Genomic DNA, 144,179 nt, shown 5'->3' on the forward strand with positions numbered 1-144,179 from the left:
ACACTTTAATGGTTCTACTATCATCAGTCCTGTTACCAATATTTCTCTTTTCCCCTTTATTGTCAAAGTGAATTACAGAGGGATTACAGTTTCATATGTAAGGCAGTGAGTACATTTCTTGTTCAACTTGTTACCACCTCCCTCATTTATCCTCCCTGCCTCCACCGTCCCCCTTTCCCTATCCCCCCACTATGAGTTGTAAGTTGGTCCAGATGGATTCACACCAGTATTTCTTATGGAATGCTATATTGCTCCATACGCTTTCACCTGAGAAAAGAGTGGATCTGTGCCTGGTAAGAACTGGCAGCCCCTTGGAAATATGTAAGACATGATTGAGATAGTAATAATTAACAATTTTATTAAGCACTTGCTAGAGGAGAGCATGCCTTATCATGCTCAATTATGAAAATAGACTCAGGTAAAGAACTGGGACCTAGAATATTCAATAATTTGCCCAAAGTCACTAAACTTGGAAATAGCCAAATTTTTACTATACTTTAAAGTCAGGTAACAACCAGGATCCTATGCCTAGCACCAGCTTAGCTGTTTTCAGAATCTGGAACACAATGTCTAGCCATACTTTACTATTCTCATCTATACAAGGGAACATTCAAGGTTCTTATATTATATGGATTTTGTGTTTTCAAAGAGTTAACACATATAAAGAATGTAAACATCTGAAAAGCAAGTGGTCAATAAAGGTTAGGTATATAATTTGTTAATATTGATTTTCTTTTAGTATTCTTATCTTTACTCCAATTGATCCTAATATAATTTCTGAAGATAGCAAAGTAAAGTAGTGCAAGTGAGGAGTGTAGTTTTCTAGTGCTAGAACTTATTGAACATACCCATTAGTTCTTTTATGTCTTTATTCACTTTTTATTTGTGTAATGTTATAAGCTAAGGGAGATTTTCAGTTCTCTTGCTGCAAGTGTGTTTCTATTTTGTTTTGGGGCTCCTAAATTTGCTTTATGGTTTTCCTTCCCTAACATCTGTTGGGTTGACACAGTTTGTTCAATCCCATTTCTGTGTTTAGCGCATTTAGAAGCTATGGATTTTCTTTTTATTTCTTTAATTTTCAACAACCATAGTTAATTATGAAAGCTACTGACAAGCTATTACTTTTTTACTGCTGTATAAGAAATGACCATCAATGCAATGACTTAACACAGCAACTATCCCAGAGTCCAGAAGGTCAAAAGTCTGGCATTGCCCAACTTGGCTCACTGTACAGGGCCTTTCAGGGCCAAAACCAAGATGCTGGCTAGGCTGTGCTTTTGTTTGAAGGGCTTAGGGAATATAGACTAGCTGTGGTCAAATACAAGGTTACAAAGAGATCCTGGAAGCCATTTCTAAACATCAATTGCATTTTAGTGATTCCTTTTTACTAGCGATACCCATGTGAAAAGTCCCATCTCTTTTATTGTGTGCAGGCACTGAAGAAACTGTAATGACAGCATCTTTATTTTTATACTGTCCATTACATTTACCATATAATCAAAGAACATTTTCAGATAAAAGCCTGCTTGGAAACATTTAGGTAATGCTGGCAGATATTACAAGCCAAATATATTTTACATCCATATTGTAAATATATTCAGAAAAATGAATTCTTAGAAATTTGGACATTATACATTGAGGTTACAGCACAAATGGACTGAGCCTCTTCTGCAACCACATGTCTACTTCATCCAAGGATAAATTAGACATAAGCAATTATCTCCATGAAAATCCTAGTACAAAGTAAAATGTAGCATACTCCATATTTTGGTGCAAGAAAAAGATTTGAGAAATCTTTGAAGCATACAGCAAGGGTATAAGGGTCAAACAAGCAGGGAAAGAGTGGATAAAGAGGAGAAGGGGCAAGAATGTAGTCAAGAATTCAATGTATATCCTACAAAATTAAGAAAAGTGAGGGCTGGGCACAGGGGCCACGCGTCTATAACCCTAACTACTTGGGGTGGGGTTGGGGGGGAGATGAGGATCACCATTTGAAGCCAAGCCTGGGCACAAAGGTCCCCATGAGACTCTTATATACCATTAACCACTCAAAAACTGGAAGTGGTGCTGTGGCTCAAAATGGTAGAGCACTGGCCTTGAGCAAAAGAGCTCAGGGATGACATCCAGGTCCTGAGTTCAAGCCCCACTACCAACAAAAAAGAAAAGAAAAAGAAGGAAGGAAGGAAGGAAGGAAGGAAGGAAGGAAGGAAGGAAGGAAGAAACAAAGGAAGGAAGGAAAAGTGGGGTATGTGGGTTGAAAGGAACACATGAGAATGTTGAAAGGGATGACACTGATAAAGGTGTATTTACAAACTGCTTTGTTTAATGGCAACTCTTTTGCACAACTACTTAATAAAGTAATAATAAAAAAAGAACATTAATAGAATGTTTCTTAAAAACTACCCTGTCCAACTTAAAGGGAGAAGAAAATGACAAGCAAGAAAGGATATAAAACATTCATTTATTTCACAAAAGAAGGATTTAAAAAATGTGAGCAAATCCAACAGATTACAACATCCTTTTAACAACACAGACCTTTTCTCTTTTGATTATACAAGTGATCTGCCGGTGGCTAACCAGTCTTGACGATTACCAAATTCTAGACAGAACATTAAAGGTACAGTGAATTTTCAGGAACTTCAATGGCATGTTCGTTTACTAGGACCAAAATTCTTAAACTCAACAACTGTAATAACTTAAAATTTTGAAAATCAACTTTCATTAGATTAACACATCTATTTTTCCATGCAAACTGCTTTTCCCAAAATATGATTATAATAGCACTGGTTTGGGAAATCTTTTTCATGTGAGTGATTTTTTTCTACTAGTATGTAGCTAGTACTACTAGTATGTTACCAGTTCATGATTTGCAAGGCAGAGAGTTGACTACAAACATTTATTCCTTTCCAAACCTAAATGCTGACATTGTGCTCCAGAGACAACCTGTGGGATGACGGTGCTCAAAGGCAGCTTCCCAAGAACTCAGTGCTGTTCCTCCAGTCACCACTCTCTTTCTGATTTTTATATTCATACAACACTGGGAAATCAATTCCTATGGCAATACTTGTTCACTCATTCATTTCTGCAAAGATGTGTTAGGTGCTGCGAAGTGCATGGGACGCATTTTGCATAGAAATTAACATTTAACTCCAAAAGAAGCTATATGTGACTCTTGCTCAATGGCTTGGAACCCTGTGGTTCTGGGATAATAATGGAATAATAATAACTATCTGTATACACTATTCATTTAAAACTTACATCATTTTCCTGATCCATTCGTCTACAGAGGGGCATCTGGATTGGTTCCACATTTTAGCAATGACAAATTGTGCTGCTATAAACATTGTTGTGCAGGTGGTTTTAGTGTGTTCTTGTTTGTAATCTTTTGGGTAGATGCTCAAGAGTGGGGCTGCTGGGTCATAGGGGAACTCTACGTTTAGCCCTCTGAGAAACCTCCATACTACTTTCCAGAGTGGCTGAACCAGTTTACACTCCCACCAACAATGTAGTAGGGTTCCCTTTTGGCCACATCCCCTCCAGCATTTGTTATTTTCAGTTTTACTGATAATGGACATTCTTACTGGAGTGAGGTGGAGTCTTAATGTTGCTTTGATTTGCATTTTTATGGCCAGTGATGTAGAGCACTTCTTTATGTGTCTCTTGGCCATTCTCATTTCCTCATCAGAGAAGTCTCTTTTTAAGTCTTTAGCCCACTTGTTGAGTGGGCTGTTGGTTCTTTGAGGTTTTGTTTTGGAGGAATTTAATTTTTTTTGTTCTCCATATATTTTAGATATGAAGCCTTTGTCCATTGTATGGCCGGTAAAGACCTTTTCCCAATCTGTGGGCTTTCTGTTTATCTTGGAAGCTATGTCCTTTGCCCTGAAGAAGCTCTGCAGTTTGATGCAGTCCTATTTGTCCATCCTTTCTTTGATTTGTAGCATTTCTGGGCCTTTGTTAAAGAAGTTTCGTTCTGTGCCAACAAGCCCAAGTGTTTCTCCTACTCCTTCTTGTAGTGTTTTCAGGGTCTCTGTTTTTATTTCGAGGTCTTTGATCCATTTGGAATTGATTTTGGTGCAGGGTAATATATAAGGATCTAGTTTTAATTTGTTGCATGTGTTGAACCAGTTTTGCCAGCACCATTTGTTAAAGAGGCTGTCTTTCTTCCATCCTATATTTTTACATTGCCCCATTTGTAAGGAAATGGAAGGACTAGGAAAAAATTATACTAAGTGAAGTGAGCCGGACCCAAAGAAACATGGACTCTATGGTTTCCCTCATAGGGAATAATTAGAACAGGTTTAGGGTAGTCACAGCAGTGGATCACAAGAGCCCAATAGCTATGTCCTTATGAACACATAAGGACATGATGTTAAGTGAAATGAACTCCATGCTATGGAAATGAGTGCTATATCACTGTTGTAATTACTTTCAACATGCCATGTGCAACTGTAACTTTTTTTTATTGATGATCCTCTTGTATTCCTTGCCTGTGGTTGTCTCTGTGCTATCACCACATCTCATCTGAGAACCCTGGATACTGTATATACTGGTATTAGAACTAGGACAGGGAAAGGGAATATCAAAATCGAGAGACAAAGGATAAAAAGACAAAAGAGTCCAAAAGCAATACTTACAAAACCCATTTGGTGTAAACCAACTAAACAACTCATGGGGGGAGAGGGAAAGGAAGAGGGGGAGGGGAAAATGAGGGAGGTGGTAACAAATTGTACGAGCAATGTACCCACTGCCTTACGTATGAAACTGTAACCCCTCTGTACATCATTTTGACAATAAATAATTATTCAGAAAAAAATGTACATCAAAGATTAAATAAAATAAACTTAAGGCACTTAGCTCATGACATAAGAGCTTAATCAATATTTGTAAATTTTCATATTATCTATTGTGCTGCTGTTGCTACTATTACTATTATTATCACTACTCTTACTGTTATTGCTTTGTAATTGTCTTGCCAAAAAGAAACCAAAGGTATAGGAAGCATAGCTCAAATGGTAGTGGACCTGCCTAGCAAGTATGAAGCCCTGAGTTCAAGCCTTAGTTCAGCAAAAAGAGAAAAAATAACAAGTACAAATACTAAAGAATGTTCTAGTCTGGAAGAGCGAAAGACCATATGTGCATGAAATAATAAATAACCAGTATGAGTCTTTAATATCCAGGACCATGAGACTCACGTATGGTAGTATGGGGCAGTGTTTAAGATACAACCTGCTAAAACCATTTCCTTCTCTTGAAGTTGTGACTGGTGTTTCTGTGCCTCCATCTCTGCAAATGTCAAGTGAAATAACAGTGCCTCCTTCATAGAAATATTCATTGCATTAATACTTGTAAGGCACTTGTGTCAGTACTTGCAACAATGTGGTCTGTAAATATCAGTCATTATTACATCCTGTCTAGGCAGTTCAAGACCTAGTTCAGAGAAATGCAATATGTATTTGTTGAGGCTTATAACAGTATTGTTATTAAATTAAAATTAAAGGGGAAAGTGTCACTGTGCGCTATGGAGGCAAAATGCACAGGCGGATAATGTAGAATACTTAACTCTTCCGTTTCTAAGGGAAAGGAAGGAAACTCGCAACATAACAGGAGGAAGTAGGATGTGTTAGAGTCTACAAAAATATACATTAATATGCTAAAATAAATCTAATGTATTTACATAGGGCTTCATGGAATTAGAAGAATAGATGATATCTGACTCAAATCTCCAATTTCCTGATCAGCACGGGAGTGTTGACCTGCTCCATTTCCGACCTGGGCCAGTTCACCCCAACTTAGGCAACCTGGTGTTCCCTGGCTCCCGGGAGGTCACCATATTGATGCCGAACTTAGTGCGGACACGCGATCTGCATAGCGCACTGCAGCCCAGAACTCCTGGACTCAAGCCATCCTCTGGGCTCAGACTTCCGAGTAGCTGGGATTACAGACGCGCGCCACCGCACCCGGCCCAATTTCCTGACTTGCCTTAAGTCCAGTGATGGTTCTCAAACAGGACTGCTTCAACTGTATTGTGATGGTCACTATTGTGTGTGTGTGTGTGTGTGTGTGTGTGTGTGTGTGTGTGTACATGTATATGTATGCCCGTATTAGGGTTTGAAATCAGGATCTTGGTGCTGTCCCTCAGCTTTTTTTGCTGCAGACTGGGGCTCTTCCACTTGAGCCACAGCTCCATTTCAATTTTTTATTAGTTAATTGGAGGTAAGAGTCTCACCGATTTTTGTCCAGGCTCTCTTTGAACCATGATCCTCAGATCTCAGCCTCCTTAGTGGCCTGAACTCCTCATAGGTTGCAGGTGTCAGCCGCTAGCATCCATCAGTTCATCATTATTCTAAAGGGAAAGTGAAAGGATGCAGTCAATTAACACGGGGAATTACTGATAAAATGAATCAGGTTTGTTTTCTGAAATTTTAAAATCCTTTAACAAATAATTTACCAGGAGAGGATGGCATGTGTACTCAGCCCATCTTCCATGTTTTTGCTCAGAGGACTTTTCTGTCATTGAAAATAGATCAATAGCATCTATTGAATGTAAGAAACTTGGGGGAGTGTTTTAAGTGGAAGGGAAAACTTCCATGGCAAAATAGTAGGCAACATGGAGGATTCTGTATTTAAAAAAAAGAGAAATGAGTATCTTAAACACCTATGAAATATCAAAAGCTTAAACAACCACTTACGTAATCTTGGCAGTAACTGCAATATGTTTTATCACCAAGACTTTGCAGATGAAAAATTTGAAGTTCAAAGATCAAGAAGTTCACACACTGAGGCCAAAGGAGGATATGTAGAGGAGTGTTGGACAAAAGCTCAACAGCTATGTGCATACGATCATATAAAATAATGTTTTATTAAATGAACTCCAGGAAAAAGAAAAGAGATATTTTTAGTTGCTATTGTTGCTGTTTTTGTTTTGTTTTCCTTTTTGTCTTGTTTGTTTGTATTTGGGGGGGTAAGGGGGCACACAAAAGGTGGAACAAGGGTGAAAAAACACAACAGTGGTACTCAATAGACACTCTGTGGAAAGTGAACTGTATATCTTGTGGGTTGGGACAGGAGGAAAAAACTGAGAGAGCAAGGGAAGGGATGACATGGTTCAAAAAGAATTGTACTCATTACTCATTACCTGATTCATGTAACTGTACCCTTCTGTATATCAACTCTACAATAACAATAAATAAATAAAAATATTAAAGCAAAGTCACTCTGCTAGTAAGCACATACCCATATATATTGTTTGAAACTGGTCTTTGACCTGGAGCCTCCTAACTCAGACCTCTGCCTTTAAGAAAAAGTTCAGGGGCTGGGGATATAGCCTAGTGGCAAGAGTGCCTGCCTCGGATACACGAGGCCCTAGGTTCGATTCCCCAGCACCACATATACAGAAAACGGCCAGAAGCGGCGCTGTGGCTCAAGTGGCGGAGTGCTAGCCTTGAGCGGGAAGAAGCCAGGGACAGTGCTCAGGCCCTGAGTCCAAGGCCCAGGACTGGCCAAAAAAAAAAAAAAAAAAAGTTCAGGATCCCATAGCAAATATTAACTAGTGTTTCCCCTTTTTAACATGACAATTTATTTACCTTCCCAAGGGAACTGCCATAGTAGGTCCAGTGATACATGAATACTGAGTTTGTATTTCAATGGTCTTGTTTTCTTTTAATAGTGGACCACTAACTCTAACAATTAAAGAAAACCACAGGGTTCTGGAATTTGCAACACATTTTTCTATTTTCTAAGCTATATGAGTGATGAATAGTTGACAGAGATGTATGATATAGACACATAGATAGATTTATACATACATACATAGATGTGTTTATACATATATGTTTTAAGCAAATATATAAGCATACGGGTGAATAAGTAGTACTGTCAGTGGAAAGTAATATCTTCCAATTGTATCCATTAATGTTACTCAACAGATTATATAAATAGAATATTTGAGTACAATTTGGTTGTTAGATCATATTGTTTAGCCCATATAGATGATTTCCTGAGAATCCACACACCCTCTCTGGATTGAGAACACTAAAGAAACTTTAGTGACTCTATATCCCAGATTCCCTTCCCTTTATGTTCATATATCTAGGCCCAAAGGCTGTGAACTTCCCAGGCTTTTGGCCAACGAACCACTTTTTACAACGCCCAGGGACAATAGGGATCATCAACATTACTTTTTATAAGAGACATGAATAATGCAATGTGCATCTTAAAAGGTCACCTCTCTGAGTCACCGACTGTAATCCAATTATTTGACATATTTTTCCTAATGAGAGACCTGTAAGCCTTTTACTCTTAACCTCACAGAACCATCTTTACCTTATTATCATGGAGATAATAAGCCTCTGTGTACCACAGAGAATTCCATTTCAGGACATCCCCACCCCTCTCCATGTCTCACTTGATCCTCCCAATAATTTCACAAGTACTTTTCCCATGTTTATGATACTGCTACGATGAATTCAAGCCCAGCAACTTTTCATGTGACTACCCTTGAGGATAAACTGGATAGCAAAGTTAATTTATGACTGAGAACTGCACCGGAGAGAATACTTGAGGTTCTTTTTACCTTTATTTCAGAAAGAATTTTTTCCGAGACAATCAAATTTATACCACGGTCACTACATACAGACATATGACTGACAAAGTCAGATCTATATGTCTACCTTAGCAGATAACCATATAAAGTGTTTTACTTCTTTCTGGCACAACAGCCTGGTGGCAGCTCCCCCTTGCGGTCTGGGAAAGCATACCTTCATCAAAGTCAGAACCGAATAGATGGAGACCTGTAGCCCCACACATCCCTGCCTTTCTTAGAGTCGCTAGCCAGGCTCCTGCTGTTATTGAAAGTAAATAATTAATAAGAAGGTGTTGTTTTCTTCCTTTTTTCCTAGCGCCTCTTTTGCACCCGAAGATTCCCCTTTCTCGCCTCGGAGCACAAGCGCCTGGATATCTGGCCCTGGACAGCACTGCCTTGCCTTACATTGATTACCAGCTGTTCTTTTTCCCGCTCCAAAAGATGTCTCTATGAGGAAGTCGGGCTAAAGCGACCCAATTCCCGCCACAACTGTTGTAGGAATCAGGTTTTCTGAAGAAACTATCCGGAGCCTTGTTTAAAGAAAACTTTTTTATTCGCCCGGCACCAAAGGGCAGAGTGTGACAAGTCCATAAGGTCGAGTGACAAATCCCAACCCTTCAGGCGGCCCTGATAAAGAGGGCTCCAGGAGCAGGGCGGGGACAGCTGTCATTCCCCAGAGCAAAATTGCCTCGGGAAGAAAATCAGCCACTCTGGCTGTCCAGACACAAACTGGTGGAGGAAGGCGGGGCGCCAAGTTCAAGTGCGGGATCCCGCTCACGTGGGTGCGTGAACTCAGGATTTCTATGAACGGCGTTTACTGCACCTGTTGACATCAAGCGTGCTGTTCAGGTGGCTGTGGAGGTTTGAGAAAATTGAAGAGCTCAGAGAAGGCGAGACACCGCCAAGTCTCCAAGTTTAGAGGAGAGAAGAGCGGGAAAGCGCCCCGATCCCGCCTTCAGTGTAGAGGAATCGGAGTCCCCCTAGTCCACACTCCTGCGGCAGTGAGGCAAAAAGGACAAATCGCCCGCGGTGATGGGGTGGGGCTAGGAGGGAGGGAGGCCGGATCCTTCTCCAGCCAGTAGGACGAGAGGAAGCTCAGACCGATGAAGCAAATCCTCGCATAAATAATTGAGTTTGGAGTCCAGGGCTTTCTGCCGCTCAGAGCGCATTGCTGGAGTTGCAAAACGGCTAAGCACGGAGAGGGCTGGGGCACCGACTGAGAGCTGCTCCCCAGGTCGGTGGGAGGCGGACGGAGGGAGCGCGGATCTCGGCGAGCTCAGGCAAGGCGGCGCGCTTGGCACAGAGACCTCAAGTCCAAGGCTGCTGGGTTCCAGCACTGTCTCAGAGGTCACTGCACGAACAGCATGGGTTTCTCCGGAGGCTCCGACGTGGGGGCCGATGGCAACTTTAGCCGCTGGTGGCCTGTGGCTGCCGAAGGTGCTAATGCTAGCCAAGAAACCGAAGGGCACGGGGAAGGTGGTGGCCCGCCAGAGGACGTGCGCAATGAGGAACTGGCCAAGCTGGAGATCGCGGTGCTGGCGGTGACTTTCGTGGTGGCCGTCCTGGGCAATAGCAGCGTGTTGCTGGCTCTGCACCGCACCCAGCGCAAGACGTCCCGCATGCACCTCTTCATACGACACCTCAGCTTGGCAGACCTGGCGGTTGCTTTCTTCCAGGTATTACCACAACTGTGCTGGGACATCACCTACCGCTTCCGCGGCCCCGACTGGCTGTGCCGCGTGGTGAAGCACTTGCAGGTGTTCGCCATGTTCGCGTCGGCCTACATGCTGGTGGTCATGACCGCCGACCGCTACATCGCCGTGTGCCACCCGCTCAAGACTCTGCAGCAGCCCGCGCGCCGCTCGCGCCTCATGATTGCCGCCTCCTGGGTGCTGAGCTTCGTGCTGAGCACGCCTCAGTACTTCATCTTCTCCATGATCGAGGTGAACAATGTCACCAAGGCCCAAGACTGCTGGGCCACCTTCATTCAGCCGTGGGGAACCCGCGCCTACGTCACCTGGATGACCAGCGGCATCTTCGTGGCCCCCGTGGTCATTTTGGGGACGTGCTACGGTTTCATCTGCTACCACATCTGGCGCAACGTCCGCGGGAAGACCGCCTCGCGCCAGAGCAAGGGTGCCAGGGAAGCGGGCAGCGCCTTCCATAAGGGGCTCCTGGTGGCCCCGTGTGTCAGCAGCGTGAAGACCATTTCCCGCGCCAAGATCCGCACGGTGAAGATGACTTTTGTGATTGTGACGGCTTACATCCTCTGCTGGGCGCCTTTCTTCATCATCCAGATGTGGTCAGTCTGGGATGAGAAGTTCATCTGGACAGGTAAGTGCTCGGGCCATGGAAAGACCCTATGTAGAAAAACAAGGGCGGGTGGGGTAGACAGACTGACATAGTGAAAAACATAGAGGCAGAGACAAAGAGATAAAGGGCAGTTTCATAGTATTCACATTTTGCATGCATAAGTCATTTTGGGGCGAATGGTAAAAGATTAAAAATATGAAATTCCTGGAGTCTCCACTCTAGACATGACAGACAGTATAAGTTAATGTTTCAGCAAGGGGTCCAGTTGTACTGTGCCATGTCCTAAGACCACAAAAGGACTTTGTGCCAAATAACTAGTTAGTGTGTGAATATCCTGCTTTGGAGCCTCATGGGACTCAGGGAAATATTTTTACTGTCATGACTACTTTTTTGATGGATTATGAAAAGTATCACAATTAATTGATTGTGTAGAAATTCTCCAAGGGAAAAGATGAGCATGTTTTCCTGGGGATAATAGGGAAACATCTTAATAAGTCAAGAATTCTAAATTAGCATTTAGTTCATGCTCCTTTTCTTCTTGTTGTTTTGTGCTGACCTCAATTAGTTGTAAAAAGGAGTTTGTTTTAATAAGTATGTTTATGTGTTCATTATACTCTTTCAGTCTTCCTACCAACAGTACTTTCCTTTTTCCTACTATTTTAAAGCAGGTCTGTGAATAAACTTATTAAACTAACTCCTTAATCTTTCAGTATTAATTTGACCACTTACTACTCACACCAACACAAATCTTGCTACAGGGTTAACCGAGAATTTTCTGCACATATAAAAATAGCATGTTTGGTTTTAGTTCCTGGACTTACTAGAAATTTCCTACTTTGAATTTCATTTTAGTAGGAAAAAGAGTTGTTTCAAACTCAATATATTACAGAAATACTTTTGATAACAAATATCCTGAAGATACAGCTATCAGGGAGAAGTCATCTCTCATGTTTTATGATTGAGGTTGGATACATCTGTGATATATCTTGGGAGTTTTATTTATTAATAAAATATTGGTGTACAAAGTGGATGTAAACAAATAAAGGTTCTTGTATGCTGTAATACCACTAGTGGCAAACACAATGTTAACTATGTTTTTTTAAAATAAATTTATCATGCCCCGGCTTTCTTGATTTTTAGGAACTTCTAATATTGACAACCAAATAAAAAGCTGGAGTCCTTTGTTTTATAGGGATTTATACCCAATTACTAAAACTTCACTTGCATCTAGATACATTGAGTATTTTTATAGCCATTGGCCATGATCATCTTTAGCAGTAGCGTCTAGCACACAAAAAAATAAACAATCTGTAATTCATCCTGCCACACTGTGGGTGAGAATGCCACATTTATAAACTAGTCAAGTAAATGTCAGTACTCAATGATGATATTTTTAAGTATATAATGAGTGCAATAGTTTCACTGTGAAAAGATGTGATATTTATTTGGCTTACCAATGCTAATTAGCATATATTTCATAATCCTTCTGCAAGTTCTTAATTCAGTTTGTCTTACTGTAATTTGAGCTACAAAGATGGTCTTCTTCTAAAAGCAAACCACATGTCTAATTATCCACAGAAAACAATGAGAGCTTGCTGCATTCTCCCTTTCTATGTACTTTTCATATTGAAAGTATATGTTCAAAGTTTAAAACTACTAGCCATAACTCATTATGTTACACTTCTGCCAGAGGATGAATATAACATACTGTATATAATTAGGGATTTGAAATGTCATGGAAATTGTAAAACATTCTGTAAATGCTTTGTCTACTAGCACTTGTCCCTGTGGAAGGGGAGTATATAAATTTTTTATGAATTATTTTACAGCTTTACTTTCTTCCAATTCCCACTTGAAATTTTATTTAACTGATTGTATCATGGTTTAAAAGCTTTTCCATTCATTTCAAAACATTTTATAAACATATTTTACAATCAAGCCACTTCCAAACAACACCTATTTCTCTGAATGATAAGCACAGTATATGATTATTTTATATTTTCTTTTCTGCTAGCTCATAACTTTTCCCCTCTTTAGTTCTTAGGAAAATGAGTTTATACAGTGCTCAATTTCTCACTTAGGTTGTCTCCCTATATATTTTTCCTACAGATTCAGAAAACCCTTCCATTACCATTACGGCTTTACTGGCTTCGTTGAATAGTTGCTGCAATCCCTGGATATACATGTTTTTCAGTGGCCACCTTCTGCAAGACTGTGTGCAAAGTTTCCCATGCTGCCAAAATATGAAGCAACAATTCCACAAGGAAGATACTGACAGCATGAGCAGAAGACAGACTTCTTACTCCAACAACCGAAGTCCGACAAACAGTACAGGAACATGGAAGGACTCACCCAAATCTTCCAAGTCCATCAAATTCATTCCTGTGTCCACCTGAGCCCCACACTCACTCAGTTACTGACATTTTGATTCATTAGCTGAATCCAGCTAGAAATCATAACAAACAAACGTGCATCAGACAAGCAGAAAAAAATCAATGCATTGGGTACAAGATTTGGTTTCTAGTTGTGGTTTCCACATCGCTATGACCATGAACTATAAATTATTTTATATGGAATGTAAATGCAAACACACCACACTAAAATGTGGAGGTCTAAGTTCCAGAAATACAAAGAGAGTTCTGTTTCTAAGGGAAGAATTCATAACCACCCTGACTTTATATTTTGTGGTTGGTTTATTTGATATTTTGACTTAGGTCATATGTTAAGTCTTGTTTGGTTGAAAGATCATAGATTTCTGAACAAAGTAAGCTCATGCTTTAGAAAAGACTTCAGAGAAATCATGCTTCCAACGAATGAAATCCATTTATTCTTTATCAAATGCAACTCCAAATGGTAATTAGCCACTGGGTTCTTTGCAAGATTTTTGAGAGACATATCAGCCAGGAGGTGATGCGTTCAGAGTGAAAGTTAGAAAGTTCTGTTACACTTTGTATGTCACCTTTGAATATAAAATGACAACTTGATAACTGACCATGTCCTCTTTAGGTTCTTCACATTTCACTGGCTGTGGAAAATATAATTACCAAATTGCTGCATGTTAGATTGCAAGATTGTTCTAAAGTCTGATTTGTGCAGGGAATGTCAGCTTTTCTATAACACAATTGCCTAAGGTCATCTTTTGACTTTCTCTTGAATATTGTAAACATATTTGACTGGTGTAACTAAATGTCCTGTGCTATATTCTGTTCATATTTGGATTCCAAGATTAGAGAATGAGTCAGATAGAAATACCCCACTGTGTCTAATCAACAGTTTCAGAGTAGAGAGGATATAGGTGTGAGGTGAGGAAAAGGTGAATGAGAAAAGAATTGCTACTTATCTTCTGGAGATTCCTTCAGTATTAATTGCACAACTTTAGATATGCTTTTTAAAAATACAAAGTCCGCTTCCTTGGCTCTACCTTGGAGTCAGTAACATTCACCTCACAGGAGTGTTACAAAGAGTAAAGTAAATTCAATGTGTGAATAGAACTTTATAAATGTGTACTATACATATGCCAGTGGTTTTATTCTATAGATCTTCAGAATTGTACAGCTTTTATTTTCCCCTCACTTGTTTTTTATTAAACAGCATTGTTTGTTTCATGTCTGGGATATAAAATCCTAACGTTTAAATATAGGTCTGCTGACTCATTGTAACTCATTGCCAGTGGCCACTGAGATTGACTCCTCTTGAACCACTGAAGTTTTCCAACATAATGGTAGAACTTGCTTTCTTTTCGATGTAGGTAAGCCAAAGCCAGCCAAGAGCATCTATTTCTTTTAATTTCCAAATAGACATTTCAACACTCTTTGGCTCTTGATGTTGCATTTTTTTCATTCACAGGATAAATTGTTATTTTTCCTAGCTATTTTGTCTGGCAAGTTCTTAAAGATGCAATGGTTTAAGAATGCACCATAAATATTTTTCATCTCTTAGAGGAAGTAAGTGTTTTATTTAGGATATTGTTGCGTTTCCCCCTCCTCCTCCCTTCACTTAGAGATAAAAGACTGTATACTGGTCCCATCTGCTTTCTTCCTCTTCATTTTCCTGACTTTCTAAATTCTCAGCCCACAGATTCCCTGGGTTAATCTACTTAAAAATATTTTCAAATGTTCTTTAGGTATTATTCCTTTAGGTTTTAGAATTCTTTTTCTTAAAACACCAATCGGGGTTAGAACGCAGTGGTAAATCACTTGTCGACCATACCAAGGACCTGACTTCAGTTTCCAGCACCACCACTCCCATCGTTCCCCCTAAAAGCCACATTGAATAAAAAGAACAATTGTGTGTCTTAAAGGGCTATCAAGTAATATAATTGCTTTTTTATTATTTGAGTTAGAGCAGTATAGCCATAATCCAGTCTCTATTAGATAGTGAGCCCTTTGAACAACTGGTTTTTGATTGTTCAAAAACTAAAGTCTTGGATTAGAACAAAAATGAACTCACTTTTTCCAAATACATTTCCAAACCAGCAATCCTATGATTCTTTGGTAGATTCTGTTTTCAAACGTTGGCATATATCATCAAGTAAAGCAATCCTATTTGGTTTGATTTTATCTCTGGGGCATTTCTGAAGTAAGGTACACCATCGACCTACTCTTTGTTTTCTCATTTTAAATTAACCAGAACATGAGACAGCAGGAAATAAATGGGGAGACATGAGAAGGTCAGGATGTGAGTGCTTGCAAATACTAATATTATTCTCTGTTGTTTAGGCAGAGAAAATTAATCTATCTAGTTCTGAACCTTCTTAATATTATGCGCCTAGAAGTGGCATTCACATAACTCAGTGTTACAAGTTAGAAGAGTTATGCCTAACTCAGAAGGCAGAAAACTGGAGGCCTGAGGAGAAGTGTTTGGGAAAAGAAAGCTTTCCTTTTCTTGACCAAAGGGAAGACCCTATATATTATGCTAGATGAAGGCTTATAGTTAAGAGTAGATGTGCATTGCCTTATTTTATTTCATAGGGTTTTCTGTGCAAGTCTCTGCAAATATGCAGTATTAGTGTCTTTAATGTGGGTACCAGGAATATGACTGATAACAATCTACCAGTCTGGAAAAAGTGGTCTGTTGGATGTTTGATAAGCAGAAAATGACTTCAAAATAAATAAATGATTTAAAGGACCTATTAACTATGTAATCAGTTAATTTGAGACATTGTAGTTTTAAAATGTAAAAGATACTTGGCTTTTTTTTTTGGGGGGGGGGGCCAGTCCTGGGCCTTGGACTCAGGGCCTGAGCACTGTCCCTGGCTTCTTTTTGCTCAAGGCTAGCACTCTGCCACCTGAGCCACAGCGCCCCTGCTGGCCGTTTTCCATATATGTGGTGCTGGGGAATCAAACCGAGAGCTTCATGTGTAGGAGGCAAGCGCTCTTGCCACTAGGTCATATTCCCAGCCCCGATACTTGGCTTTTTAATCTGAAATTTTGCTTTGAAAATTAACTGGTATGTAAGCACAAATAGCACAACTGTGAAGCAAACATGTATTGAATGCTTACTATGTGGATGGTTCAAAACTGTCGTGAAGTGATAGATTTAATGGGAAATCACATTTATATTAAATTTTTATAATGGAAGCTAGAAGCTCTTCTAAACACAAAATATAACAGAAGTATACATACACATACACACACAAGAAAATTAACTGAGAAGTATAAAATTCTTGGGTCAGGTAGATATATAACTTTAATAACCTATTTGGGCATTGGAAGCTTTAAATTATAGCTCCCAGTGTTTAGCTTTATGATAGTATAACAAGATGTCATCTTAGGAGAAAGACCGCCTACAGAAACCCATGTATATATGAAAGAGGGAAGGACCATGTGGATTGTTACATTGGAGGTTAACAGCTCTATTTAGAGTGAGCCCAGGGCAGCCCTACGCCACCTAGGGGCCATTTCCAGGAGTGCAGAAGCAGACATTGCATCTCCCCCTCCAGGTGCCTTCCCCCTCCACGTGGCCCTTCAGTGCCAGGCAGCGGAGCTCTAGTTAACAAACTAACACAGGAAGCAAATATTAGAGGATTCTCCTTGAAAGAGTTTGACATCAGCCAATTTGAGTCAAAATGTAAAGACTATTCAGTTGAAAGCTATTTCCCAAGACATCCTAAATAGGGGGAAAATCACAAATTGCAGGATACCATTGTATCCATAGGCACTAAAAGAATATTTCAGAGGAATTTATATGATTAAAAATACAAATGTGACTTATAATACACTAACATCAAAAACATATATCATTAGAATTAAAATTGAATGGCATTTGTGTGTGTGTGTGTGCACGCGCATGTGTTTTGCTGAGAATCAAACTCAGAGGTTTATGAATGTAAGGCATTCATCTACCACTGAACTATGTTGCCAGTTCTTCTTTGTGTGTGTGTGTGTCTATGTGTATGTATGTGTGTATACACATTCTATGTTTTTTATTGTCTAAAAATAAAAAGTAAACTAAATTTGTGTTCCAGGGTCAAAGTAACAAATTCAGGGGAAAATATGACTAAATCTGATAGTATCAATATTATTACTAATGTAAAATAGCACTTCTACACATGAAAGCAGCTGGTTTTATGTCACAAAACTTCTGACTTAATCATATTTTATGTTGCTTTCATTCACTACTGTAATAAAGTTACTTGTATATCGAATATTCCAGTTTTTCAAATGTAATAAACATATCCTCCGACTTTCTATGTTATGTAGAAGAATTTCAAGTGTTTTTCTGGCCTGATTGTATGAGTCTAGCTCCAAAATACTTAGTAGTAGTATTTAATATTTGGCCTTTTACAAATGGTTTCTGGTATTATTCTGAAATTACACATATCCGTTTGTTTTGTTACACATTAGCTTATCTTTGGAATAAAATACATGGCAATTTTACAACTTACTTTGTGCTATGAAATATAATAATCAAGCTAATGTTGTAAAAACAGATAGTTTTACACTAGTTGCTAATGATAGGTTTATAGTCAAGCACAAAAAAAATCTGTTTACACTACTTGACAGTAACAAACAAATGAAATATTGTACATACTTTTGTGATTTTTTTTAATCAGGAAAACAAATTGCTGGGTATGGATAGTAGGACATGCGTGCACTCCCAGCTGCTCAGGAGGCCTGTGTAGGAGGATCATAGTCTAAGGCTGGGCCTGGAAGACAGAGCACCAAATCCCATCTGAAAAATAACTGAAATAGAAAGGCTGGCAGCACAGCTCAAGTGCTAGAGTGCTTGTCTGAGAAGCCTGAAACCCTGAATTTAAGCCCTCCTACTCCTGAGAAGGGGATGTGGGGGGGCAGGGGTTGAAAGAGGAAGGGAGTGAGAAAGGAAGGGAGGAAGAGAGAGAGGGAGGGAGAGAGAGAGAAAGGAAAGAAAGAAAAAGAGAAAGAGAAAAGAAAGAGAAATAAAGGAGGAAGGAAGAAGGAAGGAAGGAAGGAAGGAAGGAAGGAAGGGAAGGAAGAAGGAAGGGGAAAGGAAGGAAGAAAGGAAGAAAGGAAGAAAGGAAGGGAGGGAGGGAGGGAGGGAGGGAGGGAGGGAGGGAGGGAAAAAGTGGGGGAGAAGAGGAGGGTGAAAAGAGGAACAAAGGAAGGAAGGAAGGAAGGAAATAAAGAGAGGGAAGAAAGAGGAGCGAGAGAGAAAAAGTAAAAGAGAGAGAGGGAGAGGGAAAGAAAGAGAAAAAGAAAAGAGGAAGGAAGGAAGGAAGGAAGGGAGGGAGGGAGGGAGGGAGGGAGGGAGGGAGGAAGGAAGGAAGGAAGGAAGGAAGGAAGGAAGGAAGGAAGGAAGGAAGGAAGGAAGGAAGGAAGGAAGGAAAGGGAAAAGAGGAGGAAGAAAAGTGGAAGGAAGAAAGAGGAGGGAGAGAAAGAAAAAGTGTGAGAAAGAGAATGGAAGAAAGAAAGAAAGAGGGAGGGAGAGAGAAAAGAAAGAACAGAAAAATATTGCACTCTGGTCTCCATTCAGGAATTAAAAATAACAAGTTACTAGAAGTAACATGTGTTATCTAGCATTTAAAATGTCACTTATGTTCATTTATTTCTGAAAATAGGTGAGACTGGGTTTAGGGACCCTAGGGATCAAGAATATTTCCATTTTTGTAGTTTTTAAAATTAGAATTATTTTCCCTGCGGACTAATAAGTTCAAATGGTATTTGCTTTCAACTCATGTCGTCTAAGTTTTGGGTCTTTTATTTTACATATTGAATCTTAACAGCATAGGCTAAAGGCAAATTTGGGATTTGGCTTAGGATCAATGCAGGTCTAGAATAGAAGAAAGGGCATTTGAAATATTTATTTTAAAATACCACTGCTATTCTAAAAGAGTATTATACATGCCACAAAATTAAAAAAAAACTTGTACCAATGTGTATTTGTACAAGATCATATGATAGAGTAAAACTAAAATAATAATTCCATTGTATTCTAAAGAAACTCATAAATACACTAGGGTAGAGGTTTTTATTTATTCATTCTTTCTTTGTTGTTAGCTCTTTTAATCTCTTTTCACTTGTTAGCTTTCCATTTACTATTTATGTCGCTGCTCTGGGGTCATAACTAAATATTTCGCAGGCTTGGCTTATTAGTGTGTTTCGGCTAAGGTACCTTGATTAACAAAAATAAGCAATGGCTCCTTTTCATCTTTGCAATCTCTGTGTCTTATCATTAAATGATATGCAAATAATCATACATTTACCATATATATTTACCACACATATATTTACTACATACTTTTTATCACATATATACTTACCACACCTAGTTTGCCACATATATGTATGTATATTTATGCACATATAGTGATAATGTTTTAAAGGATAGCATTGCTTTAATGACCCAAAAGAGCATTGTTTAGGTTTTAAAAACATAGGGTAATATAGGAGTCTTCCATTTTCAGTCACAAGTCTCAATCTCTCCACCACCACCACCATCGCCCCACAAAAAAAATTCCGAGATTTCATAGTTCACTGTAATCCTGTGTTTTGACAATAGTGCTATTCCATAAATTTGTGTAGCTCTGTCTACTGCCTCGATAGATACCTCAGTCTTAAATCTCTTTCTGGATTCGTCTTCATCCTTCAGGTGAAGACAGGTTGTTCTAGGTAGGTGCATTGTCATGCCTTCTAAATTCGGTGCCTATCCCTCTATCCAACGAGAATCCTAGAGATTAACAGGAATTCCTTGTTTTTACTGAACATTCACAGATTAATTTACTTCTTTTTTATTTTTAAAATTTCTTTTATTTATTTATTTATTAATTAAATTTTTTGACAAGGTGTTGTGCAAACGGGGTACAGTAACATAATAGAGCAGTGTGTACATTTCCTGTGATATCTTTTGTTTGTTTGTTTTGTTTTTTATTTTTATTTATTTTATATTTTTTATTATCAAACTGAATTACAGAGAGGTTACAGTTTCATACATTAGGCATTGGATACATTTCTTTTTTTTACATTTTTTTAAATTTTTTATTATAAAACTGATGTACAGAGAGGTTACAGTTTCATAAATTAGGCATTGGATACATTTCTTGTACTGTTTGTTACATAATCCCTCATTCCCCCCCCTCCCCCTCCCCCTTTCCCTTCCTCCCCACCATGAGTTGTTCAGTTGTTCAGTTCATTTACACCAAACAGTTTTGCAAGTATTGCTTTTGTAGTTGTTTGTCTTTTTTTACCCTGTGTCTCTAGATTTTGTTTTGTCCCTTCTAATACCAGTATACCCGGTTTCCAATATACTCAGATAAGATACAGAGATAGCGTTGGTACAACCACAGGAAGGTGATACAGGAAGATCATCAATAATAGAGGCTACAGTTACATATGGCACGTTGAAAGTAGTTACAACTGTGATATAACAATCGTTTCCATAACATGGAGTTCATTTCACTTAGCATTATCTTATGTGTTCATAAGGGTATAGCGATTGGGCTTCTGTGATCCTCTGCTGTGACTTGCCTAAACCTGTGCTAATTACTCCCTGTAAGGGAGACCATAGAGTCCATGTTTCTTTGGGTCTGGCTCACTTCACTTAGTATAACTTTTTCCAAGTCCTTCTGTTTCCTTTCAAATGGGACAATGTCATTCTTTCTGATAGAGGCATCAAATTTCATTCTGTATATGTAGCACATTTTCCTGATCCATTCTTCTACTGAAGGACATCTGGGTTGGTTCCAGATTCTAGCTATGACAAATTGTGCTGTGATGAACATTGTTGTGCTGGTGGTTTTAGTGTGATTATGTTTGTGGTCTTTTGGATAGATACCCAAAAGTGGGGCTGCTGGGTCATAGGGGAGTTCTATGTTTAGCCTTCTGAGGAATCTCCATACTGCTTGCCAGAGTGGCTGAACCAGTTTACATTCCCACCAACAATGAAGTAGGGTTCCCTTTTGGCCACATCCCCTCCAACAACTGTTATTGTTAGTTTTCTTGATACATGACATTCTTACTGGGGTGAGATGGAATCTCAATGTTGTTTTGATTTGCATTTCTTTTATGGCCAGTGATGTAGAGCACTTTTTCATATGTCTCTTGGCCATTCTCATTTCCTCATCAGAGAAGTCTCTTTTTAAGTCTTTAGCCCACTTGATGAGAGGGCTATTGCTTCATTGTGGTTTTGTTTTGGAGGAATTTACCTTTTTAGTTCTGCATATATTTTAGATATGAGGCCTTTGTCTGTTGAATGGCTGGTAAAGATCTTCTCCTAATCTGTGGGCTTTCTGTTTATCTTGCGAGCTATGCCCTTTGCCCTGCAGAAGCTCTGCAGTTTGATGTAGTCCCATTTGTCCAACCTTTCTTTGATTTGTAGCCTTTCTGGGTCTTTGTTAAGGAAGTTCCGTCATGTGCCAAGGAGCCCAAGTGTTTCTCCTACTCCTTCCTTTAGTGTTTTCAGGGTGTCTGTTTTGATTTCGAGGTCTTTGATCCATTTGGAATTGATTTTGGTGCAGGGTGATATATAAGGATCTAGTTTTAGTTAGTTTCATGTGTTGAACCAGTTTTGCCAGCACCATTTGTGAAAGAGGCTATCTTTCTTCCAGACTATTGTTTTAGCTCCTTTATCAAAGACTAAGTAGGTGTAGTTCTGTGGGTTCATTTCTGGGTCTTCAATTCTGTTCCATTGGTCTTCAGGACTGTTCCAGTGTCAATACCAAGCTGTTTTTATTACTATAGTTTTATAATACAGCTTGAAGTTGGGTATTGTAATTCCTCCAGCACTGTTCTTTCTGCTTAGGATTGTTTTTACTATTCTAGGTCTTTTATTGTTCCATATGAATTTCAGGATTGCTTCCTCTATTTCATTAAAAAATTGTGCTGGGATATTAATGGTTATTGCATTGAATTTGTAGATAGCCTTTGGCAATATTGCCATTTTGATTATATTAATCCTCCCAATCTAGGAGCATGGGAGGTTTTTCATGCTGACTTTTCCTCACGCATTGTTCTGCCAACTTTTCCTCTAACCACTCACTCTGAGTAATTAGATGCCCTATTGGACTGAGTCCCTGAAGGTTAGGGTATCATAGAGAAGCTCAGAATATGCCCTAAAGACATGATTTGTAGTCTCTACCTGTGTGTTCCCCCAGAGCATATTTGTCTTTCATCAGCCTTCTCTGCTGGACCTTGCTTGCGGTCTTGACTCCTGTCTCTTCTCAAGACTCAGAAACTGGTTTTTCAACTACCAGAAATAAACATTTCTCCTACACTGTGATATAGACCTATTTACCTTTCAGCTGTGTAAAATTCCCTTCTTTAGTCTATACCTTTGAAGATAATATAGTGACTTTTAGGCATTATTTTTTTTTCTGAGCAAAAGAGCTATCCTCATTCCTTGTAGAATGTTGTCTTTCCCCAAATCAAAGAAATTAGACTCTCTTGAACTTTTCAAATAACTTCTTTTAGAAATTATTTTATATTTGTTTTGAAACATACATAGATAGCTAAATAATTTCAATCGCTTCCATTTTATGTATTGTACATCTTACATAATTAGTATTACTCTGTGAAGCTTGCCATCAATTCTCGTAGACACACAATTATAAGATCATCTCAACACACATCAAATACTCATCTCATAACCTTCTAGAGAGTGGCCAGTCTTAAAGAGTTGGTTTTTCTATTCATTCTTGAGGACCATGCAAGTTTTGTCCAGCTGTGCAAATTGTATAACATTTCCACCCCCCACCCCCCCAAAAAATAATTTTGGGGTTGGTTGTAGGGCTTGAACTCAAGGACTGGGAGCCATCCCAGAGCTTCTTTTGCTCAAGGCAAGTGGTCTACTGCTTGAGCCACATTGCTACTTCTGCCTTTTTTTGAGTAGTTTATTGGAAATAAGAGTCTCTCAAACTTTCCTGCCCAAGCTGGCTCTGAACAGTGATCCTCAGGTTCCAGTCTCTTGAGTATCTAGGATTACAAAGCATGAGCCACCAGTGCCTGGCTTCCCAAAGGTATTTTAAGATATATTATATCCCTATTGACCAGGCCCAGACCCTTGGTCCAAGTTGCCTAACAATTACTCTACATTTCAGTGTCATATGAGATAGACTCCACAATAACTCTAATATATTTCTAAACATGTCAAAACATGAAAAAATCTGTCATAACTAATTGCTCACTTGGGGAAATGTGACCCAAAGGTACTGCCAAGAGTTAATACTCCTCTTTTCTTACTCATTTCCAAGTTCCTCATGTGAACCTTAATGAGCCTGCCACTGTTGCTTCAAGTTGTTCAAAGGAAGAGATCATGGGTTTTCCACAATCTGAACATGAGTGGTATGTCTTGCTCTTTGAGTCCTAAGGTTGTTTGTTGAGCCATCAGTAAGAAATAAAAGAAATATTTATTGCTGTGTGTTCTGAGAAGCAAAAGAAGTCTCTAAATACAGCAAAAAGCCTTTACAAATGCAAAGAATCCCATCCATCTATTCAGAACTACAGTCTTGTCTATTTTTAAAAGATAACAACATAAAAATTTAAAAAGTTTGAGGGTATTTCAACAGACAATTATCCTTCAATTGCTTCAACTTTCTTACCATATTCAAATAAACTACTCTTTCTCTAGCTCAAAACAATGCGACCCTCATAACTAAGAAAGAAGAGAAAAAGAATAGAATAAAATGACAAGACTAGAAGAGAAAAATTCTACCAGTTAAAAGATGTTTTTTTTCTAAAATGTATGTTTTCTTTCTCTTATTTCTAGTATAAGATACAGTTTATCTGATGAACAATCCTGCAAGAACTTCATTGATTTAGTTGATAATAACAATCACTCTCCACAGATTTTTTAAATGACTTATCTATTTAAACAATGCAGTAATTTCCTTAAACAAACACAGAGCTATTCAATGAAAGAGGACCTAGCCGGGACATGGTGGCTCACATCTATAATCCTAGCTACTCTGGAGGCTGAAATATGAGGATCTTGGTTTTAAGTCAGCCTGAGCAGTCCAATCTATGAGACTCTTAGGTGTAGTTAAGTAGCAAAATGCCACTACTGGATGTTCAGCCCAGAGAACCAGCAATTAGAGGGAAAGTGTAAGACCTGAGTTCATGTCCCAATACTGTCATTCATACATGCATGCATGCATGCATACATGCACACACACACACACACACACACACACACACACACACACACACACACAAAGGGGGAAAGGAAAGGAATAGAAAGGAAAAAGGAAAGTATCTTTTAGGGAAATCTCCATAGTCAATTATATACATAGTATAGGACTGAATATTTTGAGTAGAAAAATTAGATATGATTTTAATGTCAAACATCAGCTAAAAATGATCCAAAAACCACTCCAACTTTTCTGCTTCTATGTGACAGTCCTGCTTTCTGAAAACCTTCCTGTTTCAATTGATCATCCAGGAGATAAGAAACTTTAGGACCTTTGAAACAAAGGCAAATGCAAATGTGATTTAATTTCCATCAGGTAAAAAGTTACTAAAATTAGCCTTTACCACTTCAAGTAATTTTGATTAGTTAATGTGTCCGTAGAAAATAGAAATGTGTGATCGGCTGAGCAGTTCTATTGGTAAATGAGAGCCAAAAAGGACACGTCATTAGGTTTCATGAATTTTAATGATTTCTGAGTATTTTCGGCTTAATTTGGATGTTGTTTACTTCCTTTTAAATATAGGAAAGATGTCTCCAAGCATTTCAAGAAGAGTGATTTCTCATCAGTACTAATAGCTACTCTAAAAGGTTCTCCATTTTTAACCATTGTGCAGTTTTGTCATTGGTCTATCCAGTAATGAGCAGAGTACAAGGGCAAACTACAAGTTTCTAACTTTAAATGCTTAATTTCCTGATCTGTAAAAGTCTTTCATTTTCCCAGTAGCTAGCAACTGACACTGGCAAGCATCATTTTATCTTGGTCCATTAAGCTATTTAGTGCCACTAGCACCCCCTTCTGCACCCCTGCCTTACATGTACATCTTCATTAGCTGGCTCTGGCCAATTACTACCTGTAGATCAACTCCTTCCAGCCTGTCCATACAACTCTATCTGTTCACCTGTTTCTGCATCCTGGATCTTACAAGCCATGATTCTCAAATTCTGAAATGCAGATATGATCATAGGATCTAGTGCAAATACATATTCTGATTCCATAAGATTGATGATGAGATTGTGAATTTCCAATAGCCATCTTTATAATGGTCTGGATGCTGGTCTGTACCCCACTTTGAGTCTTCCTGGGTCATGGGGATTTATTGCTACATGTTCATGAAGAATATCCCCTAAGTGTTTTCAAGGTTGTATCTCACACCAATTTCACATCTGGCATATGTAGTCCATGAAATGTCAAGGTAAATTGAATTGTCCAGTCTGATCATTTCCATGTAGTTTCATATTCTACTTCGTATATCAGAATGTGGCTTCTGATATTTCCATTTGTAGATATTAGATCCAAAACATGGGAAAAGCAGAAAAAGAGTGGGCCAGATAACTCAAAGGCTGAAATAAAGATAATATTAGATGAGGAAAGAAAAAATGAATACTGCTTCCGATAAAGGAAATTTTATCCTCCCATGCAGAAAATCCCCACTTACCTACTCTACAATCACAATCTCACAATAGCTAATTCTCTTGCTTCTCCAGGAGACACTTGAGTGACTCTCTTATATTAGGTCTTTCCCCATCAGCAAGGTGACTAAGCTGGATTTCCATAGCATCTGGACATATTTCACAGTTACACTGTTCATCTATCAAAATGTATCCAGCTCACGCCTGTAATCTTAGCTACTCGGGAGGTCGAGATCTGAGGATCGTGGTTCAAAGCCAGCTGTGGCAGGAAAGCCCATGAGACTCTTATCTCCAATTACCACTAGAAAACCGGAAGTGGGGCTGTGGCTCAAGTGGTAGAGTGCTAGCCTTGAGCTGAAGAGTCTGGGGACAAGTGCCCAGGCCCAGAGTTCAAGCCCATGACTGACAATAAAATAAGAAAGGAAGAAAAGAAGATGGAAGTCTGAGGCAGGAGGATTAGAAATTTGAGGTTAGCCTTTCCCTCAGAAAAAAAATAATAACATGAATTTTAAGACATAGAACACAGCTCTTCCCTCGCCATTTTAAATCTAGCTCCATACAAAGCTCCGCCGCCGCCACCCAGACTATGTGCCAGCACCCTTCGACCCACCATCCCACCACCATGGAGGACATGAACGAGTATAGCAACATAGAGGAATTCGCAGAGGGATCCAAAATCAACGCGAGCAAGAATCAGTAGGATGACGGTAAAATGTTTATGGGACGCTTGAGCTGGGATACGAGCAAGAAAGATCTGACAGAGTATTTGTCTCGATTTGTAGACTGCACAATTAACACAGATCCAGTCACTGGAAGAACAAGAGGATTTGGATTTGTACTTTTCAAAGATGCTGTTAGTGTTGATAAGGTTTTGGAACGGAAAGAACACAAACTGGATGGCAAATTGATAGATCCTAAGAGGGCCAAAGCTTTAAAAGGCAAAGAACCTCTTAAAAAGGTTTTTGTAGGTGCATTGAGCCCAGATACTTCTGAAGAACAAATTAAAGAATATTTTGGAGCTTTTGGAGAGGTCGAAAATATTGAACTTCCCATGGATACAAAAACAAATGAGAGAAGAGGGTTTTGTTTTATCACATATACAGATGAGGAGCCAGTAAAGAAGTTGTTAGAAAGCAGATACCATCAAATTGGTTCTGGGAAGTGTGAGATCAAAGTTGCACAACCCAAAGAGATGTATAGGCAGCAACAGCAACAACAGAAAGGAGGAAGGGTGCCGCAGCTGGAGGAAGAGGTGGTACTAGGGGTCGTGGCCGAGGTCAGGGCCAAAACTGGAACCAAGGATTTAATAACTATTATGATCAAGGATATGGAAATTACAGTAGTGCCCATGGTGGTGATCAAAACTATAGTGGCTATGATGGATATGATTATACTGGGTATAACTATGGGAACTATGGATTTGGACGGGGATATACAGACTACAGTGGTCAACAGAGCACTTATGGCAAGGCATCCCGAGGAGGTGGCAATCACCAAAAATAATTACCAGCCATACTAAAGGAGAGCATTAGAGAAAGCAGGAGATGCTAAAGAAACCCATCTTACAGGACTATATTGAAGATTTGGTCTTCTGTTGATCTGATTATTTTGTAAAGACTTTCTAGTGTATAAGACACAATTGTGTCCAACTGTATATAGCTGCCAGTTAGTTTTCTTTGTCCTTTGTTATGTGTTATGACTCAATGTGGATTTGTTTATAAAAACTTTTATTTGTACAATTTCATGTTAAATCTCAAATAAATGCTTCCTTATGTGATTGTTTCTGCGTCAGGTACTACATAGCAGTGTAAAAAAAAATTTTAAAGAAGCAATAATTAAGGCAGTTTATTTTGTAGGAAGTTGGTCCATAGGAAGGAATTGTGGTCCTTTATAAATAGCCAGCCACAGTGCAAGTATATTCTCTGCTTCTCAGGCTTGATTTTCCTGTTAACTAAGACTCAAATAATGTTCTTTTCCTCTCTGGTTATCTAAGACTATCTTCAAAACTTAAGTCATAGTATTGTGGTTACAAGTTTTGCAGTAGACTTTTGGGTTGTATTCTTAAAGAGAAAGAGTTGAGCTGATGATGTAGCCGAGTGACTAGCACTCCCTAAAAACAATTTTTAGCAGCATAACTTGTTCATAATTCTTTGGCAAACCACGTATAACTTCCTAATTGCTTTGGGTAATCTGGTCTGCTAGAAAAAAAAATTGGTTAGGGTACATCATGACTTTAGTTCTTTTAATTATGAAAGAAGTCTCCAGATGACCTTGAGGAAGAAATTGTCCATTATAGTTTCATCAACAGATTAAGATTTGGGTTTCTGTTTAGTTGTCTTCTGTTGATAGGTCTCAGCCACCGGCAGATGAACAAGATGTTTCCAGGTGAGCATTTTGAGGAGTTCGTTAGCTTGTGTTGAGTTCTTAGGGAAGGTCAACACTAGTAGGTCTCACAGCGCATTTTTGATGCATGAATTAATAAGCATTTCTATATTCAGACATAGGAAGGAACAGTGGGGGAAAAATGCTTAAATCTTGGGTTTGTTGATGGAAGGTTAAATGTGGTTGAGTGTCATAAGAGCTTCTGGTGCATCAAAAGTTTTAGTTTTTAAAGGAAATTTGGCTGACAATTTTTGAGTTTATTCAGTATGGTTGGATTTGGGGTTTTCCATGTTCCCACATAGGCTGTTAGGATTGACCTGGAAATCATCCCGTACATGAAAATAAGCCATACTCAGAAAGACAAGAACCATGTGTTTTTTTCTCATATGCAGAATCTAGATTCTGAAGAGAAGACATGAAATAAAAGGAAGACTATTTGGGAAGAAGAAGGAGACAGAGGAAATCAAGAAGTAATGGAGGCTATATAATCAAAGTATGTTAGAGTCATGTACGAAAATGTGAAACACACCTTTGTACATTTATGTAAACTTTCTTATTTACCCACATACCAGTGCCAGTGCTCTTCATTCTATTAGTTTCATGCGCCAAATTCTGACTGAGAACCTCATTTCATGTTTGTGTTGGGTATATATGTGCTGTCCTTCAAATTTTTTAGTCCTATTTCCCAAAGATTTTATTTTATGAATATATTTTTTAAATGTAGATGTCTAGGCTAACAGATTTGTCTTCCAACATTTTTAAACTATTGTTCCATTGTATCTTAAAATGACAAGTGTGTGGCCATTTGTGCTTGTTTTCTTTTTTTCTGAAAATATTTTTTCCTTTTTGTGATGTCTTGTAATTTGATTACGATGTGCTTGGTGTGGTTCTATTTGCGTTTTTGCTGCTTGGGTTTATTGAGCTTTCTTGCATTTGTGAATTTATAAGTTTCAACAACTTTGACAAAATTTTCCCTCTTTACAGAATTCCAAGTTTATTTTTTTATATTATCTCACAAATAACTGACAATTAACTTTTATTTTTGTCCTATTTTCTCCTTTTGGCCTTCAGTTTACATTGTTTCTATCACTCGATCTTCAAGATCACCTATCTCTTCTTTTTTTTTTTTTTTTTTGCCAGTCCTGGGCCTTGGACTCAGGGCCTGAGCACTGTCCCTGGCTTCTTTTTGATCTTAGTACTCTACCACTGAGCCACAGCGTCACTTCTGGCCATTTTCTATGTATGTGGCGCTGGGGACTCGAACCCAAGGCTTCATGTATACAAGGCAGGCTCTCGTGCCACTAGGCCATATTCCCAGCCCTATCTTTTCGTCTGTACTATCTAATCATTGAATCATAACTATTGTTTTACAAATATGTAAAAATATAATTTAGTCATTGATGAAAATCATGCTTGTTTTTCAAATACTTCTCATTTATTTCTTCATTATGCTCATATTTTCCTTTAAATATTTGAACATACCTACTATTGCATCTTTGATGTTTACTGCTATTTTTATTATCTTGGTTACACCTAGGTCTGTTTCTATTGACTACTTTTCTGATGTATGTAATCATGTTTTTCATTATAAACTGTAGAATATGATCAATATTGCAGTAAGCAAGAAAAACAGCCCGAGTGGAGGATGTCTGGCACAAATAACAATGTCAGTGATGACATTTGAAACTTGTACTTGACCCAGAATGGAATAAACCAATGACCAAGGAGTCAGGTCTGATAAGAGAGGGGTAAGAGTCCTTGAACACTTTTTTAATCTTCTGAATATTAAAGACATTCTACACAATTGTATTAAGATACAAATTTTAAGGGAAAAGTATCAATTATTCAAAGAAAATGCTTAGTGAGTTGAAAAACTAGAGTAAAAATACCTTTAATGTTATATTTAATTATTACCAAATTTAATTTTTTATTCTTCGTTCAGACATTGCTTTCATATGAAAGCTATTGAGAAAACACCACAGTTTTTTTAAAGAAGTGATTCCTAATGTTCAGTCATATTAAGAACATGTGAAAAGGAAAATTTTTTTGCCAGTACAACTGTTTTTAATGGAGGAAATTAGATCTTTTTTTAAAATGAGCCCTGAGTCATGTGCCTTTAATTCCATGGGTACTGTTGAAATAACTTTTAATGAAAAGTTGTCCTTTGAGTACATTTAATTGTCTGCTTCATAGCCCATCAGATTTAGGAGAATGAGAATGCATATGAGAATAGTTTTTAATACCTTTGAATTTTAGCCAGATGTGTTTATTTATCTTCTAACTCTTACAGTTAGGAGAAAAACTTCTTCTTAGAAAGGGGAGAAGAGAGAAGAAGGAAAGGTAGAAGGAAAGAGAACCGCTAGAGGGAGGAAAGGGTGAAAGAGAAGAGAGAAGGGGAGGGGAGAGATAGGGAGGGGAAAGAAAGGAAGGGAAAATAATCCAGGCGACTTAAAAGTATGACTTATTTTTTCTGTTTGAAACATAGATCTGTAGTTTGACTATGTAACAAATGAGGTCACAGGAAAATTTATTATTGTTCCAACATGTCTGAGAACCCACAAAATCTTGTCAGATGTACTTGTCAATCAAAGATCTAGCCTGCCATGGTGATGTTTGTACCCTTACCTGCTCAACGTGTTCTTCTCATTCTTTGAAACTTTAAAATACAGAGTACTTGAACATTTAAAATGCTTGTAAGTCTGTTTGTATTTGAAGCCTTGTGTTTGTTTTTTCTTAGCAGAGCAATGGCTGTATGTGGTATATGATGTTGTCCTCCTGTTTCTTACAAGCAATCATTGGTCCTATCTCTGTCCCCTGAGATAATATATTTCAAGGCCATGTAGGAAAATTCCAGACATTAAAGTTAATTAAGAAATATGTCTAATTATTCCTACTTGGATATTTTCAAAGGGCATTAAGAGATACTTTTGGTCATCTCTGTTTATCTTTTACTTTTATGGCTATCCTCATAAAACGCTTAGGCTGACAAAATTCTCTTCAGTTCAAAATCTTGTTAAGGTTTCAGATTGATCTTCTTTAACTCTATACTTTTCAGTCATTCTGAATTTCATATGGAAGCACAGAATGAATTGAGAAACTAAATTGATGTATTTTGTTGTACCTTATCAAGCGCTCATACCAGCACAGTATATTAGAGTATTGATTCATTCCTTTATTGAGTTACCAGAGCTTTAGCACATAAAACTAATCTTAAATATGAAATAAAGTGAATTTAGGAAAATCATTTTAATTTTATCAGCTTGTCTGTGTGTGTCTATGCCATTAGTCTTAAAATACAAGAGAGGGAAGGTACTCCTTCCCTTTAATGATCTTATGTATTTTTGCCAAATTGCTCTTAAATTATAAGCATGTAAAGCATAGAAATATTCGTGAAATATAAGACTAAAAACACAGAAATTCACTTTCACTTTTTCAAATGATCCCACTCCTGAGATATAACCATTGCTAACATTTTGGTTATGTCAGAATAAAATTTCAAACATTTGATAAAGACTGAAAACATTATCTGTGGTGTTTTTACTATTGGAATTGCGTTGGTGCTTGTATTCTAATTTAAAAAATTACATAATAAATATTAGCATCTTATTCAAAATATATTACATTTACTTACTGAAGCTTTAATTTTATATATTTCATTAAAAATTCACAATTTTATTTAAAGATCTAACCTATTTTACTAAATTTATTCTAGATATCTTATGTTCTTGATAATATTATGAAGAAATTTCTTTTAAAATATATTTCCTCTTTGGTGGTATAAGCAAATGCTCTCTAATTTTGCCCAGTAATCTTTTATTAATTATAACAGCTTTCAAATGGATTGTTTGGAGTTCATCATGTGTAAATTGTGATGACTAAATATCTTCTATATTTGTACCTTTATTATTTCTTTTTTTTTTTTTTTTTTTTTTTTTTGCCAGTCCTGAGGCTCGGACTCAGGGTTTGAGTACTGTCCCTGGCTTCTTTTTGCCCAAGGCTAGCACTCTATCTCTTGAGCCACAGCGCCACTTCTGGCTTTTTCTATTTATGCGATGCTGAGGAATGGGACCCAGGGCTTCATGTATGTGAGGCAAGCACTCTATCACTAAGCCACATTCACAGCCCTTGTACCTTTATTTCTAGATTATATTTTAACAGCCTTTTGAAACTTTTAGAACAACATCAAATAGCAATGTTAATAAGATAAATTCTGTTAGTCCCAAGAGTAATTTGGCTGTTTCTAGTTGCAAATATGAAATTTCATGGCTCTGTTGTAGGGCCAAATGACAGAATGCCAAAAATGAACCCTGTGCAGCCTTATTGCTGAGTTTCTTCTTTATGATTATTATGTTCAAATAACTGTCAAAGGAGGCTTCAGTTTAATATGTCCATGTATGTATACAATGCATCTTTACCAGAGTTACCTTTCCATCCTTCTCCCCTACCCCACATATCCTGTTTCCCATCAGTATCCTCAAGTTTCCAAGTTCCATTTTCATATAGGTACACTGAGCTTTATGACTGTACTCTCCCACATTTACTCTTTTCATTCTCCTTGCCCCATACCCTTAGTCAAGACACCTCTCCACTACCTAATATTCTTTTTATTAAACTGTGCATTAATTGTTCAAATGAGTTCCACTATGAAATCTTATTCTTATGTAATCATAACTACTATGTTTGATCATATATTATATATGTGTGTGTTTGTGACTCTGTGTTTACATGTATGTTTATATTTTGTCCATTTTATATATGAGAGAAAATATAGCCCCTCTTTCACTCAACTATTTCACTCAAAATATTCTCCAGATCCATCCATTTCCTGAAAAATGACATAATTTCATTTTTTCTGATAACTAAGCTGTGTAACTAAGCTGTGTGTATATCACACACACACACACACACAACACACAAACATACATTTTTGATCCAATTATTGTTTTAGGACATCTGGGCTACTATGAATAGTGCTGCAATAAACAAGGATGCTTTCGTCCTAAGCTGTGATCTTGCCGGCCCACATTCCTCATCTTTAAAATGGACATTATAGTAGTTTCTACCTCATGTGAGGAATAAATAAATTCATATTTTGTGGATATCACTTATATGAGTTTTGGTACCTCAGAAAGCCTGTTCATGTTTTATTTCATCGCCATCTTTTTGACAACTTCCGAGTAATGGAAAATCTTGGACAACAGCAATGTACTAGTTTAACACATTCAACCACTGAAGTGGAGCACTTCAGGGCTTTTCTTTTTTTCTTTTTTCCTTTTTCCACGCTGAAATATATTAAATTAGCACAATGTTTTCTGTTACAACATTTTTCTAAGGAATATTGTTTATTCTTTGGAGCCTGTGTAAATCAGAACCACTTGTATTTTTAGAGATGATGGCTGCTGGGAATGGAGTGCTGGGGTTTTAGTAGTTCTTAGTGCTATAAAGCCTATTGCATAACCTGACTCCTCTGTACCATTTACTCAAAAGCAGCACTGTTATTTATTGTTTGAAAGAACTGGATATTGACCAAACATGGTCAATTTCCTCCTTATATCATACTCAGCCCACATACAGTTGGTAGGGAGCTCCAGGAAGACCTGACAGCGAGATTTTGGAGTAGTTTAGGCCCTGGCTTCAAAAACATTCTTTTTCACACAGTCTCATTCCCTGTCTCCTGCATCCCCAAACAAAAATTCCATATATGTGCTAATATCTACAAATTTCTTGGCTTCAGCCTTGATCTCATCCTGCTCAATTTCATGAATCCAACCACTGATTTCTTATTCCATTCCTATGGTTAAGCAGAGTGTTTCTAATATCACAACATGAGGTCTGTTGATTTGAGAGGTAAATTAGTAGGGAGTTTCAAGTATTAGATTTCAAAGTCTGGTAAATACCTGTGTTAATTCATCTGAAATTAACTCTTCCCTATTTTTCCTCACTAGAGTAAATGGAATTCTGTTCTTTCACTTGCTCAAGAACAAAAACTGCTTTCTGTCAAGTCATCATTGGTTATTTCACACCATCTCCCCACCGCCATTTCTACCCAAGGCCTCATCACCTGTCCAACTATTTTCACAGTCTCTTAACTGCTTTCTCTACTGCAGTCCTCAATACATGATCTCTGTTCTAAACTTGCGATTACAACAGAGCCAAGAATGTAAACTCCCTCTTCATGTGCCTCTATCCCAAACCCTCCATTTGGTCTTCCACCTTGAATGGAATAAAGCTCAAATGTCATATTGATTCCTCCCCTCATCCCTGATACCCCATCTCTGACATGATCCTAAATGACTCCTTCCACAAGAGCTTCCTGCGATCGTTCTCCAGGCTCAGCATCTTTACTCTTTTTTTTTTTCACTGCGTACTAGATGAATTGATTGCCCTTAGGTCTCTCCACTTAAAATTACATCCTATCATATAAAATGCTCCCTGTCCTCTACCCTACTTGTCTTCTGTTCACTATCTCTGTATTACCGCTCTCCATATAATTTACTTTTATCGGACACATTTCTTGTTTCCTTGTTTCCTGTTTCTCATTGGCATATAAATTTCAGGAGCATGGGAACTTTATTATGTTCAGGAATATAACCCTCAAACTTGGGAAAATACTGCATTTAGTAACTATTCAATACATATTTGTTAGGTGAATGAACATTATAATGAATGTCCTTATCATAATGAGCTAGTACATACCTGAAAAATGCATGAAAACTAATCATTGCCATGTGTCTCTTGGTTGCTAACTATGGACTAAGGTTTCTGTAGAGTTTCTGAGAAAGAAGCACATTGTTCAATACAATCTTACTTCTTTTAGACAGAGAGGCAATCGTTGGTCTGCAAGGTAACTCTATTTTTAATTTGAGAAGATACCATACTGTTTTTCATAGTGTTGCACCTTTTCTGTTCCTATTGACAACTTACAAAAATGCTTCAATTTCTCTGAAACCTCACTTATTATTACTTTTGTAATTCTCATGCCAAGGCCTTGGACAGGATGGAAATAGTAAGCTGCTGTTCAACTGTTATAAAAAGTTTCAGTTATTCAAGATGAAAAGGCTCAAGACATTGGTGGTACTGTACTGTACACTTGGAAACTGTTACTAAGTGGATCTCATGCTGTGTGTTCTTAGCACAATAAAGGAAGTTAAGGCCTACCATTGATAGGGTATGTAAAATATTTCTGACCTAACTAGCTAAACTATACATTGCTACAGCACTGATGCTAATATGCTTAAAGGTACCAAATGGCAAGTATTTTGTGTGATTATTTCAGTCTCTGAGCAACCATGGCAAGCAGGTCTTCTGATTAGCCCATTCTGCTGATGAAGATGTGAACACTAAGAAAGAAAAAATAACTTTCCTGAAGTCTTTCAGTTTTTGCAATAGCAGGGAATGAAGTGGGTCAGCCTTAGATGAAGTTCAGACTCTTAACCACTGTGAAATACAGTTGGTACAAATTACCCTGTGGATTGAATAAGAACAAAAAAATATTTACAGTTTATCTTCCAGGAATCCAACAGCTTGCTCCTGTGACTCCTTATTCATGGTGACATTTTCATTTTATGCTATTAAGATTTTGCTAAGTTTTAGAAATAGACCTACAGAGTAGAGTTCAAGAACAAAAGAAACTATTGATTGGATCATAGCTCATGTTTTTCTCTAAAAGACTTAAGACTACTAAGCAAAATCCATATACTAGAAGGAAAGTTTTTTAATTATCTCATAAATGAAATGGGCCAGGGTAAGATGAGTTAGGGGAATATGAGCCACAGTATCCTGTGAAGTGATAGAAAAATTTCCATCTTACATTTTTAGTTCCAGAGCAAAGGGGAAATTCATCACCTACAAGATTCAGTGTTCATAAACTTACCAAGCCCACTCTTCCAGAGAACAGCTTGTGCTGTCACTGAGAAAATCAAGAAAAATTTTTGAACACTTTCCAAAACAGGAAGAGCATATCTAAAAACTGAGGAGCAAAGATGATACATATGAAAATCCTAATGCTTTCTTCCTGTGCACTTTATTTGTAAAGAAAACCACACAGCCTCAAATATCTACTAGAAATGTTACTCTGTAAACATTTCCTTGGTATTTGACCATATCTGACAAAAATATATGGACATATAGATATAAATAGATATAGTTATCTGGGAAATTTTTGTACTTGGGGTTAAGTTTGAATTGCTAGTACATTCATATATTAGGGGTATAGATTTAGAAGAATTTTATATATTCTACAAAGAAATCATGTATATAGATGTTACAGAACAGTATTCTAGTTGATATTAAAGAACAATGTGGCTGAACATGTTTTCCATTCAGATAGGTTTGAATCTCAGATCCACCATTTACTACCAGAATGATATCTGATGAGTTGCTTCATCTTTAAGAATTGAACTGTACCTTCCTAGTCCCTAGCAGTTCTCCTGCAACTTTGGTGATTTTTTTGTGTGTGTGATATTTGTCTTTCTGAGTTTACCTTAGTCCCCTTAACATCATCTCCAGTTCTCTCTATGTTTATACAAATGACATAACTTCACTCTTTTTATGGCTTAATAATAATCTGCATATATATGTATATATAGTGCATAAGGCTATCTAGGATTGTATGTAATCAATTAATGGACATATAGACTGGTTTCATAATTGACTATTGTGAATGGTACTATAAATAAGGATATGCAGCTATCTCTACTGAACGCTGACTTATATTACATCACAAATATGCTACACAATTAGTTAGCAAAAAGACCACAAAATTAATGATTTTGTTGAGTTACAATATTCTTTTGAGAAGACCCAATGAGGTGTTTAAGGAAGAGAAATTGTACTCATTTAATTTACAAATGGATAAAGTGCTTATGGATATATACATACTTATGGTTACATATATATGGAAAAACAGATTCACACAGAAAATGTAAACATTATGAATATTAGCCACAAAATAATTATTTATATTCAAACAATTGCTTTTCAGGGCAATCATTTATTCTAAATTGTAGTACTTATGTAAAAAACTACACAAACCATTATTTGTAATGAGTTTTACCATTTACAAAAGTATCACCAAGTATTTCAACATTTAATTTCCTATTCATTGATCAGCTAAATTGGCAGGAATCTTGGAGAAAGTCTTTCCAAACAAATGTTATCATAATAGTTATTAAGTTAAGAGTAATTCCTTGAATAACACATTATTTTGTAAATTGAGCATTGGCAACAAAGAAAAGTTTTAGTATTATCCTACTGCGGAAGTAAAATGTCGCTACATAGGAAATTGTCAAATAGAATTTTCTTCATTATTAGATACTACCATGGAATTTTTTTTATTGTCAAACTGATATACAGAGCGGTTAAAGTTTCATACTTTAGGCATTGGATACATTTCTTGTACTGTTACCTCCTCCCTCATCCCCCCTCCCCCTTTCCCTTTCCCCCCATGAGTTGTTTAGTAGATTTACACTAAACAGTTTTGCAAGTATTGCTTTGGTAATCGTTTGTCTTTTTTACCCTGTGTCTCTCGATTTTGGTATTTCCTTACAGTTTCTTAGTTCTAATACCTGTATACATGGTTTCCAATATACTCAGATAAGATACAGAGATAGTGAAGGTGCGACCACAGGAAGGGCATACAATGGGATCATCAATAATAGAAGCTACAGTTTCATATCGCATGATGAAAGTAATTACAACAGTGATATAACAGTCGTTTCCATAACATGGAGTTCATTTCACTTAGCATCATCTTTTGTGCTCATAAGGGTATAGCTATTGGGCTCTTGTGATCCTCTGCTGTGACTAGCCTAAACCTGTGCTAATTATTCCCTGTGAGGGAGACAATAGAGTCCATGTTTCTTTGGATCTGGCTCACTTCACTTAGTATAATTTTTTCCAAGTCCTTCCATTTCCTTTCAAATGGGGCAATGTCATTTTTTCTGATAGAGGCATCAAATTCCATTGTGTATATGTACCACATTTTCCTGATCCATTCGTCTACTGAGGGGCATTTGGGTTGGGTCCAAATTCGAGCTATGACAAATTGTGCTGCGATGAACAGTGTTGTGCTGGTGGCTTTAGTGTGTTCTTGTTTGTGGTCTTTTGGGTAGATGCCCAAAAGTGGGGCTGCTGGGTCATAGGGGAGCCTTCTGAAGAATCTCCATACCGCTTGCCAGAGTGGCTGAACCAGCTTACATTCCCCCCAACAATGAAGTAGGGTTCCCTTTTGGCCACATCCTCTCAAACATTTGTCATTGTTAGTTTTCTTGATATAGGACATTCTTACTGGAGTGAGATGGAATCTCAATATTGTTTTGATTTGCATTTCTTTTATGGCCAGTGATGTAGAGCACTTTTTCATATGTCTCTTGGCCATTCTCATTTCCTCATCAGAGAAGTCTCTTTTTAATTCTTTAGCCCACTTGTTGAGGGGGCTGTTGGTTCTTTGAGGTTTTGTTTTGGAGGAATTTACTTTTTTTTAGTTCTCCATATATTTTAGATATGAGGCCTTTATCAGTTGTATACCATAGAATTTTTTAGTTCAAAAGATCAGCCAGGCCCAGTGACTCACATCTATAATACTAGCAACTCAAGAGTCTACTACTCAGAGGATCATAGTTTGAAACTAGCCCAGACAGAAAAGACTATGTGACTCCTTCTCCCAAATAACCAGCATAAAGCCAGGCTGGAGGTGTGCTTCAAGTGGTAGATATCAGCCAAGCAAGCAAGCCAAGCAAATACAAGGCTCTGAGTTCAACCCTCAATACTGGAAAAAAGTAAAAATGAAACATTCCATTCACAATGATGCTAAATGATCTAGTATACTTTTTTAGATTTATTTGAAACCGGAGCAGAGTTTTTGTTGTTTTGTGTTTGTTTGTTTAATTTTTTTTGCCATTCCTAGGCCTTGAACTCAGGGCCTGAGCACTGTCCCTGGCTTCTTTTTGCTTAAGGCTAGCACTTTGCCACTTGAGCCACAGCACCACTTCTGGCCGCTTTCTGTATATGTGGTGCTGAGGAATCGAACCCAGGGCTTCATGTATACAAGGCAAGCACTTTTGCCACTAAGCCATATTCCCAGCCCCAGTTTTTATTGTTAATTAGCTTTCAGCCACTGCAACAAATACTTGAGATAATCAAGTTAAAAAGTAGAAAAGTTCATTTGACTCACACTTTTGAAAGTTTCAGACCATAGTCAATTGACCTAGTTGCTTCTGAGGTTATGGCAAGATCACATCCCATGTTAACAGTATGTGGCAGAGAAATCAGAGGAAGGACCAGGAAGCAGAAAAGAGAATAATGGTCCACCATTGTCAATATCCCCTTTAAGGGCCTGCCTCCATTACCTAACTTCTCCCTAATAGCTCTCACATCTTAAAGTTTTCAAGAGCTCTCAATAGCAACATGGGTCTGAGGACAAAACTTTAACACAGAAGCCTGTGGGAGACAATTATCTAGACCATAGTACTTATGCTTCAAGACTCAAAGAGGAATTAAAGAGGGCTATGGACATGTATTATTAACAGAACACTTGCTTATCATGTGAAGAGTCCTAGATTCAATCTCCAGCAACAACAACAAACATAATTCTTGTCTTAAAGTAATTAAAGTCAAAGGTTATCAGGAGACATACCAATATAACTATATAATTTTGATGTAACATTGATTACCAATTATTTTCAGGTCTTAATCTACAACAATTGAGGAAAAGCAGGCTGAAAGATTACAATATGAAAATATGACATTACTTACACTTCTCAATGCCCCCTGGGCTCCAAGAAACTCTTAAGAGGAAACTATAGGCATCTAAGATGGTTGTCTTTGTGATTAGTGCAAAGAATGAAGGTAATGCTGATTCTCATATTTATTGATGTGCTTTTCCCTACCCAGTTGTATGGCAGCTGTGTGGGCTTAGGCTGAATTGAAGAAGAATTGGAACTCACAGAGTTTGGAATTTTTCCAAAATATGTAGCCTTGCAATTGTGTGTCAAGAGACTTGAGAATGTGTGCCTCAAGTGACAATCAATGTAGTGACTGTAACTGCTGTTTCCAAATTAAGACACGGCTGTCCTTACATTTGTCCATGTGTCAAAATCAACATACATTTTATAGGATTTGTGTCTGTGGACCCAAAACCAAAGTCATCATTCTACAAGCAAAGTTAAATATCTCTTTTCATGGGAAGTGAGAAAGAAAGTGATACCAGCCTTAACATTGATCTGTGAACTTGTTTCTATTCTTTATGTATGTAACCTATGCAAATATACTTTACCACAAGCATCTCATCTTTGCCTATTTTAAAAGAAGAACTTTATTGTGAAGGGCATGTAGATAGTGAGTGGGTCCCTTCAACAGTGCCAAGTTAGTCAGAGTGACTTTGTGCTCTAGAAAGGTTCTTGACAGGGCTGGGAATGTGGCTTAGTGGTAGAGTGCTTGCTTTGCATGCACAAAGCCCTGGCTTCGATTCCTCAGCACCACATACACAGAAAAAGCTGGAAGTGGCACTGTGGCTCAAGTGGTAGAGTGCTAGCCTTGAGCACAAAGAAGCCAGGGACAGTGTTCAGGCCCTGAGTCCAATCCCAGGGCTGGCAAAAAGAAAAAAAAAAAAAAGGAAGGTTCTTGACAAGGAAAGGACACCCTAATCCATCCTTTATTTCACAAGACACAGGTTTCTTTTGATCTCAAAGCAAATAAGCAGGTCAAGATAATTCCACCCTTTATATTTCAGAACAACTTTTCTCTATGCAATTGAGTTTAAGGTCATCCCAATTGTGAAATCACTGTTAAGTTTCTCTGCAGTCCTGCGGCTCCATATTCAGAGTTTATAATAAAATCTCTGGAGTTTTCTCTTTTAGCCAGGTACATAATAGCTATAGCTCCTCAAAGATGCCATCAGCCAATCTATTGACAAAATAATGAGTAAACACTTCTCCACAGTGGATAAGGATGAGTAGAAAATTCTTTCATGGGAAGGAAGGGGGTGATTTTATCATTGAAAAAAAATACATTCAGTTTTCACAGTTAAATCTAGTGATATGTAAAGGACCAGACAAGATTTTTAAAGCGGAAAGGAGCTGGATATCAAGTGAAATCAGCAGTGCTTGGGAAATGAGTGCCAAAGAAATTGACATCGCACGTGCATTGACTGCTATTCAATAAATTCTGGCATTATGGAAAGGCATAAGCAAAAAAGAAATGAAGGGGACCATAAAGTCTGTTAACAACTGAGAAATAGTACTAGGAAGGAAATGAATAAAGACAGGATAAAAGAAGTTTTTAATTCAGAGAATGTAACAGAGATAGAAGATTTTCCAAAAAAAAGTTATGCTAGGAAAAAATTACTTTATAAAAAAGTTTACAGTCTAGAAGTAGTTGGTAGATTAACCAATTTTAAGAAGAAATATAGTAGTTGTTAGGTTTTTAAAGTAGGTAGCCAGTAAAGGAGAACACCACGCGGTATTCAGGCAGGAAAGAAAGTTTATTACCGAACTGCTGGCCTGTGGCCAAGATGATCCATGGCCGGAAAGAAGGGAGAGAGACAGAGACCCCCACCCAGCCCTGCCTTATATCTAGGGCAGGGGCAAGGGGTGTGGCCAGGTGGATTAGGATATGACCTCAGGGAAAGGGAAGGTAACTGCCTCCAGGTCTGCAGGTTACCCAGGTAACTGGGTGGAGACTTAATGAGGTGGGGGCATCTACATGGAGCCCTCAGGGAGAGGACCTAACAGTAGTCACTTCAAACACCTACTCATGTAGTTTTACTTTTGTTCCGTTTAATCATAAGTAATGTGACAAGAAGGGGAAAAATGTTGTTTAGAATAAAAAGAGAGAGAAATTATAGCTACCTTCTAAGTATAATCTCCCAAATGGATGGTCCTTTTTGTTTGGGAGATTCACATAACCTTTTAGTTATGCAAAATATGCACCAAAAATAATTTCTGAGGCATAGAAGAGTTAAATGTCTCTGCATATTGAAGTGTCATGATGTCCATAATTTAGTTTTAAAAATATATCAGCATAGACAGAGTGATATTTTGCATTAATTAGACTAAAATACAGGTCTACTGCAGTCAGATAGTCCAATCAGAATTTCACAATGGAGTGGTCCAAGACAGTTGGAGGGAAGGCAGCTAGAATTTACCAGACAGATCCATGCTCCTGGGACAACTATTAAAAGCCCATCAGTGACTTTCATTGATCCACAACAGATGTTTTGGTAATTAACACAATGGTGAAATTGGGACTTTATTCATCAACATGATAGGAATTAAAATAGGCCCTCATCAGAAAAAACCTCATTAGCATAGGTAGATTGGGTCACATACTCCAGAACCCTATTAGCAAATTCATGATCCTTTGGCTAACAGCTCACCTATGTTTTAATGTGGCCCTTGAGTACATTTTACAACTATAATGATAGAAAAAGTTAAAAAGATGTTTCTTGACACGCTAAAATTATTTTTAAAATTTATATTTGAGTTCATAAAAATAAAGTTTTCTTGGAAAAATCATTTGTTTATACATCATTTACGGCAGGGGACAGCAAATGTTTCCTGTAAAATGTATTTAGGTTTTATGTGGTACATTGTCTCAGAAATACTCAGCTTTGCCACTGAAGCCCAAAGTTAGCTATAAAATACAGTGCCCATTGGGGAACTATGTTCTCATATAACTTCCTCAGCAAACACAGATGGTGGGCAGGATTTAACATACAGTTTAGTTTGCATCTCTTGGTCTGTGGCTACTTTGCCCTAAAATGGCAGTGGATAGAAGACCCTAGGACTTGACAAGCCAAAAATATTTACTAATGTAGTCTTTTACAGAAAATATATATACTGTTGTGTTTTTCTTATCCTGGAATATAAACTCCATGAAATCAGGGACCTTGTCTTACTTTTTTATAATGTATATTAATTGTACAAAGGAATTTTACTGGGATGTTTCCATACATTCATATATTATACTTGGATCAAATCCACCTGTAGTATTACTCTTCCTTATCCTTCCCTCACACTTTTAAACTTTTAACAAGTTTTATTGTTCTCTTTTCATACACACATATGAAGAACTTTGATCGTATCCAACCATACTCTCTCCTTTCACCTCCTGGTCCCACCAGCTCTCACCTCAATTGGTCTTCTCACTGTATACCCTGTGCCATACTTTTCTTAAGGTCTGGATTCTGTATATAAGACAGAACATGAAACACATGTCTTTCTCAGTCTGACTAATTTTATTACCTTGGTAATTTCCAACTCCATCTATTTTCCTACAAGTGAATTAATTTTATTATTGATTGTTCAATAAAACACATTTTCTCTATCCATTCATCAGTGATGGACATGTAAGCTGATTCGGTAGTTTACCTATTGTGAATAGTGCTCTTATGATATGGGTATGCAGATTTCTCTGCTGTATGCTTGGTTACATAACATAGCAATGTCACATGGCAGGTCTGTTTTTGAGGGACCTCAGACTGATTTCTGCACTAATTCACAATCCCACCAAGAATGGACCAGGATCTTTCTCCCACCTACCATCCTCATCAACACTTGTTTGTTTTCTTAATGATAGCTATCTCCTTGGGATGAGATGGACGTTCACTGACATCTTAATTTGCATTGTCTGTATGGCTAAGAATACTGAATGTTTCCTTATTGGCCACTTCATTTTAAGAACTCTGTTCATTAATCCATTTATTAATTAGATTATTCTTTTGGAGTTTAGTGTTTGTATATTCTGGATATTAATCCATTGGATAACTGGTAAAAGTTTTCTCCCATTCTATGAGTGATTTCTTGATTTTAGGAATTGTTTCCTTTGCTGTGCAGATTTGTAATTTGACACAGATTAATTTGTCCATTCTTGCTCTTATTTCCTGAACTATTGGAGTGCTTCTCAAAAGGTAATATTAAAGCTTATATCTCTAAGGGTTTTCCTTCGGTCATTTCAAAGGTTAAATTCATAAATTTATCATTTTGAGTGCTTTTATTATCTTTCATAGGCAAGTATCAAGTATTCCCCAAAGTATTTTGTTTAGCATATCTTTCTCCAGTATATGGTTTGGTGTGTTTTTCAAGCTGACTATAGCTTTGCAGGCTCATTTCTGGATCTTCTATTTTACTTCAAAGGTTTATCTGCCTGTTTTTGTATCAGTATCTTGCCATTTTTGTTAAATTTGAGGTCTGGTATTACTCCTTTTTGCTAGAAATTGCTTTGGCTATTTGAGACCTTTTGTGCTTTTGGATGTATGTTCTATTTCTGGGAAGCATGACATTGGAATTTTTGACAGTAATTATATTGAATCTGTACAGCATTTTGGCAGTACAATCATCTTCAAAATATTAGTTCTTCTGGCCCATGAACATGGGAGGTTTTTCTATCTTCTAATGTTTTGTACTTGAAATCTGTCTTCTTATAAAATCCACCTAGATCATAGGTATGCACTCCTTTACTATGTATAAAAATGTACTCTATCTTTAACGGCACCTTCTTCAAATTTTTGAAGATGTTTCTCATGTTCCCTGAATCACTTCTTTAGACATAATCCTCTGAAGAGTATCTTGTAACTTTCCTTTCTTGATGTGGCTTTTTAGTTCCTTAGAAGTTCAGTAGCCCTACTGAAGATTAATTATCCACAAATTCTCTGTTTATGTTTAAAAGCTAACCACAAGACTAGGAACAAATGGTCAGTGTAGCGGGAAATCTGCTAACATGCTACACTGTCACTGAGATGCATGCAGCAATACATAAGTAAAATGATTTGCCAAAGCCTGATATTCCACTTACATGAAGGTTATACAGACATTATACAGTTCTATTTATTGAATTTTTACTTTTTATATTCTATATAGATCTCTGTGTACTTTGGTGAGATGAAATGTAACTCTTTCATGACTTTGTGTGTGTGCTTGTCCTGGGGCTTGAACTCAGGGCCTGGGCTGTCTGAGATTCTTTGACTCAAGGCTAGGGCTCTACAACTTGAGCCACAGCTCCACTTCCTGCTTTATGGTACATTACTGGAGATGGGAGTTTCATGGACTTTCCTGACCTGACTGGCTTTAAACCTCAAACCTCAGATTGCAGCCTCCTGAAATATGACCTACCAATCCCCTACTTACAAAATTATTTTTTTAAAAAAATCTTTATTGAAAAGGTGATGAGCAATGGGTTACAGTTACATAAATAGAGTAGTGAGTACATTTGTTTTTTTAAATTTGTTTATTGTCAAAGTAATGTACAGAGAGGTTACAGTTTCATAGGTATGGCAGTGAGAACATTTCTTGCCTCCTCCTTCATTTTTCTCCCCCCTCCCCCCCTCCCCAGTTTCCTCCCCACCCTCCCCCAAGTTGGACAGTTGGTTTACAACATACTGTCTTGTAAGTATTGCTGTTGCATTGGTTCATCTTTTACCATTTGTCTCCCCATTTTGGTGTTCCCCTTCCCTAGTTCCGATTAACCTACATACAATACCCAGTGTACCAAAGTCAGTTACAGTGATATCAGGGGTAAGACCATGGGAAAGAAAAACAAAAGAAAAAGGTGTAATTTCATATGAAAGTAATAACAACAAAGATAAACCGCTAATTTCCAAATCTTGTACTTCATTTTGCTTAGCATCATCTTATGTAATCATATGTACATTGCTATTGAGCTACTGTGCTCCTCTGCTAGGACTATCCTAGACAAGTACTAATTGTTTCCAATGAGTGAAACCATAGAGTTTATGTTTCTTTGGGTCTGGCTCACTTCATTTAGTATGATTTTTTCCAAGTCTTTCCATCTCCTCATGAATGCAGCACAGTCATTCTTTCTAATAGAAGCATAGAATTCCATTGTGTACATATACCACATTTTCTTGATCCATTCTTTTCTGAGTTCTACATATATTTTAGATATGAGGCCCTTGTCTGTTTGTATGGCTAGTGAAGATCTTCTCCCAGTCTGAGAGCTTCCTGTTTATATTGTAAGCTATATTCTTTTCCAAAATTATTCTTAAATAATTTTATTAAGCAAATTTGTTTTTCTGATTGCTATGCTCATTTAATAGGTGATGAGCAGGCAACTTATTTTATCTTTCATATATCTGTTGGCATTAAGATAATGCAGTGTCTATAGATCTGTCACATAATCCTGTGGTGGCCTTGATTTTAGATCTAATCTTTTAAAACTTTCAGCTTATTTTTAGTTGCATTGCCCATCCTATAACTATGTCTCAGTGATTTACTTTCCACACTTAAGACATTCTCAGAATCCATGGTTCTCCCATGGCAGAACAATTTGAAGCTACTATGCTGTTTCCATAGTATGGCAAACTGAGAGAGATAATAGCATTTCTAATCTGGTAAGATGACTCTAATATAATTTTTCTGTTAATCAACGTATCTTCTAAAACAGATGGGCCATTGTACAATATAGTTAGCCAAGACACATTGAAAAGTACAAATACTATTCTCTTACCTGGAGAGCAAGATAGAATTACAGAAGATTATTTGAATCTAATAAAAATCTAATGGAACTCCAACTATAGCCTCTGGGCAGCTAGTGAACATAGATCATGATGGTAACTTTTGAATTCTGCTCTAATTATAAGATAGGATGCTCCAGTGCTTGGTAGAATCTCATCCTATACTGCAAGACAAACACAAGGGGTGGGAGAGTGTACTCTGAATGACTGATATAGCTCAACTGCCATATGCATTTGGCTAGCAATTATTTTCCCACTTTCCTTTTCTCTAAACTTCCAAGACACCAGAAAATCAAACAGCAACTTAAGATTTGGAAAAAAAAAAATAATAACCAAGCTCATTCATATGGAGGCCTGTGGTGGAAAGAATGCATATTTGACATTCAAAAACACCTAGAGCTGAGGGGCTGGGAATATGGCCTAGTGGCAAGAGTGCTTGCCTGGTATACATGAAGCCCTAGGTTCGACTCCCCAGCACCACATATATAGAAAACGACCAGAAGTGGCACTGTGGCTCAAGTGGCAGAGTGCTAGCCTTGAGCAAAAAGAAGCCAGAAACAGTGCTCAGGCCCTGAGTCCGAGCCCAGGAATGGCAATAATAATAATAAATTTTTTTTAAACACCCAGGGCTGGGGATATGGCCTAGTGGCAAGAGTGCTTGCCTCATATACATGAGGCCCTGGGTTCAATTCCCCAGCACCACATATACAGAAAATGGCCAGAAGTGTCGCTGTGGCTCAAGTGGCAGAGTGCTAGCCTTGAGCAAAAGGAAGCCAGGGACAGTGCTCAGGCCCTGAGTCCAAGCCCCAGGACTGGCCAAAAAACAACAACAAAAAAAAAAAACACCCAGAGTTGAATTGCTGCCCTGCCCTTTGTCAGCTATGTACTTCTGAAAACATTTCTGCATGTAGGGTTTTTGCTTTTCTATTGCAGTGCGTTCATAGGGATGGAGTGGTGGTGATACAGACATCATCTGATTGACAAATAACAGGTACCCGATGAAGAGCTGTTCCCTTCATGGCCAGCAAATGAGAAATGGTCCCATCCCAAAGAAGAAATATTTAAGGAATATTAGAACAGAATATATTATCTCCTTTAGGATCAATGACATAATCATTACTCATTTCAAACATAGAATTTGAACATACAGAAGTGAAATTGACATGTAAAATGATTTCACAGGCAGTAAACTCTGAAACTACCATAAACTGTGAATTTAAAATTAAAGAATTGTTAAGAAATTGGGTTGATTTGAAAAAAAACAAGAACTTTCTAAATAAAATTAGATGACAAATTAATGCCTTTCCCTACAGAGCTCTACTTTGGAATCTTGGCTATGAATCTTTATTGTGACCATCAATGTTGCATCATGAAGTGACCAAGGACTATGTCCCTTTGGCAATCATTTCTAGAGTACAATTTCCCAAGGGGACAGGAAAACAAGAACGTTTCCAAATGTCAATTCTTCGATCTGCCAGCTAAATCTGGCCTCTATCTGAAACTCAAGCTGTGTCCCCTCCCTTTCCCATTTAGTATTCTTTCAAAAAATAATGGTTCTGAGATAGGATTTGGATGACAATTGGTTTTGAATCAAAACATGCACAAAAAGAACACTGCACAGATGATTCGCGTCCCAATTTTTATCACAATACACTGGTTCTGCTGTAACGTGTGCCATCAAAATACATTTTGATGACATTAGAGCTGACTTGTAAGATGCATCCAGTGAAGGTGAACACTGTTTCAAGATCCATTTTGTAATTCAACATCCCTCTTAGACTCTTTAAATGAATCTTCAAATGAATCACCTTAGTGGAGGGGGCTCAAGTTCAGTCACAATGAAACCAAGACTAGAAATTGGTTCTTTGGGAGGAAGGTGGGAGAAAATCAGGGAGGAGGTAACAAGTTTGATAAGAAATGTACTTACTGCCTTACATATGAAACTGTAACTCCTCTGTATATCACTTTGACAATAAATGAATTTAAAAAATAAAAGAAAGAAATTGGTTCTTTGGGTCTCCCTGTTACCTTTGCCCTCTCTAATAACTATATTTGTTAAGCCATGTTGTAAGTAGATCGCATTTATCAAAAGATGAAAAGCAGGAAATGCCATGATTTGGGATAAGCTTTCAAATTACTAAGTAATATCTGAATATAGGTTCAAGTATATATAGTTCCAATATCCGCTTTATGTCCCATACTGGAATTTAATTGCCATTCTGACAGTATTAAGGGGTGAGGCTTTTAGGGGATGATTAGATCTTTCCTCATGAAGGAATAATGTTCCTAATCCCTAAGTAGCCCAGTTTTTATGGAAGCTTGTTCCTGACAAAACAGGTGAGTTTGGCTTGATTTCTCTATCTTGTGTGTGCTCTTGTTTTCCCAACAAGTTCTAAGGCCCTCAACAGATGCTAGTGCCATGCTCTTTTATGTCCTGGCTTCCAGAACAATGAGCCAAATAACTTTCTATTGTTTATAAATTACCAGTCTGTGGTATTGTACCACAGCCACAGAAAATAAACTAAGACAAGGCACAATTAATGAGTATATGTGCGGCCATTCTCCCTCTTACATCTGTGTTAGAAATGACCAGTTAATTATGGCTCTCATTTCACTGAGCCTGGGCAAAGCCCAGAATTCTGTCATTCTTGAATTTTCCATCTTGATTATACAACATGAATATCATCTCTATATAAAACTAGTTTTATCTTTATTATTAGAATTTGGTGAGTAGATTAGAAAAGGATCAAACACTCTACTTTGTACCATAACTAGGTGACTTATTCTGCACATAAGCTAACTTTTCACTTAATATTACAAATACCCATGCTATATGGTTCCTGTGGTAGCTAAGATTGTTTTCTGGTTGTTGACACCTGGAATCCTAGCTATTCAGGAGGCTTAAGGCACTGTGGTTTGAAGCCAGCCTAGGCAAGAAAGTCTGTGCAACTCTTATCTCCTATTAACCACCACCAAGTTAGAAGTGGAGGTGTGGCTCAAGTGGTAGAGTATTAGCCTTGAGAAAAAATGCTTAAAGACAGTTCCCAGGTCCTGAGTTCAAGCCCCAGCATGCCGGTCACACACACAAACAATTGACCTTTAACCTTTAGACAACACCAGGGCCTACATCTGGCTAGCTTGTAACTGTAAAGTTCATAAAACAACAGTACTTAAATAAATAAATACCAGGTTTAAGAAAGCCCATCCAGGGGCTGGGAATCTTGCCTAGCATTCATGAAGCCCTGGATTTGATTCCTCAGTACCACATATACAGAAAAAGCTGGAAGTGGCGCTGTGGCTCAGGTGGTAGAGTGCTAGCGTTGAGCAAAAAGAAGCCAGAGACAGTGCTCAGGCCATGAGTTCAAGCCCCAGGACTGGCAAAAAAAAGTCCATTTGTTGGTTTATCTTTTATCCTTTTCTCTCCATTTTGATTAGAGGAAAAGGGGGAGGGAGGGAGGTGGAGAAAAATGAGAGCGGTGGTAACAAGTTGGATAAGAAATGTACTCACTGCCTTATGTATGAAAATGTAACCCCTCTGTACATCACTTTGACAATAAAGAAATTAATAAAAAAAAAGAAACCCCATCCAGACAAAAAGAAACCAATATCTGTCCAAAAATTCTAAACATACAGGATGTTATCCTATAAAAAATAATATTTTTAGCTTTTCTCTGTTGCTGTTAATTGGAGATGACACCTACCAACGCCTAGTAAACAGGGAATTTTCTTTCTATTTGAACAATTCAAATTCATAACAATATTAAAACATAGTTCTGTAAATAAAATCATACTCAGCATGTTACACTTCTACATGCTGAATATAGATTCTTTTTGTTTAATAGCTGATATTTATGGACCACATCTTCATTTGGCAACTGATTTTATCATAGCAGTTTGTCTATGTCAGCCAAAGTGGTGGTCAATGGCTTGTATAACAGGATGGATTACTTTTTATTTTCTCTGCCCTGCTTAAAGAATCTTGTCATGAATCGTTTATATTTAGGTGAATCAGAATGCCACGTTATAAGATGAAAAGCATACCCAGGGATTTATGTTATTTATTAATGGTCACAATGACATATGGAATATTCTCGATCCCTAAAGATCAACTAAACATTATTGAGCAAATTTCATGCTTTGAAAAGCCACTGAAATTATATTTTTTATAGAACAATAATTTAATGACTCGCATTTTTCCTTATAAGAATAAAAGGTGACAGCATATGTTTCAAAACTGGAAATCAGATAGACAAAAATCACATTTATTTAAAGAGCTCAAAGTGCAAATACAGGACACCAGTTCACAAATGTTCAGGTTCTAGCTCTAAGTTTTAATGAAAACCTGATATACAAAAATGAAAGGGTAAATAGCAGAAAAGCGCCTCAATACCAAAAAAAAAAAAAAAAAAAGATCCAAGTCTTTGAAAAACATTTAAGCTAAAATACTTCATTTTCACCGAGTCAGAAATCTTGAATTTATAGATGCTGGTAGCGCATTACACTTGAAAATGATTCTCCATTGAGAGGATCACCCTAGCACTCATTCGGTCAGCTCCGACAGAGTGGAAGGTTTTGGTATTGGTTATTCCTGACCTCACAACTCCAATCCTCCACTGTATTGGTTGATGTGATTTAACTCATGATATTTTTGTTTTAGGCAAATTGTAAAAAATATTTGAAGTCAAATACAAGACCAGTATCATTACTGCCAGTTTTCTGAAATCACCAGATTTAAGGACTAATGCTAACTTCTGGCAGTATTGGGGGGAAAGAGTAATACTTTTTCCATTGCTTCAAACCTTTTCATAAGGTTAGTAGCATGGCCTTTAAAACTCCCTCACGAAAACTGTGCTCAAAGGCACTCCTACACATACAGAACTCGTAGAAGTAGGAAAAGCCCCAGGAAGAAGGTTGTTACTGTTCCCTGTCGCTTAGCAGCCAAGCCACATGCTTATTTCTGCTCTCCAGAAGCAATGTTAGCTACTAGCTTCATTTCAGGGGAATGTGTGTCTTTGGGAAGGCTTTAAAGAGTTAGTTCATCTTTTTCCTAGACTTCATCTTTTCATTACAGGCGTTAAACTGAGCATCGGTTCCCAAGAGTGAATCCCACCAGGTAAACGTGGGTGCGTAGTTTCCAACGAAATTCATGTGGTGGAAATCATGGTGGCAGGCGCCGGTGTAGAAGGGGATGAGGTGGAGGGGATTGAGAGGAATATCATAGCCACTGTGCATATCACTGATTTCTATCAAACGCATGGTCACCCACACCCACAGGAGAATCACACGACTACACAGCAACACGATTCCAAGGAAGAAGCCAGTTCCGAGAATCAGCGTTTCCAGGGGGTGTGCGTACTGGGCCTCCAAGCTGAACGGAGCCTGAAATTCATAATGAACTTTATGAATGTATTTGTATATACTTCTGTGGTGTAGGAGCCTGTGCAGGAAGTAATACCAGGAATATAGATTCTTTATTCATTCTTTTCTAATAAGGCTACATATCTTGAGCCATGAAAGAATTATCTCACTAATAGAGACATTTTGACCAATATTGCACAATAAGCAGTATTCTGAGCAACCCAAATGGCTTTGGTTCACTCTGGAATAGAAAAGAAAACTTTGAAGCCAGGTGCTGGTAGCTCACACCTATAGTCCTAGCTACTCAGAAGACTGGGATCTAATTATCAAGCTTTGAAGCTAGCCTAGGCAAACAAATCCATGAAACTTTTATCTCCAATTCACCAGCAAACAGCCAGCCCCAAAACATGGCTCAAAGGACAGAGTGCCAGTCTTAAGCAAAAAAGATAAGAGCACATAGATTAAGTAAGTGACTAAATAAATAATAAACAAACAAATAAAATTTGACCAAACTCTGTTTATTTGGAAAATGATAACAAAAGTCACAAGACCTGCCTGTTAGAAACACTCTTCCTCTGAAGACAGATGTCTGTCTTGCTTTGAATGAGGCAGTTCCATGTTATTCTAAGAACTCAAGTTGCAGAAAATCTCTAAAGAAAATATTCGACATTAATCCATAAACATGGGACAAAAAAGTTGGTCATATCCAGGAAATGTCATGAGAGTAGTTATTATAGGAATTATTAGACCTCAGGGAAATTGCAGGATTTCTTGGATTCCATTTTGGGGTCTGAGCCAAACGAAGAAAAGTGGATTGGTAACTAGAAAAAGAACTTAACTAACTTTTCTTCTCTAACAATGTTACTACCAAAAAAAAAAAGTTAACGGTTTTTATCACTGTCTTCCTACTTACATTTCTATTTGTCAATGATGGGACACAGCTAAAACTCTGATCTACCTAATCTATTTGTGAAAGTATGTCAGAATTATACTTTTGTCTATCAAGATTCCAACTCTAACATTTACTTTAACGGTCCCTGGCTTAGCCTTTCTACTTCAATTCTTCTACAACTTCTGTTCTTCTACAAACTCTGTTGGCTTGTTTTGACCATCCTGTGAGCTATTCCCACCAACCAGAATAGCCTGGCAGGTGTCCAGTCTATTCAAGAAGCTAATGCTTACTCATCTCTTAGAATTCAGCTCAGAACTACTGATGTGGACAGCCTCCTCCAGTTCCCTCAACTCCCATCAAGAGGTCATTCCCCTTCTCTGCTCCATAAATAGCCCATGGTCACCCCTCCCACAGACCTCGTACTGAGTCACATGCATCCATCACTGTGTCCAGTACAACCACTGGACTGTGGGTTCTTGGAGGCCTAAGATGTGTTTATGACTCTGAGATCCCCAAAATATCATGCCTGTCACCTAATCATCACTAAGAGGATTGTGCAATGGATACATGAGTGAACATGATTCAGTAAATAAGCCAACCGTACTACCCCAGGTAGGTGCATCATAGTTTTCTTTCATGAAGGATTTCTGGACTTCCAATCTTGTCCCCATTCCCCATTATCTTTACCACTCTGTCACCATAATCTCTTTACTTTCTTTCTTTGTTTTTGGGTGGGTTTTTTTTTCTGCTTTGTTGGTACTGGTATTTGGGCTTGAACTCAGGGTTTGGCCCCCAGGGGGGAGGGCACTATCCCTTAGCGTTTTCACTCTAGGCTGGAGCTTTACCACTTGAGCCACAGCTCCAACCTTTTGTTGGTTAACTGGAAATAAAAGTCTCCTCCACTTTCCTGTTTGGGCTAGCTTTGTACTGTGGCCCTCAGATCTCAGCCTCCTGAATAGCTAGGATTATAGGCATGAACCACTGATGCTTGGTGGCCAAACTCTCTTTCTGAATAAAACTATTGAGCACATGGCTCATCATAATGTAGCCTGGGTTACTTCTCCAGAGTGTTCTCCCATACTAGGCGACAGCCACGTTTACCCATTTGCAGTTCCCAGGACACAGTGTGTCCATTCTTACACAGTCATGCACACAGGAAGCCCTCAGTCAACGTTTGTTTAACAGATGGGAAAGGTCAACTATGTCGCAATTATGCTAAAGCTCGTCAGTTGCAACCAAATTGGGGAAAAGAAAATCTTAGGTCCTTTAGGGTCAAAACCTACTATATGTCAGGCATTAAGGTAGGTACATACAGGATATTTTATATTCCAAACCAGCTTATATTTATATAAAAATGCATTTAACTGAAATAAGCACTTTGTGAGATATTTAACCCATTATGTGCTATGAGTGTTATTGAAGTTCTGCTCTGCTCTAATGTGATTGAGTTGTTAATGCACACTTTTGGAAAAACACCTTTCTAGAAAATGGGATATTAAATGGACTAGGGAAGTGAAAAGGACTGTTGGGCAGCACAAAGAGACCCCTTGAGGTTAACAATGATAATTTAGCACAAGCATAGTCTTTCTGGCTATAAGTTGCTTGTGTGTGTGTGTGTGTGTGTGTGTGTGTGTGTGTGTGTGTGCTGGTGCTCAAACTTGGACTCAGGACCTTGCACTGTCACTTGGCTTTTTCACTCACCACTGTTGCTCTATCACTTGAGCCACACCTAAATTCTGGATTTTTGCTAACTAATTTAGTTAATCTTGGATACGAGATTCTCTTTATCTGGCTTTAAACTGTGAGCCTCAGATTTCTGCCTCCTGAGTAGCTAGGATCATAGGCATGAGCTGTTGGTGCCAGGCATGGCTGTAAGTTTTCATCTGGCCTTGTTCAGCTACAAAGAGGCAAGCATGGAATAGGAGGAGAATTAGATTTAACTAGGAGTGGGGTATTTCCAAGGACCTGGGATGAAGGGCAAAGGAGAATATGAAATTATGTCATTGCAGGAAAACAGATGGAACTGAAGATCATTAGAGTTAAATAAAATAAATCAGACTCAAGAGAATTATCACATAATTTCCTATGTGGAATTTAATGGGGGGAAAAAGGACATGATAGAATAAGGGGGACAACTAGGGATGGAGAAGAGAATGGAGAAGGGAATAGAAAGGGTAACAGAGGGGATGGATATGCCAAAATACAGGGAGAGAGAGAGAGAGAGAGAGAGAGAGAGAGAGAGAGAGAGATAAAGAGAGTGTGTGTGTGTGTGTGTGTGCATGTGTGTGTAGGCCATAATAAAATCTCTCTTTGTTCATTAACCTATGCTAATAAAAATAATACCAAATATGTAATTGATTTCCGATAAAGCAATAGGGGAGTTCACAAAGGAAAATGAAAAGAGAAAAGGTGATGGAGTCAACAGACTGAAAAGCTAGGAAAATGAAGAGAGGAAGTCAGGGAGAATGAGCTAGAAAGACAGACCAACATCTGAGTACCCTGGATACTGTTTATACAGGTATTAGAACTGGGAAAGGGAGAGGGAATACCAAAATCGAGAGACAAAGAACAAAAAGACAAACCATTCAAAAAGCAACACTTACAGAACCATTTGGTGTAAACCAACTGCACAACTCTTGGGGGAAGAGGGGAAGGGGGTGGGGGGAGGGGGAAATGAGGGAGGAGGTAACAAGTAGAACAAGAAATGTACTCATTGCCTTTCATATGAATCTGTAACCCCTCTGGATCACAGTTTGACAATAAAGAAAAAAATTAAAAGACAGAGCAAGTAGGAAGGTACATGCCAGAAACAGAGTTCATGTACTGTCCTGGTTAAACACTAGAGCAAAGGGTGGGAGTGGATGGCTAAGGTCAGGTAGAGGGCAACGACCAGGAAGGAAAAGGAGATTAAAGAACCTGGAGCCTCTGGTGTTGAAAGAATCATCTGAGTACTAAAAAAAAAAAAAAAAAAAAAAAAAAGAAAAGAAAAGAAAAATGGTTATGGGAGTTTTGGGGAGCCAGGAGTCAGTTTTGAGTGAGCCAGGAGCTAAAAATATGAAAGAGGGGGGAACTAAAGGAGATGATTGCAACAGGAATGTTTGTGCAATCGTCTGCAGGCCCGGACTTCGACGCAGGATGACGGGTGGTAAGAGGGGGAGTGGCCAGGTAGAGGAGATCCAAGATTGGGAGGGGGTGGAGCCACGCACCTTGTGCCAATGCAGCAGGGAAGCAGGTTCCTTAAAGTGAAAAATAAAAAGATATTCCAAGAAGAGGAGAAGGATCTAGGAATTTTGTAAGTGACAACTTTTGTCAGTAATCTGGGCCAGGTTACTTTGTAGATCATAGGTGACTGGACATTTAGTGAGCAGAGGATTTTCTACAAACAGGTCAAGAAATAGAAAGCTAAATCAGATCATTTAAAATCTATACTCTTCCCTTACATGAATGTCAGGCTCTGTGAACTAAGTGATATGGAAAGATGCTTTGATTCTTTTTCCTTATAAAGTAGCATGGATCTCGTCCCATTCTTTATCACCATTTTTTGGTCTGTTTTTACTTTTTTTTTTCTTTTTTGAATATTGTTATTATCGTTAGTTGTACAAAGGAGTTGCTAGTCACCAAATCATTTAAAAAATACAGTGCATCTTGATCAATGTCACTACTTTCAACTTTCTTACCCATCCCTTCCCTCATTTTTCCCAATGTTTAGATTATATATTGAATTTTTGCCACTTAACAAAGCAGTTTATCCATACAGTGCATCTTGCCCTGTTCAGTAGTTGTATAAAGGAGTTTCAATTCAACATATCAGTTAATGAGTACAGTGTATGTTGGTCAACAATGTCCTTCCAATCCTTCTCCCTCATCTAGCCCAACCTCACCTATCCCCTCTAGACATTTCTATTTATTTATTTATTTGTATTTTTTATGTTTGGGTCCCAGTTCTGGGGCTTGAGCTTGGGAACTAGGCCCTGAGCTTGTTTGTTCAAAGATTAAGCTCTACCACATAAACCATACTTCCATGTCCAGATTTGGGGTGGTTAATTGGAGATAAGAGTCTCACAGATTTTTCTGCCTGGAATTGCTTCAAACCACAATACTGAGGTCTCCGCCACCTCTGTAGCTAGGATTACAGGCATGAACCACTGGTGCCTGGCAAGACATCTCTATTCTAAACAGATTTTTCTCATTCCTTAACATTTTTAGTTTAAGGATGTGTGTGTGTGTGTGTGTGTGTGTGTGTTTAACCCAGAAACAAGTATGATATGTGTGGCAGTCTAGTTGAATTCCATACAAATGAGAAACTTTGTTTGACATGCTAAAAAGTCATTCATCAAATACAACCACTACACTAAAAAGGTTGAAGTTCTGTGTCAATTAATACACTTCAAAGAAAAACAAAACTGATGAAAAATTTATGAAAATGTCTATGTTAAAACTTTTGCTTTTGGCAACTAACAAAATGCAACTTGGGTACCACCCACTGGACATTTTGTATTACTGCAGTATTACCCTTCAATGGCAAGTAACAGAATTTTTGTTGTTCATTCATTATTATAACCTACTAGTAAATACTATTTATTTATTGTCTTCTACTTCTCAGACATATTTATAGGCTGAATACTATAGTTTCAAGAACTTAGTAAACAAAAAGTAAAACAACAGCTTCACTTGAAAGTAGTTAAAAATTGCAATTTCTAGACAGACACATTTAGCTCTGACAGCAATAAAAATCATCATTTCACATATCTGCTATTCTTTTGCTTATAAAATGGCTTTATGGCTCCACTGTATGTTTGTAAGCTTTAAACTTTAATTTAATGCTATCATGCAGCATATGTTTGGGGAATGGCTTCCCTTTCCACTTTGAATTATCTTGCTAAAGTTCTTTCTATAGTCTAGCTCCTGTGTTTTAGCTCCTTTACAGTGCTCTGTGGCAGGAAGTACCAAGGTTCATTGACCCACTCCCCCCTTACACTGATGAACATTTATATTATTTCCACAGTGCCTTGCTGTAAGTATTACTGCTGTGCTTTACATACATAAAAGATGCTCCTAGACATACAACTATGGAGAGAGTTTAGGAATCACAGATATGAAAATGGTCAGCCTTTTTTAGATTATGGCCAGGTATCATTTAAAATGGCAACAACAAATTATGCTCCTTGCATAAATGTTTACTGGATCATTGAAAAACCAAATATTTTCAGATTTCTAAGTTTGGGAAGTTAAACCGGGTAGCGATGCCTCACACCTGTAATCCTTGCTACCCAGGAGGCTGGGACCTGAGGATTGTGATTAGAAGTCAGCCCAGGCAGGAAAATCTTTAAGACTCTTTCTCCCTCACCAAAAAGCTAGAAATGGAGGTATGGCTCAAGTGGTAGAGTGTTACCCTTGAGCAAAAAAGTTCAGGGACAATGCCAAGGCCCTGAGTTCAAGCCCCTGGATCAGCACACACACACACAAAACAGAGGAAGTTAAGCCAATGAAAAGTGGTGCTTAGTGGCCTTGATGGGTTAGAAATGATGTCATCTACATCAACATGGCTTTCCTGCCCACATGTCCATCTCATGTGTGCAATATTGCTTCCTGTTTTCCCTCCATTCTTACATTATGCCATTTATACTTTCCTTATTGCCGAAGTTCCCACTGCACTCTTCTTTATTTTTCTTGTTCTTTATTTTTCTTATTTTACAATCATTTAAACTTAGGACATGTTGAGAGAAAAATACATAACATTTCCATTCATATTCTTCAGCCCTATTCCACAGCAATTAACATTTCATCTTATATGTCTTATCATTCTCATTCACTTACCGTCCCACCCCTGCCCTACTTCTTGTTCATGAATGAATTGTTCTCTGATCCTGAGAGTAGGTTTCAAACATTAATGTTACAGTTATCCACACGTTACTGTGTAGTTCCTAAAAACAAAGATGCCCTTCTACAAAGGCAAATACAACGATCAAAAATCAAGACACAGGGGCTGGGAATATGACCTAGTGGCAAGAGTGCTTGCCTTGTATACATGAAGCCCTGGGTTCAATTCCCCAGCACCACATATATAGAAAACGACCAGAAGTGGTGCTGTGGCTTAAGTGGCAGAGTGCTAGCCTTGAGCAAAAAAAGAAGCCAGGGACAGTGCTCAGGCCCTGAGTCTCAATCTCCAGGATTGGCCACAAAAAAAGTGATAGTGAGCTAGCTTTGAGCAAAAAGCTCAGGGACAGAGCCTAGGCCAAGTTCAAGCCCCACAACCAGTAACAACAACAACACAAAATCAAGGGATAACACTGATGCAATTCTATAAAACTCATGCTCTCCATTCAGATTTTCTCAATTACTCTTTTCCTGGCCTAAGATGTAACCTATGGTTACATAGTAAACAATCCTGTAAGTGATTTTTATGCCTTTTATCAGTCCCCTTCCGCCTAGAATAGGTCATCTGTCTATTTTTTTTTGGGGGGGGGGGTCAGTCATGGGGCTTGAACTCTGGGCCTGGGCACTCTGTCTTATCTTTTATGGCCTCAATTTTTGTTTAAGTACAGGTGATTACTTTATGGAATATCGTTGCTTGGAATTGCTTACTCATAACTTATAGGAAATCATGCATTTGGGGCCCCAGAACACCACAGAAGTGATGAGGTAAACGTGATGTTCATTTGTCACATTATGGATGAAGTTAACAATTATTACCTGGTTAATTTAGTATATGCAAATTTTCTCTACTATAGGGTTACATAATAAGAATTTGAGCTTATTAATACAATCATACATGGATAGTGGATTTGCATTTGCATGTTATTATCTCACTGTCTTAGTCACCATAGTCTCCTATTAGTTGTGATATCTATACTCCCCAAGTATCCTAGCTATTTTTGATCCTTCCATACAAGTTGCAAAATAAGCTTAGAAAGTTGTAGGATTTTGTTTCAATTATACTGAATCAATAATTCAAATTGGAGAGAGATCAGGCATATGATACTTTTTTTCTATGAACATGAAGTAACTCTCCATTAATTCAATTACTCTTCTACATTTCTTAATGATGAGTGATGTTTTCCCTGTGAAAATCTTGAAATAATATTCCCAAGGCATTTGAACTATTGGTTTCATGAGCTAAAGGTCTAAGAATTAGGGCAGAAAGAAGGATAATTGTTTTATATATTTAAAACTGGAATTGATCCCACACTAGACTGGGCTTGGTTCAGCTCAACTTGAATATTAAATAGTGAATAACTGTCCTTAATATGTATTTAAGACTGGCAGTGAAATATATTTGGCTCTTGATACCTCAAGTAGAACTGATGCTCCACTACTTCTTCCACTTCCTCTGACATGTAATCAGTGTTTATTCTTGTTCCCGGAGAGAAAGCAAAAGAGCCCATGGCTACAATTCTATTGTCCTAAATGAGAGATACCAGTAGAGGCAGTATGGATCAAAAAGGACTGTGGGAGGAAACCAGGAGGAGGGTGGGGAAAGATGTATCAGAAACAAAATAAGACTTAGGAGGAAAGACCTTTGAATAGTTAGTCAAAAAGTAATGCACCGGGCTGGGAATGTGGCTTAGTGGTAGAGTGCTTGCCTTGCTTGCATAAAGCCCTGGGTTTGATTCCTCAGCACCACATAAACAGAAAAAGCCAGAAGTGGCTCCGTGGCTCAAGAGGTAGAGTGCTAGCCTAGAGCAAAAAGAAGACAGGGACAGTGCCCAGGCCCTGAGTTCAAGCCCCAGGACTGGCAAAAGGAAAAAAAAAAGTAATGCATCATGGTTCTCTTGCTACCAATCAACCCAATGATAAATTGCCACCAGCAGGTGACCCACCAACACCAAGAAACAAGAAGGAAAAACTCCTCTGGTTTGGGTTGCTACCAATTACCCATGAAAGCCAAAGGTCAAAATAAGTTTTATGCAAAATGTTTCAAGAAAGAAAGTAAAAGCCGTACTAGTGGGTATAAATTTGACAGCAACTAGCCCATGGTCATACAAGAACAGAGTATCCAGGATTCGTTCAGAGGGGAACATTCCTTGAGGGCCAGTACTACCTGCTTGCTTATGACTTGGTTTGATTCAAGGACAGAACCTTATAAAAGCAGAGAAACCAAAGCATCCTGGCACTTCTTTAAAGAGGGTCATTAAGACTACAGTGTTATATTTCCTGGTAGGAATAGGTGGGCAATGTCTAATAAGCAGCTGAGGATAAAGACAGCAAGATGAAAGTCAAGATACCTAGCCAGAACTCCTGCCTTTTATGAAGATCCAGTACACCTTTACACGAGGAAACTGGCAGAGGACGTTTCCCCTGGGCAGGGTATTGCTTCACTCCTAGCATAGTTTTGGGGATCTTCCCATCCAGAAATGAATAAAGAATCAAACTTTAACAATCATTCTTTGGCCTCAATCTTTTCAAAAGTAGCAGTTAGCCATTTTCAACCATAACCGAGAAAATTCAGTGGGAGAGATTGGAAATGTCAAATTTTAAATAGTGCAACTTCCTGATGAACTTTTCAATACAACTTAATTTAAAAAATGTATTCCCAGATAACTAACCAATTACAGAAGCCAATTAAAGGCTGCCATCTAAAATAACTATCTTTTCTTTAGAGTGCTTTATGAGGCTATTCTCTTTGACTCATATTAGATGTGGCACTCATTTTCTATGATAGAAATTCATAGCAACTCTCATACACACCCCTGCCCAGGGTCATAATCTCACTTTGTAACTTGGGATGAATACAGCTTTGTGCTATGTTTTGATTTAGAAACCATCGGGTAATGTCATCTCATTTAGGCTTCTCAAAAGCAGCTGCAATATGGAACAACTACTGTGCCATCAAAAGCTAAATCAAGACATTACAGTCAGTGGAGGAGAAAGAATATAATTAAAATCAGAAAAGGACAAAATAAAAAAGAAAGATAAGAAATCGCAGTGGGTTCAATTTTATTCAAGAACTTGGAAATGATTTGCAGTAGCTACAGCTAATGAAATAGTCACACCTAGTCATATTTTGTGGGATTTTGAAAATAATTATTTGAAGTGTTTTGGGGTTTCTTTTCTTTTGTTTTTTATTAATTTATTTACTTTCCTTATTTATTGTCAAAGTGATGTACAGAGGTTACAGTTTCATATGTTAGGCACTGGATACTTTTCTTGTACTGTTTATTACCTCCTCCCTCATTCCCCCCTCCCTCTTCCCCACTCCCCCCATGAGTTGTTCAGTTGGTTTACACCAAACAGTTTTGCAAGTATTGCTTTTGTAGTCGTTTGTCTTTTTATCCTGTGTCTCTCGATTTTGGTATTCCCTTTCACTTTCCTAGTTCTAATACCAGTATATACAGTTTCCATTGTACTCAGATAAGATATGGTGATAGTGCAGGTACAACCACAGGAAGGGGATACAAGAGGATCATCAACAATAGAAGCTACGGTTTCACATGGCATGTTGAAAGTAATTACAACAGTGACATATCACTCTTTTCCATAACATGGAGTTCATTTCACTTAGCATTATCTTATGCATTCATAAGGGCATAGCTATTGGGCTCTTGTGATCCTCTGCTGTGACTTGCCTAAACCTGTGCTAATTATTCCCTAGGAGGGAGACCATAGAGTCCATGTTTCTTTGGGTCTGGCACACTTCACTTAGTATAATTTTTTCCAAGTCCTTCCATTTCCTTACGAATGGGCAATGTCATTCTTTCTGATAGAGGCATAAAATTCCATTATGTATATGTACCAATATGGCCTAGTGGTAAAAGTACTTGCCTCATGTATACATGAAGCCATGGGTTTGATTCCCCAGCACCACATATATAGAAAAGGCCAGAAGTGGTGCTGTGGCTCAAGTGGCAGAGTGCTAGCCTTGAGCAAAAAAGAAGCCAGGGACAGTGCTCAGGCCCTGAGTCCAAGGCCCAGGACTGACAAAAAAAAAAAAAATCATTTTGTTTTTGCCTGTCTTAGGTAGGGCTTGAATTCAGGGCCTGGCACTGTCCCTGAGCCTCTTTGTGCTCAAGTCTAGTGCTCTACCACTTGTGCCACAGCATGACTTCCAGCTTTTTCTGAGTAGTTTATTGAAGATAAGAGTCTCAGGGATTTCTTGCCTGAGCTCACTTCAAACCCCAAACTCAAATTTCAGCCTCCTGTGTAGCTAGGATTACAGATGAGCCACTGGCATTTGGCTTACAAATCTTGGTGTTTGTGACTAAAAAGAAATTAAAAATTTTTTTTCAGAACTGAGAACCAAACTCAAGGCCTTAGGCAAGTGCTCTCCACTGAGCTAAATCCCCAACCCCGTTTTCTGTTGCTAAATATAAGAATAAGATTGCTTAAACTTGAAAGCTATCTCTTTATACCATTATCAGAACACAGAAAGTTTAATAAACAGCCATCTGACTTGAGACATTTGGTTTTAACTTCATGATCCTTCCAAACTTACTCCCCAATACATTCCACACATGAGAGAACCTTAAAAAAATGTGCTGGCTCTCCTGAACATGTCTACACTTGGAGAAACAAAGTTGCTCTCTTTTCATTAATTTAAATGATGGTTATTTCTTAATCAAAGATTGTTAAGTTCTGATTTCACATATTCTATTTCCAAAGGCTTTGAGCTGCTACCCTGTGAAAGAAACACTTGCCTAGGCTTTGAATTTCTGTTCCGGTCACTGCATTCCCTTTATGGCCTTTAAGCCCAACACTCCAGGGGCTGATGTAGGAAGATCATATGTTTGATGCCACTCTGGACTACAAACTGAGTTCCAGACCAACTTGGGCTACACTGTGAGACCTTATCTCAAATGAAAACAGAGATAGGAGCTGGTGGCTTCCCCTTTAATCTAGCTGCTCAGGAAGCTGAGATCTGAGGATTTCAGTTCAAAGCCAGCCTGGGCAGTAAGGTCTATTAGACTCTATCTCCAATTCACCACCAAAAAGAACTGGAAGTGGAGCTGTGGCTCAAAGTGGTAGAGTGCTAGCCTTGAGTTAAAAGCTCAGGAGCAGAGTCCAGGCTCTGAGTTCAAGCCTCAGGACTGACAGAAAAAGAAAATCAAAAAGAAAGGAAGGGGCTGGGGATATGGCCTAGTGGCAAGAGAGCTTGCCTCGTATACATGAGGCCCTGGGTTCGATTCCCCAGCACCACATATACAGAAAAAGGCCAGAAGTGGCGCTGTGGCTCAAGTGGCAGAGTGCTAGCCTTGAGCAAAAGGAAGCCAGGGACAGTGCTCAGGCCCTGAGTCCAAGGCCCAGGACTGGCCAAAATAAATAAATAAATAAATAAATAAAATTTTAAAAAAACAAAACAAAAGAAAGGAAGGAAGGGAAGGATGGAGGGAGGGGGGAGGGGAAGAGAGGAAGAAAGGAAGAAACAGAAAGAAAAAAAAAACCCTTCCAGTCCAAATACAGCAAATAAAAGAGTCAAATGCTATTTTGTAGCAGCACTGGGCTGTTGCCTGACTTGACAATAAAACCCAGAATAATAGTGAAAAGTAATAAATGTTCAAGGCTCTATCATTCAGCAGCAGCAGCATGCTTCAGATGCATTAAATCAAATTACAGCTTGTAACCTGAAATTTATGTTAATGTAGTTTGGAGTATGAATAACCCATTTCTACAAGGAAAAGAATGTTCTCTTTCCTTTAAACATAATGAGTCCTGATTTCAAACTAAATAGAGGTTTTAAAGAAGGCATAGATTTCCTAGAATTTAGTTTTCCATGCTTAAATCTTCGGAAGAAGCGCTGTTAGATGTTTTCATAAGATCACTATATGAAGAATATTTCAGTGGCGTATTTTGGTTCTATAATATTTCACTCACACCCACAGGCTTCTCCTTGTGACATATTTCTTTAACAAGTGAGTAGTATTTAAGGAGCTTTTACTGCTAATAAAGTTTGAGAAAGCATATACAAAAGAGAATTACCATACCTCTTAGAATGCTTATAAGTGCTTAGTGAAGTCTTTCTAAATATACATATAAGGAAATTAGCTGGCAAACTGGTGGAGTGAAAGCCACACAGCAATTAAGAAAGGTCCTACAGGGCTGGGGATATGGCCTAGTGGCAAGAGTGCCTGCCTCAGATACACGAGGCCCTAGGTTCGATTCCCCAGCACCACATATACAGGAAGCGGCGCTGTGGCTCAGGTGGCGGAGTGCTAGCCTTGAGCGGGAAGAAGCCAGGGACAGTGCTCAGGCCCTGAGTCCAAGGCCCAGGACTGGCCAAAAAAAAAAAAAAGAAAGGTCCTACAAAATAACAGAAAAGCAAAATAAATGTGGCATTTCTAAAAATAGTGAAATGAAGCCAAATGTGATATGTGTGTTTCTCTCTAAAAGTTTTACAGAACACTAAGTTCTGAATTTATTTCTAGTCAGAGTTGAAACTTTGTGATTAGACATTTTACCAACCTTACCACTTTACTCTGAATAACATCTACTATAAACAAGACACTCAAAATATGAATGCATTTATTTAAATAATATAGGCCTGAATATAAAGATGAGTAAATTGTACTTTTTTTCTTTTTGTGGGAAAAGGGTTGAGACAGGGTCTCATTATGTTGTCTAGACTTGCTATATATCCTACAGGCTAGCCTTATGGTGTGTAGCCCTTGACAGACAGGAAGAACCAAGAAGAGGCAAGCTATAAGTGCATTAACTGAACCCAGTCAATTGGCAAAGGTATTTGGTTGGGATATACAGACTCAAAATAAGAAGCAGGTTCATTGTGAATTCAATGTCCATTTTGAGACAACATTGTCTAAATAGCCTAGTAGTAAAAAAGATTTCTTGATGCTTATATTGGTCAGTGGCAAGGAGAGGATCATATCTCAGATCAAAGCAAAATTCTCTGCTCAGTGAGCATCCTCCTCAATGCAGTGATTTTTTAAAATCTCAGCTGAATTGAGATGATCATCTTGATATTGCTAAACTAGTAAACCATGCCCTTTGCTGGCATAATGAGCAAATTGGGGTATGTATACCACTAAAAATGTAGGATGAGCATCTTATACAGTTGCTATGAATTGTGTTCCACTGCTGTTTAGGGATACATTTGTGCAGTCCTATGGAGCAGACTTCATGAATAAAGTACCTTTTATCTGCAAAAACAATATTATTATTGTGTGTTCCATTCAAAAGTAAATATAAATTACAGTTTTGGTCAGGGCTGTGACTGCTCTTACATCCTCAGAACTTATCTGAGATCCTCAAGGCTCAGCCTCCTGAGAAGGTAGGATTACAAGCATGAGCCACCACCAGCACCCAGCAAAATTGGAACATATATGTATATGTACATATACATATATATATATATGTGTGTGTGCCTAATGTCTATATATTTCATATAAGTATATGCATATGAAGTATGTATGCATTATCTTTAAGTAGTTGTGCAAAGGAGTTGCAGGTCAATAAAGCAGTTTATAAATACAACACATCTTGATCAATGTCACCTCTTTCGTTATTCTCTCCCATCCTTCCCAATCCTGCCCCTTTCTTCACTTTTCTTAATTTTGTAGGATATATATTGCATTTTATGACTGCATTTCCCCACACACACTTCTTCTCTTCATTTGTCTATTTTCTCCCTTTGATCCCACCCCCATTTCCTGATGTTTATTTTGTTGAACTATGACTTAGCCTTTCTAAGGAATTATGCTCTCCCCTTCACCTACCATATTTCAGTTAATAATACATTTGTATATACATACTTGCATCGCACCCAAAATGTTTACTTATGTATATATAAACCCCCTCTATCTTCTACATATGAAAGAAAGCATGCAACATTTGTCTCTAGACCTGACTTAATTCTCCTAACATAATTTTCCACAGGTCCTTACGTTTATTTGTAAGTGATACGATATTGTTTTTTTAACAAATGAGAAAATTCTATTGGGCATATATACTACATATTCTTGATCCATTCATCTGATTAACTTGTAACTGAAAATTGAAGTCAATCACTGTCTAATACATATCACTGTCTAATATCTTAACTATTCTTGTTAGCCAATGCCAACCAAAACCCAAAGGGTAAGAGGGTCCCACGGATGTTAGGAGGTGGGGTCCGATTAAAGGAAGTAGGTCCCTAGCAGTGAAGTGCCAATGGCAAGCATGAGGCTTCCAGATGACCTAGGAATTAACATAGGACTTGGAATTATAATGACTGACCTGAAGAGATTAAAAAGGAAATGACCAGCTTAGGGTGTTAATGTCCATTTTAAAACCTGGCCAGAAAACCAAGGATCTTGTTTGACTGGTCTAAAGGAATCTCTTAAATTCTTCAACCACACAACTCGTGTACTCAAAAAGCAATCAGAATATGATCCTGAAGAGGGCCGAATTCCATTACAAGTTTAATGTCAAGGCTCAAGCAGCTCGTTACATAAAGCACAGGAGACTGGCTAGACTGAAGCTTCAGAACAGGAACTGGGTCATTGGACAGATATAGTTGGCCCTCAGGACTCTAAACTCCCAAGTCCACTGAGGCCCTTTCACAGCTGTGCTAGTTACCTATTGCTCTGTAATAAGTTGCCCTACACCTTAGTGGCTTTGAACAGCTGACATTTATTACCACTGACATTTATTATCTCTTAGTTTTTAGGTGCTTCTGACTCAGGGTCTGTCACACAGCAGCAATTAAACAACAGTCAGGCCTGCAGTCACTCTAGTTTCAATTGGTAAAAGATTTACTTCCAAGCTCTCTTACATGGCTATGATAAACCCTCATGTTCTCACTGGATCTTGGCCAGCAACATTTAGATTCTCACCAAAGAGGAAATCTTTTCCAAAAGGAAGCTTAGAAGGCTGGCTTCACTCCAAGCAAGTGAGATTGCCCAAGAAAGGAATCTTATTCTCTCTTTAACATGATCTCAAAATGGCATTCAATTCGTTTCTGTGTTTTATTTAATGTAAGTGAAGCACTAGCCCCAGTCCACATGCAGAAAACCAGGAGGTGGAAATAATTAAGGACTATATCAAAGGCTGCCTCCTATAGCATAGAAATGGTGCCTCTTCTCTTTGCCACAGTTGATCCTGCCTTGCTTAAAGACATTTTATGGAGTTTATGTGACTTAACAGCCAGTTAATTTTCCCCAGCAGACAAGGTATTAGAGTTAGATTCTAGGAACTAATTTTGCTCATCTCTCACCATGGTGGGAATATATGCATCAAAGAATTGGCAAATATCCTCAAATCAGGTTTGCCAAAGAGTTGACTTACCAGCATACTCGCCTCTGACCTATAGAGACTCAGATTTCTGTTTGCCTGCAGGGAAGAAGTCCAGAGGTCTGATGCTGGAGGATGAGACTAAATGAATCACAATATTGTGATAATATATGAAGTTGCAGAAGCCATGGCTGTTAGTGACTTGCAAAACTACACGAAAAATAGAACCCTAGAACAAGGCAGTAACCTTACACAATTGTACTAACTAGCAAGATTCTGATTGATTGGAAATGCCTAGCCAAACAGATGAGAGGGGCTAGAAGACACTGCAGGTTGGTTGATTGACTCGGTGAAGTCTAATACTAAATTGGGTATATAATCAACAAAAGTTTTAAATAAGGAACTCTACAGATAAAATGACCCTTGAGTTGTTCAACAGATAAATATATAGCTACTGGATGAATGTGTAAGAAGAAAATATAAAGGCATGCCAAAAATTTAGGAAAGACTAAACTAAAACACTATGGAGAGGAATACTGGGATGTTAAGATTCCAAAGAAATCCACGTAAATGATAACTATTAAAATTCAGTAGTAGTTACTTTCGTGGGCAGCAGGGAAATTGTGATTAGGATAATGCACAGAGAAGAGCTAACTAGATGCTGGAAGGTTATGTTTTGGCCTGATGTAGTCATTACAAAGGTGTTTACAGTAATTATAAGCTACATGTATATGTGTGTGTGTGTGTGTGTGTGTGTTATGGCTATGTGCTTATGCTCTGATGACTTAACATTTCTATTTTATTCTACAATTTTTTCTGAAATTCATAACCATGTTGATATATAATTATTGACACCAAAGTCATCATTTATTTATATGGTGACTATTAATCATTTTCTCTAAGGTAGTCACAAGACTAGGGTGAGGCAAATCTTACTCTAACTGAAAGATTCAGACAATAAACACACAAGCACACAGTCAGGAGAATATTTGTGGTGATGGAGCAGATGATGGAGTTGGGGAATGATAGAGGATACAACTTCAGGTAAGGTCATGAAGAGATCTCTCTGGGTGACATTTGAGCAAAGAGCTGAAGGAAGAAGGAGAGGAAGCTGCAAGATGACAGGCATGAGAGAATAGACCAAGCAAGGCTTACGGGGGGTGGGGTGCCAGGAGTTTTGGGGGAGCAGCAACAAGGCCAGTGTTATCAGAAATGAAGGAAAGGGAAGAAAAGAGGGTTGAGAGATCCTCCAAGGCCAGATGGCATAGGGTCTTGAAGACCGTCTGGTATCTACTGTGTGCAGGCTTTAAAGTAATATGAGTTGTTGTGGTTTTTTTAATGAAACAGAATATGCCTCTTTTTAAGTAGGTTGGCCAATGTACAAAACAAGCTTTAAAAAATGATGTCATCATCTCAACTTCGTTATTACCTATTGAAAGAAACCTGGTCTTAACAACACAAACTTCTCATGCACAAAAACAATGACTATCCTCCAGATCTCTGGGAGTAGGCACAAGGGCACCCAACAACTTCCAACTACATGTTTTGCTGCAGACAGCACTATCATCTACCACTGACCAAATCAAGTGTCATTGGCCATGGATATAAATTTAAGGTAACTTCACCAGGATCTACCTGTCTTTCTGTCTGTCCATAGATAGGCCATTCCATAGTTGCTAGTTATCTATTGGTCCATAATAAATTGCCCTACAACTTAGTGGCTTTGAACAATTGACATTTATTATCTCCTATCTGTCAGTAGACAGAGAGACAGACGTATAATTGGATGGTAAACATTCAGTGGAACTATACATAAATTAAGAGAGATGAAATGTGAGACAGAAAATTAGGAATGTCCTGAAAACATATGGAACAAAACATAGAGAAAGAAATTGACAAGCAAACTTTCATAATCATTTCTGTCAAGTTTTGTGATGCCAACCACAAACTGGCCTAAGCCAATTTAACATTTTGCAATGGTTAAATTTCTCTGGTGATTTTGGATCATCTTGAAGATTACCATGGGGGCTATAATCTCCTTGTTTGTGGATTTTTCCACTCAATCTTATAATGAAAACAGAATTTACACTGAGTTGTATTCCATGTATGAAGTTTTGTTGTTAGATATTCTGATACCCTATTTAAGAATGAGGTGAGAGCCAAGAGCTGATGGCTCACTCCTGTAATCCTAGCTGCTTGAAAAGCTGATATTTGAGGATCGTGGTTCAAAGCCAGCCCAAGCAGACAAATCTATCCAATTAACTAGTAAAAAGCTTGAAGTGGAGGTATGCTCAAGTGATAAAGCACCAGCCTTGAGCAAAAAAGCCAACAAGAGAGCCCAAGCACAGATACTGGCACAAAATAAAAATAGGAAGAAATTTTATTTTTTTGGTAAATTCATATGTACATAATCTATTTTTTTCCTTTTCCCCCATTATTGGCAAAGTGAAGTACAGAGGGATTACAGTTTCATATGTAAGGCAGTGAGTACATTTCTTGTTCAACTTGTTGCATTCTCCCTCATTCCCCCCCCCCACCTCCCCCTCCCCCTTCCCTTTCCCTCCCATCAGTTGTACAGTTGGTTTACACCAAATGGATTTTTTTTCCGAATAATTATCTATTGTCAAAGTGATGTACAGAGGGGTTACAGATTCATACATAAGGCGGTGGGTATATTTCTTGTACAATTTGTTACCTCCTCCCTCATTTCCCCCCTCCCCCTCTCCCTCTCCCCCATAAGTTGTTCAGTTGATTTACACCAAATGGCTTTGTAAGTATTGTTTTTGGAATCATTTGTCTTTTTATCCTTTGTCTCTCGATTTTGGTATCCCTTTCCCTTCCCTAGTTCTAATACACATATATACAGTACTAAGATGACATACAGTAATAGCAGGGGTAAAACCACAGGAAGGGAATATGAGAGAAAGAAAAAAAGGTACAGTTTCACATGGCATGCTGAAAATAATTACCACAATGATATAACACTTGTTTCCATAACATGGAATACATTTCACTTAGTATCATCTTATGTGTTCATAAGGTCATAGTTATTTGGCTATTGTGATCTTCTACTATGACTTCCCTCATAGGGAATAATTAGTACATGTAATTAGTACATAGCAGAAAAAATTTTAAAAGGGAGGGAGGCAGGGAAGGAAGAAAGGAAGGAAATTAGGAAGGAAGGAAAAAGGGAAAGAAGGAAGGGACATGATGACTGTACAGTATTTCTAGTCAACAACATACCTCAAAAACCATCAAATCTACAATGAAGATTGTTTTAAATATCATTTATGCTAATTAACAAACTCTACTGCAGACTTAGCTATATTTGAAATACTACTGTCAGCCATATCTCTAGTGAGAATTTTTGAACAGTCTTTCAAATGGTAATTAGCCACTCCTGAAGTGTGAATTTCTTATAAAGACACTTCAAATGTATTAATGGCTCCTAGAGTGTAGATTAAGCTGGCATACACTTTTACATTACCAATTTACACACTGGAGCATTTTTAATTGAGTTACCATGGATTTGACATCGCCTCAATTAGGTTGACCTAGATAAAATCCTTCCTGGGAAAAGAAAATGTGACTTATGGACATCCTCTGCCTTCCTTTTTAAGGCCCAGTGTTTTTGACTGACTGATAATATTAATTTGGGCAGTTTCCAGGGAGAGCTTTATAATATCATTATTTACGGCACAATAAAAGGAGCAATTTCAAGTCTGGCCATCAGAGGACACTATGTCACTGCATATTCAATATTTTTCTTTTGAAATCTTTTTTTTTGGTAGAACATAAAAGGTTCAATATTAATTAACATGCAGTATAAGCAGAGTTTTCAATATTAATTAACATGCAGTATAAGCAGAGTTTCGCTTAATCTTTAAAGATGAAAAGAAATACCAGTTCCCCAAAGAAAACTGGGAAGTGCTCTGCCTACAGGTGGATTTCTCAAGTTTGAGTTTCAAAAAATGTAGATTTGAAGTCAAAATACTATTCCTACTGTTTGTGTATCTTATACTAAGTGCTCAACCTTCATTTTTGTAACTTCATGGTGATTTTTGAGATATTTTATAACATTACCTTAGTTTTACAGACTACTCTTAATAGGATATAACTAACCATAGGTTCAAAGTCATTTATAACCCATACCATGTACCTGTGCATGTGTACATGTGTACAGATACACATGCTCTAGAATCTATCTCAACTGAGTTTGCCTAACTTATTCTTTCCTTTCATGTCTTTCCCACATGTCACTCCAGTGACAATAGCACTGTAAACTCATTTGCAGTATGAGGTTTCTTGCATCTAGCTTCTTACATCTCAATTCTTCCCATCTTGACTTGAATACAGTTAATAAAAAATTGAATTTGTTGATCAAATGGCTAAATTAAATTTGTCTGGTCTCTCTGTCTTCCCAGACTCTATCTTCTAGAGGATGAGCAAGCATATCTTTCTGCCTGCCTGCCTATCTGTCTGTCTGTCTGCCTGTCTCTCTCTCTCTCATTGTCTGCCTGTTTGTCTGTCTGTCCCCCCTTTCTCTCTATCTCTCTCTCACACACACACAGTGTTTTGGGTATGTAACCTAGAGAAACCCTTGATTATATTGTAAGTCTGAAAACTCTTCCTATTCAATTTTATACATCAGCAGGTAGTTTCATTCACTAGAGAGCTTTCATTTCTTAGCCTGCACTAGAAATATATAAGCATTCATTCCTAATATATAGATACTTGTTCAAAAATTACAAATACCTGTATGTGTTAATGTTTATTTAAATATTCCAAACAGAAAACTTAGTATTATAAAGTTAAATATATGTCTTCTTAAGTAATTATTTATTTCCTTCATCTATTAGCAGAAACAGTTTTTATTACCCTAAGGTATTTTGCGATATCAATATGACTGAACATTTACCTCCATATTCACAATTTATTTACAATAATAAATATTTAGGAATATATTGAACTACACAAAAATAAATGAGCTAAAGATACGATAAAATACTTTAACAATTACCTTTTTTTCATTTTAATGCTACGAAGAAAGTCTTGTTTGTTTTCACATAATTTTTTCTTGTTTTCCTGCAAATTGAACGTCTGGACCTGCTGGGTATTGTTGGTTCATGTCTGTAATCTTAGCTAGTCAGGAATCAGAGGGAGGGAGAATCTTCTTTTAGAGCCAGCCCAGATGAAAAGCTCACAAAACCCTACCTCAACGAATATCTGGGTGTGGAATGCCCCTCTTTCATCTCAGCTATGTGAAAAAGTGAGATTGGGAAGTTGGTGGTTGCAGGCAAGTCACTCCTGTTATTACATCTATATTGGGAAGCAAGAACAGGAGGATTACAATCCATGCTGATTGGCCCAGGGGGAAAATAATGAGAATTTATCTCAAAAATAATCAAAGGACAAAGAGTTAGAGGAGTGGCTCAACTAGCAGAGCACCTGAGTAGCAAGTGAAAAGTCTTGATTTCAAAATCTAGTACCAACAAAAAGAAAAATATAAAGATCTAAGTCCTTGTTGAGTTCATTTGTATACTTGGTTTGCATTGCAAAAGTAAGTAGAAAACTATCCCCCTGAAGATGTGTTATAGTATATGCATCATTCATATTTCATATAATAGTGTGTTTGATAACTTTTCATTTATTATATAAGGCTAGACTTTCATTCATTTCAATGTTATAAAAGGCAAATTTATCCAGGTGCCTGTGGCTCATGCCTGTAATCTTAGTGACTCAGGAGGCTTAGATCTGAAGACTGCACAAGCCAGCCCAGGCAGAAAAGTCTGTGGGACTCTATCTCCAATAAGTCACCAAAAAGCTAGAAATAAAGCTGTGGCTAAAGTGCTAGCCTTGAGTTCAAAATCTCAGGGATAGAGGCTAGGTGCTTGAGTTCAAGCTCCAAGAATGGCAAAAAAAAAAAAAAGACAAATTCACACGGCGGGGGTTGGGGAGGGGGAGCAGGAAGTAATTCCATTATATTTGTTTTTGTTTTGTATTTTGCCAATCCTGGGGCTTGAACTCAGGGCCTGAGGACTTTTCCTGGTTTCTTTTTGCTCAAGTCTAGCACTCTACCACTTGAGCCACGCATCACTTCCAGCTTTTCCTATATATGTGGTGTTGAGGAATCAAACTCAGGGAGGGCTTCATGTATACGAGGCAAACACTTTACCACTAGGCCATATTCCCAGCCCCCCACTACCATTGTTTTGTAGACCAATTCTGGCACACTATTTGTGTTTTGCTATATAGTTTTGTTGTGAGAATCAGAATCCTTTCTATACTACTGGCCCAATGGGGAAGACTGCTTTAGTTAAAGTGGATAAAACTAGGATCCACCCGCTGCACAAGAAAAACATCATCTGTCACATGTCATAACACAGGACAAGGGAAGGAAGAAGTGAAAGCCATTGTGAAGTCTTGTCCCTTCTGAGCGTCCATTCTGCTCTACAAGTACCTCACATGTCAATGAACCAATAAATCTATATACTGAATATTCCAGAAGCTTGCATTCATTCTTATAATTTTAGAAATAAAAAATTAGAAAATAGGGACTGGGAATATGGCCTAGTGACAAGAGTGCTTGCCTCGTATACATGAAGCCCTGGGTTCGATTCCCCAGCACCACGTATATAGAAAACAGTCAGAAGTGGTGCTGTGGCTCAAGTGGCAGAGTGCTAGCCTTGAGCAAAAAGAAGCCAGGGAACTTCCGGGAAGATGGCGGAGTAGCAGCAGAGCCCTAGCTGAGCTCCCTCCAACATTGCAGTTTTCTCACCCCATAGAAACTTTTACTCCTAGAAAGACAGCCAGAGTAAGTTCTAACAGTACAGGGATTCTGGCCAGGAAGGAAAAATCGACTTTGCTCATCTGAAAACACAGATTTGAGCTCCAGGCAGCGTCCCACTGCCGTGCCAGTGTCAGCGATGGCACAGCACCCAGCACAGCGACCCGCACTCTGCGCGGCTAAAGCACACAGCATAGACCAAGGAGAAATCCTCCAGACAGCGGCTGAGCATGGATGGGCTGAAATCGCAGAGAAAGTGTGAGTATCCCATGAAAGATATTCTCACTCGCGCACACAGAGCAGCTTCTGGAAGGTAGCGCTTCCCCCACTGCCAGAGCAAAGCGCCATCTTTGCCACTGGCATAGGGTGAGACCAGATTGGAACTAAAGAGGGCCTGGGGAAAGTGGGGACAAAGGACCCATCTTTGAAAAGGGCAAGAGGGACCGACCAGTGAGAGCCAGCTCTGCCCAGGAGAACGACCCCTGCCCAGGCAGGAGGCTCATCCTGGGCCGCAGCTTAGCCAGAAGTGCCCCGCCCTGCCCGCCGGAATTTCTAAATTTAAAGCGAAAGCGGCGAGCAGCTACTGGTGGCATGGAAACACCAGATGGGGGAACAAACAGATCCTGAGACAGATAAACGGTCCCGTCACAGAGGAAGCCCAATTCCCAGCCCGAAATGGAGCTGAATTCCATAGCCAGCTCCGCCAGGCGACCACCCCACGCAGGAGGGAGGAACCTCCCCCAGGCAAGCAACTCTCAGCTGGGTAAACCAGGCCAGAAGCGCCCCGCCCTGCTGAGTCCACAGCCTATTCAAAGCCAGGCATTAAAGGCCTCGGCCCCACAGCAGACAGAGGAGCCACGGTTCCCGAGACTGCTCACGTCCCCATCTACAGAGGATGCCCAATGCCTACCTGCAAGCTGTGTGAAACACAGAGATCCAGGATTGCACCAACAGGGGAGAAGGGTCAGAACAGATCCACCCCTGCAAACTGAAAGCAAGTCAAACCATCCAGTCAGGAAAATAGACTGCAGACCATCACAAGGAAACCAGAGACTGGGGAAAGACCACCCAAACAAGGAGGACTCCATTTTTTTTTTCTTTTCAAACATTTTTTAAACTTTAAAAAAATTGTTTTTTCACTTCTGAAACATCGTTGGTTTTTTGTCTTCCATTTTTACCTGTTTGTTTTATCAAGTTTTTTTTTTTTTGGTTATTCGTTTTTCTGGCTTTTTTACTTTTTATTTTATTTTATTTATTTTTATTATTATTATTATTATTATTTTTGCCGGTCCTGAGCCTTGGACTCAGGGCCTGAGCACTGTCCCTAGCTTCTTTTTGCTCAAGGCTAGCACTCTGCCACTTGAGTCACAGCGCCACTTCTGGCCATTTTCTGTATATGTGGTGCTGGGGAATCGAACCCAGGGCTTCAAGTATACTAGTCAAGCACTTTTGCCACTAGGCCATATCCCCAGCCTTTATTTTATTTTTTTAAAAATAATTTTTCTGGGGGCTGGGGATATAGCCTAGTGGCAAGAGTGCCTGCCTCGGATACACGAGGCTCTAGGTTCGATTCCCCAGCACCACATATACAGAAAACGGCCAGAAGCGGCGCTGTGGCTCAAGTGGCAGAGTGCTAGCCTTGAGCGGGAAGAAGCCAGGGACAGTGCTCAGGCCCTGAGTCCAAGGCCCAGGACTGGCCAAAAAAATAAAAATAAAAATAAATCATTTTTCTGTTTTGTGCATCTGTCTTCCAGTATTTTTTCTTTATTTCTCTCTTTGTATTCTCTTTATTTAAAAATTACTTTCCTATGAATAACACCTCCACTCTTTTCTGCTAACTCTCCACTGTCTATCATTTTAACCTTGTTCTTTCTACTGATTCTACTCTTCTCCACATTTCCACGTCACTGAAACTAAACCAAAATCATCACCCCACCAATACATTTTACTCTATTCTCTTTACTACCTCTAACTTTCCCTCCTGACTTACTGCCTAGATCTCCAGGTTCCATTGACTCCTGGTTATTGGATAGAGGGTATCCCTGCTTAATCCAAGTGAATCAAAGGGGTTCATAGAGAAAGCCAGTCCTAAAAGAAGTTAATATAAGAACAAGAATTGCTCATAGGGTTGTAACAGTAAATAAGTAATTACTGAATACAGGGCCCAGGATCGGTTGTTATATTGAAATTGTATTCTTTAGGAACACCAAATCTAATTTTATAGACAGGTATACAAGGTATCTGTATATAATTGTGAACTTATAAGATTTACACAACAGTGCTTGGTAAGGGCTGCTTTGGGTCTTAAACGGTGCTCACAGGTGCTTGTAGATTGGCATTCCCAATCCAAATGGGCAGAAGAAACACAAGAAAGATGGCAAACAATGGAGTCTTTTCTCCCTCTCAAAACAAGCAGGAAACAGAGCAGTCAATCAAAGACATAGAAGAGAACCCTCAAAATGCTCTACAAAGTCTACTGATAAACATGTTAAATGAAAAGTTTGAATCAATACAGCAATCCTTCCATAAAGTAATAGACGATTTCATGGCCTCAACAAATAGAAAGATAAATGAAATTCAAGAGTCAAATGAAAAGATAGCTACCCAGGTAAAAGATTTGAGAGACAACAATCAAAACCAAATTAATGAAGTAAAGAAGTCCATGCAAGACCTAAGAGATGACATGGAAATCATCAGGAAAGACCAGTCAGAAGGAAAAGAGATTCGAAATCAAGTAGCTAGCCTACAGTCCGACTAACTGAAGCAGAGGGTTGAATCTTAGGAGCTGAAGATTCCCTAGAATCTATGGAGAAAGGTAAAAAATCAATACAAATCCAGTCCAATCACAAAACAGATCACTACAGGAGATTCAAGACACGATCAGGAAGCCCAATTTAAGGGTAATAGGTATTAAGGAAAACTTGGAGAAAGAAGTTAATGGGATAAGCAACCTATTTAACAGAATATTAGCTGAGAACTTCCCAAATATCCAGAAAGATAGGCCTATACAGATACAAGAAGCATTTAGAACCCCAAACTGACCAGACCAGAATAGGACATCCCACCAACACATTGTGATCAAAACAGGATCAGTAGAGTACAAGGAAAGAATCCTTAAAGCTGTTAGGGAGAAGAAAACAGTCACATATAAAGGAAAAGCAATCAGAATTACCCCAGACTTCTCAGCAGAGACCATGAAAGCAAGGAGAGCCTGGAATGAGGTATCAATCACTAAATAAAAATAACTACCAACCAAGAATACTGTACCCAGCCAAACTCTCATTCACAGCCGAAGGTCAAATAAAAGTCTTCCATAGTAAGGAAAAACTGAATCAATATATCTCCACCAAACCAGCTTTACAGAAAATCAAAGATGTACTATACAGGGAAAATAATCAAGATCCCAATGCAGACAGAGAAATGAACTCTAAATAGTAAACATCAGATCAAGAAATGGGAAGACACAGCTTTTAACAAGATAGTGATAATGAAAGAAACAAACGATCATCTCTCAATCCTAACTCTCAACATCAATGGACTTAATTCTCCAATCAAACGCATAGGCTCATAAGTTGGATCAAAAATCAAGACCCATCTTTCTGCTGCCTCCAAGAGACACATCTATCCAGCAAAAGTAAACATCTTCTAAAAGTGAAAGGCTGGAATCAAATCTATCAAGCAAATGGCCTCCATAAGCAGGCTGGAGTTGCAATCCTAGTATCAGACAAAATTGTCTTCAAATTTAAAAAAGTAAGAAGAGACAAAGAAGGTTTCTACACACGAGTAAAAGGATCTCTCCTATCGGAAGATATAACCATTCTAAATATCTACACACCAAATGCAGGAGCACCCAACTTCATCAAACAAACACTACTAACTCTAAAAACACTCATAGACCCAAACACATTGATAGTTGGGGACTTTAACACTCCACTATCCCCTCTGGACAGATCAACATGCCAAAAACTGAACAAAGAAATCACAGAACTAAATAATTGCATAGACCAACTAGACTTAACCGACATCTACAGAATATTCCACCCAGCAACAACAGAATACACATTCTTCTCCGCAGCACATGGAACATTCTCCAAAATAGATCACATCTTAGGTCACAAAGAAAATCTGTACAAATTCAGAAGTATCAAAACCATTCCCTGCATTCTCTCAGACCACAATGGAATAAAATTAGAGCTCAATTCAAACAGCCACCACAGAAAAGCCTACAATTAATGGAGACTAAAGAACACACTGCTGAACCATCAGTGGGTCATTGAAGAAATTAAAACGAAAATTCAAATGTTTATGCAATTCAACCAAGATGAGGACACAAAGTACCAGCTCCTTTGGGACACAGCAAAGGCAGTACTCAGAGGAAAATTTATATCTCTGAGTGCATACACCAACAAACTGGAGAAACAGCAACTCAATAATTTAAGGAAGCGCCTTAATTTCCTTGAAAGAGAACAACAAGCCAAACCCCAAGTCAATAGACAGAAGCAAATAATTAAAATCAAATCAGAATTAAATCAATTAGAGACGAAAAAACCATCGAAAGAATCAACAAAACAAAGAGTTGGTTCTTTGAAAAATCAACAAGATAGACAGACCCCTGGCAAACCTGACCAAAAAACGAAGGCAGCACACTCAAATAAACAAGGTAAGAGATGAAACAGGTAACATCACCACAGAAATAACCAAAATTCAGAAAATAATAAGGGACTATTTTGCAAACCTTTATGCAACAAATTCGAGAACTTGGAAGAAATGGATGATTTCCTAGAAAAAAATTCATATCCCCAACCTCAACCATGAAGATTTAAACCTTCTAAACAGACTCATATCTAGTACTGAAATAGAAATGGCAATAAGTGATCTCCCATCCAAGAAAAGCCCAGCTCCAGACGGATTCACTGCAGAATTCTACAAGGCCTTCCCTGCTGAGCCAGCTGGCAGTGAACGGGAATCCTGACTGAGGGCAGCGAGGATTAAGGAAAAGGAAAAATACAAGACAAGAGAATAAAGACAAGAGGCAAAGATGGGGTACGGGAGGTCTGCATCTCGAGATTGAAACTCAAGACTGCAGCAGCATATATTTTTAAATTCCAGCTTATATACAGTTTGACAACCAGGAAATAGCATAGGATTAATCAAGGTTTAAGAAAACAGGAAGGCCTTGAAATTGGTAAATAACAACAGACATTAAAACAAGGCATGGTTGAATGGTTTACATAACAGACTCTTGTTGACATAATAAAACATCTTGGGATTAGTACTGTCCTTCAAGTAAACCTTGTCCTTGCATGTCCTTGAGATAATAACATGGCCAGAGGTTAGGATAAACTTTGGCTCCCTAAGTCGTGACCTTGCACACCCTTGAGAGTAAGCCAGAAGTTAGGGTGAATTTCGCTGTTAGCTCCCGACAGCCTTCAAAATAGAACTCACACCAATATTTCTCAAACTCTTCAATGAAATTGAAAGAGAACGTTCACTACCAGACACATTTTATGAAGCCAGTATAATCCTCATCCCAAAACCAGGCAGGGACTCATCACGGAAAGAGGACTATAGACCGATCTCCCTGATGAACATAGACGCAAAAATTCTCAATAAAATTCTGGCCAATCGACTTCAACAGGTCATCAAAAAAAAAATCATACACCACGATCAAACTGGATTCATCCCAGGGATGCAAAGTTGGTTTAATATATACAAGTCAATTAATGTAATCCACCACATCAACCGGAGCAAGGTAAAGAACCACATGGTTTTATCTCTGGATGTGGAAAAAGCGTTCGATAAAATCCAGCACCCATTTATGCTAAAAGCCCTGGCAAAACTGGGATTTCAGGGAACATTCCTGAATATAATCAAGGCAGTTTATGACAAACCAACAGCAAGCATAACTCTAAATGGTGAAAAACTAAAGCCATTCCCTTTGAGGTGCCAGACTTTGAAGTCAGGCCCCACCACGTGAACCCCATTTTAGAATCGAACCCTGAGCCAATCAGATTTGTACCTGTGTTCTAATCTTGCTTGCACAGCTGATTGTTGTAACCTTGTTCTTTGCCTTTATAAGCCCTGTGTAATCACAGCTCGGGGCTTCCTCCTAACCTCCGCTGTGTCGGTGGGTAGGACGAGGCCCGAGTTGGCAGCTCGTTAAATAAACCCTTGCCTTGCTTTTGCATTTCGGAGTGTCTGAATCTCGGTGGTCTTCTTGGGGGGTGGTCTTGCAACTTGGCACAACATTTGGGGTTTCGTCCGGGATAGCCCCAGAGACCCCGAGATCCCATACTCCGAAGGTAAGAAAACAGCGCTGTTCATTTGTCTTGTCCTGTAATTTGTCTGTTTGTCTGTTTTGCTTTTGCTTATACTTGTAGGGCGCGAGTCAGTTTGGTTTTTGGCTGGAACTGACCAGGAGGGCCTCCTAAACGAGACTCAACCCGCCCACCTTGTACTTGGGTCTGCTCCTTCTGCTTATCTGGCAGGAGGTTGTGGACCAACTTGGGTCCACTCCTCCTGTACCCTGGCAGGAGGTTGTGGGCCAACTTGGGAGATCTCCAACTCGTAACTCGGGTCCACTCCTTCTGCACCCTTGCAGGAGGTTGTGGGCCAACTCGGGTCCACTCCTTACAGGAGGTTGTGGGCCAACTCGGGTCCATTCCTTCTGCACCCTTGTAGGAGGTTGTGGGCCAGCTTGGGAGATCTCCAACTCGTAACTTTTCTTAGGCCTGTGTTTTCCTCCTTTTGTATTAATTGTTTTGTTTTTTGTAGCCTTTTGGACTGAACTTCTGATCAGAGCTATGGATAACGTTCTATCTTGAGGACCTCCATCTAGCCCCCTAGACTTGATCCTAGCTCACTGGAGGGAGGTTAAGGAGATAGCTCAGAACCAAGGTGTGGCCCTTAAAAAGGAAAAGTGGATCACCCTGTGCAAGTCAGAATGGTCCACCTTTGAGGAAATTGAGGGAGCTTTGACATAGGGAGGAAGCACGGAGGAGGAAATGTTTCCCGCTCCATACTCCCCATCCCAGTTAACTCTACAAGAGGAGGACTCTGAGGAAAATGTTTCAGCTGTGCCCTCCGCTCCGGAGGGTCCTGCCCAGTCAACTCGCCGGCGCCGACAGCCCAGGACACGGACGCATCAGCCCCAAGTCCAAGTCCTGACCCGCAGCCGCCGACGGGGTCGATGTAGGGCCAGCCCAAGCCACCCACAGGTGGCAGGGAGTGACCTCACCATGCTGTGTTGTCATCTCTGTGTTGTTTGTAAGTCTAACAGTCTCTTTTGTGTCAAACCTGCATAGCTCATTGGAAAGATGTACAGGCGATGGTTCACAATCAGAGTGTGAGTGTCCACAGAAAGAACTCTAGGGGGACCCCCACCCAGCCTTCTTAAGCAGAAAATTGTTTGGTGCGCTAAAATGTTTTACTAAGACTAAAAATGTTTTACTAAAACTATCAAGCCCTGGAAAATGAGGCTGGAGAATGCTAAAATCATTTGTTAAAGGTTTTTGTCTTAAAATGTACGGCCGATGCTTATTCAGCGTGCTTTAAGATCTTTTGAAAATGTGTGTGTGCATGTGTGAGTGTGAACATGTTCAAGACTGCAGTATGATGCAAAACTAAGTTTAAATTCAAAGGTCTTCATGCCATGCAGTAACTGGGACTGAAGAAAAAAAAAAAAAAAGGCTCTTTTGAAACAAGCAGCCCGTAAGCAAAGGGCGGCACCTGGTTTCAGATTGCCTGTGAGCTTCAGTTTTTCCGATGCAGATAAAAGCTAAAGTGTTGTGTTAGTGTTAAAAAGGCTTTGGAAATCAAGAATACATTTCTAGATAAGAAATTTGGAAGTAAAATTGTCCTAAATAATTATTGCAAAGTGAGAAAGGGAGAATTATGGCTACCAAAATGTTTAATTGCCATTCCAGCTTCTTTGTAGGTTTTTTGTAACAGTTTCCAGCAGGCCCACAGAGAAGCACAGGTGATTTCTACAAGTTTGTCAAGATCTAATACTGACCCTTAATAAGTTCCAGGTAAGAGAGCATGCTTAAAAACTACTTCTGTGTGGACCACCTTGTTGCTTATAATTGGAGTAAAGTGGCCCCTTATAAGACTCATTGATCTGAATCTGCAGTTCGAAGCCAGCCCGGGCAAAGAAAGGTCCCTGTGAGAGACTTGTCTCTAATCAGCCAGCAGAGTGCTGGGAACGGAGTGGTGTGGAGCTCAAAAGTGGTAGGGTGCTAGTCTTGAGCTGGAGAGCTGAGGGACAGCACTCAGGCCCTGAGTCCAAGTCCAGTGGAAAGTCACTCCTCCTGGGACAAAAGTGATGGTGAGGTGCCAGACTTTGAAGTTAGGCCCCACCACGTGAACCCCATTTTAGAATCGAACCCTGAGCCAATCAGATTTGTACCTGTGTTCTAATCTTGCTTGCACAGCTGATTGTTGTAACCTTGTTCTTTGCCTTTATAAGCCCTGTGTAATCACAGCTCGGGGCTTCCTCCTAACCTCCGCTGTGTCGGTGGGTAGGACGAGGCCCGAGTTGGCAGCTCGTTAAATAAAGCCTTGCCTTGCTTTTGCATTTCGGAGTGTCTGAATCTCGGTGGTCTTCTTGGGGGTGGTCTTGCAACTTGGCACAACATTTGGGGTTTCGTCCGGGATAGCCCCAGAGACCCCGAGATCCCAGACTCCGAAGGTAAGAAAACAGCGCTGTTCATTTGTCTTGTCCTGTAATTTGTCTGTCTGTTTTGCTTTTGCTTATACTTGTAGGGCGCGAGTCAGTTTGGTTTTTGGCCGGAACTGACCAGGAGGGCCTCCTAAACGAGACTCAACCCGCCCACCTTGTACTCGGGTCCACTCCTTCTGCACCCTTGCAGGAGGTTGTGGGCCAACTCGGGTCCACTCCTTCTGCACCCTGGCAGGAGGTTGTGGGCCAACTTGGGTCCACTCCTCCTGTACCCTGGCAGGAGGTTTTGGGCCAACTTGGGAGATCTCCAACTCGTAACTCGGGTCCACTCCTTCTGCACCCTTGCAGGAGGTTGTGGGCCAACTCGGGTCCACTCCTTCTTACAGGAGGTTGTGGGCCAACTCGGGTCCATTCCTTCTGCACCCTTGTAGGAGGTTGTGGGCCAGCTTGGGAGATCTCCAACTCGTAACTTTTCTCAGGCCTGTGTGTTTTCCTCCTTTTTTATTGTTTTGTTTTTTGTAGCCTTTTGGACTGAACTTCTGATCAGAGCTATGGGTAACGTTCTATCTTGAGGACCTCCATCTAGCCCCCTAGACTTGATCCTAGCTCACTGGAGGGAGGTTAAGGAGATAGCTCAGAACCAAGGTGTGGCCCTTAAAAAGGAAAAGTGGATCACCCTGTGCAAGTCAGAATGGTCCACCTTTGAGGAAATTGAGGGAGCTTTGACATAGGGAGGAAGCACGGAGGAGGAAATGTTTCCCGCTCCATACTCCCCATCCCAGTTAACTCTACAAGAGGAGGACTCTGAGGAAAATGTTTCAGCTGTGCCCTCCGCTCCGGAGGGTCCTGCCCAGTCAACTCGCCGGCGCCGACAGCCCAGGACACGGATGCATCAGCCCCAAGTCCAAGTCCTGACCCGCAGCCGCCGACGGGGTGGATGTAGGGCCAGCCCAAGCCACCCACAGGTGGCAGGGAGTGACCTCACCATGCTGCGCTCTCATTTCTGTGTTGTTTGTAAGTCTAACAGTCTCTTTTGTGTCAAACCTGCATAGCTCATTGGAAAGATGTAATTGCCATTCCAGCTTCTTTGTAGGTTTTTTGTAACAGTTTCCAGCAGGCCCACAGAGAAGCACAGGTGATTCCTACAAGTTTGTCAAGATCTAATACTGACCCTTAATAAGTTCCAGGTAAGAGAGCATGCTTAAAAACTACTTCTGTGTGGACCACCTTGTTGCTTATAATTGGAGTAAAGTGGCCCCTTATAAGACTCATTGATCTGAATCTGCGGTTCGAAGCCAGCCCGGGCAAAGAAAGGTCCCTGTGAGAGACTTGTCTCTAATCAGCCAGCAGAGTGCTGGGAACGGAGTGGTGTGGAGCTCAAAAGTGGTAGGGTGCTAGTCTTGAGCTGGAGAGCTGAGGGACAGCACTCAGGCCCTGAGTCCAAGTCGAAAGTCACTCCTGGGACAAAAGTGATGGAGCATCCAGAGGCAGTAAGCCACTGCTTGGATGGCAGAGATGGTGTCAGATCCTAGAGTCACTCCTATTTGGCCTTTCAAAAGTTAATCAAAGCCGGGAAGTCCTAGAAGAATAGTTCATAAGCATGCCTTTCCAATGCACATGTCTGTCTACTGGGCAGGAATTTGCCAGTCATCTGTGATAGTGGTTAGTAAGGGTAAGTTTGTCAAATGAGAGGATAGATTAAAATCTCACCCCCCACAGTTACTCAAAGCCCTGACTGGCAGTAAGATTTTAAGTTGATACATCTGTTTAGGAAGGAAAGCTTGTAGACCTGAGATTGTGTTGTCCTTATTGAGATCTGTTAAAGGCCTGTCAGCTTGCCAATGCCCTCAATCAACAGATTAACCACGGTGGAAGGGACCCTAGACGGCATCGCCACTTGGGTTCATTGCTTCCACGCCAGGCCAGCTGACCCCTTTGCCCTGGATGACAACTACCGTGATGGAACATGGGAGGTCTCCAAGCACCCAACTCAGCCGCTTTACCTTCGCCTCAAGAAAAGAAAGTTAGACTGAGACTAAGGTTATAGGTTCCTGGCTAGGTAAGGTCTACGCCCCTGAGTCAGCCTGAAGAAGTTACAGAAGATGGATGATCTTCACCCATCAGCCCCCCTTTAAAATCAAGGGACCAGAGTTGTTTTTGGGAAGATGAGGCAGGATAAACTAGAGACATGCAGAACAGAGGTACAGAGAATATTCTTGTAAGAAATGGTGACAGGCCCTTTGGTTACTACATTGGGTCCTACTGGCCCATGCCTTACCTCTATATCATCCCCTAGACATGCAAGCCATTGAAATGGACAGAATGGAGCCATGATTGGCTCCCAAGGTACCAAAAAGAAAAAGGGGGAAATGAGGTGCCAGACTTTGAAGTTAGGCCCCACCACGTGAACCCCATTTTAGAATCGAACCCTGAGCCAATCAGATTTGTACCTGTGTTCTAATCTTGCTTGCACAGCTGATTGTTGTAACCTTGTTCTTTGCCTTTATAAGCCCTGTGTAATCACAGCTCGGGGCTTCCTCCTAACCTCCGCTGTGTCGGTGGGTAGGACGAGGCCCGAGTTGGCAGCTCGTTAAATAAAGCCTTGCCTTGCTTTTGCATTTCGGAGTGTCTGAATCTCGGTGGTCTTCTTGGGGGTGGTCTTGCAACTTGGCACAACAATGGAGCATCCAGAGGCAGTAAGCCACTGCTTGGATGGCAGAGATGGTGTCAGATCCTAGAGTCACTACTGTTGGCCTTTCAAAAGTTAAAGCCGGGAAGTCCTAGAGGAATAGTTCATAAGCATGCCTTTCCAATGCCCATGTCTGTCTACTGGGCAGGAATTTGCCAGTCATCTGTGATAGTGGTTAGTAAGGGTAAGTTTGTCAAATGAGAGGATAGATTAAAATCTCACCCCCCGCATTTACTCAAAGCCCTGACTGGCAGTGAGAATTTTAAGCTCATACACCTGTTTAGTAAAGAGAGCTTGTAGACCTGAGATTGTGTCCTTATTGAGATCTGTTAAAGGCCTGCAAAGGTATATTGTTAAAAATTGCAAGATCTGTCAGCTTACCAATGCCCCCAATCAACAGATTACTAAAGGAGCTCACCTCTGTGGGAATAGGCCAGGCGTGTATTGGGAAGTAGATTTCACAGAAATTACAAATATTTGCTAGTTTTTGTAGACACCTTTTCAGGATGGGTTGAAGTCTATCCAACAAAGCATGAGACTGCGAATGTAGTGGCTAAGAAGATCCTGAAAGAAATCCTACCCAGGAGACTAAACTCCTTAGAACCACGGTGGAAGGGACCCTAGACGGCATCGCCACTTGGGTTCATTGCTTCCACGCCAGGCCAGCTGACCCCTTTGCCCTGGATGACAACTACCGTGATGGAACATGGGAGGTCTCCAAGCACCCAACTCAGCCGCTTTGCCTTCGCCTCAAGACTGAGACTAAGGTTATAGGTTCCTGGCTAGGTAAGGTCTACGCCCCTGAGTCAGCCTGAAGAAGTTACAGAAGATGGATGATCTTCACCCATCAGCCCCCCTTTAAAACCGAGGGACCAGAGTTATTTTCGGATACTACTTTTGGCCCTACTGGCCCATGCCTTACCTCTATATCATCCCCTAGACATGCAAGCCATTGAAATGGACAGAATGGAGCCATGATTGGCTCCCAAGGTACCAAAAAGAAAAAGGGGGAAATGAGGTGCCAGACTTTGAAGTCAGGCCCCACCACGTGAACCCCATTTTAGAATCGAACCCTGAGCCAATCAGATTTGTACCTGTGTTCTAATCTTGCTTGCACAGCTGATTGTTGTAACCTTGTTCTTTGCCTTTATAAGCCCTGTGTAATCACAGCTCGGGGCTTCCTCCTAACCTCCGCTGTGTCGGTGGGTAGGACGAGGCCCGAGTTGGCAGCTCGTTAAATAAACCCTTGCCTTGCTTTTGCATTTCGGAGTGTCTGAATCTCGGTGGTCTTCTTGGGGGGTGGTCTTGCAACTTGGCACAACACCTTTAAAATCAGGAACAAGGCAGGGATGTCCACTCTCTCCCCTGCTCTTCAACATAATGCTAGAAATCCTACCCAGTTCAATTAGGCAAGAAGAAAATATAAAAGGGTTCCAAATAGGAAAAGATGAAGTTAAACTTTCTCTCTTCGCAGATGACATGATCCTATACCTAAAGAACCCCATAGACTCTACCCCCAAGCTACTAGAGCTGATCCAAAACTTTGGCAAAGTTGCAGGGTATAAAATAAACACTCAAAAATCAACGGCCTTTCTCTATGCTAACGACCCAAAGACCGAGGCTGAAATCAGGAAAGCAACTCCTTTTGCAATAGCCCCCCAAAACATAAAATACCTAGGAATAACCTTAACCAAAGAAGTAAAAGACCTCTTTGATGAGAACTTTAAAACCTTGAAAAACGAAATTAAGTCAGAACTAAGGAAATGGAAAACCTCCCATGTTTCTGGATTGGGAGGATTAATATAATCAAAATGGCAATATTGCCAAAGGCTATCTACAAATTCAATGCAATACCCATTAATATCCCAAAACCATTTTTTAATGAAATAGAGAAATTCATATGGAACAATAAAAGACCTAGAATAGCAAAAACAATCCTAAGCAGAAAGAACAGTGTTGGAGGAATTACAATACCCAACTTCAAGTAAGGTGCCAGACTTTGAAGTCAGGCCCCACCACGTGAACCCCATTTTAGAATCGAACCCTGAGCCAATCAGATTTGTACCTGTGTTCTAATCTTGCTTGCACAGCTGATGGTTGTAACCTTGTTCTTTGCCTTTATAAGCCCTGTGTAATCACAGCTCGGGGCTCCCTCCTAACCTCCGCTGTGTCGGTGGGTAGGACGAGGCCCGAGTTGGCAGCTCGTTAAATAAAGCCTTGCCTTGCTTTTGCATTTCGGAGTGTCTGAATCTCGGTGGTCTTCTTGGGGGTGGTCTTGCAACTTGGCACACCATTTGGGGGCTCGTCCGGGATAGCCCCAGAGACCCCGAGATCCCAGACTCCGAAGGTAAGAAAACAGCGCTGTTCATTTGTCTTGTCCTGTAATTTGTCTGTTTGTTTTGCTTTTGCTTATACTTCTGGGCGCGAGTCAGTTTGGTTTTTGGCCGGAACTGACCAGGAGGGCCTCCTAAACGAGACTCAACCCACCCACCTTGTACTCGGGTCCACTCCTTCTGCACCCTTGCAGGAGGTTGTGGGCCAACTCGGGTCCACTCCTTGCAGGAGGTTGTGGGCTAACTCGGGTCCATTCCTTCTGCACCCTTGTAGGAGGTTGTGGGCCAGCTTGGGAGATCTCCAACTCGTAGCTTTTCTTAGGCCTGTGTGTTTTCCTCCTTCTGTATTAATTGTTTTGTTTTTGTAGCCTTTTGGAAGAAATTTGGAAGTAAAATTGTCCTAAATAATTATTGCAGAGTGAGAAAGGGAGAATTATGGCTACCAAAATGTTTAATTGCCATTCCAGCTTCTTTGTAGGTTTTTTTGTAACAGTTTCCAGCAGGCCCACAGAGAAGCACAGGTGATTCCTACAAGTTTGTCAAGATCTAATACTGACCCTTAATAAGTTCCAGGTAAGAGAGCATGCTTAAAAACTACTTCTGTGTGGACCACCTTGTTGCTTATAATTGGAGTAAAGTGGCCCCTTATAAGACTCATTGATCTGAATCTGCGGTTCGAAGCCAGCCCGGGCAAAGAAAGGTCCCTGTGAGAGACTTGTCTGTAATCAGCCAGCAGAGTGCTGGGAACGGAGTGGTGTGGAGCTCAAAAGTGGTACGGTGCTAGTCTTGAGCTGGAGAGCTGAGGGACAGCACTCAGGCCCTGAGTCCAAGTCGAAAGTCACTCCTCCTGGGACAAAAGTGATGGAACATCCAGAGGCAGTAAGCCACTGCTTGGATGGCAGAGATGGTGTCAGATCCTAGAGTCACTACTGTTGGCCTTTCAAAAGTTAAAGCCGGGAAGTCCTAGAAGAATAGTTCATAAGCATGCCTTTCCAATGCCCATGTCTGTCTACTGGGCAAGAATTTGCTAGTCATCTGTGATAGTGGTTAGTAAGGGTAAGTTTGTCAAATGAGAGGATAGATTAAAATCTCACCCCCATTTACTCAAAGCCCTGACTGGCCGTAAGAATTTTAAGCTGATACATCTGTTTAGGAAAGAAAGCTTGTAGACCTGAGATTGTGTTGTGTCCTTATTGAGATCTGTTAAAGGCCTGTCAGCTTGCCAATGCCCCCAATCAACAGATTAACCACTGTGGAAGGGACCCTAGACGGCATCGCCACTTGGGTTCATTGCTTCCACGCCAGGCCAGCTGACCCCTTTGCCCTGGATGACAACTACCGTGATGGAACATGGGAGGTCTCCAAGCACCCAACTCAGCCGCTTCGCCTTCGCCTCAAGAAAAGTTAGACTGAATATTGTTATAATTTTCTTTTTGCCTTCTTTCCTTACTACCCTGGCTAGTGTTAATGTTATTTTGGCAGCTCACTCCAAAGTGAGGTGAATCCTGCAGTCCCTTGGAAAAGTAGACTAAGGTTATAGGTTCCTGGCTAGGTAAGGTCAACGCCCCTGAGTCAGCCTGAAGAAATTACAGAAGATGGATGATCTTCACCCATCAGCCCCCCTTTAAAATCAAGGGACCAGAGTTGTTTTGGGGAAGATGAGGCAGGATAAACTAGAGGCATGCAAAACAGAAGTACAGAGACTATTCTTGTAAGAAATGGTGACAGGCCCTTTGGTTACTACATTGGGCCCTACTGGCCCATGCCTTACCTCTATATCATCCCCTAGACATGCAAGCCATTGAAATGGACAGAATGGAGCCATGATTGGCTCCCAAGGTACCAAAAAGAAAAAGGGGGAAATGAGGTGCCAGACTTTGAAGTCAGGCCCCACCACGTGAACCCCATTTTAGAATCGAACCCTGAGCCAATCAGATTTGTACCTGTGTTCTAATCTTGCTTGCACAGCTGATGGTTGTAACCTTGTTCTTTGCCTTTATAAGCCCTGTGTAATCACAGCTCGGGGCTCCCTCCTAACCTCCGCTGTGTCGGTGGGTAGGACGAGGCCCGAGTTGGCAGCTCATTAAATAAATCCTTGCCTTGCTTTTGCATTTCGGAGTGTCTGAATCTCGGTGGTCTTCTTGGGGGTGGTCTTGCAACTTGGCACAACACAAGCTGTATCATAAAGCTATAGTAATAAGAACAGCTTGGTATTGGCACCAGAACAGGCCTGAAGACCAATGTAACAGAATTGAAGACCCAGAAATGAACCCACAGAACTACGCCTACTTAATCTTTGATAAAGGAGCTAAAACAATAGTCTGGAAGAAAGATAGCCTCTTTAAGAAATGGTGCTGGCAAAACTGGTTCAACACATGCAACAAACTAAAACTAGATCCTTATATATCACCCTGCACCAAAATCAATTCCAAATGGATTAAAGACCTTGAAATCAAAACAGAAACACTGAAAACACTAAAGGAAGGAGTAGGAGGAAACACTTGGGCTCCTTGGCGCAGGACGGAACTTCCTGAACAAAGACCCAGAAAGGCTACAAATCAAAGAAAGGCTGGACAAATGGGACTGCATCAAACTGCAGAGCTTCTGCACGGCAAAGGGCATAGCTCGCAAGATAAACTGAAAGCCCACAGACTAGGAGAAGATCTTTACCGGCCATTCAACAAACAAAGGCCTCATCTCTAAAATATATGCAGAACTAAAAAGGTAAATTCCTCCAAAACAAAACCACAAAGAACCAATAGTCCCCTCATTAAGTGGGCTAAAGACTTACAGACTTCTCTGATGAGGAAATGAGAATGGCCAAGAGATATATGAAAAAGTGCTCTACATCACTGGCCATAAAAGAAATGCAAATCAAAACAACATTGAGATTCCATCTCACCCCAGTAAGAATGTCATGTATCAAGAAAACTAACAATAACAATTGTTGGAGAGGATGTGGCCAAAAGGGAACCCTACTTCATTGTTGGTGGGAATGTAAACTGGTTCAGCCACTCTGGCAAGCAGTATGGAGATTCCTCAGAAGGCTAAATATAGAACTCCCCTATGACCCAGCAACCCCACTTTTGGGTATCTATCCAAAAACCACAAAATCACAGTAAAGCCACCAGCACAACAATGTTCATCGCAGCGCAATTTGTCATAGCTAGAATCTGGAACCAACCCAGATGCTCCTCAGTAGACGAATGGATCAGGAAAATGTGGAACATATACACAATGGAATTTGATGCCTCTATCAGAAAGAATGACATTGTTCCATTTGTAAGGAAATGGAAGGACTTGGAAAAAATTATACTAAGTGAAGTGAGCCAGACCCAAAGAAACAGGGACTCTATGGTCTCCCTTATTGGGAATAATTAGCACAGGTTTAGGCAAGTCACAGCAGAGGATCACAAGAGCCCAATAGCTATACCCTTATGATCACATAAGACGATGCTAAGTGAAATGAACTCCATGTTATGGAAACGATTGTTATATCACAGTTGTAACTACTTTCAACGTCCCATGTGTATCTGTAGCTTCTACTATTGATGATGTTCTTGTATCACCTTCCTGCGGTTGTATCTACACTATCTCTGTAATCTTATCTGAGTATATTGGAAATCGTCTATACTGGTATTAGAACTAGGAAATTGAAAGGGAATACCAAAATCGAGAGACACAGGGTAAAAAAAGACAAAAAGCTACAAAAGCAATACTTGCAAAACTGTTTGGTGTAAATGAACTGAACACCTCATGGGGGGGAAAGGGAAAGGGGGAGGAGGGAAGGGGGAATGAGGGACGAGGTAACAAACAGTACAAGAAATGTATCCAATGCGTAACGTATGAAACTGTAACCTCTCTGTACATCAGTTTGATAATAAAAATTTGAAAAAAAAAAAAAAAAAAAAAGAAGCCAGGGACAGTGCTCAGAACCTGAGTCCAAGGCCCAGGATTGGCAAAAAATAAATAAATAAATAAAACAAATAAATAAATTTTTTAAAATAAAAATGCAAACATAGGAGTACCACAGTCTGGATTACTGGGTCCATGATGACACCAGGCAAAGACCAAAGCAAGAAAGCTACTGAATTCCTTTCCTAGGGCTGCATGGATATAGTACCATAAACATACTGGCTTGAAACAAAATTCACTCATCTCTCACTTCCTGGGATAGGAGCCCAGACACAAATTAGACTCCTCTGCTTACACGCCTAAGAGCTGCCTTCTAAGTGTTGGCCAGTGCTGTGTCTATCGGTAGACCCTCTCTGAGGAAGGATCTTCTCCCTACTTGCATCATGTTGACAGTCTTCAGTCCCTTGTCACTTTAGAGCCAAGAGCTTCTGTTGCTTGTGGGTCAGCTGGAGACCCCCCACAGTTTCCTGCTGCATGGGGCTTCTCAGCATGGTTGTTTCATTCCTCACAGCCAGTGAGAGAGAGAAAGAATCTAGCAAAATGAGAGCTAACATCTCATGTGATATCAGTTTGTGATCACTAGCACGGGATCACATACTTCCATCTCCTTGGCTATCAGTTAAAAGTAAGTCACAGGCTCCACCCCCACTCAAGAGGAGGGGACCATACAGGGGTGTGACATCCTGGAGCACCTGAACTCTCTCTCAGGGCAGTGGGGGGAGGGAGGAGATGATGTTAAGAATACATTCTGAAAATCACTGTGTCTCTTATGAGTTTAAGCTTAAATGCTATGTTTCTGCAAAGGAACTTACTAGCTCATGCAAGTTTGAATTACACTCATTTTAAAGGTGATCATTTTGTGATTTTTGTGAGAACAAGTTCTTGGAGCCACATCTCTTCTCCATTCTCTATCTCCATGTTTCATGGGATTCTGGGTTCGATTTCATCAGGAGGATGCCTTTCATCAAGATCAGGAAAGGAGAGGGAGAAGGAAGTCATATCCTTGCTCTTTAGGCTGATACCCACAGCTGATAGCCACAGCTTCTGTGACTAACTGACTGCAGCAACCTCCAGACATTTCCCTTGGTTTCCCTAGCAAGGATCATTCCTAGTGCTCTCCTGTGATTACTGTCATTTCTCAGCTCTCTGAAAAGCTAAAGGCACCCCTGTACACTTGTGGCATCATTCCTAACCTCTACTACTCCTGCTCGTTTCATAGCTAATTGAATTCAGGCCTCTACTCTTTGAATCAATTAGGGAGAGTCTTTTTGTTAGTGAAACCCTGACTCTAAGAGGGAAAGCTCTTTTTTAAGGACTACCATGTCCAATCCTGTTGACTTCTTACTTCTTCTCTGACCCAGATGTAAATACTGTAATATTCTCATCATTTTAGTGTTTTAAACTGTGGCATCACACACACACACACACACACACACACACACACACACACACACACACACACACACTCCGGATAGCAGGGAGGGAGAGAGAGAATCTAGTATGGTATGTTTCTCTAACACAGAATAACATATTTGTAATTATTCTGTTTATCCATCCCTATAGAAAAGAAACACACAAAACATAGAGACATAAAGCAACCAATATTTCTCATACGTCTATGACTCATAGGTCAAGCAAGATAGGCTCAGCAAGGATGGTTCCTCTCTGTTCTACAATGGCTGGAGCCTCCACTGGGGTGGCTCAAAAGGTTGGGAATGGCTAGGATAGTTTGATTGAACCCATCTGCCCAAGACATTGGTTCTTCTCCTTCCATGGCATCTCCTGGTCTACAACTGTCCAATATAGCTGCTTCACCTATATGTCTGTTGCCTGGGCCATGATGGCTAGAATGACTGGAATAACCAGTTCTGGTGTTGATATTGTCCTCTTTCCACATGATATTCTCAAACCCTCTGAACTGCTTACATATTAGATGACTCCACAAACAGCAAGCATCATAATATCATGGTCCAAGAAAATGAGATGAAAATTGCCAAGCATCTTAAGATCTAGCCTCAGAAATCCCAGATTCACTCTGACACATTCTAATGGTCCAGGAAGTCATTCAGACCAGCCCAGATTCAAGGGAAAGGAAAGATAAACTTGACTTCTTGATAGGGAAAAACAGACATTCATACAGAGTGAAGGAATTCAAGATACCACCTTGAAGTTAAGTAACCATAGTGAATACCATCCTGTAATGAGATTTTCCTTACATTCATCAAGTCGTGGATATATGTGCACATTATTGTATACATCTACCTCATTTCTCCTGTTGGTTGCATGATATTTGCTAAGATTATATCACGATTTAGAGACTTGTTTCTTTGGGAGCAAATGGTCATTTCCATTTACCTATTTTATTTATTTTTGTGCGCATGTGTGTGTACCAGTCCTGGGGCTTAAACTCGGGGCCTGGGTGCTGTCCCTGAGCCTTTTTGCTCAAGGCTAGTGCTCTACTACTTCAACCACTACTCTATCTCTGGCTTTTGTTGATGCTTAATTGGAGAGAAGAATCTGATAGATTTCTCCTGCCTAGGCCAGCTGAGATCTGAGAAAGCTGGTATTACAGTCATGAGCTACCAGTGCCTGGCCATTTATTTTAACATCATGATTGAACATAATTCTCAGAAGCAAATTTACACATTTTGCATTATAGAAAATAGTATATTTAATTGATGCTATCAAATTGCCTTCAGAAATAGTTCATCCAGTTTATATTACCCTATGAACATATCACAGTACCAGTTTCTCTATTGATCATTCAGTACCATCAAATTTTTGATGTGTGCCTATTTTGTGAAAAAAAAAATGATCTCCCTCTTTTGTTATTTTGACTTCCCTGTATTATGAGTGCTTATTAATATTAAACGTGTTCTTTGACTACTTACATACTTGTCCATTTTCCTTAGTAATTTTTTATGTTTCTCTTTGTAGAAATCCTCTATTCTGGATTCTAATCCTCTTATTTTCACTTATGCAGAATAGATTTTGATGAAAGCCAACAACCTAGCCATGTTACTGGAGCTTAAATGAAGAGGAGGATGCAGAACTCTGAAATTCAATGCCCAGACTCACTACACCAACCTCATTCTAGCCAAAATTTGTATTCCACAATGAGCCAAAGCTTACCAGGCAAAATTCCACCCTGAGGTCATAAGTGGTAACTTTGGCTATGTTTCTTGAAAATGTGGTTCTCAACCAAAGATCTCAGAATCTTGTGAGTAGTTGGCCAACAACAAAAAATAAAACAGCAACAGATTCCTAGGCAATACTTCAGATCTACTATACCAGAATTTCAAGGGAAAGGTAAAAGGCAAAAATTTGCATTCTGAATTTTATACTGCTCACCACTAAAATTTGAAAATTATTACCTTGAATAAGTTAGAACAAAAGAAAAAAGTGAAATAGTATATTCTCTCCCTAGTTTGCTCTGGAAAAGAAAAATAAGACTTTATCAGAATCACAGAATCTTCTAGCCCCATGGTATCTAAACCAATCCACCAATAGTATTACTCAGATAGACTCACCCAGACTATTAATTCATAATTTCTGAAATCAAAGACAGCTGTATTTGTTTAAAAGGAAAAAGCAATTCTATGTGCCATGTAGCCAAAGTCAACAGATACTAGCCTAAAACAAATCCTTGATTTACAGAAAAGGAAAAACAGGCCAGGCAAGTTTTTAGCATTTATCTTTTTATTTGTCTCACAGAATCTGCTGGCTGACAACTTTGTCATTCTGACCAGCTGTCCAATGCTCTCTTTGTTATATAACTGCTCCTCTAAAAATGGCTGATTTTGCTTGGAGAAGATTAATACTGAAAATACTTCTGTCTAGAGTAAAGTGTTTTTTACAATATTGGTAATGTTCTTTTCTAAATCAATTCTGGACTTGGTGTCTATATTTCTGTAAAAGCATTAAGGGACAATCTTCTATATCTTTGCCTGAAGCACTTATTTAGCAAGAAGCACAGCTACAATTATAAGAAAGCCCCTTGTGCTGTATTTTATTCAAGTGGATTTTCAAACTAAACATTACATATCTAGACATAAGTCACTGATCAGGACCTGTTCATTTTTTTCCTATGACCCTAAAACAGTATTGCCTCAGAGACACAAAGGAATTTAAAAAGTAATCAAGCTTTGCAATTTCTATTCATTCTTTGCTTCCTTTTTCAATAGTTCTTTTTCAATTTTTGACCTTCTTCAATCCCTGTTTTCTTATTTGTAAGATCTGTAGAATATTCTAATATAGCCTACACTTAAGAACATCTTTTCTTATGCTGCAATACAGATAGATAAACACATCCCTGTATACCTCACAGCAGTATGGTGAGGTGTAATTTGTGAAAGCATTTTATAATCATAATTACTGTAGCACTGTAAGCTTCTTTTCATGTTATACTCTAAGAAGACAAGATTACGGTATAAAACATGTCCATTCAAAGTCACATCTTGAAGTGGTATGGATGTGACTTTGTCTTCAATAACATGTCCCCAGAGGCATGAAACTGAGCAAGGAAAATAATCAAAGATTATAGAGATAGTGAAATGGTGTTTGTTGTTGTTATTGTTATTGTGATAGTCCTAAAGACTACCACTCTGCTATGGACCAACTATGTGTGCACCCACCCCTCAACATCAACTTGCACGTTGAAATCCTCACCTCATGTGAAATCCTCACATTATAAAAATGTGAAGAAACCATGTTAATAATTATTAGCATCATTTATGCAGAATTAGTCTATTTAACATTTTCACATGTTTTCCTTCAGGTTTTGTTCTAAAACATAGGCAAACACATTTGTGTATATGATTTGATATTGGGAGGCAGTGGCTCACACCTGTAATCATAGTGACTCAGGAGACTGAGATCTGAGGATCACTGGTTCAAAGCCAGTCCAGGCAAGAAAGTCCATTAGACTCATCTCCAGTTAACTAGCAAAAACTGGACATGACAATACTCAAGAGATGGAGCATTAGCCTTGAGTAAAAACAAAACAAAAAAACTCAGGGATAGAACCCTGGCCCTGAGTTCAAGCTCAGGACCAGTATACAAGTATGCACACACACACACACACACACACACACACACACACACACACACACACATACATATATGTGTGTGTGAATGCTATGAGTAAATGCATACAGTATATATTTCAACTGTGGAAATGTTTGAGAAGGTGACGATGAACAATATCTACATACGTTGCATCTGTGAATAAAGATACATAAGGAAACACACTGAAGGCTGTTGAATAATAGGGGACAGGACGAGCTGATTAAGGTACATGGTATGTTCATGTGTAAAGGCCCATAGTGAAAGGCCTTTGTAAAGTGAACATGAGTTTTAACTTCAGTAAAAATGAATGTTAAGAGGGTGAAATATGTCATCTCTGAGATGTGGATATTGGTGAGAAGGGTGAACAGAAAAAGAAAAGTGAGTATAGTCAGGGCACTTTCTACACATGTGTGAAAATGGAACACTGAAGTTTATTGAGATTGCTTTGGAAAGGGGAGAGAAGATGAAAAATAGCGGTAGAGGGGCTGAGTCTGATCAAGGTGCCTTGTATGCATATATGGACATGTCATAATGAAACCCCTTTGCACAACCAAGGATTCTAACCATTTTAATTGAAAAAATTAAGATAGAGACTTCTCTTAGATCTCTTTCCTGATGGAGAGTTTCTTTCATAGTTTTCCCTTCACTTTCAAATAAACTTACTGTTTATCTTAGGAAGAATCAAGATAAAAATTAGAAATAAAACCCTACAAAAGTGCTCTGAAGGGATCATCTAATTAAGCCACTCATTCCTTCTATACTTAAGGATGAATAAAATTTAAGTAGCATATGTTTAAAAACAAGTTCATAATTGTACTGCTTTATTTTATGCTATGAGAATCAAAACACCAGTGAGTGCTTTTGAACAAATCGGTTTATGTTTGTGAGATTTCTATTTCTAACATAACAAAATGCTATGTTTCTCCAGGAAAACCATTTTCCCATTGTTTAAAACCAGAAGGCAAGGGAGGTAAGAGTCCCATCGTATATAAATCTTCTCTCAAAAGAGCCTCCAGCCAGCTCCACTATCAGAGCTGCTGCTTAAACCTTCATAGAAATGAGGCCACCTTCCCTGAAAAATAATGGAACAAAGCATTGCAGAAGATTGAAAATACAGCCTACTTTCATCTTAGGAAGGCCAGAATATTGCCTCTTAAATAAAACAATACATGTTATAAAAGGGATGAAGGTACTGATTGCTTGATCTCTTAACCTCCCGACCTTCCATATTGGAAAAATGAAATTGATGTCACATGTGTGAGACTCAGCTAGCAAAATAGTAATGACAGGAAGCAAAATGAAAAGTGAAGAGTATGTATTGGGCAGAAAGTAACAGAACCAGAGAAGCCAGATAGTATTATCTTAAAGATACTGTTCTAAGAATAAGATTTAAAGGACTCATAGCATAGAAGGATGGTGTGAATTCCCCTGCACATACATTGCATCAAGCTGCAAGCAAAACTCTGACTTGCCTGTTAAATGACAGTATTCATGTTTGGTCTGTGTTTCAACAATATAAGTCAGCATAACATCTAAGAATGCTATAGGTATTTTCCTACAGAATAAATAGGGAGCCATTTCCTTGCAAACATAATTTTTTTTAACCTGAAAGTACAAAAATAGCTTCCTTTGACCACTTCTTCAGATCTCACTGACTTGTAGATCTAGACCCATATATGAGTCGATATATGTATATATGTATGTATGTGTATATATGTAACTATATATGTACATATATGGAAATTTAGTAAAAATGTGTTTCCTTTTGTCAGTCAGCCTTGAGTTAATTTGATTCCTGCCAAAGATCCTGTATAGGAACCAGGAGTAAGGGGGAAATATTTCCCTTTCCCTCCCTACTCCTTCCTTTCCTAACCCTCCCCTTCTCTTCTCATTCTTCCCTCCCCCTCTCCCTCTTCCCTTGCTATCTTGTCCCTTCTTTCTCCTCTACTGTCCTTCCTTCTTCCCTGCATGCACAAAGGCCTCTTGAGACCTCAGTTTTGGGGACTGGAGAAACAGTTGTCACCTGATTGGAAATGCTGCTGCCGAGGTGCCTTTCAGATGCCATAGCTGCAAGGAGAACCACAAACACTATTTGTAAGCAGTCTTGCTTAGTTTCCCTCAAATGTTTCTGACAAGCCTTAGCGGTAAGATTGTCATCTAGGCATGTGCTTTGAGAAGAAGAGGTGCATTTTTAAGAGTTTAAAAATCTTATGAGTGAGAAATATAAAAATCTTACTTATTTTTACCTCTTTGGAAGAAATAAAAGATGTTTTCATATTTACTTTTTCTCCAATATCTGATGGTTATTGACCTTGGCAGACTGATAATTATCACATAGTGACTGAAAATCTTAAATGCAATTATAATAATAAATATTCTCCATTTCTAGAAATTAACAAAGCAGACTGTCACCCAGATAGGCACTGGTGGCTCATGCCTGCAATTCTAGTTAGGAGTCAGAGGTTTGGGGATCATGGAACAAAAATCAGCTTATGTAGAAAGGTCAAAGAGACTCAATTCTCAACTAGCTAGCAAAATACTAAATTGGAGGTGTGGCTCAAGTGATTGAGTACAGACATGAGCAAAAATAAGAAGAATGAGAGCACAAGGGCCTAAATTTAAGACCCAGTATGAGTACATGGACATGGCACATGTATGCACGTACACACACACACACACACGCACACAGACACACACACCATACACACACTCAGATTATCCACTAGTGAGTCAATCAGGCTCTTCTTTCCCCATTCAGTTGGTCATAATTTTGGAGCCATTTAAGTTTTCATAAATACAGGCAGCCTAGCATTTCTGAATTAAATCATTATCATGAGCCAAATACAACAAATACCAATCTCTTTTAAAGATGAATATTTTAAATATTTCCCCTTTGAAGAATAGAAATTCTGGCTGAGAATATGGCTTAGTGGTATGGTGCTTGCCTTAGCATGCATGAAGCCCTGGGTTCAGTACCTCAGTAGCACATAAACGGAAAAGGCCAGAAGGAGGGCTGTGGCTCAAGTGACAGAGCTCTAGCTTTGAGCACAGAGAGGCTCAGGGACAGAGCCCAGGCCCTGAGTTCAAGGCCCAGGACAAAAAAAAGTAGAATAGAAGTTGTTCATTTGATTCTCTTTTTCTTTCTTCCTCTCTTTTCATTTTGTATTTGTATTTGTTAATTTGCTTGCTTGATTGATTGGGACAACACTGGGGTTTAAACTTGGGGTTTCACACTTACTAGACAGTTGCTCCACCACTTGAGTCACACTCTACTTTGCATTTCTTTGGTTTTTATTTTGGAGGGTTATTTTTTGTAGTAGAGTCTTATATTCTATGGTTTTCCTATGTTACTCTCTTTCCACCATAGAGCTTGGATGATAGTATCACCACTCCCTGTTGTTGGTTGAGATGGAGTCTTGAAAGGGCAAAAAGGGCTTGGATAGCCTCAAAATGCTGTTCTCTCAAACTCTATCTCCTGACCAGATGGAATGACAGGATTAGGGTAACTAGCTGTAAATTTGGTCATTTCTAAGTAATTCACTAACTTCCAGCTTACTTTTCATTATTGCCACCCCTAGCCTTTTAGTCTTCTTTTTTATTCATCATCCTGACAATATTTCAATACCATACACATACTGTGCATCTGCTTTGTACATAAAATCAGGAAGGTAATTTTGCTTCCATAGTTTACCAATCAAGCCCCGCCTCTTTGGGAGAAAGGTTGACATTTTGGGGAATACATGTGCAATGTTCTAACTGAAGTTTCTTCTCCAGTCCCTACCATGCCTGCCCTCAGCACCATGACGCAGAATTAAGGCAGGATTTGTCTGTGTTCCACTGAATCATAACTCAGGGGCTGCTGACACTACTCAATCTGTCTTCATATGACAAAAAGAGAAAAAAAAGAAGAAGAAGAGGCAGGGGAAAAAAGTAATTTGCTTTCAGAAATGAGCTTTTACTGACAGACAAAAGCCAAAGGGAAAGAAAATGCCAGTTATGACTGAAGACTGAGTCACTGCTCAGCAGTTATCAGAACCCCAAACAAAAATCTATGCTGACCCTTCTGGAAATCCACATATGTACCTTTAGCCAGTACTGTTGAAATGATTTCCTGAGCTTTCTGTGTGTGTGTGTGTGTGTGTGTGTGTGTATGTGTGTGCATGTGTGTTTATGTGTGTGTGCATGTGTGTGTATGTGTGAGTGTGTGTTCATTATGTAGCAATGAAACCCAATTTCAGTATTGCCCCTATAGAGTATTTACAGTCCATGATACGTTTGCATTAGTAAGTTCACTCAGTAGTTCTACACTCAATCTAGTCTCCAGAAGTAACGTCTCTGTTTATTTTTGGCTTTATTAATTTTTCATTCCTTTGCTAAGTATCTAAAACTCTCTGGTTAGGGAACAACATAATGAACAAAACCTCCAAGGTGTACTAAAATTGCACTTGACCTTTAAGCAGCATAATATGATACCTGCATGTGTATTTGAAAATAGTATTACATCATGACACGATCAAAAACAAGTCTTACCAAAGGCAATCAGTATGTGTATACTCGAGTTTTGTTAATGAGTCTTTTCCCAGATCTATTTTTGAGCCCTGGTTCTTTCAGGTGGGTATAATAGGCTAGATGAAACCTTATTTTCCCTCAGGCTGACATTTAAACTTGAATCACATTTCTTGTTAAGTTTTTATTTAAAAAAAAAAAACAGCCTTGTTAGGAATTAAACTTAAAGGAAAATGATAGGAGTTTGTTCGTCATTGTAAGCTATCTCCTTAGGCTACTGAATAAGAGGATTCTTTGTATCTTCAAAGACAGAAAATCCTCAACTAAGATCTGTAGATTTCTGGGTTAGGCAGGACTTTGTTAACTATCTGGAACTTCTGGAAGCTTGAAGTCTCTGGCCCTTTAGACTGAGTAAGGGAAATGGTTTGGTATATTTATTGTGAAGTCTGTGTGTCACAGGCATTTATTCAGTGACTGATGAGGGGTTCAGAATTGCTCCTATGTGAGCTGTAATGAAGAAGGAGAAAGAAAAGGAGCAGGAAAAGGAAGAAAAGGAAGATGATGAGAAAGGAAAAGAAATAAGAGGTGGAGGAACAGGAGACAGAGAGAAGGAAAAGCAAAGATCCTAAAAGGTCACTCTGCTAGTAGGAATAGAAATTGCTGGCACTTTCTAAAGGGAAGAGTAACAGTGGTATTAAAACCCTGATGTGGGCATCTTTCAGTCTAGCCAAAGGACTTCTTAGAAATTTAACTTAAAGAACCATCAGTGATAGATTGCGTTGTGGTTCATCCCTGTAATCTCAACTACACAGGAGGCAAAGATTGGGAGGATCCACATATATTATGGGTCACCATCCATGTGACCCATAAATTTCATTTATAAGAATACCAAGTGGAAGGACTTGGAAAAAGTTATACTAAGTGAAGTGAGCCAGACCCAAAGAAACATGGACTCCATGGCATCCCTTATTGGGAATAATTAGTACAGGTTTAGGCAAGCCATAGCAGAGCATCACAAGGCCCAATAGCTATACACTTAGAAACAAATAAGATGATGCTAAGTGAAATGAACTCCATGTTATGGAAACAAGTGATATATCACAGTTGTAACTACTTTCAACGTCCTATGTGTATGTGTAGTTTCTATTATTGATGATGTTTTGTATCACCTTCCTATGTTTGTACCTACACTATCTCTGTAATCTTATCTGAGTATATTGGAAACCGTGTTTACTGGTATTGGAAGTAGGAAATTCAAAGGGAATACCAAATTCGAGAGACACAGGGTAAAAAAAGAGAAATAACTACAAAAGCAATACTTGCAAAACTGTGTGGTGTAAGTGAACTGAACACCTGGGGGGGTAGGGAAAGGGGGGGAGGGAGGGGGGCATGAGGGACAAGGCAACAAACAGTACAAGAAATGTATCCAATGCCCAACGTATGATACTGTAACCTCTCTGTACGTCAGTTTGAAAATAAAAATTTGAGAAAAAAAAAAGAATACCAGTTTAGACTAGGACTTTCTCACAATGGGGAAGTTAATGTAACTTTAATATGGTGTTGAGGATAGGATTTTGAGTCATACCTTCTTCTATTTGAATGCTTACAATTTCCTAGAATTGTCATCCAATTATTGGGTCTGTTCTCCACAGGTAAAGTGGACCTACTTTCACAAGTGTATAGAGAACCTCTAATAGAGTACTTCACATAAGCAAGTACATAATTTTTCTAATGTACTAGACAAGACCCTTACAGACTTTTCTGCCTAGGCTGGCTTTGAACTGGATCTTCAGAGCTCAACTTTCTGAAGGGTCACTGGCACCCAGTTGTGTGTTTCACTTTTCTAAAACTGCTGAATAATTATTAAGTGGCTATATCATTTGCACATTACCGAAATGACCTAATTCAGCACTTTCTAATTGTATGGCACAAACAAAGTTCTGCATCTTAAGTTCTATTCTTCATTCTCCAACTTCTCAATTTCTCTTTCTCTTTCTCTCTCTCTGTCTCTCTCTCTCACATACACAGAGAGAGAGAGAGAGTTACAGGCAATATTTCATAAGCATCTCTGCCCTTGATTTGAGCACTCAGGTTGAACAGTACAGAAATCAACATCATATTGGATTTAGCCCACAAGTACAATTGACTGTCCTTCACTTAGGTGATAAACTTCCTTTGCAAATCCAACCCTTGAGCAGAGAACACAATCCCCTGTTCTGGGCAGACACAATTGCAAACGAATCTGCATGAAAATAGAAGATGACTTGAAGCAGCTTGGTCTTAAAAGGATCCAAAAGGAGGAGATATATTTTCCAGGAGAAAAAATAAATCTTCCCTCAGAAGAAAACACATACTAAACATATATTTCGTCATTTTCGAAAATACTTGCATTACTTTTTCTATCAGGGCCAGATAAAACCTTACTTGTATGCTCTTTGGGGAGAAAGGAAAAAGCATGACATACTGGCAGCAATCTCACAGACGTGTTCTTTAGGCTCTGAAAAATACTTCTTGCTTTCTATAATAATAAATATAACTTCTGGCCACTGCTCATGCTGTTATTGCTATCCTTACATTTAGCAAGTGAAGAAGAGGTACAAGTCAAATATCTGCCAGTGTATAAGAGCTTTCCAAATTTTTCTTTCTTTTATATCAGTCTGCAAGGCTGAATAGGTATATCACCAGAGAACTATGTAGACATTACAGAAAAGAATAAGATGTTCTGAAGAAAGAGCAGAACTAACACTATCTCATTTCATCACTTCCTCGGCCTGATCTTTAACCTGAGTTAGGCTAAAAGGAATCATTGTTCTGTGTCATCTTTAAAAGTCAATTTTTCCTATACCAACAGTGATGTAAAGAGTTAAAAAGCAACAACAATGCTGTGTTTCAAAGGATATTTAGGATCGCCCATCAATTTTAGCTATTATCAGCTAACAAAATATTTATTATTGTTTTTTAAATGGTTTGAATTGTTATAGAAGTAGTGTTTAGCAGCACAATCCCCTTGGATCTGTCAAGTCAAAAGCTGACCTTGAAAAATGTCCTTGCAGTGTGTTTTAGGGATGGTGGCAAAGTGCCCCCTCAACTAAGTGCTTTAAGCCAGGTGCTACTTGTCCACAGGGAAGATGGGAATTCACACATGTGTCTTGACTTTCTTGTCCATCAAAGGAATAGTTCAGCAAGCTCTTACAACCACAAATATCAAACTACGGAATTGCATTAACATGTCTATGAAGTATAATAGATAGTGCCAATAGTAAGACAGATTTTCAAATCATATTATAAGTATTATATCTGAAATTCAGAATTTAGATGCTGTTTGAGTAAGAATTAAAAAGGTATATTTAGTGACAAGTACCCCCTCCCTAAGGAATTATTCAGAATAGCTAGCTCCTCGTGTATATAACGTTTGTGTGGCTAACTGCTGTGGCCTCACCCTGTCACCACACTCTAATTCCAGCCCCAGATTCAGATTGTTGATCAAACCAAACACATGACTATGGAAAATTAATCAATTGGCCAAGCACTAACTATATGATTTCCTCCCTGGAGGATTTAAAGCAAGAAGCCAAGGGACTGTTACAGAGGAATTTGGGGATCGAACACAGAAGGTTCATGCAGAGGCAAGGCCAGAATAGGGCAAATAGCTAATCCGAGCTGCTCATGCACTAAGATGAAGACTGCAAAATACGTGTAAGCAGGGGAAGTTGATCTATAGAAAGTAAAATAAAGTAAACGAGTAGAGAAAGCAGAAATGGAAGCTCAAGCAGAGAGAAAAAGGCAGAAAAGAGAGAGCTCATCTAAGCTTGAATGCAGTTCTCCCTTCCTGTTTGCGTAAGGCCCAGTCATACTTTATGTCCAGATTTCTGGGACATCAATAACTGTAGGATTCTTTACCAGTCCTATTAATATAGGTATATAAATAAAAGGATTTTTGTTCTTGCTTTGGGGTTTTTCGCTAGAGTTCAACTTAGCCTTGAATTCACTCAGCTTGCTTTCTCATGAGTCGTGTTCCATTACTTGAGCTGTGCCTCCAACCTCACCTTATTGAAGATGGAGTCTCAAAGACTTTTCTGCTCAGGCTGGCTTCTAACTGTGATCCTCCAGATCTCAACCTCCTGAGAAGCTGTGACAGATGTGAGCCAATGGTGCCCAGGCAAATTAAATAAGTTTAAAAGTTCGTCATAAAGCAATGTAAATGTTTCTCCCTATTCTCTCTTTACATTTTATTAGGACTGTGAAAGTTCTTTTCTTATGCCTGTTTGAAACTTCTTTTCTGATCATTTTCTTATAACAGAAAATCCTGTGGCCAACTTAAATGGAAAAGAGGAATCTCAAATGCCTCTTAGAAGGTCCAGTTCCATTCATATACAAAGCTTCTAACTTTGCTAAAAATGATGGCCACGTCCTGTAAGGTAGGATAATTCTCCATGTAGCTCCAAATTTCTGATCCCTTGCTAGGAAAAAAAAAGTTGTTTTCCTTTGTTCTGTACCACCTTTTCAAAGGTCTTTGTATAATGAACAGCCTCAGAAATATAGATAATGCCTCCTTCATGAAGAAAGAACAGGCTACTTATATCCACTTTTTAAAAAAAGGAAAGAAAGAAAAAGGTAATTGTCTTTTCCCTGTGGGAAAAAAAATAGCCACATTTAGTACCCACAGCCCAGCCCACACACAGCATATGTAGATAGGATCTGGACCTGTATGTACCACCCAATGGAAACGGAGGCTCCATAAACCCACATTGCTGGGACTCTGGGTTCTTTTATTGCTGCTGCTATACTGTCCTTTGTTTCTGGGCCAGGAGACTTTTGTCTTCTACTTACATCCATGAGACGATAGCAGGCTAACTTACATGCAAGGAAAAATCTCAGACACTTCGCCTGTCTCCACACATCTTTCCCTCTATCAAAGACCTTCTGCCTTCAATGATGTCTTTACCAATTCTATTTCCTCTTCTTATCACTGGATATGTCCCAGTTCCTAAATGAATAGAGAAATGGACAATGGAAAGATGGATAGAAAAGAAAGATAAGTCTTACCTAGCACAGTCAAAGCTGGTTTCTTTCTCTCTAAGAGCCTGGTATATGTTTGCATTCCTTCTGCAGGTTCTTTGAAGAGCTCATTGCTATCCTGGAAATGGAGATGGGGATGGTGGAGATAGAGACAAAGGGACTGCATTTCAAAACCAAGACAGGCAAAAATCTAGCAAGACCCATATTTCAAACAATAATTTGGATATAGAGGTGTGTACCTATAACCCAGCTATGTTGGGGTGATGCATAGAAAGATCACAGTCTAGGCCTGCTCTAGGCAAAACATGAGACCTTATGAAGAAAAACAGTTAAAGAAAAAAGGTACTGGGGGCATGACCCAAGAAGTAGAATACCTACCTAGCAAGCACAAGGCTCTGAGTTCACACTAGCAAGAAAAAGTTCAATATGGCTCCAATTTTTAATCAATATTTTATTCACTGAAGAAATATTGTATCAGTAAAATACTGTACATATATGCACTGAATGCAATAGTGAGAAACTTATAGTCTGTCTACTCAAGGTGTTCACAGTAATAGGAGATGGAAATCAGCAAAGGTACCATATAATAAAAGATCTGACCTTCTTCACATCTCTAATCTCAGTCAGACTTTATATATCTGTCTGACATTGATGGCTGTAAACCAACTATTCCAATCAATCACTTGTTCTAACCATCCTCAGTTCCTCCTGGAACTCTTTTTTATGTTCCAAAGCTAAAATGATATAGATGTGCCTAGCATCACCCATATTGGCTCAAGTGGGGATCATAGGGAAATAAAACTCTCACACTTATAGTCTTAGCTCTTCAGGAGGCTGAGATTGGAGGATTAGAGGTCAAAGCCATCCTGGGCAGAGAAAACAATCTATGACACCCTTATCTCTAACCAGTAAGAAGCCACAAGTACAGGTGTGACTCAAGTGGTAGAGCACCAGCCTTGAGCAAAAGAGCCAAGCAAGAGTGCAAGATTCTCAGTTCAAGCCCCAGTACTGGCTCAAAATAAAAATAAGAATAAGGTGCTGAGAATGTGGCTTGGCGGTAGAGTGTTTGCCTTGCATGCATGAAGCCCTGGATTCCATTCCTCAAGCACCATATAAACAGAAAAGGCCGCAAGCTGCACTGTGACTCAGGTGGTAGAGTGCTAGCCTTGAGCTAAAAGAAGCTCGGGGACAGTCAATGCTCAGGCCCTGAGTCCAAGCCCCAGGACTTAAGAATATGAATAAAGGAATGAAAGGGCTTAGTAAATAGTGAAGTTTTGGTCTTTTTGAGCCTTCTAAGGTTCAGTACATGATCAAGGCTTTGACCATAGCAAAACAAAGAATTCTGATATGTTCTGTGGCCCAGCATTTGTATTTTTACATGGATATTAAACACATCAGTACACAAATCCATGCTGCTTCTGTATGGATAGAGACCTTCTACAGTGGCATTTGTCAGGATCCACACACAGATTGGTTGAATCTTTTTCAGAACCCCTATCAAACTGGTTGTAAGAACCAAGTGATTGCAAAATGAGCATCTTGTGATACAAACTGCTGATGGCCCAAAATTTCTCTCAGAATCCTTTTTGTGAAAGCTCAATTATGCCAATCAAGAGACCATTTGATTATTAAAGACTCTAGAACAAACTGTGCTGGAATTTCTTCCTCAGCCCATAAATTACCGTAAAAATAGACATGGAATAATGTGTTTGGGTTTTGTTGTTACTATGAAAGTGCATTAAGGGAAAGTAAATTCATTAAGCATGTCACTGCAGAACAGGCATGAGGAAAACTGGAGGTGGAGGCTCATTGCACAGAGTATTTTCCTTCCTCTATTTCATAACCTTGGAGACCCTTGCAGAAGAGCTAATAAAGAAGAAAAAGGATGGAGCCATTTTTGGAAGCAATACCTAGCACAGTGGCTACCTTAAGATGTTCAGTGCTTTTGAATGAATGGCTCTCAATCTGCATCTTTAGCACCTGTCCTTCTCCTTATAATTACATTTCTCCCTACCTCCCTGCTTCTTCCTGGCACCAATTTTTCCTCAGATCTATGTTTTAAAGACTCTTTCTTCCCTAATTAACCAAGTCACAGGAACCTCCAACATCAGACCCTCCCTCTTTCTTTACCTTCTATTTCTCTAACATGTGTGTCTTTCTTTCTTTCTTTTCTCTCTTTCTTTCTCTCTTTCTTTCTTTCTTCCTTTCTTGTTCATCCTTCCCTGAAGACTGTATGCTTTGTGAGAACAAAAGTACCTGGCCTAAAGAGGGAACTGTGCTACACTGTTGGTGGAAATATAAACTTGTTCAACTACTCTTTAAAGCAGTATGGAGGTTCCTCAAAATACTAATAGAGCTCTCCATCACCCATAAATCCTACTCCTGGGCATTTATCCAATTGACCACAAAGAAGACCACACTAAAGCTATCAGCACAACTATGTTCACTGCAGTATTGTTTACCATAGCCAAGATATGGAATCAACCCAGATGGCCCTCAGTGGACAAATGGATCAAGAAAACGTGTATATATACACAACTGAATTCAATACATCCATCAGAAAGAATGATATTGTACCACTTGTAAGGAAATGGAAAGACTTGGAAAAATAAATATTAAATGAAGTAAGGCAGACCTAAAGAAGCCTATAAACGTACAAGTAAACACACTGGATGGTACAAGACAAAAAATACACACTGGATGGTAAAAGACAAAAAAAGCACATGAGTAAGTGAACTGAACACCTCAGGAGGAGAAAGGGTAAGGGGGAGGGGGGAGGGGGGGTATGAGGGACCAGGTAACAAACAGTACAAGAAATGTATCCAATGCCTAACGTATGAAACTGTAACCTCTCTGTACATCAGTATTATAATAAAAACTTTAAAAAAAAGCACATGATAAATTATACAGATTTCTAGACATTCACATAGTGAGACCAAAGGAGGATAAGCTTAGGAGAGGATCACAAAGGCTCAGTAGCTGTGTGCATACAATCACATAAAATAATACATACTGAAGTGAACTCCAAGAAATAGAAATAAGAGGGTTTTTTCCTCCTTCGTTGCTGTTTTTGTTTTCTTTACCTTTGGTCTTGTTTCTAAGTTTATCTGTTTTGGGGAGGGCTGGGGCCAGATAGAAAGGGTGGGACAAAAGGTGAACATATGCAGCAGTGCTACTCTTTAGATGTTGTGTTGGAAATCAACTATACAACTTGTGGGTGAGGACAGGAGGGAAAAACTTGGAGAGAGCAAGGGAAGAGCTAACACTGTTCCAAAAGAAATGTGCTCATTACCTGACTTATGTAACTGTAGCTCCTCTGTACATTACCTCTATGATAACAATAAATAAATGCAAGCATGCATATATATACATATATATATGGCCTAGTTCATCATTGCTATATTCCCAGAAGCTAGAGCCATACTTGGTAGATAATAAGCACTCTGCTAATACTTGTTGAACAAATTAATGAAAGAATGAGTAAGTGAAAGTAAGAGGAAAACTAATATAAGAAGATAGCAGATGCCTAATGTAGCTAACATTGGAAATTCATGTTTTATTTTCCTTGGAAACACACGGAGTTGCCTATGCAGCTTTGGATATCTTCCTTTGCAGAAGCTAATTAGATGATGACATCATGCTGACATAGTTCCTTCTGATTCAAAGTATCACATCGTGGTTTTTTTCATGCTTTATCTTTTATTTCCTGCTCAATTGGGTCAAGATTTAAAAACAAGAAGAAAAGAGAAGTGAGAACCAGTTAACAAATCTATACTGCTGTTTTATTTCTCTAATGTCTAACTCATTCATTCTGTGGACAAGCCCCTTAGACATCCCATTATTTTAATTTCCTCTCTCCATTGCAGTACTAATATGGCTATTACAGGGGTTAATGAGATGATGCTTCTATAATGCTGACAGGTGCCATATAAAGCTTTCAAAAAAATACACACAATTAAGATGCTATTTCCTTCTCTTCTTGTGCTTCCAATTCAAGGCCTGGGTTTTCATCTCCTTCCTCCCACAAATTACAGAAAATCATAGTGGTTGTGTAACTGGAGTTTAAATGGGCCTTTGAGATACATGTCTGTTTTGTAAAGCACAGCACTAACCCCTTCTGGCACAGAATGTGATGACTGCAATAATGTGTTGTTAAACAGAATGATGATAATGGCTCTGTTGGCCGCCTTATTTCTTATAGTATCATTATCTGTAAGAACCATCAGGCATTTAGACCACACCTTAGTCATGGAGGCTGAACAGATTCGATCCATGAAACTGCAATTATACCAACACTCTGGGTGAGTTTGTTCTTCTCATTATTTTTATCGTTTGGGGAATCATCCAATACTTTCATAAACACTTTTTTTAGTGTATCCTGTGAAACATGCTCCCACAGATTTATACTCTTTGTTCTCTGCTGACTATATCATTTTGCTTTATTATCAGAACAAAACAGGCTAAAATATTAACAGTCTGCTTTAAAAAAAAAATCCAGGCCAGTTAAAATGGTTCACACTATAATCCTAGCTACTCAGGAAGCTGAGATTTGAGGATCAAAGTACAAAGCCAGCCTGGGCAGGAAAGTTCAAGTATTTCCAATTAACCACCAAGAAAGGATGGGTGTAGAGCTATGGCTCAAGTGGTATGGCACCAGACTTGAGTGAAAAAATGAAGGAACAGTGCACTGGTCCTGAGTTCAAGACTCATTACACACACACACACACACACACACACACACACACACACACACACACACAAAGAACCTGTTCTGATTACCTCTGTGCTGCTGTGGCTCCATACAGACATTTATTTCCCACCAATGGGAAAGTGCAAAACTCACTTTCTCTTCCCAAATATGAGAGAACCAATAGGGACACGGAGTGTTACAGCCTCAAATTTCTTGGACAGTTTATCGAGTAGCAGCAGTGAGCTTCTCACCATCCCCAGGTGACAAAGCATAGAGTCACTTGTTTGCCACTATGCCAAACACCTACTCCAATCCTCAGCAAATGAACTTGGGGACTGCAGTTTCTTAACCACACGAGACTTGGTTTGGGAGACCACAAATACATTTAGTCCATCTGCTTGGAACTCTGTTCCCTCAAAACTTAATTTCTGCTCATCTTTTCGGTGGATATGAAAAGAGGCTTTCCTGGGGAAGCTTCTCTTGCCACAATGATGGGTTGAATGTTTAGTCAGAAATCTTGGCTGCTTGATAAGAATTCGAAACAGAAGCTTGTAGTTACCAGCCTTATTGGCAAGCATCTGTGTCATGCTAAGATGACCCTAGCAAACAAAGGAAACACATGATCACAGTCTGTAGGAATGTAGTGGGATGCTTCTCTCCCAAGAATCCCTAGGGCTGCCTTTTAAAGAATGCAGGAGAACATTTTGGCAGGGACATCCACTGACTAGGTGGTCAAGTTAGTGTTTGACTCTCTCTTCCTCTCTTCACTTAGGTCTGAGACTTAGGTCATTTCATGAGTTAAAGTCAACAGTTTCTGTGATTACTAAACTGTTTTGCTTTCTTCCTTCTCTTCATAACTGTTCTTTCAATGCCACATCAACAAGTAGCATAACAGAAAGAGGACATATTCCCCATCATGCCATGACCAGAAAGAATTCAGAAAGACCAAGACCAAGACAAGCAATATCAAAAAACCCAAAGCTGGAATAAACAATGACAGAAAATCTATTCACTTGATTACAGGTTTTTTTTTCTTTCTAAACACCAAAATTAATTAATCCTTGAGGAATTTCAAGTAATTATCAATTTTTAATTCCAGAAGCAGAGAAATGAAACATATTACTTATATTAAAAAGAACCATTCTGGTATGGAAGAAAATCTTTCAGAAAATATAGGATAATTTCAGATCGATTCCTCTGCTTTTTCCAGAAACTCAAGGGAGGAAGAATTCTCTGAAATGTTTTCCTTCTGCAACTTTACAGAATGCACCAGGAATAAAGAAAATCCAAGTTACGCTTCGTGATACAAACTGGTGATACAAACCTGTAATACCAGCACTTGGCAGGCTGAGATATTGTCTCTAAAGGGCAGTGTGTGTGTGTGTGTGTGTGTGTGTGTGTGTGTGTGTGTGTTAAATAGTATTAACTCTGGAAAAGTAAGTTAGCTGACTTTTTTCATACTTCTGGAATTGCTAAGTAGTAAATAAGAGCAAATCTTGGCTATGTAAAATATTATTTCCCATAGGAGGTTTTTGGTACAAGATGCAGATATTCTAACACTCCTGTATGTTTTCCATAAATCTATTGCCTGGAAATATGTTTAGGAAAAGGGAAGCTTTAAAAAAAGTAAAAATGAGAAAGCAAAGTAATATATTTATGGGCAAATCTTCAAATCCACATATGTTGTCACTTAAATATCTAAAATATATCCTAACTATCAGAAATAATGTGCAGTTGAAAAACACAAAGGAATCCCAATCAATGGAATTAAGTAGCTAGGCACAGTCTTACAGCAGTAGCTCACCCTCATGTTGATAGTCCTTGTCCACTGCTTACCTGCATTTCCATCATTTCTCTTTTTTTTTTTTTTGACAGTGGAGAAACATGGTGATTATTTTAAACATGAAACTAAACAGAAACACCAAATGTTACGTGAATTCAGTTAAACACAATCAAATGTAGTTATATAAGAATTATAATCAAAACTAAATAAAAAAATAAAAATAAAGCCAGAGAAGAAAATGAAAGGCAGTTTGGATTCTACTGTTTACATCTGCATGGCAGAGATTGGCCTTTCATTGTCTTCTTTTTAGTATTTTTGTTACAAAAGAAAACTATTACTTGAATAACTCCTTCAGTGTATTTGTTCTCAATTTTTTAATATTTAAAATAAAAATAGATGCTATGTTTTCATTACTAGCTAGGGAAGTATTCAATTATAATGTAACCAAGTTATAAACATATATTAATATTATGCATAGATGGAAAAAACATAATGACTAACATTAAGGTCTCAAAATACATCTCTTATTAAGAAAATAATCTCTTATTAAGTCATTTTAAGTTGAACTTAGCCTTTGTGGAAGGTAAGAGCAAATGTTTGAGTGGTACTATTAACAGAAATTATTACTTTGCCCAGAATCCTCCATATTCAAAATATTAATTAGCATGTTCATATCCTTTAAGAGAAAGGAATACATGTTTGTCTTGAAAAGGTTTGTTTGTTTGTTTACCTACGTTCTCTTTTCTGACAGATGGCTCTGATACAAATAGAATAAGGAGAGGATTAGCTCTTGTTTCAGATCACCTGTTCCTCGTGTTAAGTCCTCACAATTAAAGCCCAACACAATATCGCAGAATAACAGCTTTTTACTATAAAACTAAAAGGTTTTAGGCCATCTCCTGTAGTACCTTTTTGCTTTAAAATTATTCTTTGGGCTGTACTTGTTGATTACGTTTTTATGATTTTTCTTATCATATATCAGTTATACAAGGATGGCTTCATTGTGACATTTCCACAAATGTGTATACAATGCACTTTGATCAAATTTATACCCTCTCTCACTCTCTCTCATTCCTCTTTTCCCATTCTTAAAACAATTTCAACAGATTTCATTTTGTTATTTTCATCATGCAGAAAAACATATTTCTACTCTATTTATTCTAGATTACATTTCAAGTCACTATATCAACACTGACTCCTCATCGTTTACTGAGTAGTCTATGATCTTGCTGGACTGGTGGTCAACAGTGTTAAAAGCAGAAAACAAAAAGGAAGAGGAAGGATAGAGGGAAAGGAGTAGACCAAAGAAAGGGAGAGAAGGGTGAAAATATGGTCAAAAATCCAGAAAAGCAGTCAAGAATCCAATATATTGCCTACAAAATTAAGATGAGTGAGGGCAGGGGTTGTTAGGAGAGGAATAGGTGAAAATATTCAAAGGGGTGACATTGATCAAGATGCATTGTATTCATAGACAGCTCTGTTTAATGTCACTCCTTTGTACAATTACTTAAAGATAATTTAGGGGGAAACGCAGGGCTCATCCCTGAAATTCATAGCAAAGATGGGCACTTGTAATCCTAGCTGCTCAGGAAGCTGAGATCTGAGGACTGGGTTCAAAGCCAACCTGGGGAAGGAAGTCAAAGAGACTCATCTCCAGTTAGTTAACCAGGAAAAAACTGTAAGTGGAGTAATAACCTTGAGCAGTAAGGGACCCAGAACCCAAGATCAAGCCCCAGTAATGACATATTCATTCATCCATAGCAAGCATTTTCCCCAAATTATTTATCCTGTGGCGCTTATCATTTAGCAACACTTGTCAAGTTCTTTACCTATATTTAAGTCCAAGTCAAGAAAATACATCCTCTAATCCCCTGGCAAGGGCAATGATAATGCAATGACCAAGCCAAGTATTAGAAAGGAAAAATCAAAATAATTTAAGTAGATTTGTCATGAACTTTTGAATTTTGCAATAGTTTTATATTTTCAGAGACGTGTCAGAGACAGTAAGGAGAGTTTCTGTGCAATCTGTACTCAGTTTCCCCTACTACTAACAACCTTAATAAGGTACATTTGTCCTAACTAATACATCAATATAAATAAATGCATTATTGTTAAGTAAAATGTATACTTTATTCAGGTTTTTCTAGTTTCATCCTAATGTTCTTCTCCTATTTCAAGATCCCATTCAGGACAGCATATTACCTAAAGTCTTTGTGTCTCCAGAGGTACTTCTTGGCTAAGATGTGTTCTTAGATTTTCCTTGTTTTTGGCCACTGGGACAGATTTGAACAGTACTTTTCATGTATTTTAGACTCTGCTCCTCTCTTTGGATGTGTCTATGTTGTTAGTCAAATGATAAAATAGGACTAGTAGGTACAGAAGAGGAAGACTGCAGCAGTTCGATGCCATGCTTACTACATTATATCAAAGATACACACCATCAAGGTGACTTATTACTGCAGAGGTCAACCTTGACCCTCAGACTCAAGTGGTGTTTTCCAGATTTTTTTATTATAATACTACTTTTTTCTCCCTACTACTTATTACATATTAGACAAATTATGTGGCCTATGTTTCCTTAGGTCTGACTTACTTCATTTAATATAGTTTTGTCCAAGTCTTTCCACTTCCTTACAAATGATACAATATCATTCTTTATGATGGATGTGTAGGATTCCGTGGTGTATATATACCACATTTTCTTGATCCCTTCATACACTTTCGAGTTTCTGTCTTTTAGTTTTCTTTTCTCACTATGGATCCCAGGATGGCTTTAAACTCTGAATTTTTCAACCCCATTGATGGCATACACCATCATACTCAGCAAGGTGTGTTTGCTAACTCATAGTAGAAAGACAGATATTACTTAAATAACCATCTGAATTGAATGAAATGGAAAATCAAAACTGCAATAATTGTTAAGAAGGAAAGTCATGCGATAATAGGAAAAGAATCTCATGTAGATTATTTAAGTTGCCCTTTGCTATGACTGGGAAGAAACATTACCCATGATATTAGAAACAAATCTCATTTGATTCCTTATAAAATCAGTAAATAAAGAGAGGTGTGGCACTGTTAAGATACATGATGTCCAGTTACAGGAAAACCTATCATACTGTGACAGATTTGATTTTATGCAGTCAGGGCCCAAGGCAAGGCTGGGCACTTTGAATTTGCCCACCTGTCAGATACAGCTTCTTGATACTGATTTTAAAAAATAAGACAGAGAGGGATCAAAGAGCAGAAATGTATGCCAAATAAAGCTTGGATCAGGCAATTTAAAAGGCTGGTATGTTTTACATAACATCAGAGTAGACAGAGCTGCTTGTACTAAAATGACAGTTCAAGTTAACATGCACTCCTATCAAAATACCTGAAATGAACAATTTTATTCCCAGGGCTTAGAACTGAAACAAGGAAAAGGGGCCCAAACCAGCCAGCACTACATCAGCTTCTCAAGATACCATGGAGTGGTATCTCCCCTAAAGAAAAACCTCTCCAACCATAAGAGTCGATGTATGACTGTTCTGCTGACTCACCAGAGGAGTAAGTAAGATTTACATGTCCTATGATTATGATATGATGTATCAATACACCCAGGAACAATTAGTTCAGACAGCTGTTTCCCATCATTTGAACTTACTACAGAGAGTTTTAAATGGTACAAAGAATAGTAGCCCATTTGTGGACATTTTGATTTTACAAAGCTGACATCAAGTTGTTAGGCCAAAAGAAACAAAACAAAACACAAACAAGCAAAAAAAAAAATCTTGCTTTCCCCATATGGCTTTTTCCAAGGAAGCAGGACCTCACTTTCTGACTTTTTAGATGAGCCTCCATTACTAGAAAGCTAATGTCACCTCTAAATTTCCATTTATGTTCTCGCCTCAAGGGTGGACCAGATTCAGTGTGGTAATGTTTGGTTGGTTGGTTGGTTTGGTTGATACATATAATACATTGTTAAAATCAGCACTGCTAGTACCACGTGTTTTCCTCAGCAACTCACATTCTTCAAGTAAATCTATTTCGTTCATATTCTACTCAAAGGCAACCTTTAAATCAAGTGAAAAATCAATTCTCTACAGTAAGTTCCCTAATAATATCAGGGCTTCAAGTCAGAGACATTGCTGTACTTATTGGCAAGTAAAAAGCAGGCCTGGCCTACCCAGAAGTTAAGGCAATTGTGCCAGGAATGACTGCTGGAGGGACTGGGGCTTAGCCAGAAACCTGGCCTGGCAACAGTCTTGGGCCTCCCAAGCTGTCCAGTTCCAGACTAAATAATTAGGAACACAGGAGTATATTAAGACTTGAGCAAGCATTACTGCTGAACAATTTGGAAGGAAGGGAAAGAGGCAACCAGATGCCAATCTTTAACAATCCAATGTCAGGAAAGAAATAGGTAACAGAAGGGATTCAGGAATGCCTTGCTGGTGGAGACAGTCTAAATGGAGGTCCTCTAAAAAGAACCATAGTCGTAAGCTACAGAGAAAGCATTAACCTGTTGTAAATGCCAGAATTCCTCCCTAAACACTGAGTCGTGTTAACTGGAGCATGTTGTCAGGTATTATTTTCTATCATCACTAAGATTCCCTTAGTATCCACACCAAGGAGTGGACCTTAGACTGAATTACTCTAAAATCAGTGTGGTCAAGCTAGACTACATTTTTCAGCATTTTTGTCCCTAATGGTTCTAGTTTAGTTCTATTTGGCTCCATGGCTACCACCAGAAACCTAGTTAGAAATCCACAAAGAAATCACCTACACAAAATCAACAGCTTCTTCATGAGCTTCTCTTTTGTGCTCCTATTTCAGGGATGAGAGGCCCTTGATTTCTCATATATGACCTGCATTATTTTGTCCTTCTTGCACTACTGCTCCAGGAAGACTGGTGAGTGCCTTTTATGTGCATCTCCAACTCCTCTTTCTGAACCTTTGTGTCCTACCTCTTCCAGTAAATGTGTCGTGTCTTTTAGTTCATCTACTCATGGTCCATCACAAAAATCCTTTCTAATAAAAACAGCCCCTGTTCATTTAGGAAGCAGCCATCTCTCCTTTGGTCTAGGAAACCCTCTGGTCTATTTCAGCATCCCTCAAATATTATAGAGAAGAAGGAAAAGGATGAAAGTAGAAAAAGAAGCTCATTTCCTCCATGTCAGTGAGACAAACAGGCTGTGACTCATGTTCTAACATACAGAGTTATCTCACAGGACATGGAATGTCCTACATTCATTTATCTTGATAAGCAGAATCTACTTTGATTTTTCCTGTGGAGAAAGCAAGTAAGGGCATGGCCACAGTCAGGTTTGAACAAGAGGCACGGCCCAATGGCAAGAAACTGTGTTAGAATAAGAAAACATCGTTGATCTGTCAGGATTTATGGCAAGTTTCACTCTTCCCAATTCAAGCTAAGAGAAGAAAAAATCGCAACTTGCCATTTTATACACTTAGCAAGTCCATTGATAATTCCTGTCTCAAGTATAACTGAAGAAAGGGGTTCTTGAAAGCCATTTTGGGGTACTATTTCTCTAGGGTAATTGGCTTCTTAACCTCTCCTACTCATACCAAAAAAAAGTGGTTGTGGATACCCAATCTACAATTTCACTGCTGGAATTCAGACATTAACATTCAAAGAATGACTCGAAACTGGATTCAGTCTCAGGCCAGTTCCTGAAACATTCATTATGACCCATAATGTGGTGTTAGAACTGAGCCGTGTGCAATTTTTCCCAGAGTAATGGTATACACTTCCATCAAAGACAGTCAAAACTAATTAATGGTATCAAGAAAACAAAAGTGCACTCTTCTTTCCTGTGGTAGCTTGCAGGAAGGGCCGATGCTACTGGGTTGGCCTGAGAAGGATACAGTGAGTGATTGGGACCAGGGGCAGTGGTAAGACCAGCTGAGCAGCTGTCAACAGTGACAGGCCAGAGGCAGAGTTCCCAGTGATAGAGAGAAAAATAATCCACAGTTAAAAAAACAAAACAACAAAAACAAAAACCCTCTCTTACACTAAACTCCACTGCCAGAAGATGAACTTTGGCTTCATAAGTCACAATGGCCACAAGCCACAGTCCAGTGTAAGATTGTTTACTAGAAAGTTAACATGGCTACCAAAGACTTGCAATGGAAGGAATGCAGTCTGACAAACTGAAGGGAAGAGCGAGAAAGAACCATTAATTTAGCACACTTCTGAACTTGAACCATTTTCCTTTACATTTCTCATACAAAATTAGCACCTGTCAACTAAAGGGAATATGTTTGAACTTTTCAGGAATGCATAAATATTTCATGCTGTTCCTTTTCTAATTGTACGACAAGATCAAACAAATTTTCACCCAAGAAAAAGACAGCTAAATCAAGATCTAAGACACTTATTAAGTTAAAAATTATTTCCCTTCAAGCTAAATCTCCAAATAGAACTTTCTTTTTGTTTGTTTCTACATTCAGACATTACCTAGATTCTAAAACAATGATCACATAGGTTGGAAAGGACCATTTGTGTGAATTTTATTTGTGAGCCTGACATAATAAAATTAGCCAGTAGGCACTGAGGAACTACTCTGTGACAACATTTAGCGACCTTTTGAATTGTTTCCCTATATTTGCACTCATATTTGCAGCCATATTTGTAGGACATGACTCTGTCCCTCTGTAATACCTGCTGACTGGACAAAGAGTTTGTATTTGACCAAAAATGGTCAATCATAGTTCTCTTCCTGAGACTTCACACAGGAGCACATAAACTAGACTTCCCTTGGATTCTGATGAGCACTTCAACTAGGAGATGTGGAAAAGTAGAGATGGAAACCACATTATAGGTCAGATCTTAAATGCCTCCCTAAAGGCTCATGTATTAAAAACTTTATCCTGATGCAACCAGGTATGGTAGCACCTATCTATACTCCTAGCTATAATGGAAGCATAGGTAGAAGGCTCCCCGTCCAGGCACAGCCCCCGGCAGAAAGCATGAGACATCTAAAAATAACTAAAACAAGTAAGAGTTGAGCTCATGGATCAGCTGGTAGAGAAGAAGCCTACCAAGTGAGAAACCCTGAGTGCACACCTTAGTAGTGTCCTCCAAACACCAGAACTTAATAGTATGGTACTATTAGGGAGTATCAAGAACTCTTTAAGAGATAGGGCCTAGTAAGGGGGCTTGGCTGGGACCACAGTCCTTCCTCCTTCTTTTTTATTTTGTTTCCCATCCATCATGAGTTGAACAGCTTCCCCCGCCTCTCTCTCACACAACGATGTTTCCTCAGCACAAGCCCAGAACCAACTATGCACTGAAACTTCCAAAACTCTGAGTCAAAATTGTGCTTTCTTTTTTAAGTTGGTTTCCTCAGGCATTTTCGTATAGTGATGGAAAGCTTACTAGCACAGCACAACTCATAGAGCCAGAGAATAATAAGAGTCTACAATAATATCAAAGTACTTCATATGCACATATAAAAATAGAATAATGGAATCCATTAAAATTATTTTAATGGGGAAAGAAAGGATATATCATGTATTCATGGAAATATCACAGTGAAATCCTTTATAAAATTAATATGCACTAATAAAAAAATCAATGAAATTTAAGTTGCTGTACTAAAAAGATCAAACCTCAGAGACCAAGCATAAAAGGACAAAACATGGGATTTGAACTTTCCAGTTTCTGGATCCAGAAACTTATCCCTATAATTGTGACTCTCTACTTATTAGCATATTTTCTGTCTTTGTTTTTTATCTAAAGTCATTGGAATGAGCTTCTGTTCTGACTATAAAGTCATCCCTGCTCAATGAAGCACTGGTATTCTTTGTCCATTATGAGATTGCTTAGAAGGAAATAAATGAATGAAGGCTAATTATAGGAACTTTGAAAAATGATTTTTAAAAAATACAAGCTCTTATAGGAAATAAAGTTTTATTTAGGATAGATATTTTAAGTTAAGTTCAAATATATGTGGCAGATAGGTAGCAAGAAACAAAGTGTGTTGGTGCAAGACAGTTATGTCAGGACACAAGAAACAGAAGCAGGAAGTTCAGAATTGAATTCAATCCAGCCTACACTACATAGCAGAACACTGTCTCAAAACTAAAAGTGGGAAGAGAAGATGAAAACAGGAAGGAGAAACTAAGATAGGAGAAAACAAAGCACAGCCTCACTTTTAAGTTCTTTTCTTTACCAATGTCTGTCCTCTGGCCTTATGGTTTTAGTTTTTTTTATTTTTTATTTAATTTATTTTTGTCAAAGTGATGTACAAAGGGGTTACAGTTTCATACATAAGGCAGTGAGTACATTTCTTATCCAATTTGTTACCTCCTCTCTCATTTTTCTTCCACCTTCCCCCTCTTCCCTTTTTCTCCCCACCCCCCATGAGTTGTACAGTTGGTTTACAGCATATAGTTTTGTAAGTATTGCTGTTGCATTGGTTTATCTTATATCCTTTGTCTCTCCATTTTGATGTTCCCTTTCCCTTCCCTAGTTCCAATAAATGAATACACAATACCCAGGGTACCAAAATCAGCAAGAGTGACATCAGGGGTAAAACCTTGGGGAAGAAAGACAAAAGAAAGTGGCATGATTTTACATGGTACATTTAAAATAACAATGACAATGATAACCCACTTATCTCCATAACTTGGAGTTCATTTTACTTAGCATCACCTTATATGTTCATGTGAACATAGCTATTGAGCTATTGTGATCTTCTGCTAGGACTATATTAGATGTGTATTAATTATTACCAATGAGGGATATACTATAGAGTCTATGTTTCTTTGGGTCTGGCTTACATCTCTTAGTATGATTTTTTTTTCCAAGTCCTTCCATTTCCTTACAAATGGGGCAGTTTCATTCTTTCTGATAGAGGTATAAGATAGAATTCTGTTGTGTATATGTACCACATTTTCTTGATCCATTCATCTACTGAGGGGCATTGGGGTTGGTTCCATATTTTAGTGATGGCACATTGTGCTGCGGTAAACATAGCTGTGCTGGTCTTGCTTGTAATCTTTTGGATAGATGCCCAAAAGCAGGGTTTCTGGGCCATAGGGGAGCTCTATGTTTAGCTTTTTGAGGAACCTCCATACTTCTTTTCATAGTGGTTGAACAAGTTTACACTCCCAACAGTAGTAGGGCTCCTTTGTGGTCAGCCCTTATGGTTTTATAAGATTATTCAATGAAATATAAAATATTTGATGGAGCTAAAATTTTTAAATGGAGTAGATGAGAAAGTCTGGTTCGTTTTTATGGGGAGATTGTAGACTATCCTTGAAATGAACACAAAAATAGTAACTGGACGAGCCAAGCTCTGGACTCATGGTTCTTGAAGTGGATACCAGTGGGCCATGAAAGATTTCCCAGGGCTCTAAAAATATGAAGAAAAACATGAGACTACAACAATGAAGTGAGAATGTGTGAGTTGACACGTAGTCTATAAGTATCTAACACATGTTCAACATTATTTATATAAGGATTTGGAAGGAATCAGTACCATTGATCCTGATGTGAAGGGAAGGAAAAACATCAGTCATTAACTGAGTGTAGAAAAAAGACTTTTAAAAAAAAAATACAGGTGACTACTTTGGGCCTGAGTCCCAGTGGATTCTTCCTTTAAAAGAGAACAGGTAAACCCTTGACGAGCTTTCCAATTTCCATGCAAATCTCAGGAACTTGAAATCCATGACCAAAAACAAAACAAAACAAAAAAAACATTTTAAGGCGTTTCACAAAACAGGAAAACTCACAAAGCAGAAAGTCAGCAAAATCAGGGAGAAATAGAAAAGGACACAGACTCACCCCTGACATGCCCTATATGTGAGCAGACAAGATCAAGAGAGTGCTCCTTGTCCCAGGTGTGTTTATGCCTTCTGAACTGGAAGTTTCGCCCTCATCTCCCACTATGTGATCCTTGTCACCTGGCAACCCCTAATCATTTTACTAAGTTTCTAAGTATGGAGCCAATGTGTTCAGGGGGGTCTATTGCCCCCAAACTTGGCTAAAATGAGTGTTATTATCACTCAAAACACAAAACAAGAGGCTTAAAATGAGCCTGTTATTATTCAACACATGGACACAGGCACAAAGGGTGCAACATTTTGGGCATGCACCTCTGATCAAAGAATCCATTCACCAGGCATGCCTGGGTGTCCTCTCTCACTCAAAGAGATGGTAACTTTAGATCTAAAAGAAGACAGAGGCAGTGGAAGGAATATTTGCTGTTCTCAGTGGACTTTCAGCTTTACTTCTTGGTTGTGTTCATTCCTTAATCTGGTCTTTTTTATGTTTTTAAAAAATATTTCTACTTTCCTTGTGACCTCATTGTATCTTATTCTGCCTCACTAACTAGTCTCCGTTCCTTCTGCCCTTGCTGATTTTCAGTATAGTCCTAACAAGAGACCCTTTGAAAACATCAGCCAGACCACATTCCTCTTGTGTTTATAATCCCCCAGGGCTCTCTTACACAGAGTACAGGCCAAATTCTTTACTGAACATGTAAAGCCTTTCATCCACCCCTGTTGACTCCATACTCACCTTTTCTGCTCTGCTTGGGCTGTTAACAGCCATATTGGCTGTCTCAAATTTCCTTGAGCATTCCTGGCCTGGTCCCATCTTAGCAACTTTGTACTTGTTGCTCTCTCTCTCTCCCCCTGAACTGTTCGTTCCCAATATCTGCATGGTTGGTTCCTTGAGTTCCCAGCTCCATGCATATTATTTTCATGGATGCTTTCCTGGATTCCATTATCTAAAATTTTAGTCCCTTTTCCTGACATGCCCTATTAACACTGCAGTATTTTCCCCTTATCGCTCATTACCATCTAATATATAAAATCTTTCATTTGGTTACATTTATGTGGTTAGTTTTTTATAAATGTAGGCTTCACGTGAGCAGAGATTATTGTCTGCTTGGGCTTGCTGCTGTTTCTCAGAATCTAGTACTGTGCCTCTTCGTTGGAGTTCATATTTGTTGATTGAAGTAAGTATGTTTTATGCATGGGTGGAAATGTCACAACCAAACTATTTTGCTAGTATGCACTAAGAAAGAGAGAAAATGAAATTATATGCTTTTGTTCTCTATTTTATGGACTAAGAAATTCTTGCATAGAAATACTGAAGTTGCCAATACCAATAGTATGGCCTATACTAGAACAGGGTCCCTATCTCTCAAGACTGAGTTCTTTCCATAACAGGATAGTTTCTACTATTAAATTTAGAATTTTCTACATGAATATCTTCCCACAATGGGAGAAATCATGTGTAATCAATAAATGAGAAACATTTTTACTTAATTTGGCTCTATTCAAACATTCACCCTACCATTTCACATCTGTTTATGTCCATTGAAGTAAACACATAAATCATCATTGCAATATTATATGGAAGGCTAGAAAGTGGAGACTCCTGAATATCCATCAATAGAAAATCAATTAAATGAATTTTTATAACACATAATGTAATATTTCAGTAAATGTGGGAGACTGAAGTAGATACAAAAGTACTGATTTAGAAATCATATCTCCAAGATGTATCACATGTTCTCTAGTATTTTATCCATAATCACAAAACACTCTGGAAACTAAAAGGTGTTTGTTTTGTGAAACTCAGTTGGTAGAAACACCTAACAAAATAGAATTCTGATTTAATCATTAATCTATTCAGTAATTAGTAAATCAACTGACTGCATCCATATACAAACCCACTTGGTAGCAAATGCATGCAAAGTTCTAGTTTATCTTGCTTGGTGTGAGTAGAACATTCATGTCTTCTAGTGCATGAAAGAAAATTCCCTTCTTCATTGTTTATTTTGCTACTGATATAAGTTAAGAATTATTTCATTTCTTTTTCTTAACTTTACAGACAAGGCATGTGTGGAGGCAGCGTTGCTGAAATTGGAGAATAAACAGTGTTAGAGGAGTTCTTTCCTTTCTCCTTTCAGAAGTCCAATGCATGAAACTTTAATATATTTACATATGAGATGGCCCTCAGCCTCCACCAGTAGTGTTGTGGGATATTTGCTTCATGCACTGTAGTACTCCTCTGAAACCCAAGATTCTGAATTCCCAAAGAGGCATTATCACCTACACTGAATGAACAAACAGGATGAATAATGTCTGTGGGATGATCCAATTCACATAATTTAGAAAGAGAAATTGGTATATGACTCAGAATCTGAAAAGAGTATATGCTTTTCGTAAAGAATTTAGAGTGTTTATCTCAAAGGAATGGAATGGAAGATGTGCAAAGCAAGCAATGTTGTTATCACAGGAAGCACCTCTTCTCCCTGGGCCTTGGCAGAAGCAGGAAGAAGCACACAGCTCTTTCTCAGTACTGTACCTTGCATCCCTATGTGGTCTCAACTCAAGACCTCCTGTGTAGAGTAAGAAACTTAACCTTGACACCCCCCCCCCCATCTTAAGTTGCATCCCCTGGGAATGGGGACTGAGTAGAAATACAGAGAGGCTGCCTTTTGACTGACATTGCAGATGATATTTCTCCAAGGGAGGTAATTCTGGCACTGGTATAGACAATCAGGGAATGATCTGATGGGCAAACAGCACATATCACCCATACTTAGGAGAGGATCTGATTTGACTCCCTGTCTGCCTCTAACCATCCTGTTTGTTCCTGTACAAATCTCTTGCACCTTCTGAAATTGGTTTTCTCCCCAACGAGAGAGACTTCTTGGCTCTTACAGGTCTGTCTTTTCTCTAATGGACTTAAGACAATATCTCCCAGACTTAAAAGTGCATATGAGCCGCCACAGAATCTTATGAAAACCATAGATTCTGATTCGATCATTCTGGGGTGACCTGTGCAAGCAAGTAAGTGGTGTAGAAGTGCCTGGTTAAGGAGACTAAACTTTCAGTTTAGAAAGAGAACCAAAATAAGCAAACCTTGAGTTTTAAATTGTATACTTTAGAATGATGTCATGGCTACCCATACCACCCTAGGTGACCCAATCTACTATATACATTGAAAATAGACACAGTTATTAATGGACCTTGTCCATTGTTGGACAGATGGTTTAGATTTATCATTACTATAATCATTAAATCAACTGATTGTAACCATCTATTAAGGCTCTGAAGTACTTCTTAAGAGCTTTATCTTCAACTGAACTTGGTATTTGATAAGCAACGATTTTAAAAATTCTCATAGCTTGCATGATTAATATAAACTTCAGAGAATTTTTTAATGTATACATTGTCCAATCATGTCAGGACATTAACCAATAGAATGTAGTTCAGAAGCCTTCCCAAGGGACGGGCTGAAGATTTTCATTTATGGCTATTCAGAGTTAAGGGCACAGATGCATTTTAATAAATTATTTATCATAATGGAACTGGGGTTCTCTAAAGTGAGTTGAGTACAGTACTAAAATTAACAGAATGAGTTTATCTAAGGTTGCACTTAGGAATCAAATACCCCTTTGATCAATTTGATGATGTATACTAGGTTTAATTTTAGAAGTAGGCTCATGTCATTTTCCAAATTATACTTTCAGACTAGAAACCACATCAGAAAGCTGAGATGGTAGAGACATTAATTACCTCAAATCAAACATTCCTCTCCTCTACCAGTTTCCTTTACTCTGTACCTTCTCACTGGCATGTTTTAGGAGCACAAGAAACTAAATTCCCAGAAAACTATTGAAGAATGAGGTTTGGAATATTACAATTCACCTAAAAGCCATGAAACAGTTCCTAAGGGAAGGAGACAAAAACATTAAATAAATGAATAGATATTTGACACCATGAGAAAGTCTGGAAGTGTTCATCCTGGAAAGAGAACTTATCTTACTTTAAAGAAACACAATAAGCATCAGAGGTAGGAAAAGAAGTAAAAATTTGAACTGAAATCAATGTAACTGAAAAATGAAGAGCTTAATAGAGAAAATGATTAAAATCAAAAGTTTGCTTTTTGAGAGTAATACAACTGATAAGCATCTGTCTAGTTGAGACCAAGAAAAAAATGTGTATTACTTATATCAGAAATGGAAATGGAGCAAAATACAGCTCAGTAACAGAGCATTTACCTACCACATGGGAGGCCTTGGGTATGATAATTGGCACTGAAAAAGAAAAAAAAGAAAGAAAAAAGAGATGACATTCTGCAGATTCCAAAGACATTACAGAGATAACAAGGTATGTTTGTTAGTTGCCCATTACAGTAATAAACACCCAAAAAGTAGAAAACATTTTGACTCACAGTTTCAGTGGCTGGCCTTGTCTCCTTCTGGACCTCTTGGCCTTGTAGCCTTTTGTACTCATAGCAAGACATAGTGGTGAATGACGAGGGCTAGATGGAGGAAAGGAACAAAAAGAAAGAGAAGAAGTGGCTTCAATCACAACTTCCCTTAAGACCACACCACCAATAAGGTAACTTCCTCCTACTAGGCCCTACCTTTTCATGGTTCAACAACTGATCTTCTCACTAAAGGATGAGAGACCAAGCCTTTAACATGTGAGCCTTTTGGAGATACTTACCCAAACCACAGAATTCTGCTTCTGATCTTCAAAGACACATATCCCTCTCACCATGAAAAGTGCATTTAGTCTATCTCCACAGGCCCTCTAGTCTTACTTTTTCCAAAATGGCTTAAAAGTCCAACTTCAAAGTCTTCACTGAGACCCAAGGCTAACTGTTGGTTGTGTGTTCCTGTAAAGATCAAAAGAAGAAAAGTGAAGGCACGGCCCAAGTGGTAGAGTACCTTTCTAGCAAGCAAAATGCCCTGAATTCAAATCCAAGTTACTTAAAAAAAAAAAAAGAACAACCCACAACCAATAATCAAAAGAATACGTTAAATAATCCCAAAATACAATAACAAAAATTGTTATGATTTGGCCATGAAATGCTCACAGAGTAAAGATTTTTATTCCCCAGTTTGTGAACCTAATCAGTACTTGAGAGGTGATTGTATCATGAGGGATCTAACCTAATCAATGGATCAATCCCTTGAGTGATTCATTATCTAATGGCATGATTAGGAGGAAGTAGAAATTAGAGGCATGCCCTAACTTCCATAGCTCCTTTCCATCTTACTTTTTCTGCTTCCTGACTGTTCTTCATCATAACATTCTTCCTTACCGCAGGCCTAAAAGCAATGGAGCCAACCATACTAGGACTGAAACCTCTAAAAACTCTTTCTCTAAATCGATGCACTCAGGTATTTATTATATCCAGTAAAAGTGCCTACACCCAAGATTCTAGTGATGGTAAGTAATGGTAAAGTAGCAGGATATAAAACAAACCCAGTAGCTTTTCTGTGTACTAACAATGAATATAATAAAGAAATCAGGAAAACAATTTTGTTCACAATGGCAAACAAAACAAATAACAACAACAACAACAAAAAAAAAAACCCAGAAATAAATCTACCCAAAGAAGTGAAGGACCACCACAATGAAAACTTTGAAACTTGTAAAAAGAAATTGAAGGAGACACCAAGAAATAGGAAGATTTCCCCCTGTTTCTTGGGTTGGCAGAATTAATACTGTGAAAATAATCCATGTGACCAAAGGCAATCTACAAATTCAATGCAATATCCATCAAAATCCCAATGTCTTTTTTATTATTATCTTTAGTTTTATGATGAAGTTCCCCTTTAACAAAGCAGGTTATGACTATAATGCTGCTTGATCAGTGTCATCCCTTTCAATATTCTCACCCATCCCTTCCAACCTATCCCTTCCTTCAGTTTTCTTACTTTTGTATGCTATAAATTGAATTCTTGACTGCATTCTTCCTACTTGTCCTCTTCATTCTTCTACCTTTTTCCCCTGGACCCCACCTCACCTCTTTCAAGTACCTATTTCCTAGTATTTATTTTACTGAACTTTGACTTTACTTTTCTAAGGAATTATAATATTTGAGTTATTTTTCATTGAGAAAACAATGCAAAAATTCATATGGAACCCCAAAAGCCTTGAATTGTCAGAACAATTCTAGGGGGGAGAGGGGGCAGACGGTAAGCAGTGCTGGAGGTATCACAATTGCATACTGCAAACTACTACTCAGTTATAGAAACAAAAATAACTTGGTACTGGCACACACACCAAAAAAAAAAAAAAAAAAAAAAAAAACAGAGCCTAAAGACCACTGGAATAGACTAGGAGGCCCAAAAATAAACTCTTATCCCTACAGCTATCTGACATTTGACAAGGGAGCCAAAAATATATATTGTGGGGGGAAAGACAGTTTCTTCAACAAATGGTGTTGGGGAAATAGAATGTCCACCTGCAGAAGACTGAAATTGTATCCCTATCTAACACCTTGTACTAATATCAACTCAGATGTATCAAAGACCTCAATGAAAGACTGGAAACCTTGAATCTACTATAAGCAGGAATAGGAGAAGCATTAGAACTTAATAATATAGGCAGGAACTTTCTGAACAGAATTCCAGGGATGGAGCAAATAAAGAAAAATAACAAAGGGAATTGCATTAAGCTTAAAAGTTTCTGCACAGAGAAGGACAGAGCTGCTAAGCTAAAAAGACAGACTACAGAATAGGAGAAGATCTTTGCCAGCTATATGTTTGACAAGGGCATAATATCCAAAATATACAAAGAGCTCAAAAAATTAAACCCTCAAAGAATCAATAACCCAGTTAATAAACAGGCAAAGGAGAGTTCCCAGAAGAAGTAAAAATAGCCAGTAGACATATAAACAAATGTTTAACATTTTTGGCCATAAAGGAATTGTAAATCAATACAACACTGAGATTCGAAATCACTCCAGTAAGAATGGACATCACAAAAATATGAACAAGAGATACTGATGGAGATGTGTAGGGAAAAGGAAATCTATTACATTATTCCTGGAAATGTAAACCAACACAACCACTATGGAAGACAGCCTGGAGAATCCTTTTTTTTTTTTTTTTTTTTTTTTGGCCAGTCCTGGGCCTTGGACTCAGGGCCTGAGCACTGTCCCTGGCTTCTTCCCGCTCAAGGCTAGCACTCTGCCACTTGAGCCACAGCGCCACTTCTGGCCGTTTTCTGTATATGTGGTGCTGGGGAATCGAACCTAGGGCCTCGTGTATCCGAGGCAGTCACTCTTTGCCACTAGGCTATATCCCCAGCCCCACTGGAGAATCCTTGAAAACTAAACACAGAACTACCCAATGATCCAGTGATACCACTCATATACATATATATGTGTACATATATACCATACATATGTATCTAATATTTTATATATGTTAAATATAATATATAATGTCAATTTATAAATATATAATGTTTGAAAATATATTTACATAATATATAACAGTATAATAAATATGTATTTATGTTTTAAATAAGTATATTTATAAATATTTAAATGTACATTTATTTATACTCATATATTACATATATTATTTAGTAGTTGTAATATATTTATTATATGTGATATACTAAATAATATAGTGCATAGTACAATAAATATAAATATATAATGGAAATATATAATCGAATTTTACTCATTCATTAGGAAGAATAATATGTCACTTTCATGGAAACGGATGGTTCTGAAAAAAATTATATTAAGTGAAGTAAGTGAGGTTCAGAGAGACAAAGAGTGCAAATTTTCTCTCATATATGAATAGCTAGATCGAATATATTACCTAAAGTATGCTCAATGGAATATTCCAATGTTCTCTTTTACAGTTTAGGAAAATGAGTATCAGGCAGCTAGAACATGTGTTGTCGGGAGGGATGAGGTCAAAGAGAAGGGAGCAGAGGAAAGGAGAGAAGAAGAGTGGGTAAACACAGTCATAATATCCAATGTATGTATGTGAAAATGAAACTATGTAAATTGAGGGGATGGGTGAGGTTGAACGAGATGGAGAATTTTGAACAGGATGACACTGACCACGATGCATACCAAGTTACCCCAGAAGTATAACAACAGTGACTCAACCAAAATGTCTCAACTAATTTCCATAAAACATTGCTTAAACTAAATTAACTCACTACTATTTTTTTAAGACTTCTCGCCAGATTTTCTACATAATGTGGTTTCCGGGAGCTACTAAGCCACCTACATGCAGCAGTGTTAAGATCCTTGAGAAATATTTAAACCAAACTTGTCTTAGGAAAAGGACTGTACAGCTCCCACATCCTCTTGGTCATTTCCTTTCTTCTCATCTTCAAGATCTTCTACAATAACCAGAGAAACTATAACAAGGTCTGGACAGTTATTTCTTATGTAGGTATCTTAAGTAACTGATCTTTTTTTGTTGTTTTTCATGTGGTTATGAAAACTGAAACTTTATTCTCAGTAGGAGAACATTTGCAGTAGGAGTAAAAGAGTAAGCAGAAGTTGGGAAAGCATGTATCTGAGCAATCTTACATAGGAGGGACGAATATGCCAGAGCCACGAATATGTCTTTAGGAAACTTCTAAATTATTCTGAGATTGGCCAAACCTATTTGGAACCTTAAGGTAAGAGCCAGGAAATTCTTCAGCAATTTTACACACATTAGTAACCTGGGCATTAAAAGTCTATTGAAGAGCCAGAATCTGGTGGCTCACTCCTGTAATAATAGTTACTCAGGAGGCTGAGATCTGAGGGTCTTGGTTTGAAGCTTACCTGGACAGGAAAGTCCATGAGACTCTTATCTCCAGGTAACCACTGGAAAACTGGAAGTGGAGCTGTGGCTCAAAGTGGTAGAGCAGTAGCTTTTAGAAAAAAAGCTCAGGGACATCTCCTAGACCCTGAGTTCAAGCCCCATCACACACACACACACACACACACACACACTCTCTCTCTCTCTCTCTTTCTCTCTCTCTCATCCTCTCCTTCTGTCTCTCTCTTTCTCTCTCTCATCCTCTCCCTCTGTCTCTCTCTTTCTCTCTCTCTCTCTCTCACACATCTATTGAAAAGAAAGCCAGACTCCAGTGACTTACACCTGTAATCCTAGTTACTCAAGAGGCTGAGATCTGAGGACTGAGGTTCAAAGACAAGTTCTGAAACTCTTATCTCCAACTAACCAGCAAAAAGCCAGAAGTTGAGGTATGATCACATGTACACCATCAGTCTTGAGTGGGGAAAGAAAAATATAAGGGAATGCATAAGGCTCTTAGTTGAAGCCTCAGGGCCAGCATTTTAAAAAAATAAATTCTATTAAAGAGAGATAAGAAGAACTAAAATACAAAATTCAGTGAGGGAAAGAAGTATTTAAGTGTGAAAGGGTCCTATTAGTAGCTTTCAGCTTTATTACGAATAAACAGTGGCGATTTTAATGGTCTGTGGTCTAACCCATTAGAAAGCAGGGAATTTGCATTATGATTTAATAACTGTTAGAAGTATTAAGTCTATTTCATTTCTTCAGACCATATAAAAGACTTAGGACTACAAAAATAGAAAAATGTGTTTTGAAGTCAGATTTAGATTGTAATCTCATGTCTACATGCTGATTATAGGAACTTGGTCAAATTATTCATTTCTGTGAGTATTCATTTTCTAAATAAAGTAATTCTTTTCTTCTTTTCTCCTTTTGGCTCTTTATTTCTTCTTCCTTTTCTTTCATTTATTTTTTTTTCACTATGGATACTGGGGCCTGAAATCAAGACTTCAAACTCAATCAACACTCTCACTCTGCCTTTTTGTACATTCTCCCACTTGAGTGAAATTGCATAAATCCCTTTTATTTCCTGGCCAGATATTAAAAAGGTCTCCTGCCACCAGTTTTTCTTGGGCCCTGTCTCCAAACCATGTCTCTCTGTCCAGCACAATGTTTCTTCTTGAGACCCACTAGTGAACTAAGTCTGAAGGCATGGAACCATGAGAATAGAAACTGAGTTCAAGGAGGGAGGTGCTGAGGAACCCCTCCCTATGTCGTTCAGTATTATGGTGACAGAGCCCCGCCCAGTCTTCAGCACTAGATAATCCTTAGCTTAGCAAAGCGCCAACATTTCTGTTTGCTAGGAAAGAAATATGGAGTTAATAACTTTGTAGGTCTGAGTTTATTCATCTGTAAAGCCGAGATGATAACATGACCTACTTGGCTATAGGAATTGATACTAGTAAGTCATACAGTCATCTTTTATTCCTCTCTTTTTCAGAAACACTTTCAGGTCACGCTTTACCCCATATATGATCAAGTACTCTATTGCTTGAGATATGTCCTTTTTGACTTCATTATATTTTTGAATGGGAACTTGAATGAATGACCCCAATGGATATATAATCCACTTATTCATGCTTTCCACATAGCCAAGATGACAAGCATGTCACTTTGACCAGCTACCAACTGAGATGGGAGGTCTCCTGTTCTTGCACAAGCTAGCCTCAAGCCTTTAGTTTCCCAATCTCCCAAATACCTGTGATTACAGGTTTGAGTCACCTATGCCCAACTTTAAACCAATTCTTATAATCTTCACTATTAATATTTAGTCTGAGTCTTAATTTTTTTGGTCAGTTGTGGGGCTTGAACTCAGAGCCTGGGTGCTGTCCCTGAGCTTTTTTGCTCAAGTTTAGCACTCTACCACTTTGAGACACAACTCCACTTCCAGTTTTCTTGTAGTTAATTGGAGATAAGAGTCTCACGGACTTTCCTGCCTGGGCTGACTTTGAACCCCAATCCTCAGATCTCAGCCTCCTTAGTCACTAGGATTATAGGCATGAGCCACCAGAGCCCAGCTTGTGTCTTAATCTTTAGTCTTCATTTGTTTACCATTTTACATCAAAGCAATCAACTCCTAACTTCTTACCTAGTTTCCACTCCTGTCCTTATAGACATGGGAATTTAGAACATCATATAAATCATTGCTCTGTGCAAAATCCTACAGTGGCTCGACATTGAACAAAGTCCTTTGGGCTGTGTAAAGGGTCAGTCCTTGATCCCCAGTGTCCAGTCCCATCCACCCCTCTCAAGTTCATGAACTCAATAAACACATTCCTGACTCAAGGCCTCTAGGCTGATTTATCTTTCTGGCCAACTCATTTTTTCTCCAGATAGTTCCACAGTTCTTGTTCAAGGCCTCCAAATCTTTGATCATATGTCACCTTCTCAGTAAGGTCTGCCTCCACCCTGTTCAGATTATTCAAGTTTGTGGCCATAATCCCTTTATATGCACTCTTTATACATTTTTCGCTCTATTTCTCATAACATCACTCACTTTCTTGTGTACTATGTCTTTTACTTGTTGGCTACATTTATTGTTTACTGTCTGTCTCTGCCTACTACTAAATAAGTTCTGTGAGGCAAGACTTTGTGATATATCCCAAATACCAAATGCAAATCTGCCTGGTATACAAGATGCATTTAAAACTGTTCACCAAATGAATGAATAATGATGCAGGCAAACATCATTATGAAAGCATTTGGCATACTACATAACATGTTTTAAGCACTTATTTAATGTTTATTCTAGGAAGGAGATGGAGATGGTGTTGATGTTGATATGAGGCAAGGAATGACTATTGGAATCGGAGATAGTGCTGGGCCCGAGGCAGATGCCAAGCAGAATCAGCTCTGGGCTTACAGATACACTGTGACAACACTCAGCAGCCACCACACCGACCTGCTCCACATCGCATGCTGAATCCTATTTCATGATGTCTGTCCTTGCTTAGTACTTTTATGCTTCCCTTAAATAAAATTACCTGAATTCATTTAACTTTTCTTCAAAGACATGCCTTCCAACCTTTCATCGTTCTTACTGTTACCACTTGAGCCCTATGAGGTTAGCTCTCCAATAGTCTTTATAAATAGAAGTGAAGCTTATGGCTGAATGTTGGGGACATATCAATCAAACAATCTTCCTCTACCAGGCAGGCTATTTTGAATAAAAGTCTGCAATTGCTCCTGCCTGGGGAATAAAAGCACAGAGCAACCTATTGTGAGATGATGAGACTGCTTTTGTAAAAAGGTATTGACCCCATTCAGAACTTTTAAGATTCACTAAATTTAACTGGAAAAGAATCTTGTCCTTTTCTTGTCTGGGTATGGCCATACATGCCTCTAGTCTCAGCTACGTGTTACCCTAATGCAGGATGATTGCTTGCATCCAGCACTCAAGGACAGCCTGGGAAATGTAGTAAGTCTCTGTTTCAGAAAGACAGACAGACAGACATAGAAAGATACTTTTATTGGGATCTTGGGATCTATATTTGCAACAACATTGTGAGATATTTCCTCTACATCCTCTTTTCTGCCAAAATGGCTTTTCTGAGAGTGTCTACTCCTCAGCGATTTCATAGGTCACTAATAAAAGTGTCTCAGGGATGGGCTAAAAATGTTGCTCAGTGGTAGAGCACTTGCTTAATCTGTACAGGGTCTCAAGTTCCATCCACAATAATACACAAGGAAAGGTTTCTCTGGAAGGTAAAGGTTGGATAGCTCTGTAGTCAACTTACCTCAATAAACTATATAACTAACTAACGTTAAACAGATTTCTTTACTGCAAGAGTCTAATGTACAATGGTGAGTAACCAAGAGGATGAGGTGATGGACAAGTTTTCACAAACTCACTGGCTCAGAGAAGCTTTTCTTGAAAGAGTTCCTTGAACAACAACTCCTCCTCCTCCTCCTCCTCCTCCTCCCCCTCCCCCTCCCCCTCCCCCTCCCCCTCCCCCTCCTCCTCCTCCTCCTCCCTATCCCTAAGCTCTTCAGCTCACGGCTGGTGCTCTACTTGAGCCACAATACCACTGAAAGTTTTGTTTCATAGATTCATGAAGTATTTCTTCAGTAACTACTATGTGCAAATATTGCAAGAATCTGGGACTGGGGATATAGCCTAGTGGCAAGAGTGCCTGCCTCGGATACAGGAAGCCCTAGGTTCGATTCCCCAGCACCACATATACAGAAAACGGCCAGAAGTGGCGCTGTGGCTCAAGTGGCAGAGTGCTAGCCTTGAGCAGGAAGAAGCCAGGGACAGTGCTCAGGCCCTGAGTCCAAGGCCCAGGACTGGCCAAAAAAAAAAAAAAAAAAAAAAAGAATCTGGGGTTCAGTGCAATACGAGCTACCACAGTCACTTGAAATCCAGCAGAGAGAACACATACGAACTTATATTTGAAAGCTGCTAATTACCATAGGAAGTAGAATACAGGCCAACCTAAGAACACTTGAGGACAGGCACAATGACTCACACCTGTATTCCTAGCTACTCAGGAGGCTGAGATCTGAGCATCATGGTTCCAAGCCAGCTTAAGGAAAAGTCTTTCATCTCTAATTTAACAACCAAAAAGGTGGAAGTGGAGTTGTGGCTCAAGTGGTAGAATACTAGGCTTGAGTAAAAAAAGCTCAGGGATAACACCAGTGCCCTAAGTTCAAGCCCCGGTACCAGTACAAAAAGGAGAAAAGAACATTTAAGAGAGGATGGTATTACTAAATTGTGCTTGAGAAAACCTGGCATAATGGTTTTGTAAATAAATTTTATCTTTAGGCAGATAATCAGAACTAGTTTCAAATTTTATTATGTACCTAACACTTTGCTAGGAATATTGAGAGATACAAATGCATAAAATGTGAACCTTGCTTTAAAAATAAACTTCCCTAATTGAGATGAAAATCAACATAAATGAAATTAAATAAACAATGCATGCCAGAATAAAATCACATAAACATGAATGTCTTCGTTTGCCATTAAAATCCTTTCTAACTTTCAAAGACTAAATAAAGTTCCACAGATCCTGGGAAAGACTCTCCCAACTACACTGGGTGTGAGAAAGTTATTGTGTGGATATCTCATCAGCCAAGCTCAATAGTCAACTTTGTCCTACAGACTCTAGATTTTTTACATCTGCATTCCTCACAGTGCAGTCATTTGGGGAGCCAGCACATCAGGAAGAAAAGAAAGAAAAACATTGGCACCATACTGATTGACATCTGGCTAGGGCACTGAGTAGGTGACATTGGGTAAATTTGGAGGAGGAGGAGGAGGACAAGGAGGAGGAAGAGGAGGAGGAGGAGAAGGAGGAGGAGGAGGAGGAGGAGGAGGAGGAGGAGGAGGAGGAGGAGGAGGAGGAGGAGGAGGAGGAGGAGGAGGAGGAGGAGGAGGAGGAGAGGACAGAACAGAGGATGGAAGGAGAGGAAGGAGGGGAAGTGGAAGGGGAAGGAGAAGGAAAGGGAAGGGAGGGGAGAGAAGAGGAAAGGGAAGGGAAGGAAAAGGAAAGGAAGGGCTTTATGTAAACTAGTATGCGTCTTTTGAGGATTGTCACTGTGTGTCACCATGCAGCCCTCGTTATCTACATTTAGACAATTCCTACTAAATGACAAACGGCTTAATAATAGCAAAATCTACACTTGGCATCCTCTTGCATAACCAATTTCCAACTTCAGAGATTCACAGGGTGCCCAAGTTGGAGGTATCTTCAGAGTCACTCAAGCCATTTACTCGTTTTATATAAAGAAACTGAAGCCAAAGAGGGGAAAAATGGCCGGTGTGCTCAAGTAGATAGTGGGTAGACAAGCTAGGATGTTAAAACACTTACCAAATTCTTAGACTCCATTGTTAGCAGAAAATATATATTTATTTATTCTTCATTCACACATTGAAGGGCCATTTACTGTGTGTCGTTAGTACACAGAATCTTCTGTTAGCTTCTGAGGAAATTCAAACTGGATCTTGCTGTCAATTAACTAAAATCAACTTGAGCATAAGGAGGTTATCAAAATGAGAGTTAGAAAATTATATTGCTGCACCCAATTTACAGGAACACAAAAGTTACATCAGCATGCATGATTAAATGCGAATGGAGCTATTCAGAGAGTGCATTTTGACTTCAAAAGATAGAGAAATGAGGGTGAATTTTAGGGGTCAGGAAAGCCTTCATAAAAAGTAGAATTTAGACCCACCCACTCATCTGTCCATTCTTCCAATCCCAAGGGACTTAAGGATGAAAGACATTGCTCATGACACTCAACATTCATAGTCTCAAAGGGAAGAGAAAGAAGAGAAGAAGACAAGGCTGGGCATGGTGGCATACATCTATAAGCCCAGCACTCAGGAGGCTAAGGCAGGATATTGGAAGTTCAAGGCTAGACGATACCATTTAAAATATAAGTAAAGGCAGGGCTAGGATTAAGGTGAAGCAAAACAAAAACCTAAGACACAAAATTTAAGGAAGCACTCATTCTATCCATTTGCCTGTGCAGGAGAAGGGGTGACTCCTTAAAGTCTGTGCCCTAGATACCTCATTTATCTCCTACTAGTCCTGACTAATCAGCATTATTTTGCTTTCATGCAGAGTGCAAGGATAATGTACATAACACCAGAAAGAAAAAAAAAGGAAACCTTGATTAGGATTTAAATAAAAGCTACCACTGAATGCTAGGTTATTCTGAGTAGTTTTTCTCATATTCCACATGAAAGGCTAGACCTAGGATAGGGCTTTTCAGTCTGTGATTGCCTAGCACATGGGCTTTCCAGAAACAACTCAGGTAAGGAGGGGCTGAGTTGGGGGCGGTGGGGATTCTACCTCCCTTACCTTACTTCCTCCAGGTAGTCCCTCTTTCACTGATTGTGTGTAAGGTGATTTATTTCTTTTTAATATTTTGTTCATTTTTCCAAAAATCAATTAGGAAAATCAGCCAGCAAGTTGACATGGGATGATGTCTAGTGCCTTTGACACAGATCCATCTGCTTTGTTGTTTCATGTACATTGTGTAGTTTAATCATCAATTGCTTAATCCTAATCCTAAATAAAATGTCAAATGAAGCATTTTTCTCTTAGCATACATTAATTGTAAAAGGGGGTTTCATTATGACATTTCCATTCATACATAGGTAAACACTTAATACGGTGGTTTCTTGTAGGCATCCAACAAATAATAACGGGACTAAAAACGGTTTGGAACTAATTCATACTAAGGGGAGAACAAAAAGTGATAAAAGCTATTTGCATATTGACTTACCTTTACTAAGAAATAATCTACACACATTGAAACATATCCCTTTTCATATACAGTCTGATGAATCATGGAAAGAATATATAGGTGTGTAACCACTACCATAATAAAAAGTAGAACCAAGTTGACATGGGATGATGTCTAGTGCCTTTGACACAGATCCATCTGCTTTGTTGTTTCATGTACATTGTGTAGTTTAATCATCAATTGCTTAATCCTAATCCTAAATAAAATGTCAAATGAAGCATTTTTCTCTTAGCATACATTAATTGTAAAAGGGGGTTTCATTATGACATTTCCATTCATACATAGGTAAACACTTAATACGGTGGTTTCTTGTAGGCATCCAACAAATAATAACGGGACTAAAAACGGTTTGGAACTAATTCATACTAAGGGGAGAACAAAAAGTGATAAAAGCTATTTGCATATTGACTTACCTTTACTAAGAAATAATCTACACACATTGAAACATATCCCTTTTCATATACAGTCTGATGAATCATGGAAAGAATATATAGGTGTGTAACCACTACCATAATAAAAAGTAGAACCTTTGCATCACCCCCAAAAAGTTCCCTAGTGATTCCCCATAACCAAACCCACCCTCCCATCCCCTGAGAACCTCTGATTGGTTTCTGTTTCGCAGTCAAGAGATTTCTTTACAGTGTTGAGTTTATTCTGCTGGCTTCTTTTTTTTCTTCTTTTTTAGTGTATGTAGTCATTTCCAGTTACTCTTGTTACACTCAATAATTTTCTTGGCTTGTCTTTCCAAACAAGTGTTATTTTTATACTTGGACAAAAGACTGAAGCTGTGATTGGTTGACATTTCTACACAGGACGAACTCAAGGAAAGGTAAGAAATAGTATTTAGGGTAGGAGTACAGAGTTTGTGTCAGGGCTTTGAGGAAGAATATGTATTTTAATATGGAGAAATGGAATACTGCTTAACAATAAAAATCACAAGTCTCTGGACTCTGCATTGCAACTTATATTTATCTAGAAACCATGATACTAAATTCATAAAGGCTACCTGAAATAATTTTACTTATATGAAATATTAGAAAAGACAAGATTTTTTTTTGGTTGTGGGGCTTGTACTCAAGGCCTGGGTACCTTCCCTCAGTTCTTTTGCTCAAGGCTAGTGCTCTACCACTTTGAATCACAGCTCCACTTCCTGTTCTCCAATTGTTAATTGGAGATAAGAGTCTGGCATAGTTTTCTACCCAGGTTAGCTTCAAACCACAATCTTCAGATCTCAGCCTCCTGGGTAGCTAGGATTACAGGTGTAAGCCACCAGCACCCAGCATTTGTTTTTGTTGCTGTTGTTTTGGTTTGTTTTGATTTTTTTCACTATGAAGGATCTGGTTTCTTCCAAGGATCACTGAGAATTATTTTAACTGTAACTGATGGGTCTCATGGTAGATATGTGGTGAGCACATGATTATGTTCCCTGTGAAAAATGCACTGAATGAATCTTGGTGAGTTAAGTGAAGAGTAAGATTAGATCAATTTGACTTTAATCTAGGGGTGTAATGAAAGTGAATGATTTACAAATCAGATGATATCTTGGAGGTGAAATAAAGCAGTGTAGATGCCAACAAGCCGTATGCCTATAAAATGATGCCTGAGTTGGTTCTAGAATTTCAGTATATTCTAACTGTTCTCTAGAAAAATCATTTAATCAAGTATGAGTAAGGTGCTATTGCTGCTGCTACTTTCTTCTTCTTCTTCTTCTTCTTCTTCTTCTTCTTCTTCTTCTTCTTCTTCTTCTTCTTCTTCTTCTTCCTCCTCCCCCCTCCCCCTCCCCCTCCCCCTCCCCCTCCCCCTCCCCCTCCCCCTCCCCCTCCTCCTCCTCCTCCTCCTTCTTCTTTTGCCAGCCTGGAGCTTGAACTCAGGGCCTAGGCACTCTCTCTGAGCTTCTTTTTGCTCAAGGCTATCACTCTACTACTTGAGCCACAGCGCTATTTCCAGTTTTTCTTTTGTTTATGTGGTACTGAGGAATCAAACCCAGGGCTCCATGCATGCTAGGCAAATACTCTACCACTAAGCCACATTCCCAGACCCATAAGGTGCTTCTTGAACAAATCTTGAGCTAACTTTGAGACCGATAGCAAAATATATTATTTGCCCTATTCTAAGAAGCAAATTAGTGGTTTTCAAGACTCCTGTGTCTGCAAGCATCCTAAAAAACTAAGAAGGGTTATGGTGGGAAAGAAGATAGATAAATAAAATACAACTGTCTTGTTTGTGTCTATGAATTAGTACAGTTATTTAAGTGGTTATTTAGAATCTGAGTTTTAAGACATAGCCAACAGCACCATTATGTATAAAAAGAATGGATGTCTTTATGCTCCATATGATAAATGCAAAGAATGACTTTAGTTTGAAGGACATGAAGGACAAAATCACTTTGATGATGAATCTCAGTTTTGTACTGAAAGTAGGAATGATGCTTTAGAAGCCGGGAGAAGGAGAAACTACTGAGGGAGTTCACTTAGAGAACATCTATTTCTCTCTAGCACTTTAAAGACACCATCACAGTGAGTGCAGTAAGTTAAGGTGATCAGTGTTAGCTTCATTTGTAGATTAAGAAACAATCTCAGTGAGGGGGTTAGGCAATTGCTGAAGTCACAAAACTCATGGCAGAGTTGGGCCTCAAATCCAGGTGTAGTTTCAGAGAAAGTGCTGTATCTCTAGGGTGTGGTGGGCAGAGTACAAGCTATAATCATTTTCTGAATGAGCCCAGTGTATGAGAATGATAATTCACAGAAAAACATAAATTTGCCACTATAGACTTCACTACTAGCACAATGATGAATCAATAAACACCAAGTGAAAGCTGAGAAGGTAGAGAAAGAATTGTACTTACTATTCTAAGCCCATTACAAATATGGGATTTTTATGTACACATGAATCCATCATATATATATATATATATATATCAGGTACCTTTTACTATATAATGGTCATATTCATAAAAGTTTCTGCTTTATTTTTAAACCAGTTTTACTTCAGGATCCTGTAGGCAGTTCTTCATAGGGTGTACTTCAATCCCAATGCTTCATCTAGAATGATAGACTCCCCTTATACAAAGCAAACACCCACAATATGGGTGTTTATTTGCAGACAATTTAAAATGTCATTAGGATAGATAATTAGAGTAAGATTCTTTCTAACTCAATTTTGATGAGGCTAGAACAGCAAAGCAAGAATAAGAAGACCCAATCACATCGCCATTACCTTTGCCAAAGAAGTGGATGTTGGTCCATTGCCCTTTAATCAAATGAAAACTACCCAAAAGGTTTAGAGAGTAGGCTGGAGTTGAGTTGGTAAATAATTCCTCTGAAAAAAGTTTGAGGGCCTAGCTCATTTCTCCACTTGAGATGACAGGTACCAACTTCTCAACACAAACTTGAACACAACCACACAGAGAGACTGTGCTCCCTAAAGTTGAATACAAAGAGTACCAGTGAGCAATTCACACATGAGAAAGTGGAGAGGGGTCTGAATCCCACTGAGGAAATATACATGGTGAGAGAGGGCTAAACACTGGGGGAGAGAGGAAAAGATTGGTCTTGGAGGTTCATCCCACATTCCCAGAATTCCGTGCATCCAAAGATGGACAATTCCAAGGACTAGTACTATGGTACAAACCACCTAGAGGGAATGAAGGTCACTTGCAGGAGAAAGGCATGATGAAATTCTTTTTTTTTTTTTTTTTTTTTGCCAGTCCTGGGCCTTGGACTCAGGGCCTGAGCACTATTCCTGGCTTCTTTTTGCTCAAGGCTAGCACTCTGCCACTTGAGCCACAGTGCCACTTCTGGCCGTTTTCTATATATGTGGTTCTGGGGAATCGAACCCAGGGTTTCATGTACACGAGGCAAGCACTTTTGCCACTAGGCCATATTCCCAGCCCATGATGAAATTCTTGTTTGCCAAGGGATTGATAAAGAAATCCAATACCTATCTTCCAAGATCAGAGAACTCCCAGGAAAGACTTTCTGAGAAATGTCCAGTATTAACTATAATAAGCTACCTACAGACTGTTGGAAGCCATTGAGCTAAACAAGCCCTGGCCAATCATCTTACCCCTCTCCATTCACTCACACTCTTTCACCCTTATCTGGTGAGTTGTAAAGATAATCTAGTAGGATGCAGGTGTAGCTCAGTGGTAGTGTACCTGCCATGCAAGTACAAGACCCTGATTTCAAACCCTAGTATCACCAAAAGAAAAAGACAATCTGGCAGAAGAATTCCACTGCAGACTTCTGTTCTGAAGCAAGCTCCAGCTGAAGGAGAGAAGGACAGTGTTTTGAAGATTAATAAAGAAGATTGATGTTCAAGATAACTGAAATGAAGCTGCTTTTACCAAAAGTGACTAGAAGACTTTTTGTTTCCTGAGAGTAACCAGAAAAGATATGCCTGTCTACATCTTTATTCAGGATGACAGAGAATAATTCTCAAAGGAAGAAAAAAAAGACATGATTCTCTCATAAGCACAAAATAAGCATGTCTCAAAATGTATTTCATTAACTCATGAGAGAACCAGAAGAGTGTTAATGATGGTTCAAAGAGAAACTGAATATTTATAGTAATGGATGAGGATAGAATGTAGCAAGACTAAGAGAATAGAAAGTGAACTGGCCAAAGTCCTACAGAACTACAAAGCCACAACTTTGGGATAATTTTTCCCAACAGGCAAATCATTTTCATTT

General features: G+C 38.9%; 2 protein-coding genes, 1 long non-coding RNA gene and 1 pseudogene across 3 annotated transcripts; 2 read left to right on the top strand and 2 right to left on the bottom strand.

Moving 5' to 3' along the window:
- Positions 1–9,692: 9,692 nt before the first annotated feature.
- Avpr1a (arginine vasopressin receptor 1A) lies at positions 9,693–14,529 on the top strand. Its single transcript, XM_048360405.1, has 2 exons — positions 9,693–10,915; positions 13,004–14,529. Exons 1-2 carry the CDS (start codon positions 9,946–9,948, stop codon positions 13,288–13,290), a joined length of 1,257 nt encoding a protein of 418 aa, XP_048216362.1. The 5' UTR covers positions 9,693–9,945; the 3' UTR covers positions 13,291–14,529.
- An 11,981-nt stretch (positions 14,530–26,510) lies between these two features.
- LOC125354221 lies at positions 26,511–27,422 on the top strand (annotated as a pseudogene).
- A 767-nt stretch (positions 27,423–28,189) lies between these two features.
- On the bottom strand, positions 28,190–40,777 carry LOC125354230. Its single transcript, XR_007211467.1, has 3 exons — positions 40,766–40,777; positions 40,515–40,520; positions 28,190–28,602 (listed from the first exon to the last, which is right to left on the bottom strand). It is a non-coding gene; the product is annotated as an uncharacterized LOC125354230 (long non-coding RNA).
- Positions 40,778–50,989: 10,212 nt separating this feature from the next.
- On the bottom strand, positions 50,990–113,697 carry LOC125347930 (methylsterol monooxygenase 1-like). The gene is made up of 4 exons (XM_048340868.1): positions 113,686–113,697; positions 112,157–112,448; positions 111,272–111,369; positions 50,990–52,223 (listed from the first exon to the last, which is right to left on the bottom strand). Exons 1-4 carry the CDS (start codon positions 113,695–113,697, stop codon positions 51,786–51,788), a joined length of 840 nt encoding a protein of 279 aa, XP_048196825.1. The 3' UTR covers positions 50,990–51,785.
- Between the last annotated feature and the right edge of the window lie 30,482 nt (positions 113,698–144,179).

The sequence above is a fragment of the Perognathus longimembris genome, chromosome 1 (assembly GCF_023159225.1).
Source record: "Perognathus longimembris pacificus isolate PPM17 chromosome 1, ASM2315922v1, whole genome shotgun sequence".
NCBI lineage: Eukaryota > Metazoa > Chordata > Mammalia > Rodentia > Heteromyidae > Perognathus > Perognathus longimembris.

What these genes read in the sequence shown, in the direction of transcription:
- Avpr1a (XM_048360405.1), top strand. Translation starts at nt 9,946, where the DNA reads ATGGGTTTCTCCGGAGGCTCCGACGTGGGGGCCGATGGCAACTTTAGC. An exon ending in TGAGAAGTTCATCTGGACAG is followed by an intron (nt 10,916 to 13,003) that starts GTAAGTGCTCGG and finishes TTTTTCCTACAG; the next exon opens with ATTCAGAAAACCCTTCCATT.
- LOC125347930 (XM_048340868.1), bottom strand. An exon ending in TTCATTTGCTGAGGATTGGA is followed by an intron (nt 111,370 to 112,156) that starts GTAGGTGTTTGG and finishes TGGTTCTTACAG; the next exon opens with ATAATGATACTATAAGAAAT. An exon ending in CACATTCTGTGCCAGAAGGG is followed by an intron (nt 52,224 to 111,271) that starts GTTAGTGCTGTG and finishes GAATGAATAAAG; the next exon opens with AATCTATATTCCTGGTATTA.